The 143,507-nt window shown below is 43.2% G+C and overlaps 4 protein-coding genes and 3 pseudogenes across 10 annotated transcripts; 4 read left to right on the top strand and 3 right to left on the bottom strand.

Moving 5' to 3' along the window:
• The first annotated feature begins 5,958 nt into the window (after positions 1–5,958).
• ITLN2 (intelectin 2) lies at positions 5,959–13,100 on the top strand. Its single transcript, XM_045547121.1, is given in 8 exon segments — positions 5,959–6,075; positions 7,332–7,410; positions 8,657–8,904; positions 9,219–9,345; positions 9,348–9,376; positions 9,767–9,887; positions 10,728–10,831; positions 12,901–13,100. Coding segments are annotated over 8 exon segments (942 nt in total). The 5' UTR covers positions 5,959–5,997; the 3' UTR covers positions 13,057–13,100.
• A 2,781-nt stretch (positions 13,101–15,881) lies between these two features.
• LOC123634818 lies at positions 15,882–20,300 on the bottom strand (annotated as a pseudogene).
• Positions 20,301–41,436: 21,136 nt separating this feature from the next.
• On the top strand, positions 41,437–50,377 carry ITLN1 (intelectin 1). 2 transcript variants are annotated; one of them, XM_045547120.1, is made up of 8 exons: positions 41,437–41,497; positions 43,446–43,509; positions 45,091–45,192; positions 46,118–46,365; positions 46,680–46,838; positions 47,546–47,666; positions 48,504–48,607; positions 50,104–50,377. In XM_045547120.1, exons 2-8 carry the CDS (start codon positions 43,452–43,454, stop codon positions 50,254–50,256), a joined length of 945 nt encoding a protein of 314 aa, XP_045403076.1. In that variant the 5' UTR covers positions 41,437–41,497; positions 43,446–43,451; the 3' UTR covers positions 50,257–50,377. The 2 variants fall into 2 exon arrangements, with proteins under 2 accessions (XP_045403076.1, XP_045403075.1); XM_045547119.1 differs by lacking the exon at positions 41,437–41,497 and adding an exon at positions 43,178–43,269.
• A 2,487-nt stretch (positions 50,378–52,864) lies between these two features.
• Positions 52,865–53,114, bottom strand: LOC123634655 (annotated as a pseudogene).
• Positions 53,115–55,954: 2,840 nt separating this feature from the next.
• Positions 55,955–57,034, top strand: LOC123634817 (annotated as a pseudogene).
• An 11,350-nt stretch (positions 57,035–68,384) lies between these two features.
• Positions 68,385–101,826, top strand: CD244 (CD244 molecule). Of its 6 annotated transcripts, XR_006734075.1 has the most exons (10): positions 68,385–68,585; positions 90,193–90,528; positions 90,618–90,887; positions 92,709–92,813; positions 93,284–93,351; positions 95,503–95,568; positions 97,039–97,104; positions 98,500–98,556; positions 98,936–99,512; positions 99,678–99,768. XR_006734075.1 is itself a non-coding variant. In XM_045547113.1 (9 exons), exons 1-9 carry the CDS (start codon positions 68,525–68,527, stop codon positions 99,756–99,758), a joined length of 1,110 nt encoding a protein of 369 aa, XP_045403069.1. In that variant the 5' UTR covers positions 68,385–68,524; the 3' UTR covers positions 99,759–99,938. The 6 variants fall into 6 exon arrangements, 5 of the variants coding, with proteins under 5 accessions (XP_045403069.1, XP_045403072.1, XP_045403070.1 ...); XM_045547113.1 differs by lacking the exon at positions 98,936–99,512 and having other exon boundaries at positions 99,678–99,938; XM_045547116.1 differs by having other exon boundaries at positions 99,244–99,760.
• Positions 101,827–105,138: 3,312 nt separating this feature from the next.
• Positions 105,139–126,744, bottom strand: LY9 (lymphocyte antigen 9). The gene is given in 10 exon segments (XM_045547112.1): positions 105,139–106,022; positions 109,455–109,526; positions 109,917–110,251; positions 113,399–113,452; positions 114,462–114,563; positions 115,955–116,224; positions 117,384–117,725; positions 118,221–118,496; positions 122,869–123,195; positions 126,573–126,744. Coding segments are annotated over 10 exon segments (1,971 nt in total). The 5' UTR covers positions 126,697–126,744; the 3' UTR covers positions 105,139–105,953.
• Positions 126,745–143,507: the final 16,763 nt, after the last annotated feature.

Genomic DNA, 143,507 nt, shown 5'->3' with positions numbered 1-143,507 from the left:
TGCCCAGAAATTTCACTTCTATCAATTTATCCCTAGAAAAGAATTATAAGTGTAGGCTAGGCATGGTGGCCCACTCCTGTAATCCTAGCACTCTGGGAGGCCAAGGCGGGAGGATCGCTTGAGGTCAGCAGTTGGCAACCAGCATGAGCAAGAGCAAGACTCCATCTCTACTAAAAATAGAAAAATTAGCTGGGCATTGTGGCATGTGCCTAGAGTCCCAGCTACTTGGGAGGCTAAAGCAGGAGGATCGCTTGAGCCCAGGAGTTTGAGGTTGCTGTGAGCGAGGCTGATGGATGCCACGGCACTCTAGCCCGGGCAACAGAGTGAGACTCTGTCTCAAAAAGAAAAAATAAAGGAAGGAAGGAAGGAAGGAAGAAAGAAAGAAAACAAGAAGTTAAAAAGAAAAAAAAAATCACACATGAAAATAATTGTAGATGTAAATAAAAGCATATGTATAAGAATCTTTAGTGCAGTGTTTATTATAGTGAAAACTTGGAAATAGCTTAACTGTTCAACACTAAGAAATGGTTAAACAAATTATTAAAAATTTGTGTAAATGAATATTTCATTGTTAAAAATCTTGTTTTTGAAGAATATTTAATAATGCAGTAAAATGCTGAACAGTTTTGTGAAAGTAAATAAACAACCCAGGATATATGAGTTTTTCACTCTGTTTCTCCATTTATATGTAAAGATTGGAAGTTAATAGGAGCTATCTTTGAGTGATAGGCTAAAGAGGAATTTTTACATGATTTTTAGTTAGTATGAAATAAACATACAGGGAAGAATAGCAAATAAACATTTAATAAGAATTTACATTTAATAAACATTTTATGCATATGTGTAAATGTGGGCGTTAGCCTTTCTTAGTATCAAAATATATCATTAAACTATTATAATTTAAACATCATAGTACTATGCAAAAATAGATGACCCTAAATAAGAATGCATTTAGTGCCTAGTGAAGGCACTAACTGTGACTAAAAACAATTCATAAATAATGCTGGGAAGAGAAATTTGCAAGTTGAAAAAAGATCAATTTTTTTTAATTAAAAAAAGTATTTATTTATTTTTAACACAAGTTTTCGCTATGTTGTCTGAACTTGAGTGCAGTGGCTGGATCATAGCTCACTGCAACGTCAAACTCTTGAGCTCAAGTGATTCTCTCACCTCAACCTCCCAAAGTGCTAGGATTACAAATGTGCACTGTGCCTGGCCTACTTTTTTGTTTTTTTTGAGACAGAGTCTCACGCTGTTGCTCGGGTTAGAGTGCATTGGTGTCATTATAACTCACTGTAGCCTAGATTTCCTGGGCTAAAGGGATCCTCCTGGGTCAATCTTCCGTGTAGCTGGGACTACAGGCACATGCCACCACACCCAGCTAATTTTTCTATTTTTTGTAGAGACAGGGTCTTAATATGTTGCTCAGACTAGTCTTGAACTCCTGGCCTCAAGCCATCCCCCTGCCTTGGCCTCCCAAAGTGCTAGGATTACTGGTGTGAGCTACCATGCTTGGCCAAAAAGATCAATTTAGATCTTACATCGTAGATGAAAATTAAAACAAAAAAGTAGGCCAGGCACAATGCACATTTGTAATCCTAGCACTTTGGGAGGTTGAGGTGAGAGAATCACTTGAGCCCAGGAGTTCGATGTTGCAGTGAACTGTGATCCAGCCACTGCACTCAAGTTCAGACAAAATAGCGAAAACTTGTGTTAAAAATAAATAAATACTTTTTTTTAATTAAAAAAAATTGATCTTTTTTCAACTTGCAAATTTCTCTTCCCAGCATTATTTATGAATTTAAAAATTTATGATATTAAAAATGAGATTTAAAAATATCAGAATTTGCAAAGAAATGTCCTAAGTGGATAATAAACATTTATAAATATGTGATTCAAGCACAAGTTTTCCTTTCTTCCAGAGTCTTGGGCCACATTTTTCTTTAAATTCCAACGGAATGCCAGGAGTTCTGTGCAGTGGGAAACCTACCAGCATGGTCCCCAGTGGGACTGAAGAGTCCCAGGGAGATTTGTGTCCCTCCCCTGTGAATCTGCATTTCCACAGCTCCTTGGCTCTCATCTACTTATCATCTTCGATCTGACTGTGGCTGCCATCGATTTTCTCTGGCTTGCTCTGTCCCCAACAGGACACCACATCTCTTCCTTTGTACTCCCAAAGCACTGGTAAACACTAGGCCATTGTCTGGACGTTGTCTGTCAAATATTTATTGAATATTTGATGGTGGAAACATGGCATAGAGTAATTGCAACAAAGAGAAGAAAACTATTAAATTTTGTATTGGCCATTGTCATTCCTAGAAATTTTTTGGATTGGGGGTAGCATTTGAATACGATTTTAGTACTACCTGGAGTCAATTTCCTTTTTTTTAATTTAATTTTTAAATTTCATTTATTTTTCATTTTTAGAGACAGGATCTTGCTATTTCGCCCAGGCTTGTCTCGAACTCCTGGGCTCAAGTGATCCTCCTGCCTCAGCCTCCCAAGTAGCTGGAACTACAGGCATAAGCCATGGTGCCTGCCTCCTGGAGTCAATTTCTTTCATTCAACTAATGCATATTGAAGACCTACTATGTGCCAGGCATTTTGTGTAGCCCTGGAGATACGATGGACAACCACACACATGATCCCTGTTCTCATGAAAGAGGAGACAGGTATTAAGCAAATACCTATATAAACACTCAAATAAAAGGATCCAGAAGTTTCCTGAGAAGGAACTCACACAATCTTTCCAATAATAGATAGTACCTCAGGATTCTGTTAGGTTGGTGCAAAAGTAATTGTGGTTTTGGACCATGAATTTTAAATCATTAACTAGGCTCAAACACATCTTTATTAATCAAAATAGGAACCATTACAATAAACACATTTTTGTCAATGAGAAATAAGTTTGTTTATTGCTGTAGCATAAAAATCCATGCTTTGGGATTCTACGAACTCTTGGAAAGCATTTTCTACATCCTGTTGGCTGTGGAAATGTTTTCCCTGCAAAAAGCTGTTGAGATGCTTGGAGAAGTGGTAGTTGACTGGCGAGAGGTCAGGTGAATATGGCGGAGGAGGCAAAACTTCGTAGCCCAATTCGTTCAACTTTTGAAGTGTTGGGTGTGCAACGTGCGGTCAGGTGTTATCTTGAAGAATTGGTTGGGCCCTTTCTGTTGACCAATGCCGGCTGCAGGCGTTGCAGTTTTCGGTACATCTCATTGATTTGCTGAGCATAATTCTCAGATGTAATGGTTTTGCTGGGATTCAGAAAGCTGTAGTGGATCAGAATGGCAGCAGCCCACCAAACAGTGACCATGACCTTTTTTTGGTGCAAGTTTGGCTTTGGGAAGTGCTTTGGAGCTCCTTCTCGGTCCAACCACTGAGCTGGTCATCGGTGCTTGTTGTATAAAATCCACTTTTCATTGCACGTCACGATCTGATCAAGAAACATTTCCTTGTTGTTGTGTACAATAAGAGAACACGATGACACTTCAAAATGACGATTTTTTTGATTTTCAGTCAGCTCATGAGGCACCCACTTATTGAGCTTTTTCACCTTTCCAATTTGCCTCAAATGCTGAACGACTGTAGAATGGTCGACGTTGAGTTCTTTGGCAACTCTCATGTAGTTGTAAGAGTATCAGCTTCCATGCTTGGTCTCAATTGGTCGTTGTCACCTTTTGATGGCTGGCTACTGTGCTCCTCATCTTCAAGCCTTCTTCCCCTTTGCAGAACTTCTTGAACCACCACTGACTGCACTGTACCTTCATTAGCAGTTCCTGGGCCAAACACCTGTTGATGTTGTGAGTTGTCTCCATGCTTTACAACACATTTTGAACTAAATAAGAAAATTCCTCAAATTTGCTTTTTGTCTAACATCATTTTCATAGTCTAAAATACGTATAAAATAAACAACAAGTAATAAGTCATTAGCAAAAAACAAAGTGAGAAATGTGCATTAAAATGATGTATAACGTAACAACATTTAGTTAAGAATGTATTCCAATATCAAACGTGCTTCAGCTGTGGGCAGTGCTGGAAGGAGTCAGGGTGAGCACGGGGTGTGTGTGGAATGTAGAAAGCTTGTTTGTTAGCACACACGAGACATTCCCTGGGAATTATGGACTTCACAGTGGACCAGAAGTCTCCTTACCATGGAAGGCGATGAACGCCAGAGAAATTTCAGTGCCATTAATGCCAACTCAGCATGACCTCCCTAAGGAGGTACCAGTTACATTAAAAAGAGTTAATGATTGCCAGCGAGGGGCTCTGGCCTGTAATCCTAGCACTTTGGGAGGCTGAGGCAGGAGGATAACTTGAGGCCAGGAGTTTGAGGTTGCAGTGAGCTATGATGACACCTCTGTACTCTAGCCCAGTGACAAAGTGAGACCCTTTCTCAAAAAGAAAGAAAAAAGTTAATGATATGAACTTGATAATTATACTGTGGTTATATGTGAGAATATTCCTTTTATTAGAAACACAGGCTGGACGTGGTGACTCACGCCTGTAATCCTAGCACTCTGGGAGGCCAAGGCAAGCGGATTGTTTGAGCTCAGGAGTTCAAGACCAGCCTGAGCAAGAGTGAGACCCCATCTCTACTAAAAAAATAGAAAGAAATTAGCTGGACAACTAAAAATATACAGAAAAAATTGGCCAGGCATGGTGGTGCATGCCTGTAATCCCAGCTACTTGGGATGCTGATGCAGAAGGATTGCTTGAGCCCAGGAGTTTGAGGTTGCTGTGAGCTAGGCTGATGCCACAGCACTCTAGTCCGGGCAACAGAGTGAGACTCCGTCTCAAAACAAACAAACAAACAAACAAACAAACAAACAAAAAAACGAAAACACACACTTATTTAGAGGCAAAGGCCCATGATATTTGTAACTTGCCCTCATGGTTCAGAAACAAAATGTGTGTGGATGTGTGTGTGTATATAGAGAGAACATAAAAATGATAAAGCAAATAGGGTAAAATATTAAGAATAGTTGAATCTGGTGAACGGTATGTGTGTGTTTTTGTACTGCTATCTTTATTTTTACAACATTTTGTAAGTTTTAAATTATTTCTAAACAAAGTTAATATAACATTGAAATTGCAGTGTGATACATGCAATAAGTAGTGTTAGGACAACGTTCAGGAGTGGGACAAAGGAGGAAGCCATGAGCTTTGTCTGGGGTGGATGTCGGGGAAGGCTTCAGAGAGAAATTTAAGGAGGGACTTGAAGGATGTCGTCTTGACACAGCTGTCCTAGGGTACTGGAGCTTCTGGTTGAGGAGGGAGGAGGAGGACGCAGGGAAAGACTGTGAGGTCTGACTGACCCTGCCACTCTGGTATCACACCGTTACACTGTGTAGCCTGCCCTGACAAAGCAGGAATCCCCTCCTCGAATGGTGAGGGTCACCTGTGTGATCAAGAACGCAGCCCCCTGCCCCTCCAGCCAGTCTCACATCCCTTCTCACGCCCAGAGGCCCAGGATCAGGTACCCTTGAAGGGAAGCTGTCAGAGGGAGGGCCCCGCAGCCTGGGCTGGGCAGGGTTGAGCTCGGCAGAGCTTGCGTGGTTTGGGTGTCCACATAAAGGGCTCAGCACTGTGTCCCGTTTAAGGATCCTCTGCAGAGGGAGCTCTGAGTTCTACCTGGCAGGGACCTTTCAGCCCCTGGCACCTGCGAGGAAGGAAGGAGGGAGCTGTCCGTGCTGGCGAGGAAGGTGTTTCTGAGACTGAGACAAGATCCGTGTGTAGGGGCGCAATGATGCCAGCTCATGTCTGGTCTCAGGCTCAGGAATGGAGAGTTTCAGGGAAAGGACCCCTTGGCTGCTTAGGTATCTGTAGCGTTGGATAGGAGTAGGGGGATATTCTAGGAGGTTCTAGAATGCTCAGAAGCCCATCACTTTGCATTTGAGGTTTCCTGACTCAGAGAAGTCAGGGAGTAAGTATGGGAGGAAGACCAAGGATGGGCCAGTCAGTGACCTTGTGCATCTTGCTTCCCCTTAGAGGACAATGACCAGACTCTGGTTCCTGCTGTTTCTCTCTGTGGCCACCAGAGGGTGCAGTGCAGGCAAATCTCTCATGGCAGCAGCAGTTCCTTCTGCTCCTCTCTGGCCGACAGTGCCTGGGAGGGAGTAGAGCTGGGCTGGGTTCTAAGCCCTGGGCCGAGCGGGGAGTCTTGGAGATGCACAGAACCCACGCTGGGCAGCCAACTTGAGATGTTGACTGGGTGCCAATTTGTGGCCTTTCTTGGGTTCTGGTCTGACACAGTCAGAGGGTGAGTTGGGGCGTGTTCTGGGGCTCCATGTTGTGCCTCTGTGTCTGAGAAGGGTTCAGGGCTGAGAGAGTAAGGACTGTGTCCCCTCCCAGCCACTCCTGCTCCTGAGGCCTTGGCCTTGGGGTCTCCAGAGGGAGCTGGGTGGTCAGTGCTGTGTCCAGGGTACATCCTCCTCCCATCACCATCGTCACAAGTCCATTCCCTCAGTGGGCACACTAGTGATATTTTTCTTTGTTATTGGTTCTACTAGTTATTTCAATTTGTCAATTAAAAAGCACATTTGCATATATCATCTTATTTGATCTCCGTGAGTAAAAAGAGTTTATTAACGACGCCTTAAAGATGAAGAGAGACAGGATCCGAGCTGTATAGTGTCTGTTCAAGGAAGCTCTGCCATCAGGGCTTGTCTGGGATTTTAACTTGAGTCAAAGCACACTTTTCCTCATTCTGCCAGGCTTTCAGAATAATTTCGGGACTTTTATACTAGTCTACATGACCCTTCATCTACTGGCCTCTGTTAATTTCTTGGCTTTCGTTTTCACCCCTCCCTGGATCACAGTGTGGTTCCAGCCACAGGAAGAGACTGACCTGTAGTTTTTGGCAGGCTGAACCAGGCTCTTCCATCCTTTCAGGCCATCTTCTGTGCTCTCTTCCCTTCCTGTAGTGTCGTCTCTCCTCTCCTTCCTGTTATATCCCATTTCTTTTTGTCCTATCAGAATTAGCCTGCTCCGAGTTATGTCTGAGAGTCCTTGCCCCCACAGGTGGGCTTTCCCCCACCCAATGTCAGCTGGGTCCCTTTCTATGTGCTCCTCCCTCTGGAATGTAATCTCTGGAAGGAACATGTGAAATCATCTTTGAATGCCCAGTGTCTATATAGTCCAAGTGTTCAGCCTGGGCTAGCTGCTGGGTCAGATAGTCTTAGCACAGAGAATCCCTGACCTCTTGGGACTTCAGAACATAGTGACACGCTGATGCAGTGGGCAGGAGTTGGAAACTGGTGCCGAACTAGTAACGAGAACTATTTTCGCATCCTCTATCAGTGGCCCATTCTTTTGAGATGCTCTGGGAGGACAAAACCTGTGCCTCTTCCTTTTCTTCCCTGCCCAGAAGCTGCAAGGAAATCAAAGAAAGGTGCTGTAGAACAGGTGGTGAGTAATGAAGCAACATGGCATTCTCTCCTTGAAGCCACTTTTTCGCTAAGCAGAGCCCAGTCATGGAAATCAGGAGGAATGTATCCACATGGAGTCTGTTCTGGCCCCAGATCCTACCCAGGGAGGTTTCCAGTGGGAATTTTGAGGATTTTGTGTCCCACCCCTGTCACATAATCTTCTGAACCCAGGGAGAATGCAGCGTCCCTGGGGACACAGGGTGGGGCAAGAACTGTGAGGGGTCTAAGATTTCTCCCCATTTGTAAGCTAATGAGTTAGCCTGCCGCAGGTTCATGGAGCTGGGAGAAAATGTGAGACTCCTGAGCCAGAGACAGAGAACTTTATTAATCATAGAAATAGTAGTCGCCAGAGTGTCAGCATTGTCTTGTGCTGGGTTAGGTGACATCTGCACACGTAGTGGGTTTATCAAGGAGGCTAACTAATTTGGTTGGCAAAGAAACAATAGGCTCTTTGTAGAGTCAGTTTATTACTCATGTAGGTAGCAAAATCTAGATCAGCTTCTCCCATTTCCCACAGGCCAGCATGGAAATAACAGAGGCCAGATGACAATGCAACATGGGTAGTGGGTGCCCTGTTGCTGGGAGCTGGTCCACGCTGCAGCTAAGCAGTTTTATAGCCCATAGACACCTCATCAGAACCTGGGAGGTGATGACAAATTGTCATCATAGCTGTCTCATGACAGCTTCCATGAAAGACAGGGATGTGGGTGAGAAATGACCTCATAGCAGCTCCTGACAAACCTCCCATGTTTCTGGAAGATCATAGTCTTTCTGCCAAAACTTACGTCAGCTGTGCCTATGTGGCCTATGCAGAAATGTGCAAGGCTGCCAGGGTGCCACAGTGGAGCCCGTCTCCTACAGGGTTGTGAATGGGAGAGAAGCTCGGAGCTTAGGGGACCAGAACCTTCTACAATGCCCCAAGAGGCAGAGAGGCCACATCCTGATGCAGAATCAGGTGTGTCCCTGTGCTGATTTGTGGTTTCTCCTGGCCAGAGGGAGGCACTGTCCAGGGGGAAACACCGTCTCTCCTTTAAGGCTATTTGCTCTGCAACACGGAGAAGATGGTATGGGAAAAAGCAGAGGCACAAGACAGGTGGAGAATCATTTTCCCACAAATGAGCGTGAGTGGAAGCCTCCAGAATATGCTTCTTAGGGCCTCTCTGGTTGTAGGGCTGAGATGGCCATGAGCTCTGAGACAGGGAGGCTCTGGCTGGTTCTCTGTGCAGATGGCCTGTATTTCCTCCACGCCAAGAATGGTGTCGTCTACCAGACCTTCTGTGACATGACCACTGGGGGTGGTGGCTGGACCCTGGTGGCCAGCGTGCATGAGAACAACATGTATGGGAAGTGCATGGTGGGCGATCGCTGGTCCAGTCAGCAGGGCAACAGAGCAGACTCCCCAGAGGGGGACAACAACTGGGCCAACTACAACACCTTTGGGTCTGCAGAGGCGGCCACAAGTGACGATTACAAGGTTGGTGCCACTTCCCACGCGCTGGGAAAGGGTGAGGAGTTGAGGGAGGGTGGGAAGGTGGGGACATGGAAACAGGGCTGGAGAAGAGGAAAGAAATACTTAGACATCTTGAATCACAACTTCTTCCCCACTAGTCAGTTAGGGACGTGGGTGGTAGGGAGTCCTCATCAGCTAGAAGTGGGGGTGTCTGAGCACAGGCGACCATCTGCCCCCCTGGAGCCCAGAGCTGTCAGCTCAGCTGAGGGCTGCGTGTGTGGGCCTTTGCCTGGTGGGACCCCCTGGCCCCGTCAGGCTCAGTGTGTGTTGCTGTGCAGAACCCTGGCTACTACGACATCCAGGCCCAGGACTTGAGCATCTGGCACGTGCCCAACAAGTCCCCCCTGCAACACTGGAGGAACAGCTCCCTGCTGAGTTACCACACCGAAACTGGCTTCTTCCAGCGACTGGACATAATCTGTTTGGCCTCTACCAGGTACACAGGGCGGCTGGCTCGTGGAGCACTTTCTTTGGTTAACAGAGAGCCACGTGTTTGGGGTGGGGAGCAAATGTGCTCTGTGGTCCCATGTCACTAGTGAGTACCTATGCTCAGCCTTTTCTCCCACCTTTGGTTGACTGTGAACTCATGTCCTGCGTCTCTCAGAAAGTCTGAGTCAGGCAAGGGAAGAGGCCTATGGGTGAGAAGAGAGGGAGGAGCAGGGGGAGGAATGTGGGGCTGTTGGGAGCACAGGGCTGAGGGGAACAAGGAGCCACCAGTATGAGTAGTTTCTGAATAATAATAGTTTAACTTGGAGGGTTTACCACCCTCCCCAGCATGGCAGTTTTTCCACTGTCCTCACATAACCTCTCTTATTGGTTCCTACAGAAATACCCAGTGAAATATGGATCAGGGAAATGTTGGAATGACAATGGCCCGGCCATACCTGTGGTCTATGACTTTGGTGACGCTCAGAAAACTGCAGCTTATTGCTCACCGTGTGGTCAGCGTGTGTTTGCTCCCTAAGTCCAGTCATAAATCCTTCCCTGCACTCTCGGGGGAAGGTGGCAAATAACAACAATTAGTAGTTTCTAGTATTTAGTTAGCATTTAGAATGTGCCAGACTTTTCTAGATACTTAACATGGTTTTGTCCCATTTAATTATCATGAGAAAGCCATGAAGTTATTAACAGAAATGCTATTGTCTGCATTTTTACAGGACATAAACCCAGGCTTCTTAACCACCACCAGGTACAGCCTCTTATCATAGTTAAGAAAAGGTGCAGGCTAAGGTTCCCAGTAGCAAACAACTAGCACAGTGGCAAGAAAAATTTAATTTTGTTATGAAGGATAGCTATTAATTGTCTTAAAAAAGATATTTTCAGTATAATGAAACCACAGACATTAAGTCTTGGATGGGAAAATCAAAGCCATTATTGTTTGCATTTGTTATTTTGATGAAAGCAAATGATGGTTGGAAAAACAAATCCATGGTAACTGGGTGAGAAGTGTGTAAACAACAACGGGTGGCCACATGTGATCATTGCTTGTCCCTGCTGGACCTTCTGAGGTCTCCTGTAAACCTTAGGCAGACAAGGGTCCTTTGGTGAGCCCCAGCCTTTGTCCTCCTGCCCTAGATGGAGAGAAGTTGTCTCGAGGCCAAGTTCAGGGCCAGGATGCAACAGCCACTTGCCACACAATGCTGGGCACCACCCCTTAAGCTTGAAGTGGTTGCCTGTAGCCTAAACTTTTGCTTAGGGAATCCCTGGGCAAGTCCAAGGGAAGCTGTTTCCAATACTTCCTTTGAATATATGGCTCTTTGTTTGCCTCTTTTTTTTTTTTTTTCCAGGAGAATTTGTTGCAGGATTCATCTAGTTCAGGGTGTTTAATGGACAGAAGGCAGCCAACGCCCTGTGTGCTGGGATGAGAGTTACTGGCTGTAACACTGAGCACGTGAGTTTTTGGGGAGATTGAGGGTCCCTGCAGGAATGTGTGTATGTGTGGCTCCTCTATCATTCTCTTTACTCTCATTACTCTTGATAGTGTCTTATGAATAGAATTTATTTTAATGGAGTTCAGTTTACCAAAATTTTCTTTTATGATTAATACTTTTTGTGTGTTCTTTAAGATATACTTCCCTGGCTGGAGACTATCTTTGAGGGACGTCCTCTGGCCAGGGGCTAGAGAACAAGAGAGTCAGAACCATCAAGAATATTCTCGGCCGGGCGCGGTGGCTCACGCCTGTAATCCTAGCACTCTGGGAGGCCGAGGCGGGAGGATCGCTCGAGGTCAGAAGTTCGAGACCAGCCTGAGCAAGAACAAGACCCCATCTCTACTAAAAAATAGAAAGAAATGATTTGGACAGCTAAAAATATATATAGAAAAAATTAGCTGGGCATGGTGGCACGTACCTGTAGTCCCAGCTACTCGGGAGGCTGAGGCAGAAGGATTGCTTGAGCCCAGGAGTTTGAGGTTGCTGTGAGCTGGGCTGATGCCACAGTACTCTAGCCTGGGCAACAGAGCAAGACTCTGTCTCAAAAAAAAAAAAAAAAAAAAAGAACAGTTTCTTAGGGCCCCCTTTCCTCCCCAAGTGGCAGTCTGAGGTCATAGCTTCATTTTCACTTCCCCACTCAGCCTTCAGTTTGTCCATTTTCCAGCCAAGATAAGGCAGCTGTGCTCTCATGGAAGGACCCCTAGATTATGATTCAGAGGATGACAGGGTGTGGGCACTAGGTGTGGGCTAAGGTATGTGCCTTTGTGCCTGTTTCCTTGGCAACCATTTCTGGCACTTGCTACCGTGGCTCCTTGGACTATACATTAGTGCATGTTTGCATATATACCTGCATCATTAATTCTTAAAAATACATGCATAGAGCACCAACTACATGCTAAGTGTTAGAGAAACACAGATGACATGGTCATCTTGAAGCACTCAGACTGGGACAGAGAAGTAAAGGCATAATTGCAATCTCCTGTGGTATAATAGAAACATAAACAAGGTGTTCTGTGAACACCATAGAGGAACTCCTAACTGTACTGATGCACACAGTTGATTTTCCAAGGAAGGTAACATTTATGCTGAATCTCAAAAGAAGACAGGAGCTGACGCTGGAAATATCTACCGGAAGCAGGGCAAGGAAGGACATTCACATTATGTCAAAGATTTGGAGTTTATGTTGTGGCTGATGGAAATCATTAGAGAGTGTTGAACAGAAGAGTAACCCATGAGCTTTGGTTTTGCTAAGATATGCCGCATAGCAGTGTGGAGGGCATGGATCCAAAGGCAGGGAAATTAGGGTCAAGGAGATGATGGAGCAGGTACAAAGGTCTAGATATGAAATGCAGAGGAGCTGAGCCAGAGGCTCTTGACAAGGCTGGATGAGCACAGGCAGATTCCAGAGATATACAGGTGATGGAGCCAACAGTTTGGTGACCAGATGGTTTGGGGAGTGGGAAGAGAAGAAGACTAAAAAGACTTTAGATTTTTGTTTTGGGTAACTGGGTGCTATCAGTTAATTAAGACAGGGTGACAGGGTGAGGACCAAATTCAGAGGAACAAGAGAGACATCCCCCCCCCCAACATGGAGTTTGAGAAACCTGTGGGATACCTAGGTGGAGTCATCCAGGTGGCAGTTGGATATGCAGGTCTCAAGCATGAGATATATCTGGGCTGGAGTCAGAGACTTGGGAGTCATCAGTATATGGATAATAGAGTCGTGGGAGCAGAAAAGCCATCACAGTGCAAATGAGGTGTGGCCTGAGCCTGGAGGAATAGCATTTAGGGAGGGGCAGAGGATGAAATGCCAGCCGAGGGGCCAGAGAATGAATGCTAGGAAGTGTAGGGAGGAAGTCAGAAGAGAGAGCATTTTTTGAAATCCACTGGAGGAGAGGGTTTTCTGTGAGGGCGTGGTCAAAGCCAGGTAGGATGAGGACCAAGAGTCCATGGACTTGGCTGTTAGGAGCTCCCTGGTGTCAGCAGCCAATCAAATCCCTCACTGGAGCCTTTTCTTCTTGTTTCCCAGCACTGCATCAGAGGAGGAGGGTTCTTCCCAGAGGGCAAGCCCCGCCAGTGTGAGGATTTCTCTGCCTTTGGCTGGAGTGGATATGGGACTCACATTCACTGCAGCTGTAGCCGGCTGATAACAGAGGCGACTGTGCTCTTCTTGTTCTACAGATGAGAGAGCTCTGTGGTGGTGTGGGACCCAGAACCTGCCTCCTAACTCCAGATATTTGGTGACAGAAAAACTGGGATACTAACGAGAAGAGAATAAATTACACCAATCGGTAGCTCTAAGTTTCTTTGAATTCTTTTCACAAACTGGCTGACACCTTGAGAGATATTTTAAAAGGATACCTGTTGTTCCGGTGAATATCACATTCTGGGCTTGGCATTTCACCTCTCAGCTATCCAAGAACACCAGTATGCCCCTCTGTGTAGACCCCTGAATTAGATTTAAGGGCAAGGGAAAGTATTTCATGTTCATTTTTCTTAATGCACTCTTATTGGGTAATTAAATAAAGCCTTCAGTATAAACATTTTTTTTTTTTTTTGAGACCAGACTCTTGCTCTGTCTCCCAGGCTGGAGTGCAATGGTGTCATCAGTTCACTGCAACCTCCAACTCCTGGACTCAAGCAATCCTCCTGCCTCAGCTCCTCAAATAGCTGGGAGTGCAGGCACACACACCATGCCTGGCTAATTTTTCTATTTTTTTGTAGAGACAAGGTCTCGCTCTTGTTCAGGCTGGTCTTCAACTCCTGGCCTCAATCGATCCTCCTGCGTTGGCCTCCCAAAGTGCCAAGATTACAGGTGTGAGCCACTTTCTTTAAATGTCTTAAAGAAGAGATGACTATTTAGATTCAGCAGAAAGGCAGGAGATAGAGGGCACAACTCCCATTTTCTTTCTTTCTTTTTTTTTTTTTTAATTTTTTTTCTTTTTTTGAGGCAGAGTCTCGCTCTGTTGCCCAGGCTATAGTGCCGTGGCATCAGCCTCGCTCACAGCAACCTCAAACTCCTGGGCTCAAGGAAGCCTTCTGCCTCAGCCTCCCGAGTAGCTGGGACTACCGGCATGAGCCACCATGCCTGGATAATTTTTTCTCTGTATATTTTTAGTTGTCCAGCTAATTTCTTTCTATTTTTTTAGTAGAGACAGGGTCTTGCTCTTGCTCAGGCTGGTCTCGAACTCCTGACCTTGAGTGATCCACCTACCTCGGCCTCCCAGAGTGCTAGGATTACAGGCATGAGCCACCATTTTCTTTATTCCTCCAATACTGCCAGTCAGAATTGCCTCCCCAGGGGTGGATGTACCTGGCCACATCTGGAATCCTATCTCCAGTGGGTTATTCAAAAAGGTACCCAAGGGTTCCAATCAGGTCTCGATGTAGCTGTGCAAACAGGATGCTGGCTAGGGCAGGGCTCAGACGTTTTATACTGTTTTGATTCAAGTGCAAACATATCTGATCATAACATTCCCCAAGCCTCATTACCACACTTTTTCTCCCTTGCTCCATGTGGACTAGAACATTGGTTCTCAAACAAGGTGGGAGATGGGAGAGGTAGGGGTGATTTTGCCTCTCAGGTAGGCTTGCCAGATTTAGCAAATAAATATATAGAAGGCAAACTTAAATTTGAATTTCAGATACACAATGAATAATGTTTTTAGTATAGGTATGTCCCATGCAATATTTTATCTGGCAACCCTACCCTCAGGGAACACGTGGCAATGTCTGGAGACACTGTCACCAATGGAGTTTGTTTTGGGTAACTGGGTGCTATCAGTTAATTAAGACAGGGTGACAGGCATGCTGCTGGCAACTACTCAATAGAGGCCAGGGATGCTGTGAAACACCTTACACTGCACAGGACATCCCTACCCCACAAGAAAGAATGATCTAATTTGAAATGTCAATAGTATTGTTTTGAGAGACCCTGGACTAGAGGATTTTGTTTAAATTCTGTAGAATGGAAACCATGAGGCCCTGGCCTTTGGCAACTGAAGGAAATGATGAAAAGTTTTAAAAAGATGTTTAAACAAATATGCTCAGTGGTTTTTTTTTTTTTGTATTTTGTTTTTACAGTTTTTATAAAGGTCTATTTCATTCTTGGTGGGTAGCATATTTAACAGTTAAATCCATTTAAATAATGTTGAGGCTGGGCATGGTGGCTTATGCCCGAAATCTCAGCCCTTTGGGAGGCCTAGGCAGGAGGATTGTTTGAGGCCAGGAGGTTGAGACCAGCCTGGGCAACACCGCGAGAACTCTCTCTACTAAAGACAAAAAAATTAGCCAGGTGGTGTGGTGTGGTGGTGTATGCCTTAGTTCTAGCTACTTAGGAGGCTGAGGCAGGAGGATCATTTGAGCCCAGGAATTTGAGGTTATAGTGAGCCAGGATGAGGTTACTGCACCCCAGCCTGGGTGACAAAGCAAGATCCTATCTCCAAAAAAAAAAAAAAAAAAAAAAATGTACAAGTGACTGCATGATTACAGCACTGGTAACCAGATAGAGAACCATTTCAACTGGAAACAAGCTAACAAGAAATTAATACTCAGAATACAGCTCTTGTTGAGATCATCCTCTGTTTTCATCACCCTTTTGGGAAGGGAGGAGCCTGCTAGTCATACTGTGTTTTAAGGGTATCAGGGATTTATTTTAGTCGGGTGTGGTAAGACCTATAGACACAAAAATGACTGTCATGAAGGAAGACATTTTTGCTCACCGTCCCCTGGGAGCAGGAGGTGTGACACACCACGCAGGGCCACACGGAAGTACCAGTGTCGGTCAGGAGGCAGAAGGTTAGAGGTGAGGGGAGGGTGATTTGTTTGCTATCTGGAAATTGGCTTTCCTTGGCACTGGTGGTCCCTCCAGGGTCAGTAAGGCCTGCGGATGCCAAAGCATCAGGAAATATATAAAATAAGAAAATGATTGATACATATTATAACTATATTCAGAACAAATCTTCTGACATTTGGTCTCCGAGGTTTCTTCAGCTGGATTAAGCCTTCAACTTAAGTTGAAGTGTGTGGCCCAAGTTTGTGGCCTCCAGCATTAATGCTCTTCCCATCTGCCACCAGGCTTCAGAGTCAGAGCATAGCCTGCTCCAACTAAACTAGAGTTGTTGACTTTTGCAGAAATAGAGGTAGTGGGACCCGACTTATGTTTAGCTGCAATGTCAAAACAAGTGCAATGGGTACCTAATGTCCAAGTAAGGCGTACTGGTGTGTCAAGATCTCCAGGCATCTTCTGATAAATCGATCTTCCAAATTCTGTCCCATCATTGACATTCGTGTGCAGCTGGAAGTCCCCAGTCCTGCAGTGCCCTGCAGAGTTATTTCTTTGTCACCTGTCAAAAGTCATCTGGTACCCAGGAAGTCAGCCCTCATGAAGCCAAACACAGCTGAAGCCTGGATGGCAGGTCCAACCAAATGAAAGTCAACGATCACAACCAACATTTATACATTCCCTCCTGTAAAAAGACTTGATTTTGTTACTTTTCTTTCCTGTGTTTGATGAGAAGAGAGTATCAAATATCAGTTTCAAACCTTGACAGATCTGGTCTTCAATTATGACTCAAGTCTGTTCCCAGAGTGTTTTCAGTTTTCCATTTTTCTACAAAAGTCAGACCATACTCACACTATTTGTGTTTGGTCTCAAGGTCCCAGTAACTTTACCAGTAACTGAACCAGAGGTTGAGAATTCCATGCCACTGTGTGAGTTTGTTTTCACATCCAGTTTCAACCCTACACCAGATCTTTTGGTGAAAGTACCTCTGGCAGCTTTGCCAAGGTCAGCATATGATGTAGGAATACACACTGGCCACACCCAGCTCTATCCATAGGTCACTATGGTGACGGTATGGGAAGAGTTGATTAGGGGTCTCCTGCTGCTGCCGCCTCTCTGTTTACAGCTAAGGGTGCTAGGCTCACATGGGGTTGGGCTGTAGCTGTTGGTTGCAGGGTGAACTGAAAGTCCAATGGTTGCTCTTGGTTAAGCCTGATTGATACAGCCACTGTGAGTATATTTGCTTTTTTTCCTTAAACACTCATTTCTGCTTTTTATTCCCACTCCTTTATTGCCTTTGCAATGGTCTGAATGTGTTCCCCAAAATTCTTGTGTTGAAGCTTAATCACCATTGTGATAGTATTAAGTGGTGGGGCCTTTAAGAGGTGATTCAGTCATGAGGGCTCCTCCCTTATGAACGGATTAGGCTTCACACAGCATTCATCCCTTCTCCCCTTTGTCTTTTCCACTGTGTGAGGACACAGTGGTCATCCCCTCCAGAGGATTCAGTGTTCAAGGTGCCATCTTGGAAGCAGATACTGGGCTTCACCAGACACTAACCTGCTAGTGCCTTAGTCCTGGACTGCCAAGCCACCAGAGCTGTGAGAAGATAAATTTCTGTTCTTTATAAATTACCCAATCTCAGGTATTTTGTTATACAGCAGCACAAATGGACCCAGATACCCTCTTTTTCTGTTCACTTTTGTTACCTCCTACCTTGTTTCTCTCTCTCTTCTAATGTCAGAGTTCTAGAAGAAATGCATAGTATACTCAAATAGGGTAACTGAGGAGAGTTTAAAAAGGAGACTCTTTACAAAGTTTGAGGTATGGTTATGGGAAACCAATGAGACCTGCACAGTATCCCAGAGTTGGCCACAGTAGGGAGTAGTTACTAGCCCTAGGACGGAAGGACAAGAGAACAGAGCAGCTTCTGGAACCCAGGAGAGAGTAGCTGTAGAAGAGGTCTGCCAGACAGGAGCTTAGTCTTTGAAAGAGGGATGTAGCCAACTCATGTCAATCTAGCAGGACAGGAGCTGGGGAATAATTACCTTCATTATCCTCCTGCCCTTACATCTATTGTCAGTGCCTCTCATTGCTTGCACCCAGTTGGAAGCCAGAGGATAAGGGAGCTCATGAATGCATTCCATAAAGGTCAGCCCCTCTGAGCAATATAGTAGGGTAGGGAATAGATCCGGCAGGGCAAATGAAAAATATCCAACATGGTCCACTCTTTTTGCCCATAAACATCCATTTTTCCCTTTGTCCTGGTGAAAAATTCATGATTCCAATGCAGAGGACGTACCATCATCCCATTAGCTTTCATATCATTGTGGGGTGATATCATTGCAGTCACATTCTTGTATGAAACCTAATACATCAGGCACTACCAAAGGTCTTCATATGAAGGTAGCAGGGCAAAAATAGGGAAGCAATAAATAAACATAAATCATAGTTGCTACAGTTGTTGCTTCTGTAGCTGGTCATGAGGTCTTAGTTTTTTTTTTTTTGAGACAGAATCTCACTCTCTTGCCTGGGCCAGAGTGCTGTGGTGTCAGCCTAGCTCACAGCAACCTCAAACTCCTGGGCTCAAGCGATCCTCCTGCCTCAGCCTCCAGAGTAGCTGTGACTACAGGCATGCGCCACCATGCCTGGCTAATTTTTTCTATATATTTTTAGTTGTCCGGCTAATTTCTTTCTATTTTTAGTAGAGATGGGGTCTTGCTCTTGCTCAAGCTGGTCTTGAACTCATGAGCTCAAAGGATCCACCTGCCTCAGCCTCCCAGAGTGCTAGGATTACAGGCGTGAGCCACCGCGCCTGGCCGAGGCCTTAGTTCTTAACTGTAGTTCATTCTTCCACTACTCATTCCTTGTTCCCATCACCCTCTACCAACATTTTGATTGGATAGGGTTCTTTAACCCAGTTCTTCATTCCTGCTGGATCTGTGTAGCTGTGGTTCTACATTTATTGGGTTGTTGCTCATTTTTTCATTGACCAGGAATGTTGGCAAAGGGTTCAAGACATTGCCTTCCTTATCTCCATTGTGTAGCAGCAATGCAGTTTTCCCTGGGAAACCAGATTTAATTTCCCCAGCAAGTACAGTGGCCCCTTCTTTGCCTGTTGGTTCATTAGTGTAAGGAATCCAGAATGGTCACAGTGTGGTCTCAGCTTCCAAATTGAAAGAACCATAACTGCATTCCATGGTGGAAACATTCTTCTAATCCCACCAGCCCACTAGAACCTCCAAGCCTATTGAACCTAAGGTTGTGGGAATGGGAAACAAAAATTCCTTCAGGATATTGTTTGGTGTAATTGTGATAGGAGCCATTTACTTCTACTCCCTTGATTCCCAGGCCTGTGCATTCTGGCCATTTGGGAGGGGGCAGGGAAGACAACAACTGTGTATATAACAACTGCCAGTGAGTTCTGTGAGCCCTTCTAGTGAATTATTAAACACAAGGGTGGTCTTGGGGACCCCCAAGCTGGCAATTAATGTCAGGAAATTGAGGGTGATCTTGGGAGACCCTGAACTTGCAACTGATGTCAGAAGTGAGCGTGGTCTTGTGGACTGCTCCTCTAACTGTGCGCCCAGCATACCCTTGATACAAAAATCTGACAGATATCACAAAACAGGATAACTACAAGCCAGTCACTCTCATGACCGTATATGCAACAATCCTAAATAAGATATTAACAATTCTAATCCATACATTAAAAATACATCATAATAAAGTTGAGTTTATTTCAGAAATGCAAGGAATCAATCAATGTAACTAACTTCATTGAGGGAATGAAAGAAAAAAAAATCTTGTAGATGTGTAAAAAGAACCCGACGAAATTCAAAACTCATATATGATGAAAGTTATTCCTGTGGTAAATTGTATCTTCCAGAAAACAACAGCAAAGATCATACTTTATAAAGAAATTGAGTTTTCCTTCAGAGATTGGGAACTAGGTAAAGATGGCTGATAATACTGCTTATAGACAACATTGTGCTAGAGATCTCAGCCAGTGAAGGAAGGGGAGAAAAAGAAAATACTTGATTACATATGTAGAAAATCCAAAAGGCTCTGTAAACTTTAGAATTAAGAAATGAATTTAGGAAGTTTACAAGATTAAACAAGAATATTAATACATCCCAGAAACAAACAACTAGAAAATAAAACAAAAGAAACTCCACCATTTACAATGTCAAAAATAAATAACAAGAAATAAATTTAATAAACAATGAGTAATACCTCTAAAAACATCTATAAAACATTACTAGGAGAAACTGAAGAAGACCTAAATAAATGGAAGGATATACCATGCTCATGGATTGGAAATCTCATTATTATAAGGATATTAATGCTGCCAAATTAGTTTTGGACTCAATGCCACCCTAATAAAAATCTGAGCAGATTTTTGAAATCTCAGCTAATTCTAAAATTTATATGGAAATGCAAAGAGCCAAGAATACTGATGACAATTCTCTTTTTTTCTAAATTAAATTAAAATTTTTTTATTTTTTATTTTTTTTGAAACAGAGTCTTACTTTGTTGCCTGGACTAGAGTGCCGTGGTGTCAGCCTAGCTCACAGCAACCTCAAACTCCTGGGCTCAAGCAATTCTACTGCCTCAACCTCCCGAGTAGCTGGGATTACAGTCATGCGCCACCATGTCAGGCCAATTTTTTCTATATATTTTTAGTTGTACAGCTAATTTCTTTCTATTTTTTTAGTAGAGACAGGGTATCACTCTTGCTAAGGCTAGTCTCGAACTCTTGAGCTCAAACGATCCACTTGCCTTGGCCTCCCAGAGTGCTAGGATTACAGGCGTGAGCCACTGCGCCCAGCCCTGATGACAATTCTGAAGAAGAAAAATTTAGAGAACTTATACTACCAAATATCAAGATTGTCTTAATTAGGGTTCCTCCAGAGGTGAATGCTCAGACAAGGCATTGGGTATAAATAATTTTTGGGGAGAGTTGGCCTGGGAAACTATGGTGAAGGAATGGAGAAGCAAAATAGCGTAGGAAAGAAAGCCAATAAAATACGTATTAATTTTAGGTGATGTTGGCAATGAAGGTGTTGCTGAATCTGCAGGTGTTGACAAACTCCCTTAATGATTTAGTCTATAGTATATAATGTGTGTTAGACTGTATGCATAGACAAATGTATCCCAATCTGTGAACAAAATCTCTCTAATGCTTTTTGCTAATAGTAATGTGTTAGTGTTTTGTTAGGTACATTTTTTTACCCATCCTAAATATGTATACATAACTACTCAAACATATTCATATGAACAATATTGTGTTATCTAAATACAATCAATCTGAATATTTATAATGGATTTCAACGGAGGCAATGAACTGCCTTTCATTTTTAGCAGGTTGTTCTAAGCTACCCTAGAACATTTTTGGACGAATCATATCTTATTATTTTTACTATCTCAACATCTCTTTCTCTTACTTTTGTGTTTTCACCACTCCTTATGTTACTGGAGCAATATGACAGGACAGATCTTTTGGCACCACCAAGTGGTAGTCTGGGACACACCATAGAATATGTGCAGCAGGTGTGGAATTAGTGAATAATAGACAACCTGTTAGTCACCAAGACTTCCTTCTTGAATATCTGGGGCTTGATCTAGGAGAAGGGCAACATCATGTTGCAAGGAGAGCTAGTTGGAAAAAATTAAACAGAGATGCAACCTGGGATCTGGAATTGCTTGTTCCCAGCCAGTCTGTTTTTGTTTTTTGGTAACATTATCAGCTGGTCTACTTGATTTTTTGAAACATATGGTTTGTTTAAAATTTTTTCATTCATTTTCATGAGCTTATACATGCATATGTTGCAATATTCCAAAGGTATAAAAAGATACACAATGAGAAGTATACCTCCTTTTCACCACTGAACACAGATCTCTAGATTTCTGCTCCAGAGGTTATCACTATTATTCCTTTTTGTTATTGAATTTATTTGTTTTTTTTTTAAGACAGGGTCTCACTCTATTGCCTGGGGTAGAGTGCAGTGGCATCATGATAGCTCACTGCAACCTCAAACTCCTGGGCTCAAGTGATCCTCCTGCCTCAACCTCCCACCATGCCCAGCTAATTTTTCTATTTTTTTGTAGAGATAGGGTCTCACTATTTTGCTCAGGCTAGTCTCAAACTCCTGGCCTCAAGAGATCCTCCTGCCTCAGTCTCCCAAAGTGCTAGGATTACAGGAGTGAGCCACCACGCCTGGCCTGTTATACTAAATTTCTGAACTACGACAGCTCTTCTTCACTTTAAGTGACATAGATTAAATGGCAAAGATCTGCTGAAAGAAAGTTCTGAGTGACTAGCTGGAACAAAATGTCATCTTCTTTAACCTGAATATCTATCCTCCTTCAACAAACTTTTACTTGTAATCAAGACAAATGTTTTTGTTTGTTTTATGAAATTAAATTCATATTCAGCAGTTTACATCTCCCTGAAACATCTTGGGAATCTATCATTGTTCAAAAAAATTACACTAAAATATGTTCAACTACTTTTTGATTTTGGAGAATATCCTTTGTGTTTCACTCAATTCTAGAATTTCTCAGTTTTTAATTTTTAAAAAAATTTGTTATTATTATTATTTTTGAGACAGAGTCTTGCTCTGTTGCCCGGGCTAGAGTGCCATGGCATCAGCTTAGCTCACAACAACCTCAAACTCCTGGGCTCAAGGGATCCTCCTGCTTCAGCCTCCCAAGTAGCTGGGACTACAGGCATGTGCCACTGTGCCCGGCTAATTTTGTTTTTTTAATTTTTAGTTGCCCAGCCAAATGTCTTTCTATTTTTTAGTAGAGACAGGGTCTCACTCTTGCTTAGGCTGGCCTCGAACCCCTGAGCTGAAGCAATCCTCCCACCTCGGCCTCCCAGAGTGCTAGGATTACAGGTGTGAGCCACCATGTCCGCCCTATTTCTCAGTTTTTGATCTTAGGTAAGGAAAGAGTCAGAGCTCTTTGAACTATCTGGCGACATTTAAAATCTTGAGGTCAAGGTATCCATTGTACAAGGCCAGGAAATCCTTCACCTTTCACTACCTAAGTCAAGGATTCTTAGTCAGGTGGAGGAAGGACAGCTAATGCTTCTTTTCCCATCATAATTTCATAATATGTTCTTTAAAGCAACATATTTTATAATGGCAACATCAGGAGGTAATTGCAATGCTTGTAAAGAGTTTATACATAACGACCACTGGAAATTTTAGCTCCTCTACAAGTGAAGAAACCATGATGTTCTCACAACTGCTATACTTATGAGCTACTTAGTGTAAATTTTGAGACTAAATTGTGAACAAATTTTAGCAGCTGTTTGGGAAACAAGGAAACCTGCTTTAATAAGGCAATATGCTCTGCCACTTGGGCAGAATATAGAGAAAGCTACTGAGAAAGCTCCAGTACCTCATGTTAAGAACAGATGATACACTCAAAGCCATTTTTCTTTGAGTATCTGATTGGTAGGACCCTTCTTCATAAATTTTGAAGCAGGCTGTCGTGAGTATCAGTTCTGGGTTTTGTCAGGTTTGTAGAAACTGAAGGATAATGGTGAAGGTCTCTATCTACTAATACTAGAAACAAAGAGGCAAAGATTAATATAAGACAGGATATGAGAGTATCATCTCATATTTGGTTAAATAGGCATTGGAATAGCTTTGAGGTTTGGGCTTTAGGAGGAGGAACATTTATAGCTAAAGAGAGCCTGTGATAAAGATATAGAGGTAAATTCTACCTGTTCCAAATTACATCTGTGGCTACAGAACACAGGCAGGGGGACCACTCAGCTGTCCTAAGGCCCAGAGAAGGCCTGTATTAAACCATAGTTCTTTGCTTGTGTCTATGACTTATCTCACCTAACTCAATTCTGTTCTTCTCATGACAAAAGAGGGAAAGCTCTTATCCTAATCAGGAAGACCTGACTAAGTTCCATTTGAGGAGGAAAAATTATTCTTCTATTTCCAGTAGCCAAGCACAAGTCAATTGTATTTTAGGTCAACAGTTGAAGAACATCTCAATGTTTATTGTTGACAATGGCTGGCCATGCCTCAGAAGGTACGTAATGGTGAAACTGCAGTTGTCCTTGGAAGTTTGAGAATTTTTTTATTCAGGAGTCGCTGAGGTGATGCATGTGAAGATATGTCACAGGTAATAGACTTATGTCAAACATAACTGTTATTTTCCTTAGATGCCTTACCACTCTTTTGAATAAGAGAAGAGTAAAATTATTGAGGCTTGCTTGTAGACATCTATTTAGGAAGGTGCTGGTAAGAGATCATCTACATACTGAACAAGCATGGAGTATCCAGGCAAAATAACACTATCCAAATCTTTTTTAAGGATTTGTAAACATAATTATGGGCTTTTAGTATCCAAGGATACAGAAGACTTTGACATTTAATGGCAAACAAAACAAGATTGGCAGGATAAAAAGGGGTAGAAAAAAGGCAGGAGGAACACCTACATACCACTGGGGTATAGCAGAAGATGGAATGGATGCTTGAGTATATAGCGGTCAGATGGAGAATAACCAGAAAGTCAACACCATTCCATTGAATGTTCGGAGGGCTTAAATATAGTGGTAAACATATTTGTTTTGATTTTTAACTAAAAGAATTAGAAAATCTCTAGGGCATTTAGGTAGTATTATAATTTCTCGCAGCAGTGGCATAATAGTGTGGATACCTACCTCTGATTCTGGATGCAAGGGATAATGGAACATTTTAGGAATAGGTTTAGTTGTATTTAATGATTCCAGCTGGTTGAGTAGAATGAAGGAGTCTGACATCATTTGCACATAGGGATCGAAGGGAAGGGGGGATGGAAGCAGGAATTTCTTGTGTGTCATAGTTATTGAAACAGCTGGCAATGAATTGGGAATTTCAGAGAGGATGATGTCATCTGTCTTCCGGAGAGGATTTATCTTTGCTCCTGGCAGGTCCTCAGAGGCACTAGTACTTAGCAACCACCCTAATCCAATGATTCAAAGTTAGGTGTTTGTTCCTGCAAGGGCTATTATGGTTTTTAGACAGTTTAACAGTCTCTAACTTTCCCTTAAATTGTATCAGTTCTGTTCAAACACAGGGCCTTTTTGCTCTAAAACCGCACATTCTAACATTACAATTTTAATAATAATTTTCAGTTCTTTGCTAAAATTTCTATCTTCTATTTTATTGCCTTGAACATATTAAACATAAAGCCTATGTCTGATAACTCTACTGTCTGAATGTCTTGTAGGTTTGTTACTATTGTCTGCTATTTCTCTGGGTTTTGGCACATTGCTTTTTCCTGCACATTTGCTAGATTATTTATAATTAGATGTTTATCCTACTCTGTTCAAGCTGCTAAAACAAAATACCATAGACTCAGAAGCTTATAAACCACAGAAGATTATCTCTCACAGTTCTGGAGTCTGGGAAGTCCAAGATCAAGGTGCAGACTTGGGGTCTGGTGAGGGCCCACTTCCTCATAGACAGCTGTCTTCTCACTGTAACCACACCTGATGGAAGGTGTCCAGGATCTCCCTGGGGCCTCTTTTACAAGGGCACTAATCCCATTCGTGAGGGTTCTGACCCCATGACCTAATCACCTCACAAAGGCTCTACTTCCTACTACTTTCACACTGGGGATTAGGTTTGGACATATGAATTTTTGAAGGACATAAAATTCAGACCATGGCAGTGTAGGACATTGTATATGGCAAATTATAGACATAATTCAAGACCAAGGGTGATGATGGCTTTTGAGGGTTGAATTGTGTTCCCCAAAAAGATATGTTGAAGTCCTAATCTCAGGTACCTGTGAATGTGAGCTTATTTGGAAATAGAGTTTTTGCAAATGTAATTAGTTAAGATGGGGTTATACTGGATTAGGGTGGGCCCCAAATCCAATATGATTGGTGTCCTTTTAAGAAGAAAAGAGACACAGAGACAGACACACAAGAGGGAAGATGGCCATGTGAAGATGGAGGCAGAGAATGGAGTTATGATTTCTTCAGAAGATACCAAGGATTGCTGACAACTACTGGAAACTAGGAAGAGACAAGAAAAAAATCCTCCCTTAGAATATATGGACAAATCACGGCCCTGTTGACACCTTGATTTTGGACTTCTAACCTCCAGAGTTGTGAGAGAATCAATTTCTGTTGTTTCAAGCCACCCAGTTTGTGGCAATTTGTTATGGCAGCCCTAGGAAACTAATACAATTGTGTTTTATTATTCAGTTTTTACTCTCTACTAGTTTTAAAGTTCTGCACTGTGTTTCTATTCTTCTAGTGGTTACCATAGAACTAACAGCAGGTTTCATAAATGTTTTCTAATCATTCCTTCATGTGTTCATTCTTTTTACAAGCATTAATTGAGAGCCTATTATATGCTGGAACATATTCTAGATGCTAGAGATATAGCAACAAAAAGGCAAGCCTTTCTGCCTTTCTGGAGATTGCATTCTAGTACCAGGAAACATATAATATACTATATACAAAAGTAAAGTAAATAGAATGTCACCTTTTGAAAAGTGCTCTGGAGAAAAAGAAAGTAGAGTAGGGACACAGCTATATTGGGGGTGCTGGTGGTTTGTAACCTTAATAGGTCTTTAGAGAAGGTTTCATTGAGAGAGTGACATCTGAGGACAGATCTGAAGACAGTGAGGGATTGAGCCATAAAATGCCCAGAGGTTGAATGTAACCACACAGAGAGAATAGTGTAACAGAGCAGTCACCCTTCCTTCCATAGATATGGAAGGGGAATATTGACAGTGGGGAAAGTGTAACAGAGGGAATGTCCATAAAAAATAGCAAAAATATTTTCTGTTTCTTTAAAACATCCTCTACTCCTTTTTGAGAACTAATCCCTGCATCCCTGTCTCAGGCCATTGGTTGGGAGAGGCGGGGTAAGCCCTTTGTTCTTTGTGCTACACAGGATGGCTCTGCTCTAACCTGGTGGAGAGAGGTTATGTGTGGAGGTCAAGGGATTGTCTTTAGCAGAGATGGGACAATCAGAATCATCAGCTATAGCTGAACACTCATTGCCTGAAGCTGAGAACCCACCCTTTAAAAGCTCTGTATTTCTGCTTATTATTAGGATGATGGCATTGCAGACAGGAGTCTCCATCCTCCTCCTTTGCCAGGAAAGTAATAAACTTCCTTTTCCTTCTTCTCAAACCATTTGTTCTTGTTCTTCTGATGTGATCTTGAGGATAAGTGCTGAGCTTTTGGTAACAGATTTTGGGTATCCCAGCATGGGCCATCAGCTTCCCAATAGAATGGCACCCTGTGATTGCTGGAAGGGGTAGGGAGCAGCTCTGGGTCAAACCATGGGCAGGAGCATCCTCTTTTTGGGCAAGAAAGGGATTCTGCCCGTTGGCTGCCGGGGCCAGTTTAGCTCTGGATAAGTCCCGTCTCTTTCTCCCCAAATGATTGCAGCTTCAACCAACCAGAACTGAGTTGAGAAGGAAACAGATTTGGGATGTGATGGGACAGTTATGGCCATTTGTAAGTAACATTCCCATGGACTCTGAGACCCTGTTTCCACCCATAAGGGGGGTGGGGTTCAGATCTCCCTGTTGGTGAGAGGTACTGTTTGTGGGTGGAAGTCTAGAGGTTTAGTGGAAGGAACGTGGAGACCTGGTTTGGATTTAGATCCTATTTGTGGTTCCCAGGGGACCAGGGGGGTTGGGAGATGTTGTTCTTCTTGTCTGAGAGAAACTGGTTCTTGGTTTCCTCGTTGGATTAGGAGATTCTGATTCCCAGTTGAGAATTCAGTTCCCATTTGTGGTTTCCATTTGGGTGGCTGTGGCATTTTGTGTTGGAGTTTCCCTGTATTGTCTGTGTTTGTTTGTAAAGTTTTGTTGCAACATAGGAAAATTCCATCTAGAAGCTCCTTGGGAAAAATTTTGGCTGAGTGGTAACATATGTGTAAAAAGAATGGTGTTATTGTAACCCAATATATGTGCTGGAGTGTGAGGAGAAGTGGCTGTTAAATGAAACCCTGATTATACTGTCTTATAGATGGAATTATTTTGTGAAATGTCAGGTAAACGGGATAAGATCCTATATGTGTTTGGTTATTGGGTAGGAAATGTCTGATTTATTTGAGGTCAGACATTTCATATTTAATGATCTAATACAATGTTAAAGGTCTGGGATAAAGTTAATGGTATGAGAGAGACCTCTACTGGTGGGATATTAACAAGATGTTAAACAGCTGGACCATCCCAGTTCTGGGTCTGCTGCTGTGCTCCCGGCTGGGGCAAAGCTGCCGCGTGGGACTGCAGCCCTGGAGGTGGACCTGGTGGGGGAGGGGACAGACTATTGTAGCCTGCTGAGTGATGGGGAAGGTGAGGAAGGAACCCTGTTGCCCAACTGCCCCCACCGCCAAGTGTGCATGACATGGTGGGGAGCGTCTGCAGTCCCTGTCACAGTTGGGGCAATCTGGAAGAAGGCACTACAGGCTTGACTGCACTCGAGCTTGCATTGATTGGTCCCCTGCCAGAGGCTAGAAGTGGTCTGGGAAACAGCCCAGCGAAACAGCCCCACATGGAATCCGGCCCAGGACAACTAACACCCGCCACAGCCATCTTGACACTGAGGGAGGGGAAACAGAGGCGGGCAGAGGGAGAAACGCTTGCTACCTGACCGCTTGAGAGGGCATGTGTGCTCAACATGTTGGGCAGGGAGGTTTCAGGGCCAGAGGTCAGCAGCAACCAGGAAGCAGTGCCATCCACCATCTGAGCGGATCCCGCCCGAGGTAGCTGCGTACTGTGCTCAGCAGAATTCCCATCTGCCTTTGGTGTTTGCCTAGAACAGGAGCAGGGTCCTTAAGAAAATTTCTTATGTGAACGCCACCCGGGGCGTGAGAGGGGTCAGGGAGGGTGCAACTTGAACTTTCCAGGCCTACACCCTCTAGGGTATGACTCAGGGGAGGGAATGGCCTCTCCAGCAGAAAGCTCAATTTGGCCAGGTGTCACTCTCTAGCCAGAGGAAGACAATTTATGTACAGTTAATGTGCTTTTTATAAAAAGAAAGGACACTAGACAGAACACTGCCAGGACTCCAGGTAGCAAGAAGCCCCCAGGAGAGTAAAGATTTTTTTTCAAGTCCAGGACTCAGATGGCAAAGGAGGGGGCCTGGAGTCCCATGCTTCCAAACATCCCCATGGGAGACAGGCAGCTGTGGAGACAGCTCAGCAGTTCCTCCTCCTATAGCAAGGGTGTCAGTAGACACCACAGAAGCATAGCCGAGCTGCAGAAATCTTAGGCCAAGAAGTGGAAACCGATGGAGACAGATGAGGCTCAGACAGGGAAGGTCAAGCTGTCCGTGTCCTGGGAGTCACCTTCTTGTTGCTGCCCTGGCTTCTAACTATTGGCTCAGTTTCTGGACTGACAGTCCCACTGTCGACAGGACTCAGGAGCCCAGGGAGTCCTGAGCATTTCACAGGTGACTACTCCATGGTGGTGCTGCTTCCTGTGGTCTGCACCTGAATTTACTGCACAATGTCCTGTGGTCGCCCATGAACTTCTTCGAGTGGAGCCTCAGTGGGAACCTGGTGAGCCTTTTCTACATGGTGGACTCAATGATCCCACAGGTCGTCAAGATGTTCATAGGCTCCCCTCCTCCATACAAAGTGATAATGGACACTCTTTTGAATCGGAGGTAACCCAACAAATAGGTAGAGTCCTCTATCTAGAATGACAATTGCATGCATCCAGATAGGGTATTATCTCTTGTCCTCCCCTGGATGAGGATAGCCCTCAGAAGCAGGCTTATGTTATGCCCTTAAGAAATAGCTTATAAGAGACCCTTCCTAACACCCCAAGGTAAGTATGGTAATATAACCATGAGTAAGGAAAACAGAGTAAAGCAATAGGTCCAATGAACGGGGCAGGTGCTAACCACTATGCATGAGTTTGCCTCTTTCAGGTCTCCACCACAGTTGGAAACAAAGAAGCGAAAGAGACCCTATGAAGTGCCTCTAATGACTCACACCTCGTTGAAATTGTCAGAAATGAAAACCTCAGGTCCATCATACCAAAGAGATGTCCCATGTCAGAAAAGGACTCAAGCCCCCAGCGGAAGGGCAAGCCTTTAGGTGATCTCAAGTATCTGTTACAGGAAAAGAGGAAAATGAAAATGTTGATATTGTTGCTAATGTTTCTTTGAGTATTGGTTCTGTCTATAAGATGGAGAGACAACTCCTTTGTGAGGATTTCCCTGGGCTATTGCCTCTTCTGTTGATCTGCCTTTGTCATCCTAAACCTTGTTCGGTGCTGTGTATGATTTCTGAATTTACAGAAGCCGGTATCTCAGATCACCTACAGAGTGCAAGTAATAACTCTGTACTCAGAGGTCCCGTGTTTCTTTCTAGCCCAGCCCTGTATTAGACATTGTGTGCAAGATGATAGTCCATTTTGCCTTGTCAATCCTCACTATTGTAATTGTTGCTTATGATTTTTTTCACAATCAGTTGTTGTAAATATACTGCCAAAGTTTTGCAATGCATATGTAAGCATAAACCTTCCATCTGAAACATTGCCCCAAATCAGCAGGAAGTAGCTTGATTACTATGTTGTCCCTCCTCCCATAGATACGGAAGGGTAAAATTGACAGGGGGAGAATAGGTAACAGAGAGAATGGCATGAAAAAAAAATGGCAAAAATATTTTCTGTCTCTTTAAAACATCCTCCACTCATTTTTGAAAACTAAAACCTGCATCCCTACCTCAGGCCTGTGGTTGGGGGGAGCAGGGTAAGTCTTTTGTTCTTTGTGCCAAAGGAGATGGCTTAGCCCAGACCTGGTGGAGGGAGGTCCTGGGTGGAGGTCACAGGGTTTGTCTTCAGTGGAGATAGGATGATTAGAATCATCAGCTATAGTTGAACAGCAATTGCCTGAAGCTGAGAACCCACCCTTTAAAAGCTCTGTATTTCTGCTTATTGTTAGGATGATGGCATTGCAGACAGGAGTCTCCATCCTCCTCCTTTGCTGACAGAGTAATAAATTTCTGTTTGCTTCTTCTCAAACCACTTGTTCTCGTTCTTCTGATGTGATCCTGAGGACAAGTGCCAAGCTTTTGGTAACAACAGCAACAGCAAAGTCCTCCAGGTGGGAGTGTCTTCCATCATGTTAGCTCTGGTAGCAGAAACTAAATGAGCATGGAGGAGAGTAGCAGGTGATGAGTAATGTGAGGGTAGATTGTGGAAGGACTTATGGGCCTTCTGGGCAAGCCAGGAACCCCTACCCAGAGGGGTTTGGGTAGGAGAATAACCTGATGTAACAGGATTGCTTTGGCTATTGTGTTGAGGATATATTGGAGATTGTCAAGGGCAGAAACAGAGAGAGCAGTGAGGAAGCAGTCCTGCAGCTCGGCAGGGGACACTAGTGGCTTGGATAAGGCTGACAAAAGTGCAGTTGTGAGCAGTGGTCAGGTTAGGATTATTCTGAAGGTAGGGCTGACTAATCAGATGTAGGGTATGAGAGAGAGGCATCAAGGTGCTTTTACTCACTCTCATTCCTATTTTTATTATCATTTTTATTTTATTTTATTTTTTGAGACAGAGTCTCACTCTATTTCCCCAGCTAGAGTGCTGTGGCGTCAGCCTAGCTCACAGCAACCTCAAACTCCTGGGTGCAAGTGATCCTCCTGCCTCAGCCTCCCAAGTAGCTGGGACTACAGGTGTGCACCACCATGCCTGGCTAATTTTTTCTATTTTTAGTAGAGACAGGGACTTGCTTTTGCTCAGGCTGGTCTCGAAATCCTGACCTCAAGCGATCATCCTGCCTTGGCCTCCCAGAGTGCTATGATTAAAGGCATGAGCCACCTTGCCTGGCCTATTCCTATTTTTAAAGCGATATCTGATCAAATACACCCCCCCCTTTTTTTTTTGAGACAGAGGTCTCACTCTGTTGCCTGGGCTAGAGTGTGGTGGTGTCAGCCCAGCTCACAGCAACCTCAAACTCCTAGGCTTAAGCAATCCTTCTGCCTCAGCCTCCTGAGTAGCTGGGACTACAGGCATGCACCACCATGCCCGGCTAATTTTTTTATATGTTTTTAGTTGTCCAGCTAATTTCTTTTTTAGTAGAGACAGGGTCTCGCTCTTGCTCAGGCTGGTCTCGAACTCCTGAGCTCAAAGGATCCACCAGCCTCGGCTTCCCAGAGTGCTAGGATTACAGACATGACCAACCTCGCCCAGCCCAAATACACCCTTTTTACTATTTATGTGACATAATCTTAAATTTTCTCCCTTCTGCTCATATATCTTGATTTTTAAAAAAGCAGTTTACTCGCCAAAGTGGAGTGCATATGTTTATTTCAATCTATGATACAATACATTTGCAGTAGTGATAAGGGCCTGTATTTATGCTGCAGTGGTTATTTTCTGAGGATGATTATCACTGACCATTTTGAGATGTTACGATTGCCCTTAGCAATGCTGGCTTGAGCCTAAGCTGCAGCTTTTTGTGCACCCACAGGTTTATACAAATAGTCTCCTCTTATCCATGGTTTCATTTCTTGAAGTTTCAGTTTCAGTCAACCATCGTCTTAAAATAGGTGAGCACAATACAATATTATATTGTGTGTGTTTGTGTGTGTGTGTGTGGTGTGTACAAGAGAGAGAGATATCACACTCACATTACTTACACTATATTGTTATAATTGTTCTATTTTATTATTAGTTGGTTCGGTATGATCTGTGGTTTTAGGCATCCACTGGGGGTCTTGGAATGTATCCGCTGTGGAAAAGAGGGGACTACTCTACTCTTTCTTTTTCTAAAATAAGAATGAAATTATAATGTTCTCTTAAGGCAGAAGATTAAGATATATAATAGAGTACAATTGCTTCACATTTTTGTCCAGTTTTCCATAAAATTTTGACTGGAAATATTGTCTAATGGGGTTACTTTTGAGGTTTTTATTCTCACAGTAAGGGATTTTTAGGTCTCTCTCTTTCTCCTCACGCGCACGCGAGCACACACACACTCACACCCATAATTAACTGAGGCAGAAAGGAATTTATTTAAAAATCTCAGAGCTATTCTAGAATCAATGGGAGGTGGGAAGGCTAGTGTCCTAGGCTTGGACAATGGGCTGGAATTCAGAGGTGGATGAACTTCAGGGAACACAGCCATGGCTGGTCACAGAGCAAATCTTGTCAGGATGCTGCTGCTGGCACCATGACTATCAGACTCTCTGAGGTTGTGGTTGGGCTACTGATGCTACCACCACTGTTGTGATTATTGAATGACTCTGACTCTGCTTCTCTATCTCAAGGTTTAACATTTTAGGCTGCATCACCTGATTGCAGCAAGCCAAGGTCATCTGCCTGCATCATGGACTGTCAGAGGGGTACAAGGGAGAATCAGGCACCTTCAGCTTCCTTAGTCAGAGGTGGAGCTCTGTCTCTCTCCCATCTTACATGGTGTAGGGTGAGGGAGAGAGTCCTCCAAAGGAGGCAAGGTGTCCTGGTGTGGGGTAGCCAGAAAAGGGGCAAAGGTCCACTATACTCAGTCCCCCCAAAAGAAGGGTGCAGGCTTTCCATGAAGGAAATAATTTTTCAAATTAATAGTGTCTCCAAAACAAGATATCTCTGGAAGTAGATTTGAGTCTAGACTGACTTTGGGAGATGCAAATTAGTAGTGAACATAAAAGATGCTCTAACTCAGCCAGTTGCAGTGGCTCATGCCTGTAATCCCAGCACTTTAGGAGGCCAAGGCAGGAAGACAGCTTGAGACTTGGAACCTGAGAACAGCCTGGACAACATAGTGAGACCTCATCTCTATAAAAAATTAAAAAATTAGCCAGGCATGGTGGTACATTCCTGCAGTTCCAGCTACTCAGGAGGCTGAGGCAGGAGGATGGCTTGAGCCCAGGAGTCTGAGGCTGCGGGGAGCTATGATTGCCCACTGTATAGTCCAGGCAACAGAGTGAGACCCTGTCTCAAAAAAACAAACACAAAAACAACACCCTGAAAAACAGATGCTCTATCTTACTATTCTACCAGTAAGTGGGAATTTAAACAAGAAGATACCCTGAGAGGATTTTGAATAGCCGAAGGATGTAGCCAGAATGCCTACTTTACAAAGGAGTGCTCCTTTACTCAAAGTGAAACTTTATTGTAGCCCAAACTCACTTGAAATGTCTCAACTTGTGAGTGATGAGGATTTCAAAATTAGAAGAAACCCGAACCAATGGAATTTTGATTTTGAAATTTGGTTCTAGCAGAGTCTGCTAGAATACCAAACGCTGAAGACTTCTATTTCAATCACCACATCCCTAGCAGACCCTGGTTTTAGATCTGGTTGAGGTCTATTCTTGCCGTTGTAGACACTTAAGTGTCTTCTGAATCCTCTCCTAAGCATACAATGTGCTAGTATGCCTTGTATGTAGCAGAGAGCCTTTTATAAAATACGGGCACTATGCACAGTTATTGATTGAGTCTCCCAGCTGAGGTGAACTGCTGGTGACAATGGTGGAAAAGAGAATTTAAGTTTTTTTTTTTTTTTTTTTTGAGACAGAGTCTCACTCTGTTGCCCATACTTGAGTGCCATGGTGTCAGCCTAGCTCACAGCAACCTCAAACTCCTGAGCTCAAGCAATCCTCCTGCCTCAGCCTCCCAAGTAGCTGGTACTGCAGGCATGTGCCACCATGCCTGGCTAATTTTTTCTATATACATCTTTAGTTGTCTGGCTAATTTCTTTCTATTTTTAGTAGAGACAGGGTGTCGCTCTTGCTCAGGCTTGTCTCAAACTCCTGACCTCAAGCGATCCTCCCACCTCGGTCTCCCGGAGTGCTACTATTACAGGCATGAGCCACCGCGCCCAGCCAAATACAAGGTTTTTGAAATCATCTTTCTTACTGGTAATCATGCTTTCTATATATTTGGACACATTCTCATGTTGCTCCTGACATTTCACTCCTTACAACAATCCTGTGAGGTAAAGCTTGTTATCCACATTTTACTTACATGGAAATTGAAGTGCAGAAGAATGGAGTGGTTTGCTTAATGTCACAGATCTAACTAGGACCAGATCCTGGACTGGAGCTTAAGTCTCTGGGTTCGTAGGAAGTTCTCATTCCAGTGTACCAACTATCTGCTCATGTCAGAGCTAGATTTTTCATCGAATCTAAGATGCCATTGATAAAATGCACCATTATTTTATGTGCCACTCAAGATGAAACACAAACTGTGACATGCCATTGAATGAAGGTGCAGTCAATATCAGAGATATTACTGTGTTAAATATAGTGTTATAGGAGGTATACATTTTATTTGAATATTTGTCTTATACTTGGACACAGTTTTATTTCCTTTTGTTAATGTATCTGGAAATATGTATCAATAATTCAACACTTTTTATTTACAAATATAAAAAGTATTAGCTTAACAGATATAGTGCCTCATAAACCTTTTCCTAAGAACTGCTGTGAAAGACATGTAAACAGTGAAAAGTTTACACTATTATGTTAAGATAACACACTACAGGGTTGATGCAACACCTAGGAGGAAGTGATCCATTCCACTGGTGAGGGAGGAGAGGAGTGAGTAACATGTATGCTCAGGGGACTGAGGAATGACACTGGGACTGGAATGATGGAGAGGTATTGAAGTATCAGAAGGAGTTTGTTCTGGATCAGTGATTCAAAATGCAGTCTGAGGACCAGTGCTACTGTAGAATGAGCCTCCTCCTGACCCCAAATGAGTTTGCATTGGTTTATAGCAAAATGAGAAAAAATATTTTTCATAAAACTAAATTTATTTAAGCTAACAATTTATATTTAGTTTGAGACTATGGGTTTCCTCTGCTGTCATTAACATATATTTTCTTTTGTAAAATCATTGTTATAGTTGATTTAAAATATGTTTTCACTTGGCAAAACAAAAAAATATTGGACCCATTCTCATTTTAAAAAAAACTTGGTAGGGCTAGAACTCCCAGTGTGCTCTCAGTGTTGTAGACTTCTGAGAATAATGGTGATGATGGTGACTTAACGATGCCCCTGAGCTACTTCCCGAGAATTGCCCATTCTTGTGCTGCAGAAAGCAGAGGTCATGGGCTCCTTTGCTGTGTCTGTGCTTTAAGATTTCTTAAAAGCAGCCTTCTGTATGTTGCCCTTCCAGCATTTCCAATGGTTGGAAGTTTTCATTGAACTACTTATAACCTAGTTATAAAGAGAGTTATTTTATATAATGAAAAATTAAATCCTCAGGAATATGGCAATTCTAAATTTCTATGTACCAAAAATATAGTCTCAAAGTAATAAAAGCAAAAATAATCAGAACTACAAAGAGAAATATACAAATCCAAAACCAAAGTGGGAGATTTTAACATACTTCTCTCAGTAATTATTATAGCAAGTGGACAAAAAACCTGTATAGATGCAGTAGATTCAAATATTAATAGCATTATGGACAAACTTGACCTAGTGGACATACATAGAGCACTACCAAATATCCATCCTTTTTGGACACTGGTCGGACACTTACAAAATATTTACTCAACACTGGGTCATAACGAGGCTTAACAGATATCAAATGATTGAAATCATTCAAAGTGTGTTCTGTGATCACAATGTAATCATGCTAGAAATCAATGAAGAAAAGTAACTGCTTTTCTTCATTGTGAGGAAAATCCTCACATGCTTGAAAGCTAAGAAATGCAGATGCTCCTTGACTTAAGATGGAATTATGTCCTAATAAACCCATTATAAGTTGTGAAGGGCAGAAGGGGGAGCAGGAGTGACTCCATGACAGGCTGAATCTCCTGACACAGGCCTAAGTTTCAGTTTCCCCAAGACAGGTGGGCCTAAGTCATGAGTTCCCGGGACGGGTCCTCCTCTTCCTGCCCAATGACTCTGCAAAACAGCTGGAAAAGTATTGGGACATGGAGCACCTTGGAGCCAACCAATCAGGAGACAACTCGATCAAGCCACCTTTGAAGGAGCAAATGAACTATGGGGGGAGGAGGAATGGTGTGCACAGCGTATGTAACCTACTGAAAAGCATAAAAGCTTAGTTTTTACCCCAGGGCGGGGTCCTAGTTCGTAAAGAGACCACTGCGTTGGTGCTCTGGGACTTGGACCCTGGCTTGAGCCAGCCAATAAACTCCTTTGCCTTTTGCAGCCTTGGACTCTGCCACTCTGTTCCTGGGGCCGAACGGGGAACCGGTTCTAACAGTTGAAAATAGTGTAAGTTGAAAATGCATTTAATATACCTAACCTGCTGAACATCGTAGCTTAGCCTGGCCTTAAATGTGCTCAGAATACTTACGTTAGCCCACAATTGGGCAAATCATGTAACATAAAGCCTATTTTATAATAAAGTGTTGAATATCTCATGTAATTTATTACATACTGTATTGAAAATTAAAAATAGAATGGTTGTATGGGTAATCCAAGTATGGTTTCTACTGAATGCCATCATAAAATTGAAAAACAGTAAGCTGGCTGGGCGCGGTGGCTCGCGCCTGTATCCTAGCACTCTGGGAGGCCGAGGCGGATGGATCACTAGAAGTAAGGACTCCGAGACCAGCCTGAGCACGAGCAAGACCCTGTCTCTACTGAAAATAGAAAGAAATATTCTAGACAACTAAACATATATAGAAAAATTAGTCGGGCATGGTGGCACATGCCTGTAGTCCCAGCTACTCGGGAGGCTGAGGCAGTAGGGTTGCTTAAGCCCAGGAGTTTGAGGTTGTTGTGAGCTAGGCTGATGCCATGGCACTCTAGCCAGGGCAAAAGAGTGAGACTGTGTCTCAAACAAAACAAAACAAAGTGAAACAAAACAAAACAAAACAAAACAAAACAGTAAGCTGAACCATTGTAAGTTGGGGGTCATCTGCACTTTGTTACAGGGAATTCTCAGAAACATTTTAAAAAGACATAACTCCAAATTCATTCAAATAAAGCCTATTATATATTCACTTTATAAAGCTAGCATAATGTTCATAGCAAAACCTGACAAAAGAAGGCCGGATGCAGTGGCTCACGCCTGTAATCCTAGCACTCTGGGAGGCCGAGGCAGGAGGATCCTTTGAGCTCAAGAGTTCGAGACCAGCTTGAGCAAGAGCAAGACCTTGTCTCTACTAAAAATAGAAAGAAATTAGCTGGACAACTAAAAATATATAGAAAAAATTAGCGGGGCATGGTGGTGCATGCCTGTAGTCCCAGTTACTTGGGAGGCTGAGGCAGAAGGATTGCTTGAGCCCAGGAGTTTGAGGTTGCTGTAAGCGAGGCTGACGCCACCACACTCTAGTCCGGGCAACAAGAGTGAGACTCGGTCTGAAAAAAAAAAAAACCTGACAAAAGAATATAAGAAAAGAAAATAAAAGACCAATCTCATGCATAAATGTAGATGCACAGATTCTAAATAAATATTGTCAAACTGCATTCATATATATATATATATACATGAATCTGTGATTGCCAAGTTGAGTTTATCCGAAGAATGCAAGGTTGCTTTAACATTAGAAAATGAGGCTGAGCATGTTGCATCTCGCCTGTAATCCTAGCACTTTGGGAGGCTGAGACGGGAGGATTGCTTGAGTCCAGGAGCTCTAGATCAGCCTGAGCAACATAATGAGAGACCACATTTCTCCAAAAAATAGAATATTAGCCAGGTATAGTGGCATGCACCTGTAGTCCCAGCTACTCTTGAGGCTGAGTGGCAGGAGGATCCCTTGAGCCCAGGTGTGGGGACCGTCCCTGGGCAAGAATTGGCTTGAGCCCAGAGTCAGCGAAGCTGGAAGTGCTTCTTGGGTCCAAAGGTGAATAGGACCAGAACACTCTTTGATGCCAGAAGTCAATAGGTCCGGACTCGGCCTATTGACTGCTGAATGCTCCCTGGAGCTAAAGGTGAATGGCCTATTGAACAGACAAATTGTTCCCTATGGAAAATAGCCAAGGGCCTTAGGTCCTGCACACAAGCCAAGGCATGTCTCATTGTCCTGCATGAGGTAATGAGGTCCAAAGGTTAACATGCAAATGTCTACCTTCTTTGAGCAATTTCCATAAGAAATGGAACATATCACCTCAGGGCTCTAAAGATAGTCATGTACCGGAAAGTAGCTGCTGGACAAAAGGAGTATAAAAATAAAGCGACTGGTGCTTTTCGGCTGCAGTCTTGTACCATCTTTGTGTGTCTGTGTGTTTCTTTCTGTGTTCATCCCCCGTTCTGTAATCGGGCTGCTACACCAGGAGTTTGAGGTTGCAATGAGCTATGGTCATGCCACTGCACTACAACCTAGGCAACAGAGTGCGACTCTGTCTCAACAAGCAAACAAACAAACAAACAAACAACCCCCCTAAAAACTCCACAAAGAACAAAAGAACAAAACATTAGAAAATCAATTAATAATTAATGTAACTTTCTTTAATAACAAGTAATCAGATAAAAAGAGTACATTGAATCTTGATACATGTAAAAAAGATGATAGATGAAATTTGACATACATCCATGATAAAACATCCATTTATGAATATTTTGAGCATTTGCTCATGCTAAAAACTAGTATAAGAAGGGAATTTCTTAATCTGATAAAGGTTATTCATAAAAAAAGTACAGCAACATCATATTTAATTGTAATTGTATTTAATTATAACATTGAAATCTTTCCCTTTGTGAAGGGAAGGAGAGATACTATCTTTCTTCTCTGATATTCCACATTACACTAAAGGTAGCAGGAGTGTGGTAGGGAAAGAAACAAACCAAAAGGCATAGAAATTGGTAAGGAAGAAATAATAGTTATGATTTTTCAGATGACATAGTTGCTATGTAGAAAATACAAAATAATCTACAGATCAACATTAGAATGAGTAAAAAAGAGAATGTTTGCTGGTTGCAAAGTCAACATGAAAATAAGTTGTATTTCTTTTTCTTTCTCTCTCTCTCTCTTTTTTTGGTTTTCAGAGATAGGATCTTGCTTTGTTGCCTGGGCTCTGGAGTGCAATGGAGCAATGATAGCTCAAATGATCCTTCTGCCTCAGCCTCCCAAGTAGGCAGGACTACAGGTGTGCATCATCACACCTGGAGAATTTAATTTTTTTGTAGAGATGGGATCTCATTGTGTTGCTCAGGCTAGTCTTGAACTTCTAGCTTCAAGTGATCCTCCCGCCTTGGCCTCCTGAAGTGCTGGGATTACAGGCAAAAATCAGTTGTATTTCTGTATAGAAACATCAAACAATTAGAAAATGAAATTTAAAAAGATAGCATTTACAGTTGCATCAAAAATGTCAAATACTTAGAAATAAATAGAACAAAAGATGCACAAAATCCCTGTGGAAGCTATAAGATATAATTATGAGAAAACAATGAAAATCCAAATAAATGGGGAAACATGCCACATACAGTATTTTAAAGGCATGAGTTCTTTCCAAAATGATTTATGTATTCAATGTAATTCCAATAAAATCCCGAGTGTGTGTGTGTGTGTGTGTGTGTGTGTGTGTACGTATGTGTATAAGTAGAGTTACAAATTTTATATAAAGGCAAAAGACCAAGAATAACTGAGATACTTTTGAAGAAGAATAAAGTAGGAGGCCTTGCTCTACTGGACTTCAAAATGTTTTATAAATCCATAAGACTTAAAACAATGCGGCATGGGCACAAGGAAGTGATGATTACCATAAGGGTAGTGATTACTTTAGGGGAAAGGGAGAGGTTTGTAATGTGGACAGAACATACGGGAAGCTTCTGGTGTGCTGGCAAAGTTTTATTTCTTGACCAGGATGATAATGACACAGGTATTTGCCTTTTGTAATTTATTAAACTGTATATTTAAGTCTTTAATCCTTTTCAGTATGTGTGTTGATTTCTACAATAAGGCTTTCTTTGTTTTAAAGAACAAAACAAAACCAAGTGACTTAGAGGTGCAGGTGCTGGGCTGGAGCGAGGTGGTGGGGGAGGGGTTTCTTCCATACTGTTGTCTCTCAGGCTGCACATATTCCGTCAAGTTTTTTTAGTTTTTGTTTTAGTTTTTTTTGCCTCAGGTACAATTTGAATTACTCAGACATGGACTGACCATTGATGATGAATCTAAATCCACAAAATGCAATACTCCATTAAAAGCAATTGTCTATCCCCCTTTTTTAATGTTCTTATCAACCCTCCCCCACCTCCCAACAATTTGCAGCTTGTCACTACACAGAACCTAACCTCAAACTCTGGTGCACTCCTCAATTCCAATTTAGGCTGCAATATAGTGGAAATATCAGTTGGCTGCAATTGCTAATTCCTAACATTTCTCTCACTTTCCTCCAGATCTCTTCACTGCCAATGCTGTAACATTCCTTGCTGGTTCTACAGTTATCCTCTTAATTCCTCTACCTCATTCCTATTATTAGGAAAGTTGATCTAAAATGCACATGAGGCCCAAAGAAGGGAAGAGAAAGGTGGAGAGGGCAAGTGCCAGGCATCCATACTATTGCACTGACCATTGGCAATGGGCTCATTATTGCTTTCAGACGCGTGAACAATCCAAATCTAAAATGCACACAGCAAAGACCATGTGAGGACACAGAAAGGAAGTGGCCACCCGTAAGCCAAGGAGGCAGACCTGCCAATATGTTGATCTTGGACTTCTAGCTTCCAGAATTGTGAGAAAATAAATTTCTGTTGTTTAAGCCAACCTGTGTGTGGTATTTTGTTATGGCAGCCCTAGAAAACTAGCACAGCACGTGACCATCTCTGGCCAATGAGACATGAGGAAAAGTGTGCCAGAGGTCTGTGAGCAAAGCTTGCTTTCTCTGAAAAAGGAGCCACGGGAAGAGATGATCCCTCTTCTCCCTTGTCTTGTAGGTGGTGCCAGGAACACCAATAACCATCTCATCCTCGGACACAAGATGAAGCCAAGGTAGAGAGGCTGAAAGAGTCTAGGTCCTTGAGACATTGAGAAGCTGCTGAGTCAACCAAGCCTGGAGCCTGCTCTCTCTCTAGATTTCTGATTTCATGAAGTGATATGTTTGCTCTTTGGTTAAGCTACTTTGAGATGGGTTTTCTATCAGTCACAGCTGAAAGCATGCAAACTGACCTAGACCTGAACTAAACAAATATCAAGGGCAGTGGGATTTGGAGGAGGTGGTGTGAGAACAGATTCAAGAGGAAGTGGGAGGTGGAATCAACAGGACACAGTCACTGATTTGGGATGACGGTGTTAAAAGGGGCAATGTCCCTAAAATAGATCTACCTTTTTGTCTATTAGATACTGCCAATGGTAGGTTGTTCCGTGATTTATGTATTAATAACACTAAGGATGAGATGCATAGTGATATTAAAGATATCAAAATATGAAAAAAATGTGTCTTAGAATCAGTAAAAGAAAGTACTAAAAGAAGTATAAATTTGGAGCTTTTGTTCTTGGGGTGCTATTTTATTTTCTTCTGTCAATATATTTGAGTATTCTGTGCAAATCAGTACCTTGAAGCTACAAAGATAGACAATATTAGCTTCACAAGAAAGAGATTCACAATCTTTTCCTAAGAATTGCATTATTATTAGTGCTATATGACATCACTGAGGAGGACCTGATCAATTCTATTACAGCTGAAGGGAGGATTTAAGAAGTGAAGGATGACATCAGGACAGGAATGATACAGGAAGTTTGAAGCATCATTTGACTAAATCATTTTACTTAGTCTCTAATGCACTCTGTAGTAAATTTTCACTAATTTGTGGCAAAATGAGAAAATTAAGGACAATGTAGTGAGTCTTTCTGAGAAACTGGATTTATTCAGTCTAAAGTTTTATATTTATTTTGAAATAATCCCTTTCCTATTTTGTGGTTGAAAATTTCCTTTTTCTGTGAAATGATTATAGTAGATGTTTAGTTCTTTTTTTTTTTTAACGTTTTGATTTTGCAAGAGAGGAAGACACAAACAAAAACTCCAAACCAACTCTAGTAGTCTCTTCATCTATTTTCTTGTTGGAAAATGCACAGGTGCATGATATTCCGAATCTGGGATAGTGCTACTAGGCTAGCAGGTGACCTTTAAGATTTGTCCTTTGGAGTTGGAACCCATTCTCCTAAGTGAAGTATCCCAAGAATAGAGGGATGAGCACCACCTGTACTCACCATCAAATTGGTTTCACTGATCATCACCTAAGAGCACGTTTGGGAATAGCATTGATCGGGTGTCGGGCAGATGTGGGTGGGGGAGGGGATGGGTGTATACATACATAATGAGGGTGATGCACACTGTCTGGGGAATGGACACATTTGAAGCTCTGATTCGGGGGGTGGGGGGGCAAGGGCAATATACGGAACCTAAACTTTTGTACCCCCACAATATGCTGAAATAAGAATAAGATATATATATATATATATATATATATATATATATGTATAAAGCTTTGTCCTTTAGAGTCTGCTAATTCCATGAATTATCACTCTATAAAATACCTGCCCTGAGTCTTCACCTGCACTGGGCATCGTGCCAGGGCAGGGTGGGGCTGGAAGCCTGGGCCAGGCCCCACTGGGCTTTCTCCATAAAGGGCCCAGCGCATCACCCAGCATCAGGAGCCTCTGCAGAGAAAGCTCCACTCAGCGGACAGCTAACTCTGAGCTCCTGGCTGCTGTGAGGGAGGAGGCAGCTCTCTGTGCTGGAGGGAACTCAGCTGAGACACATGGTCTGTTTGTGGGGGGAATCCTGGTTTCAGCTCAGGGCTGCTTTTGGTCCCAGAGATGTGTGAAATTTAAACAAAATGCAAGGGGCTTTGGAGTCTTTGTAGGATTGGACAGGGGTGGGAGCAGGGATGTAGAGGAAAAAGATGGTCAAGACAGTGACCTTCTTGCTTTTCTTTAGATTACAATGAACCAACTTGGCTTCCTGCTGTTCCTCATTGTGGCCACCAGAGGGTGGAGTGAAGGTGAGTCACCTGTCTGGGGGCAGCGGTTTCTCCACTCAGCTCTAGTGTTCAAGAGGAACACAACGGGCTGGGTGGTTCAGGATGCTGGTCTCTCCTGGGCCACAGGGGATGTGTCTGAGATGCAGGGAGGTTGACTTGGATGTAGGCGAAGTGCTGATTTCTGGCCTCTTGTGGGAGGAATCTGGCCTGTAGCAGTGAGGGTGTTGCCCGAGGCATGTCCTGGGTCCAGCTCTGTGCCTCTGTGGGCCTGAAGGGGCTCTGGTAAGAACTGTGTTCCCTCCCAGCCACTCCCTATATCTGTGGCCTTGGCCATGGGATTTCCATGGGAATTGCGTGGTCTGCTTGGTGCCCAGAGAATATTCTTTCCACAGTCTTCCTCTCTACAGCAGAAATAACAATGGCATTTTAAAATTTGCATTTGTCTTCATATTTATTTATTGATTTTTTAAAAAGTAAAGGCTGTTTCTAAATATCTTCTCACTTAATCTTCACAAAAACACTTTATTAGCTTTGTTTTTGGGATGAGGAAACTGAGGCTCAGGTATGTTAAGTATCACTCCAAGGACATTCAACTAGTAGGCACTGAGTTACTTACAGGTGAATACCTGTGACCTCAAAGCTTGTGATTACTGTCATTCCTCTAGACTTTTAGAGTAGTTTGCAGGCTCTTTAGCCTTCACATTAGCATATAAGTTTCTTCATTCTGTGCCTCTGCTAAACTCTTGGCCATAGTCTCACTGCCACTCCCTACTTCACACCCTATGTTTCAGCCACATTAAGCTACTTATATTTCTTCAACAGGCCGGATTATGCTGTACTTTTTCTTCCAGGCTTTCGGACACGCTATTGTCCCTGGCTTGAATTCTCTTCTCTTTCTTCCTACTGATGAGTCATGTTTGTTCTCTCAGAATAAATGGTGGTGTCACCTGGACTAGCAGGCCTTCTGTGACTAAGACATGAGACAATCTCTGCCCCCAACCTCCACCTCCGACTCCCAAACAACCACCCTGCCTCCAGTCTGGCCTCTCCATTCTGCACTCTCGCCTCAGAGTCTTTGTTTTGTTCTCCTGAGCTTGTCTATCTTTTTTTTTTTTTTGAGACAGGATCTTACTCTGTCACCTGGGATAGAGTGCATAGAGTGCAGTGGCATCATCAAACTCCTGGCCTCAAGTGATCCTCCAGCCTTGGCCTCCCAAAGTGCTAGAACTATAGATGTGAGCCCATGTGCTGGGCCTTGCTTATCTTTTATTGTTTTTTATTTTTAATATAATTTTCTGTGGACTGATCAACAACTCCCTCTAGGGGCAAGCTCTTGGGGGAATGTTTAATTTCTTTGACTGCCCAGTGCTTAGGGCAGGGCCGGGCACAGGGTGAGGTCATGTGGAGGGAGGCGTGCATCAAGCCTGTGCTGGGTGTTGGGTCAAATGGGTGAATGAATATGACACTGTATACCTCTGGGCCTTACCACCCCAGCAACGAAGCTCTGCTACCGTGGGGTGGAATCGTTTGGGACTAGTGACGAGGAGAGGCTGGGTTTTGTAACAAATCAGCAGTGAGAATAAAACTGTGCATATTCTCTAGAGGTGGACAATACTTCCTCCCAGAAGGGGACCTGCTCTTCTTTGTCTCCATCTCTGCCCAGAAGCTGCAAGGAAATCAAAGCGAAGTGCCCCAGCGCAGGGGGTGAGTGATGAGACATTTAAACAGAGCCCTCTCAGGGTAATCAGGATTTTGTCCTCTGGGAGGTTCTTTTTAAAGTTAAGAAGAAATTGTAAAATGTATATATATATTACATATTGGATAGAATTTGCCACTTTCATTTTAAATGTAAAATTGATCAGCAGTACTTACCTTCACAATGTTGTGCAGCCATTGCCACTATCCATCTGTGGACTTTTTCATTACTTCTGTACCCACTCAGCAATAGCTCCACATTGCCCTTTCCCCCAGTCCCTGGGAACTGCCATTCTGCTTTCTGTCTCTGTGGATTTGCTATTCCAGTTACCTCATATAAGTAGAGTCATGTGATATTTTTCTCGTTGTGTCTGGCTGATTTCACTCAGCAAAATGTTTTCCAGGTTGATCCGTGTTGTAGCATGGATATGTCATTCCTTTTTATCCACTGTGTGTATACATATGTAAACACAGACACAGACACAGACACAGACACACACACACACACCCTGCATTTTGTTTGTTCATCTATTGACGAATATTTGGGTTGTTTCTCAACTCAAATATTGTTGTGACTCTTGTTACTCATGCTGCAATGAACACTGGTGCACTAGTATCTGTTTGAGTCCCTTTTCCCAATTTTTTTGAGTATAAACCTAGCAATGGAGTTGCTGGGTCATATGAAAATCCCATGTTTAAGCTGGTAGAAACGTCACTGGCCACTTCGAGTGCTGGTAACTCTATGTTTTGCTTCAGTCTCAGGAGTGTGGTCTTCTGAACTCAGGGAGATTCCAGGGCCCCCGGGAACACTTAGTGACAGGACTCAGGGAGGAAACTTTAGGCTATGTTTCTGGTTCCTAGGGCCTCTCTGCTCATGGGGCTGAGATGGCCATGAGCTCTGAGACAGGGAGGCTCTGGCTGGTTCTCTGTGCAGATGGCCTGTATTTCCTCCACACCAAGAATGGTGTCGTCTACCAGACCTTCTGTGACATGACCACTGGGGGTGGTGGCTGGACCCTGGTGGCCAGCGTGCATGAGAACAACATGTATGGGAAGTGCACGGTGGGCGATCGCTGGTCCAGTCAGCAGGGCAACAGAGCAGACTCCCCAGAGGGGGACAACAACTGGGCCAACTACAACACCTTTGGGTCTGCAGAGGCGGCCACAAGTGACGATTACAAGGTTGGTGCCACTTCCCACGCGCTGGGAAAGGGTGAGGAGTTGAGGGAGGGTGGGAAGGTGGGGACATGGAAACAGGGCTGGAGAAGAGGAAAGAAATACTTAGACATCTTGAATCACAACTTCTTCCCCACTAGTCAGTTAGGGACGTGGGTGGTAGGGAGTCCTCATCAGCTAGAAGTGGGGGTGTCTGAGCACAGGCGACCATCTGCCCCCCTGGAGCCCAGAGCTGTCAGCTCAGCTGAGGGCTGCGTGTGTGGGCCTTTGCCTGGTGGGACCCCCTGGCCCCATCAGGCTCAGTGTGTGTTGCTGTGCAGAACCCTGGCTACTACGACATCCAGGCCCAGGACTTGAGCATCTGGCATGTGCCCAACAAGTCCCCCCTGCAACACTGGAGGAACAGCTCCCTGCTGAGGTACCACACCGAAACTGGCTTCTTCCAGAGACTGGGACATAATCTGTTTGGCCTCTACCAGGTACACAGGGCAGCTGGCTGGGGCTGGTTTTAATGGGTTTATGGAGAAGCAAGTGTTTGAGGTTGGGCAGGCCCATCTTTCAGTGCGCCTGTCTCCCATGTTCTCCTAACCTTGATTTGCTGGTGGCTTCTGTCCTGCTTCTCTCAGGAATTCTGAGCCAGGCAAGAGAAAAGACCTACGGGAGAGGAGAATTGGGGCAGGAGAGGAAAGAGAGAGAGAGAAAATGAGAATGAAGTGGTCTGGGCTGTTGGAGAAGCACAGCTCCTGAGTGACTAGCAGCAGCAAAAGGGAAAGATTTTTTTTTTTTAGTAAGAAGTTTCTCATAAACAAATTGTGCTTAATAATGAAATGATTATTTCATATTTTTCTAGTAAATTTGCTATATCTATTGTCCCAGAATATCAAGAAAAATGTTATATAAACTGAAAGATGATAATCGCATGTTTTATTTAGGCTTATCATTCATTTACATATGTTCAAGAATAACCTGTTTTTACTTATTTTATTTATTTATTTATTTATTTATTTATTTTTTATGTCAGAATATTATGGGGGGGGGAAGAGTCTTATTTTGACTCGTTTTGAGATAATCTCAGTTACTGATAAGGTATTGTTTTCCCTCAGTGAACACCAGCATCCCTGGGAAGGAATGGCTGGTGAGTACAAAGCTATTGTCCTTGCTGAATGACTTTCTTTGTTCCCCATAGAAATTCCCTGTGAAATATGGAGAAGGAAGGTGTTGGACTAACAACGGCCCGGCGATCCCCGTGGTCTATGATTTTGGCGATGCCCAGAAAACGGCGTCTTATTACTCACCTCTTGGCCAGAGTGAGTCTTTAATGCTCTTCTGACCTCTTGGTAGGAAGAGTTTCAGTTTTGATTGAGTTCATTCAATTAGAACAGGTAGCAGTTATTGATCACTAAGCACAGCCCGGTTCTCTTCTGTGATTGTTACCCGTGTTGTTCCACTTAGTCTTCTTGACGGCCTTAAGGTCTGAGCTGTCATTAACCTCATTTTAGGAAACATGCACTGAGAGGTTCGGGAACTTGCTGAGATCACAGGGCACATACACAGGGGAGCTCGCATTTGCACTGCGGAAATTTGGCTCCAGACTCTTTAGTCCTAACAACCCCACTGTCAGCCCTTCAGTAACTTGTTAGGACCAGGCCAGGTTCATGTACACAGGGCAGGAGAACCAACAAAATGGGGAGGCCTTTTTATTTTTTATTGTGAGGAGTAATCATTAGTTTATTTTGTGTGAATCTAAATTTGGCAGCATAAAGCCATTCATTGAGATTTGGGATTTTAAAATAAAGGAGAGTAAGAAAAATGTAACAAGGAATAGAGTGAATCTGCCTCCCTATTGCTGCAACTCCACCCTTGGAGGTGTTCAGTGTGATCTTCCTGCATAGCTGAATTTCTCTTCACAAGCCTCTGGCAGACGTGAGGACAAGCTCTTGCTCTCTGGACTGGGAACAGGTCCCTGATGGGAAGTTTGGGGCCAGGATGCACCATCCATTGGCCCCAGAGGAGTTGAGTTCCACCAGTGTGGCTGGAGTATTGGGCTGTAGCCTGAGCTTCAGCATAGAGAATCTCTGGGCTGGCGTAAAGGAGGCTATTTCTAGCATCTCCCTTGAATGCTGTTTTCTGTCTCTCGTTTTCAGAGGAATTCACTGCAGGATTTGTCCAGTTCAGGGTATTTAATAACGAGAGAGCAGCCAACGCCTTGTGTGCTGGAGTGAGGGTCACCGGATGTAACACTGAGCTCGTGAGTCTTTGTGGGAACCAAAGGGGCTTTAAGGTTGAGTTTGTCCTTGTGTGTTGGTATGTGTGTTGAGTGTGGTACGAGTGTGCTGTGAGTGTGTGTATGTGTGTGGGAGTGTGACTTTCTCTTGCTCATTGTTGGGTTTCAGGGGCCAGAGCTGTGGGACCCATTGTCCAGGTATAGACGTCCTGTACCTTTGAGGACTAAAATCGAGGGCTGAGGCTTCACAAGAGCCACTGCTGGATGCTCAGCCTTTGGGATAAAGCACTCAGTTTCCTGGAGTTGGGGTGAGGCTTCCATGCAGGAACATTCTGTGGAAGCCTTTTGGAGCTGAGATTCATTGAGAAACACAAAATGTTGTCTTTCTTCACCTGAGATATAGCTTTCAGAGACAAACTGGGCTTCCCTAACCCTGGCCAGGGCTTGCATAGCTACAGGCTGTATTGGGGGTTACTGGGAGGGTCCTGGACATCACCTTCTAGAACCTCATTCAGGCCATCCCCCCATGTGCCTGTGGGGATAAATGATGGGCATCGATGAATTTTCAAGATTTTATTTTATTTTATTTTATTTTTGAGACAGAGTCTCACTTTGTTGCCCAGGCTAGAGTGAGTGCCATGGCATCAGCCTAGCTCACAGCAACCTCAAACTCCTGGGCTTAAGCAATCCTACTGCCTCAGCCTCCCGAGTAGCTGGGACTACAGGCATGCGCCATCATGCCCGGCTAATTTTTTCTATATATATATTTTAGTTGGCCAGATAATTTCTTTCTATTTTTAGTAGAGACGGGGTCTCGCTCTTGATCAGGCTGGTCTCGAACTCCTGACCTTGAGCGATCCACCTGCCTCGGCTTCCCAGAGTGCTAGGATTATAGGCGTGAGCCACCGCGCCCGGACAAATTTTCAAGATTTTAAATGGAATACCAGTTGAATATAGAGGATGGGAAGGGAATAAGTCTAGAATAGCATGGTTTTCATTTGAGTGAATGAGTGTCATTTATTAAGTCAGGGTGTCTGGATGATGAGCAGTTTGGAGTCCATGAGGGATATTTAACTCTGTTTTGATCATATGGAGCTTGAGATTCACTTGTGGAGATACAGGTTGGGTTTCGAGGTCTTCAGTACAAGGAACATCTGGACTGAAGATAGAGATTTGAGGGCCATAGTGAAGTGTTAGTAACTGAAGCCAAAGTGGTCATGCAGTCTATAAGGGACAGGGAGATGTGTCCCGTACTGAGGAGCAGCACTTAAAGAATTCAAGATGGAAGAGTCCCGCCAAGGAATCTGAGAATGAGTGTTCAGAAAAGTTGGAGGACAGTGAGGAGCAGACAATGAGGTCACTAAAGCTAAAGGTATAGAGTTTTTATGGGAGGATCAGAACAACACTGCCAATGGAGAGTCTGCTGAGGACCAAAGACTGCACTGGATTTGACCATTAGGCTGTCATAGGCCTCACCAGCAGATCTGTCATCTAAGTCTCTTCCTCTCCCTGTTTCCCAGCACTGCATCGGCGGAGGAGGGTTCTTCCCCGAGGGCAATCCCCGCCAGTGTGGGGATTTCTCTTCCTTTGATTGGAATGGATATGGAACTCACACTGGTTACAGCAGCAGCCGGGAGATAACTGAGGCAGCTGTGTTTCTATTCTACCATTGAGAGGGTTGTGGTATGGGACCCAGACCTCCTCTCGCAACCATGGAATCCCAAGGATGGAGAGCAACTTACCAATTCAGTTGTTCATGGCAGAGGAGAAGAGAATAAATTACAGTGAATCAAAGCTTGGTGTGTCTGAATTATTTTCTTGCGGGTGGTGAAACACTGTAGCAGATTTCAAAGAATGTCTATTGCTCTGGTTGGTTCTACTTCAACCACTTTTGTGCTTGGAATGTCAGGGCTTAGGAATCCAGGCCGGGTGCGATGGCTCACGCCTGTAATCCTAGCCCTCTGGGGGGCTGAGGCAGGTGGATCGCTCGAGGTCAGGAGTTCGAGACCAGCCTGAGCAAGAGCGAGACCTTGTCTCTACTAAAAATAGAAATAAATTATCTGGACAACTAAAAATATATATAGAAAAAATTAGCCGGGCATGGTGGCGCATGCCTGTAGTCCCAGCTACTCAGGAGGCTGAGGCAGTAGGATTGCTTAAGCCCAGGAGTTTGAGGTTGCTGTGAGCTAGGCTGACGCCATGGCACTCACTCTAGCCTGGGCAACAAAGTGAGACTCTGTCTCAAAAAAAAAAAAAAGGGCTTAGGAATCCTGATAGAGGAACATGCCCTCCCCACCCCCTTCTAGGTAGCCCTTCAAATAGCCAGAGGAATAAAGGGCAGGGGGAAGCATTTTATCCTAACCCTTCCTAACTCACGTGGACTGATCAATTAAATCCTTCACTTCAGGATCCTAAGGAAGAAAAGAGTTCATCTGTGGGGGTGCACCAAAGAGGAACGAGATACACCCAATATCCCCATCTGGTATATTGTAGCCTTAGTGGTTGGGGCATTGTCTGTAGGGAAGCACAGGGCTGGCAGCCTGTAATGAATGATAGTGACTCTCCTTGCATGGTGCCTTCACTGTTCCAGGGTTCTCATGTTTAGGTGCTTATTGAAAAGGAGCCAAGTGGCCAAATCATCCCCAATGTGTTATTGGTGCAGATTGGATGGGGATGACATCAGTTTTGATCAATGAGTAAATATTAGACATTTTATTGTTTCCTGTAGAATGCAAATATAACAAGCCCTTCCAATTCTCCCATGTTGAGTGTCAATTACTTCTCATTGGCTAGAAGGTGAGGCTCAAACTTCTTAGGCCTTAGGGAAATTACAAGAAGGGGAAGCAGAGGAGGGGAAGAAGGGAAACAGGAAGCTGAAGAAGTTTGCCTTAAAAATGTTTGAGAGGGTTCTCTTTGTTTCAACCATATTTATTTGGGCCTGGGTTAGAAATTGTCACTATTTTCCCTACAGTATTTTACTTGCTTTCTGCTGCCTGTTCTTTCCTGCCTTCTCTCTTACCCTTTGTTCCCATTCTCTATCCTAAAACACAGACGTCTCTGCCTCTCATCACTCTCAGCTGCCCTTCCTCCAACTAGAGCAGACAATAAGAAACCTGAGTAAGTTTTCACCTCTCACTCGTGTTCCCCTGTGTGTGACTCGCCTGCTGTGTGCCAGACAGTGTTGGCTGGGAGTGCACAGAACACTGGTGGGACAGGCGAGTGAACATTTTTTTCTCTTTCACATACTCTTTTTTTCAGTCATTTCGAGAAAAATTACTGGATGTGTGCTATCTTCTGGGCAAGGTGCTGGGAATACAGTGATAGAGAAGATGGATGAACCCAATTCTAAAGCTGCAGGTTGGGCCAGGAGCAGTGGCTCACGCCTGTAATCCTAGCACTCTGGGAGGCCGAGGCGGGCAGATCGTTTAAGCTCAGGAGTTCGAGACCAGCCTGAGCAAGAGCGAAACTCCGTCTCTACTAAAAATAGAAAGAAATTATATGGACAGCTAAAAATATATATAGAAAAATTAGCCGGGCATGGTGGTGTATGCCTGTAGTCCCGGCTACTTGGGAGGCTAAGGCAGGAGGACTGCTTGAGCCCAGGAGTTTGAGGTTGCTGTGAGCTAGGCTAAAGCTGCAGGTGGCAGAACCCATGGGCCCCTTTGGTGCACGGTGGGAAGATTTCACAGGAGAGCTGCCTAGGGATTCGTGGAAGCACAGAGGAGCAGCCCCGAATCCAGAAACGAATGTTAGGGAGGACTTCTCTGAGAAGGGGACTTTACCTTTGTTCTCCCTTCCACCCTGGAGTGACCACAGAGATCTCTGAGCTGGGAAAGTTTTCACCTGTCATTATTTTCATCGTGCCCCACATCTGTAGAGTGAAGTTGTTCAAGGTCCAAGCTCTGGCATTCGGTGGAATTAACATAAATCCTGGCTCCTTAAATTCACCTGCCTGTTGGAAGAATTTTTATATATCAGAGTCTCAGTTTCCTTATCTGTGAAATAGAGATAATAGCAGTATAGTAGTAACGTTCTCACCTGTGGTTTTTATTTCACATGTGGTTTTCATAAAAATTAAGTGAAATAACTTGTATATCTTTTATTTTTTTAATCCTTCAGAATTAAATCCACAATTTTATACATTTATCTTGTTTATAAGTCAATGAAAATTGCCAATTATTATAAAAACAGGACAAATTATATCAGGAAAGAACCAAAAAAATAGCAAAAATTTCATAAAAAATATTTCCAACTGTGAAAAGTATTGCTGTCTTGGTGTCTTCACATCCTTCTCTTCTGTGTACTTATGCAGAACACATTGTTTCCTCGGATAAGTGCATCCCCGTACTTATTCTTCAGTTGTTCATTTACATATTCTTCTGTCTGCTGTCTGCTCCAGGACTATATTGATGCAGCCATCCAGGCAAGCCAGGTCCCCTGTATAATACACTCCAGAATTCAATTTTACCATGACTGACCATCCAATGATTTGCTTTAGGAAATCACTGGGGATTTGCCTCCGATGACTCATTTTAATAATCTTGGGAGGCAGGAAACCTGAGTTCTAATGCCACCTCTGCTACTTAATTAGCTGTGTGACTTGGATAACTTATCATTTCACATCTCATGGCCCCAGGTTCCTCATCCTGTGGCCGGGACCCAGAACCCTCACTCCAGGCTCCCCACTAGCCCAGTCTCCGTGGACAATCACCACAATAACTTGTATAGCTTTTAAAAGAGTGCCAGACTTGTAGTATCTGCTTGATATATGTTAGTTATTATTATACTGTTTCTTGAGGGTTTTCAAAAGTCTATTTCAACTCAATTTCACTCACTCATGAAAAACAAATTTAGGGCACTGTTGTTGAAGAACCATTGTGCCATGCATTCTTGTAAACTCTGAGATTTAAAGAAAGTTAGTATGTGTTTCTTGACTCAGAGTGCTGTGGGAGGAAGTGCAAAGTCAGAGAGATGGCAAGGAGAGATGTACATGTAAGCAAATTATTAAAACACTGTGAATTCATTTTTTTCCTATAGAAAAAGCAAACTCTTTTTTCCTCTATATTCACACTACTCTCAGTGCTTGTGTGACCAGCTATGTCGATTTTTCCCCACATTAACCAATTCTCTGACACCAACTGAGGGTCCTACAATTCAATTCAGTTCTGACACCAACTAGATTGAGTGCAGACCCTACAGGTCAAGGGCTCAGCCCCACAAGCTTATCCCCTACTTAGGATGTCAATTGCAAGTAGTATGTCTCCAGGTTACCAACAACTTCTGTTTAACTTGGCTCCAAATCGGAGGTTCTCATAACTCTCTTTGTGGGTTTGGTCATTTGCTACAGTGGCTCAGGGAACCCAGAAAATCAGTTTACAGAATATTGCTGATTTACTACAAAGCATATTTTAAAGGATGTGAATGAACTGCTAGATGAATAGGTACTGGGCATGGTTTGGAAGGGTACCAAGCACAGGAGCTTCTGTCTCCATGGAGGTGGGGTGCTCTGTCCTCCTGGCACGTGGATGTATTCACCAACCCAGAAGCTTTCTGAATCCCTTACTTTTGGCATTTTTATGAAGGTTTTATCAGGTAGGCAGGATTGATTATTAACTCCATTTCCAGTCCTTCTTCCCTCCCTGGAGGATGGGGAGTAGGGCTTAAGGTTCCAAGCTTCTTAGCATGGCTTTGTCTTTCTTGGGTCCACCCCCATCCAGGAGCCCATCAGGAGTCACCTCATTAGAATATAGGACACTCCTATCACCCAGGAAATTCCAAGGGGGTTAGAAGCTCTGTGTCAGGGACCAGGGTCAAATAGCAAATACTGGAACAAAAGATTCTCCAAGTACTCTTATTTACAAGAGTTTCGGGAGCTCTCTGTCAGAAATTGGGGACAGAGACCAGTATACATATATATTTCTTATTATTCATATTTTATAGTTTTCTTTTCTCTTTCTTTCTTTCTTTCTTTCTTTCTTTCTTTCTTTCTTTCTTTCTTTCTTTCTTTCTTTCTTTCTTTTTCTTTCTTTCCTTCTTTCTTTCTTTCTTTCTTTCTTTCTTTCTTTCTTTCTTTCTTTCTTTCTTTCTTTCTTTCTTTCTTTTTTTTGGAGACAGAGTATTGGTATGTTGTCTAGGTTGGAGTGCAGTGGCTATTCACAGATGGGATCATAGCTCACTGCAGTGCTGCAGCCTGGAATTCCTGGCTTCAAATGATCCTCTCACCCCAGTTTCCTGAGTAGCTGGGACTAGAAACATGAACCACTGTACCCAGTTAGCTTACACTTTTCTATATAATTTAAAGGGCTAATGCATTACAAACGTCATTAGTTTCTGTTTTAGACACACAGTGCATAAAGATGTAATTCTGTGACATGAACACCTGAAAGGGGTGGGGACAGAGGTATAAAGGATCAGAGCCTTTGTATCTTATTGAAGTTCAACTGGTATAAATTTAACTTGGAATGTTATAACTTTGGGATGTAAAATGTAATCCTCCTGGGAACCATAAAGAAAATAGCTTCTACCAAATATTTAAGGAAGAACTAAGACCGATCACTCTCAAACTTTTTCAAAAAATGGGAGAGGAGGAAAAACTCTCTAACTCATTCTATGAGGCCAGCTTTGCCCTGATACTGAAGCTAGACAAAGACACTACAAGAAAAGAAAGCTACAGACCAATATCCCTTACGAACATTGATGCAAAAATCCTAAACAAAATACCAGCAAACCAGAAGCATATTAAAAAGAATTTACACCATGACCAAGTAGGATTTATTTCTGGAATGCCAGAATGGTTCAACATCCTTGCACTGGATCAATGTAACACATCATATTAACAGAATGAGGGAAAAATCATCCTGATCACCTCAATTGATGTAGAAAAAGCATTTGACACAACTCAACACCTTTTCATGATACAGTCAACAAAGTGGGAATAGAAGTAAAAACTTTACACAATAAAATAAAAGCCATATATGAAAAACACACAGTGAACATTATACTTAATATATGCAAGAGTGAAGACAAGAATGCCCAGTTTTGCTATTTCTATTCAATGTAGTACTGGAAGTTCTAGCCAGAGCAATTAGGTGGGAGAAAGAAATAAAAGGCATCTGAGACCAGCAGAAGCAGCAGCTGGAGCAGCAGCAGCCTGCACCATCTCCTGCCTGCCCTCTGTAGCCCTCCACTCATCCTGGGGTCTCTTTACGCCTTCCTCCTGCTCCTCCTCCACCTGTCCCCCCTTCTGCTCTGCTGCTGTGGTTGCCCTGCCCCTTGCCTTCCTGCCTGCCCCTATTATTCCGTCCCAGGCCTCCTGCCCTTCCCATTCCCGCTAGCTCCCCTTTTTCCCTCAAGCTGCCTCATGCATGCTGTTTTTGGCTTTCACCCCCACCAGTGACCAAAGACTTGACCACTCAAAGTCCAGCTTCCCAGAACAGTGCTCGACATGGACACCGGTGTGATTGAAGATGGATTAAATGTCACTCTCACCATCTGGCTACTTATGTATGGAAAGGAAGTTGACAGTATAATTGGAAAGAAAGAAGAATCAGTTAAGATGTGTGAGGTGAGTGGTACACATATCAACATCTCAGAAGGGAATTGTTCTGAGAGAATTATCACTTTGGCTGGACCCAGTAATGCCATCTTCAAAGCCTTTGCTATGATCATTGACAAATTGGAAGAGGACATCAGCAGCTCTATGACCAATCACACAGCTGTCAGTAGACCCCCAGTCACCCTGAGGCTGGTGGTCCCTGCTGGTCAGTGTGGTTCTCTCATTGGAAAAGGTGGTTGCAAGATCAAGGAAATATGAGAGAATACAGGGGCTCTTGTCCAGGTGACAGGGGATATGCTCCCCAACTCAACTGAGTGGGCCATCACCTTTGCTGGAATTCTGCAATCCATCACTGAGTGTGTCAAACAGATCTTCGTGGTCAGGTTGGAGACTCTCTCCTAGGCCCCCCGGAAGGGCATGACCATCCTCTATCAGCCCAAGCCATCCAGTTCTCTAGTCATCTTTTCAGATGGTCAGGCCTATACCATTCAAGGATTGTATGCCATTCCACAGCCAGATTTGACCAAGCTGCACCACTTGGCAATGCAACAGCCTCATTTTCCCATGACACATGGCAACACTGGATTCAGTGGCATTAAATCCAGCTCTCCAGAGGTGAAAGGCTATTGGGCAGGTTTGGATGCATCTACTCAGACTACTTCTCGTGAATTCAAATCATTCCAAATGATTTGATTGGCTGCATAATCAGGCATCAAGGCACCAAAATCAATGAGATCCATCAGATGTCTGGGGAGTAGATCAAAATTGTGAACCCAGTGGAGGGATCTACTTATAGGCAGGTTACCATCACTGGATCTGCTGCCAGCATTAGCCTGGCTCAATATCTAGTCATTGTCAGGCTATCCTTGGAGATGGGTGGCATGGGGAGCGGCTAGAACAATGCAGAGTCATCCATTATCCCTTTCTGCTGTTCACCAGAACACTCATGATCCATCACCCATGATCCATCTGTGTAGTTTCTGAACAGTCAGCTATTCCAGGTTTTAAATAGTTTGTAAATTTTCAGTTTTATCATCCACTTGCGATTTTTTAATCAAAGTATTTTAATTCCTTTCTCTGTTCAGCTATTAAATGCTGAGATCCATATTTAGTTTTTATAAGCTTCTCCCTGTTTTGTTGTTTTCTTTTTTGGCTTATGAATTTTTCTTTTTGTCATGGAAATATAACAGTGGACTATTAATATATTTCAGTTTAGTTCTGTAATGTCAGGAATTTTTCAAAAAAAATTAAAAGATGGCCTGGAGCTTTTTCTTTGTGAATAGAAAAACAAAAAAGGCATCTAAACTGGAAAAGAAGAAGTAAAATTATCTGTGGTCACAGATGATATGATCTTATATGTAGAAAACCCTTAAGATTCCACAAAAATATTATTAGAACTAATAAACAAATTCAGCAAAGTAGCAAGATAAAAAGTCAACACACAAAATGAGTTGTATTTGTATTCACTAGCAATGTACAACATAAAAAGTAAAATTTTAAAAATTCCATTTACAATTGCATCAAATAGAATAAAATACTTAGGATTTAACTTAGCCAAGGAGGTTAAAGACTTGTACAGTAAAAACTACGAAACATTTCTGAAAGAGATTAACAAAGACATAAATAAATGAAAAGACATGTCATATTCATGGATTGGAAAACTTAATGTTGTTAAGATGTCAGCACTACCCAAAGTGATTTGTAGGTTCAATGCAATCCTTATAAAAATCCCAATAGTATATTTTCCATAAGTAGAAAAACTCCTCCTAAAATTCATATGAAACCTCAAGAGATCCCAAATGGCCAAAACCATCCTTAAAAAGAACAATAAGCTTGAGCACTTACATATTCTTATTTCAAAACTTACTACAAAGTTACAGTAATCAAAACAGTATAGTACTGGCATAAACACGACATATAGACTAATGGAATAGAATGGAGAGCCCAGAAATAAACCCACATATATATGGTCCATTGATTTTTAACAAGGTTGCCAACACCATTCAATAGGGGAAAGAATAATCTTTTAAACAAATGGTGCTGGAAAACTGAATATTCACATGCAAAAGAATAAATTTGGACCCTTACCTAATACTATATATAAAAATTAACTCATTGGTATCAAAGTCATTGAAAGAAAAAAAATTAACTCAAAGTGAATCTGACCTAAATGTAAGACCTAGAACTATGAGATTCTTAGAACCAAATGGGACAAACTCTTCGCAGTATTGGATTTGGCAATGATTTTGTGGATATGGCATCAAAGCACAGGCAACAAAAGAAAAAATGCACAAATTGGCCTTTATGAAAATTTAAAAAATTTGTACACCGAAAGACACTATCAACAAAGTAAAAAACCCACAGAATGGGAGAAATTACTTGCAAATCATTTATCTGATAAACACTAATATCCAGATTATGTAGAGAACTCCCAAAATACAATAACAAAAAACCCAATTCAAAAATGGGCAAAGGACTTGAAAGGAATTTTATTCAAATGAGACATACAAATGCCCAATAAGCACATGAAAAGATTCTGAACATCACTACTCATTAAGGAAATGCAAACCAAAACCACAGTGAGATACCACCTCACACCCATTAACATTCCTACTATCAAAACAAAACAAAACAGAAAATAAAAAGCGGTGGCAAGGATGTGGAGAAATTGGAACTCTTGTGCACTGTTGGTGGGAATGTAGAATGGTAAAGCCACTGTGGAAAATGGTATGGAGATTCCTCACAAAATTGAACATAGAATGACCATATATGATCCAGCAATTCTACTTCTGTGTGTATATGGAAAAGAGTTGAAAGCAGGGTCTTGAGGAGATATTTGTTCACCTATGTTTATAGCAGCATTATTCACAATAGCTAAAATGTGGAAGCAACCTAAGTGTCCATTGACAGAAGAATGGATAAGCAAAGTGTGATCTATACGTCCAGTGGAACATTAGTCAACCTGAAAAAGGAATAAAATTCTGACAGAGGCTACAACATGGGTGAATCTTTAGAACATTCTGCTAAGTAAAATAAGTCAGTCAGAAAAAGACAAATGCTGTATGAGTCCACTTTATGAGTTCCTATAGGGAAATTTATAAGACAGGAGAATAGAACGTGTTTGCCTGGGGCTGGAGGGAGAGGGGAATGGGAACTTATTGTTTAATGACTACAGAGTTTCAGTTTTGCAAGATGAAACAAGTTCTGTAGTTGGAGAATGGTGATGGTTACGATATGAATGCAATTAATAGTTGCTCTTGACTGAGTTGAATGGACAGAAAGATTTTTATAGTGTGTGTGTGCGGGGAGTTAGCTATGCTCCCTGCAAAGAGGTTTTTCTGGTCGGGTCTCTCAGGCAGGGGTCGTTGCAAAGGATGAAAATATAGTAGGAAACAGAAATAAAAAAATAATACGCAGAGCCAAAGATATAGTTTATAAAGTAAAGGTTTATGAAGACAGACAAGGGGAGGGTGTCCGGAAGGTATATATCTCTCCCGCAGAAATATAACAAAGACTGAACTTTTTACATGGGTACTTATAGGGCAGATACATGCTCCCATTGCCAAGGGCAATGGGATTTACATAATAACAGGCACTTTGGTTTAGGGTCAAAGTCTTCTAAAAGGCTACTACAGATCCTTTAACTAACTCTATCTAGACGAACAATGAGTTACAAAATCTTCTTAGGGCAAACTTCTAAGTTTTATGATAAGCTATTACTTTAGCAAAATACAGAGACACCTTGGTTCCAGTAATTGTGTTTTTGGAGACAGAGATGATCTCAGAAGTCAGCATGAGCTGTGCCTTGTGCTAATTACTTTAACCCCATGGTTCCATCTGGGCCCGGCTTGGGCATTAGCATATCTGTTTGATCAGCTCTTAGCATATCTATTTGATCAGCTCTCATTTCTGGGTGGCCTGTCTTTGTTGATCAGCTCTGGCAACCTATGGCTCTAGGTGAGACCTGCCTTGTCTTTCAAAACAGGTGAGAACCATAGGCCCAGCTTACAACTGTCACTTTGAAATGCAGTTGTTACTGACCAATGAGACGCCCTCCTGAGGCGAGGCAGCTTTTTGATATGCGAACTAACATGCTTATTTTTTTTCTTTAAGGCAAAGCCTCATTTGACTTCTGAAATCAAATCTTGTCTCCAAAAATACAGGGGGCATTTCTATAACTCAGTATTCTTAGGTTCAACATGTGTGTATTTGTATGTGTCCAGTTGAAGATCATTTGTCAATGAAATTTTTCCATGCCGTTTACCTGTTGAAGACATTTAGTCAGTTATTCCTTTCATTTCAGTTTGCAAAACAGACCATGTGGTTTTTCTTTGGTCATCTCTTTTATAATATATTACTATTACCAAAGGCAGCCAAAAGCAGCTGACACAGGGTGTTGACATTCTGTTTCTCTGGTGTCTTCCCTTAGAGATCAAGTGCACTAGGTACAGAACATACTTCTAGAGTTACCACAAGCAATGCTTTTTAACATTTTCACTACTATATAACATGGAGTGCCATCTTTCCAATCTCCAATAAATACTAGTTTCTTCTTCACCTATAAACCTACCACCAAGCCAATGCTATATATTTTAGGTATTTATTGAAGGTGGAAAAGGAAGATGTTGACAGGTGCCTTGCTTCTCTTAAAGGCTTCAGTCTGAAAGTGACACTTTCTGCTTATATTTCTTGGCTATAACAAGTCACATGGTGCTGTTTAACAAGGGAAGAAGTGCAGCCTTCCAAATCATTGTGAGCAACACTAATGATTACCTGAAAGGTTTCATTATGAAGTGATATTAGTGGTCATTTCTTTATGCTAGTAACAAACAGCAGAAATGCATGGAAGCTAGGTCAGTTCTCTCACTCCCTCTCCCCCCATCTCCCTGCCCACCTGTCTGCTACCTTCATTTCTTCCTTTCTTCCTTTCTTCTACCATGCCATAGATGCTTATAACCCATGACAAAATCCAAGAACTAAAATGTTATTAATAATCTACACCTACCTCTGTGCTTCTCTATATCACTCCACCCCTTGCTTCCCACTCAGTTGTTGCCATTACCTCAATTTGTGATTAATGTTGTATCACTTAATTTACTTTTAAGCAATCATACACACACGCACACACATTACACATATGCCTAAATGGCAGATGGTTTAGTTTCTTTGTTTTCAACCTATGTAAAAATAGTATCATATTATATTAATATATTGTTTTCTGAGGCATGCTTTTTCCCCATGACCGTATGAAACTACTATACATCTATGCTGTTCCACATTCATTTTTCTGCTATTGATGTTTCATTATATGAATATAACACAGCTTGTTTTCCTTCCAGTTTTTTTCTAAGAACAATACTGTTATGAACATTGTTGTATGTGTCTCCAGGTACACATGTGCTAAAATTTCTCTTATATATGGATGTATAACTAGACATCAAATTGCAGAATCATTAGAGTTTATGAATATTTGACTTATAACACCAATTTATTTCCAGAAATTGTACTGATTTATATGCCCATTAGCTATATGTAACTAATCCAATTGACTTATATCCTCTCATATACTTGGTATTACTGGACTTCTTTATTTTTGGTAATTAAAATTCTCTTGATTTGCATTTCCTCATTCCTATTGAGGTGAATATCTATTCATGTGTTTATTGTCTGTTTTCTTTTTCTGTGAAATACTTGATCATATCTTTTGAAATTTTTATTAGATCATTTACCTTTTTAAAATTTTCTTATTGACTAGATAGTCTTTATATATTAGTATTAGTTTTTATTAATCCTTTATTGGATACATGCATTGAAAATATGTTTTCTTTTTTTTTGTTTTTTTTGAGACAGAGTCTTACTCTGTTGCCCGGGCTAGAGTGCCATGGCATCAGCCTTGCTCACAGCAACCTCAGACTCCTGGGCTCAGGCAATCCTCCTGCCTCAGCCTCCTGAGTAGCTGGGACTACAGGAATGCACCACCATGCCTGGGTAATTTTTCTCTCTCTATATTTTTTTAGCTGTCCATATAATTTCTTTCTATGTTTAGTAGAGACGGGGTCTCGCTCTTGGTCAGGCTGGTCTCGACCTCCTGAGCTCAAACGATCTGCCTGCCTTGGCCTCCCAGAGTGCTAGGATTATAGGCATGAGCCACCGTGCCTGGCCAAAAATATGTTTTCTAACCATGTATCTTTTATTTTTTACTTTATTGATGGTATCCTTTGAGGAACAGAAGCTCCCAATGTTAAAGATTTTCAATCTTTCTTTTTATGATTAGCATAGGATTTGGAAAAAGAAAGATGTGGCCAGGCACACTGGCTCACACCTGTAATCCTAGCACTCTGGGAGGCCAAGGCAAGAGGATTGTTTGAGCCCAGGAGTTGGAGGTTGCAGTGAGATATTATGATGCCACTGCACTCTAGCCTAGGTGACAGAGTGAGACTCAAAAAAAAAAATGCTATACTCTATAGTTGTTATTTGCTGTACTCATGACCTTTTGCTAAAAATAACTGAGCTTTACTGCAAAAATTTTGGTTGTCAGAGAGGTTCACTCAATACACCTCTGGATTTTGATAACCTGTAGAAGTAAGGTTAGGTGAGACTGTTGGTAATGGATATGCCAACTACATTTAAAGACAGTTTGAAATTCTCCTGGGAACATAGGGATGTTGAAAATAGGACAAAATGATGACATTCTGTCCCAGTGTATCTTGAAATTTCCAGGAAGTGAGTAACTGTAGGATCCCACTGCAAATTCCCTAAGGAATGGTAAAACCACTCAACTACAAAGACCGTGCTTCCATGAATCTCTTGCACAGTGTCTCCATACAACTTGCTCTGGACAGATTTCTACAGCTTTCACTCTTGGTGAGGCAAATATACAACCAAGTCTTGGAAATTCACTAATGGTTGAAATTATAGAAAAACAGCAAATTTCATTATCTTTCACTAAGCACTACATATTGATCATGCTATTTCATTCACAGTATCTAAAAATTCAGGCTGGTGGAATTCCACCTTGTTCTTTCCTCAAGTAGGGCAAAAGGTTTTAACCAATTAAAGGAAGTGCTCACAGGCTGCTTTTGAGTGATAAATGGATGTTGTGTCAGTATATATACCCACACACAAATGATGCAATAAATACGACAAGTGCTACTGTGCTAAAAGTAGTAATGTGCATGCAGAGTTGGCAAGTGGACTGTAGCCAGGAAAAACAGCAGATTTTAAAAGATCTAAGAAATGAAGAGCAAAAAAGGAGAGCAGAGCAGGAACCAATGCATTTAGAACAGAAAAAAGGGCTAGATGTGAAAGAGATGATATTTTTTAGACTTGAGGAAGTGAATGGGAGTAAGATTTCTAGGGCCCAAGATGTAGAAGTTGGTCTTTGATATAGGCTGGGAAGAAATCCCAGAATTAAAACACAAGGTAACAGAAGTCTTTGTTAAAGATTTATAAATATGAAATGATACTTTAGGAGCATCAGTTGGAATGAGGCTGATGCTGCTTTAGACATTCTGCCTAAAGTGTAATATATCTAACTCTCTGTCATAATACCTCCAGCTACCTGTGCATGTGCTGTATTGCTGTGGCTAGAATGAATGAAGACAGGAATAAATTATCAGTGAAGAGAGTGGAACAGGGGGAGGTCAGAGCATATGGTCCCCATGGACCAGGTCCTCATAAGAAGAAAGTACAGAGATGTGTTTAGGGACACTATCAGAGGCAACTAGATGGAGAGGGAATGCCAGAAAAACTCAGAGAACTTCACATGAAAGTCATGTAGGGAGGTGGGAGAGGAGCAGGGATGGGGAAAGGAGAAGGGAAACTCTTAGAGGAACAGGCAGTCAGATCTAGGCTCTTCGTCTTTTATGGTCTCATGTGTGGGTGTGTGGGCACGTAAATCTTTGCAGTGGATTCAGCAGCACATAGAGCCAGGGAAACTGTCAGCAAAGATAAGAATTCTGCATGACAGATAAACAGAAACCTGAAATAGAATAGTATCCTCCAGAATGAAGTTTTGTCATGTCAAAACAATTTCATTTATAGTCAATTGTGAATGCATGTCATCATTAAAATGACAACTTAATGTGGATGCAAGTTTATCTGATTACACTACTAAACTTTGGTCACATGCACTTGTTTTTAGAGGTACCCATGTAGCCCAACTTAAAATATTATAGGGAACATTGGCTTGTGAAAATTACCATATCATTAGAACATCAATTTTGATCTTCTATATTTATAATTCACAAACTAGGTAAAATTCACAAACTAGGTGGCAGGGCAGTTAGAGGGCATTATGTTTTCCTTCTTTGGTTTTATTTTTGCAAAACAATCTGATACTCTAAAATGTCAAACACAAAAATCTGATACTAAAATAAAATAGAAAAATTTGATACTAGATCAGATTCTGATTTACAGAATATAATAAAAGATACAACTACACAAAACAAAAATTTATATTTAATTATCTTTAAATTGCATAAGGCAATTCATTTGTGAATTTCCCTTGCAGTTGGGAAAACTTTTTCATTCATTTTTTGTGTAGAAACATCTTTTTTTTTCTTTTAGTTTGCACAATTCTTTTTTTTTAATGTCAACATACTATGTGGGTACAAATGTTTTTGGTTATGTGTGTCGATTTTCATTTGCTTGAGGCAGGGTTATAAGTGTGTCCATCACCCAGCTAGTGTTCCTTGTACCCGTTAGGTAAGTTTTCGCCCATCCCCTATAGAAACATCTTGTTCCAACATAAAAAAGCATAGATTGGTCCCATTTCCTGCATCATATTGCTAGTGTCAGGGAGATAGCCTCCAATTCTCTGCATCGTCCGTGTTGTTTCTTCACCTTGAAGCTGGGAAAGACAAGTTTCTTCTCACGGTGAAATTCTGAGATGAGTTATGATGTGGATTACACTCTTTGGCTGCTGCTCCTGGGTCCTTGACTTAGATGCAGGTCTACCAGGTTATTTGATATCCCAAGTATTGTTTAAGAGGCTCCATCTTCCATCTTCTTCATGGGAATTTTGTATCCCTCAACTTTAACCTGAACCTGTAAGTTATCACAGCCAATATGTAAAAAATAACTGGCTAATTCTGTTCCCACAAGCCAAAGCCCAAGAAGATAAATATGTATAGAAGGGGAAGCAATTTTCCAGTCCTTCTGAGAAATAGAGATAGAAAAAGAATGGTTGTGCTTGTGAAGAGTTTAGTTGTGGTTTCATTGAAACAGGAACACAGACAATATTCACATGGTTAGAAATAAAGGCAATGAGTTCTCATTTAGTGTCTAGTATCACAGAAATTATTTGTTGAGTTCTTGAAATATTGGTCAGCCATATCTGTAGGATTGGTTGGTCATATCTGTTGGGCCCCATTTGAAGGGTTTATCTTTGACTACTTTTACATCTTCTTCTTTGCGGGTATGCAGTAAAGGATTAACCTTACCCAAAGAGAAGCCTAGCCTTTGCCCTTGGCTCTTGGGAAGTAATCTCTAAGGCTTGAGATGACCTGCATGAGATGTCCCCAGTGTCTTCATTTACAGGGGACCTTGGGCCATGCCAGATAGTCTGTGCCAACAATGTAATTTATGGTGGGGGTTTTTGGCCACAAAGCCCTAGCTCAACTTCTGGAAGGACCAGAGACTGAGGTCAGCCATGTGGGTGGTCAGCCATGCCTATGTGACCAAGCCCTGGTAAGAACAATGGATGCCAAAGCTTGGAAGGGCTTTCCTGGTTGGCAGTGCTCTGTCTGTATTGTCACACACAATTCCTGGGAGAAGCAAGCACTACCTGCACAACTCCACTGGGAAAGGAGAACTGGAAGCTCTGTGCCTGCCCTGTGTTTGGGATGTTCCTGGACCCTGACTTAGGTACCTCTTCCCTTGGTTGGTATTCTTCTATATTGTTTTGCTGTAATAAAGTCTCACCATGTGTAAAACAGGTTTCAGTGAGTTCTGTGAGTCTTTCTAGTGAATTATCAAATTTGAAGGGGGTCTTGGAGACTTACGAACTTTGCAGTTGGCATCAGAAGTGGGATTTACTAGGATGAACTTGACTCACTGAAGCATGGTGAAAGTGTGGTTTGGGAAAAGGAAGGACGAGAGGGCATGAATTGATGCACCTTGGATTCCTATATGGCTGCTGACATTTAAATGCCCCATCTGAGTCTCCTGTCCCAGACTTTTAGAAACTTGGGCAATATGTATGGGAAATGGGACTACAAGTGTCTCTGAGTTTATGTGGACTTTGTAGGGTCTCAGGTCTTCATGTTAAAGTAATTGAATTGCACAGGAGGGCTTTCTGCACAAAGACTCGGCAAGGCAAGGTATAAACTCTATGAGGGTGGGGACCATGGTGGCTTAGCTTACCACTGCATCTCAAGGGGAATAGAAATATCTTCTCTGGGGAATTCATTCATTCCTTCAGCACTTGACAATCTATTAATCATGTATGAAAAACCAGGCACTGGGCCAGGCTCTGGAAACACAAAGCTCAGGAGAACACAGGCTTTATGTTGAAGAGCTCAAGGTGGGGGGAGGGCTGTGTGTAGAGCAAATAGCAGTTATTATGTGGTAGAGTTTGTTAAGGATCACAAAACAGACACATGCAAAGTAGTTTGGCTACTCCCAGCTCAGTTTCTAGGGGCTGGTGGGCCACCCACATGCCTGGTGGAGAGGATGGAGCTGGTTTTGGACTCAGGATTGATGGAGCTGACTCCTAATTCATGTGGTTCATTATTGCTTCCAACAGTGGGAGCTTGTGCTCCATCTATTATGTGAGGAAAGTTTACACTTCCCTGTTTTACCACATCTTGAACACTACTTCTCAAGGTCAAGGGCATGGCCAGATGAACTCCAAGGAAACTCCCAGGGGTTGAAGGCTACACCTTTGGAAAAGACAATGCAGAGAAGAGATGATACCATTAGACCAGCTGGGAAAAGCTATGCAGGGCTTAAGAAACAAAAACACAAAAGCCTCACCTATGTCTAGTGTTTTTACATGCATACTCTCAGGTATGTTTTTTTAATTTGATCTCAAAAACTACCTTGTGAGGAAGAGGAGCAAATATTGTTGACTCTGCAGGCTCAGTAAGTAACTAGGCCAGGATCACACAGATCACCAGGTACTGAATGGGAACTCAAGTTCAAGTCTTTGACTCCAAATCCAGTGCTCTGCCCAGAACCCCACTGCTGCCTCTATTGGCAGCTGACCCTCTCAGTCTACCTCCTGCTGCCCAGTTCAGACAGAGTGACTGGAAATATATGAAATGATGGGAAAGGGAAGAAGGGCGGACCTGAAGGGAATCAAAAGTATTTGCTGCTAAGGCAAAAGCGGAAGAAAGGGGCACGGACTCTGGGGAATAGCCATCTAAGCTTACTCGGGGAGATCCCAGCTGAAAGCTGCTCCCTTCTTCCTCCAACCCTGGAGTCTAGGATGCTGTGAGACCTAGATCTTGCATTTTACATCCCCATCTTCCAGTGTTCCAGGGGAAGTTGGATGTGGCTGTCCCCACCCTTCCACAGAGGCCTGAGGCCATCCAAAGCTGCCTGGCCTTTCTGGATGGTGGAATCCAAGTGTGGTTGGGAAGGGCAGCAAAAATGGGCCCATGCCCTTTCTGGGAGAAGACAAGAGAGGGCAGAGAGAACTATTATGGGAAAGTAGAAAAAGATGTAGGACAGGAATATAGAAGTACAGACAAGACACTTGGAGTAAAACCAAATTCTAATGAAAAAATTTGATTGGCTTATGTTTAAATTTTGGTATCCACTTGCATAGAATCCCCAAGGTCTGTTAGGTTTTCCTAGTGTTCCCAACCTCTTGGGTCTCTTCCTGTGTCGCCCCAGCTACTCATCCTGTCCTTCAACATTATCACCCTCTTATCTGGGGTTCTGTGTCTCAGCCCCCCATCCCAGGCCCTCCATACCTCACCTTTCCCTTCAACAATTCTGTGTGAAGGGATGGTCTGGGATAATGGCTGTTTCGTCCTCATGTAGGGCTCTGTGTATTGCCAGTAGGATGAAGAGAGTTGGAAAATTTCCGGGGCATCTGCCCTTTGAATGAAGCAGCCAGGCTGGGGCAGAGACAGGGATACAATTTTGAAGCTGGTTTTGTGAGTCCCTGAGAACACTGAGCACCCACCCACTTGCCAACTTCACAAGTTTGTCTTGTGGCAACTGTCAGACCGGGTCCAGGGGCTGGGGCTTCCTCAGCAGTCTTGTCAGCTCGCAGCAGACATTAACAGCCTTGAACTGAGGAAGCTGCGGCCAGATAGGCGGTGAGGCCACTCTGCTCCCCACCGTCCTCCTGCTGCCTAACGGCTGCTGAGCCTGTGCTCGGCAGAGCGTCTGGTGGGGCAGAGGGGCTGGCCTGAGCTTTCTGTCCTCTGGGGATGTTGGGGCAAGCTGTCACCCTCGCACTCCTCCTGCTCCTCAAGGTGTCTCAGGCCCAAGGTAAGGAGGCCCAGCGGGGGCTGATGTGGACTAAGGGCTGTGCCCCTCAGGAAGATCAGAGCCTGGAGCCTCCAGCAGTGCCACTTACATGGTCACCTGGGCCTGGGACTCCAAGGGGCTCCTGAGAGCTCTGACACTCTAAGTCAGATAGGACAGGCTGGCAGGGGGTTGGCAGGTCCTTAAGAGGAGCATCCGGCCCTGCCAGCAGCAATCCAGGCAGGCTTGGGCGAGGAGATTCTTTCCCACTGGCTTCAATTTACCTTTCTGTGTAGTGGGGAGAAAAGCCTCCTTCCAGCTGCCTTTAAGGGCAAAGGAAACCTCATCCTCTAATTGGGGAGTGAGAGGAGAAACAGCCCCAAGGCAGCTGGGTGGTTCTGGAGCTCAGAGACGGGCAGATGGATCCCTGAGGCAGGAAAGCTGGGAGGTGGGGTGAGTCCAGCGGCCAGACAGAGCCCGGTCCTCCATCTCCTCAGCTCCTCTAGCCACCTAGAAGCCACAGGGCCTGGGACCCATTAGGGAAATGTTGGCTTCCAGCAGGAGAAGGAGACAATAAGAGGAGGCTCCACAGCAAACCTAAAGCTGTCAGCTGGGCACCGAGCCATCTAAGGCTTACTTTGGGAGACCTCAGCTGAAGGCTGCCCCCCTCTTCCTCCAACCCTGGGGTCCAGGATGCTCTGAGACATGGATCTTGTATTTAGATCAGCAACTTTGCGAGAGGCTTTGTGGATGGGGGTGGAGTGAGAGGAGGGCACACTCTGGGCACCAAGGGAGACAAAACTGAGGCACAGGGTACAGCTGGTGCAAGGCTGAGCAGAAGTCCAATATGGAATAAAGTCCCATGCCCGGGTTAAACATTCTTGTGTCTTCCAGGAAGACCCAGTCAAGGCTCTCCAACCTTGGCAAGGAGACAGGCAGCCTAGGGCAGAGTATGAAGAGAAGGGAGCGGCAAGGGCGCTCTGGAGCTTGGGGCTCATAAGGGTGGCCTGGTGGGACCCTGTGGCACAGGATTCTAGGCTAGAGACCTAGGGTGGAACCTGGTCCAATTAGCCTGGAAAGCGGCTCAGAAACCTGAAGGAGGACTGATGGGATTTGGTGCCTGTCTTTGGGGATGAGAGTGACAGAGGCAGAAGCTGACCCTGAGGTTGTGAGCCTGTGTGACAGAGGACACTGCCCCCTCTAGCCCCAAGTCCAGGGCTTCAGCTCCGTGTCTGGCTGGCCCTGCAGCCCATTGCAGGGAGAAGCTGGTGAGTGACTCCTTGGGCACAAGGAGAGGGCACTTTGGTCTTCCTGAGCTTCTCCCTCCTCTTGCTATGTATGTCCTGTGTCTTGAGGGCTGGATTGGTGCAGGCTGAGTGAAGCTTCTTTGTTTCTTCCTTTCAATTTTTGAACTTCTTAGTTTGAAATCATTGCAGAGTTCCAGAGAAGTTGCAAGAATAGTCTGGGGAATGGACACGCTTGAAGCTCTGACTCGGGGTGGGGTGGCGGGTATGGGCAATAAACATAAGCTAAACTTTTGTACCCCCATAATAAGCTGAAATGAAAAAAAAAGAATAGTACAAAGAATTCTTGTATTTCCCTCACCTAGATTTACCAGTTAACATTTTATCACATTTGCTTTATTTTTTTCTTTCCATATATATGTGTATATATCTAAATTTATAATAATAATTATTTTCGCTGGACCATTTAAGAACAAGTTGCAGACATCATGTCCCTTTACTGCTAAATATTTTAGCACTTATCTCCTATAAGCAAGGACATTCTCATATCTGTAAGGTTTTAAGACCGGAGTCCATGGGAGAGATGGCACGGCTGAAAGTTAAAGTACTCTCCCGGGTCTCGGCACCAAATGTAAGGATTTTTGGATTTGGCCGGCATGCAGAGAAAGAAAGATGAGCAGAGTTGAAAGGGATAAGTAAAGAGGCTTTATTGGAGCGCTCCCGGGTGGGGGTAATGAGTCCCAAGAGAGGGACCCGGGCAAGCTTCACAGGCCCCACGAGTGAACCAGAGAAGTCACCCCGCCCAGAAGTCTGAGCGGGCTTATCTATGTTTTTAGCGCTGGGGGATGGGAGTTTCTCTGGAGGGAAGGTTTTGGCACGAAGAGTGAGGAATTTCTTTGTTGCAGTTTTAGGGCAGGTATTGAGGAATAGGAAGGGCTTCTTCTTTTTTCATTAGGGAAGGGAGGGATGCCTGCCACCAGCCTTACAATATCGTTATATAAGCACAATCATGAAATTTAGTACATTTAACACTAATACCATCAAATATGCAGTACATATTCAAATATTACCAATTGTCCCAATAATGTGCTTTATGGCATTTTTTTCATGATCCAGGATCCAATCAGGATCATGTATGACATTCAGTTATGTTTCTCCAATCATCTTCAATCTGCAACTATACTTTTTAACCTTTCTCCATCTTTCATGACATTGCATTTTTGAAGAGTATAAGCCAGTGGCTTTGTGCAGAGTTCCTTGATCTGGGATTGTCTGTTGTTTCCTTATATGAGTCAGATGATCACATGCATTTGGGGCAGGAATACCACAGAAGTGATTCTCTGCCTTTCTTACTGCATCCCATTGGGACACATATAATGAAAGGGAATTTGTTTTAAAAAACTTTGTTTACTGAAAAGTTTAATATGCATACTACTTTTTTGTTTTGTTTTGTTTGTTTTGAGACAAGGTCTTGTTCCGTCATCCGATATAGAGTGCAGTCGCATGATCGCAGCTTACTGCAACCTTGAACTCCTGGGCTCAAATGATCCTCCTGTGTCAGCCTTCTGAATAGCTGGGACTACAGGCAGGCGCCACCATGCCATTATAATTTTTAAATTATAGAGATGGGGTACTGCTATGTTGCCCAGGCTGGTTTCAAACACTAGGCCTGAAGTGATCCTTCTGCTTTGGCCTCTCAAAGTGTTGTGATTACAGACATGAGCCACCTTGCCCAGCTGTGCATACTATTAATATTTATGTAAGATGCACATATCACTCTTGAGTTTTGCAAAAATCTTCCAAAGCCTTCTCTTTTTAGGCAAAGTAAAAGTCATGCATTTTATGATGGCCTAAGTGACCTGGTCTCTGGGACTCCCTCCCCTTCATCTCTCCTCTTGCTCACCGCACTTCAGCCATGCTGGTGCTGGTCCTCGAGCATGCTTCCTGTTAAGGGTTTGCACCCCAGTGTTCTCTTCCCGGAATGCTCTCCCTCATTGGCCACGTGGCTCGCTCTCTCACCCACTCAGGGTTTTGCTCAAATACCACCTTCCTAGTGATGCCTTCCCCCCTGAAAATGTCCCACCATCCTGCAACCCCTTATCTCTCTCTCCACTTAATTTTTCTTCGTTGTCCTTATCTCCATTTTATGTTCTATCCTGTTTACTTATTTGTTTTATTTTCTGTCTCCTGGTCTCCTCTTCAGCCTATGAGAGTGTAAGTTCCTTGAGGCTTTCGTCTGTTTTGTCATCATTGTATCCTCAGCATCTAGAGCAGTACCTGGCACCAGAAGGCCCTCAGGTAATATTTATTTTCACACCAACATCTCTCCCTTTATTCTCATTCCTTCCCTGGCTATGATTTGAACAGCTCTGTACCAGGCACTGGGCCAGCTATTAAGGATTCAGTGGTGCATAAGTCCAGGGCCCCTTTGTTCACAGAGCCTACGGTCTTCTGAATCAGTATATATTTATAGCTGTGATGAGTGCACAGCACAGTGCCTAATACAGTAGATGTTCAAACATGTTTGTTGAGTGAATAAGTGAATTTTATTCAGGCATCATAGGGGCAGACTGGGACGATTTGGGGTCAGATATATTGGGGAGTGGGGACCTTCAAATCACTGTCCACATGGGCCAGGTGTGGTGGCTCACACCTGTAATTCCAGCCCTTTGGAAGGTCAAGGCAGGAGGATTCCTTGAACCCAAGAGGTTGAGACCAGCCTGGGCAACATAGCCCAGGCTACATCTCTACAAAGAATAAGAAAAATAAGCCAGGTGTGGTGGCACACACCTGTAGTTCCAGCTACTCAGGAGGCTGAGGTGGAGGATTGCTTGAGCCTGGGACTTCAAGATTACAGTGAGGTATGATTGTACCACTGCACTTAAGCCTGGGTGATAGAGTGAGACCCTGTTTTACAAAAACCAAAAAACAAAAATGAAAGAAGCCCAGCTCACAGGAATAGTCCTGGGCCCTAAAATTCATTTTCGACCCTAAATTCAAGTTTTGGTTGTCCATTCCGAGGAATCACAAAGGCCATGCTAGAGTCTGTGAATCCCCAGAGGACTTGGAGCCTGGGGTGAGACATGTCGGACAAGAAAAGGGCAGGAACATCTTACAGATTAGCTCTCAGGGTTGCGACAATTTGCATAGATGTGTAGAAACTTTCACTTCTCAGGGAGGGGTCTCTAATTGCAGCTGCTTTGGCTGGGATCCAGGCAAGCTCTAGGAAGGCTGGAGTTGTTTTTACTCATCTCTTCTTCATTGCACTTCCCCTCAAACAAAGGGTGAATGGCAAAATAGCTGGGAGTAGGGGAGAGATCCAACTCAGAGAAGCTCAGGCTGCAGCACCATTTTGAAGGGAATCCATTTCTCTAAAAATCAGTCTAGGGATAGCCAGACCATTGTCTTTATAAACTAATCTTTTTTTATTGAAGTGCAACATGTATACAGAAAAGTGCACAAAATTATAAATGTACCTCTCAATGACTTATTGTTAAATGAACACACTCTTATATCTACCACTTGTTCTGTCCCATTCATTGTCTCCTCCCTCTACCACAAATCTAACCACTTCTCTGACTTCTAACATTTACCTGTATATAAATGGAATCCTATGGTTTGTACTCCTGTGTCTGGCTTGTTTTGCTCAACATTCTATGAGATTTATCTCTGTTACTACTTATAGCTGATCATTTTCATGGCTGTATAATATTTCATTGTATGACTATACCATGGTTTTCTCACTCATCCTATTACTGATGAACCTTTGGCTTGTTTCCAGTTTTTTTTTTTTTGCTATTATAATAATGCTGCTATGAGCCTTTTGTACATGCATGTCTGTTGAGTATGTCTCTGTCAGATGAATTATAGGCAAATATTTTCTGTAGTGTCCTTTTTTTTTCATTTCAGAGTATTACAGGGGTACAAACACTTTGGTTACATACATTGCCTTTGTACCACCTGAGTCAGAGCTACAAGCATGCCCATTCCCCAGATAGCTACCTCCCCATTAGGTGTGAATTTATATACATCCCCTCCTTCCCTCCTACCTGCCTGACACCTTACGAGTGTTATTTCCATATTTGCATATAAGTGCTGATCAATTAGTACCAATTTAATGGTGAGTACATGTGGTGCTGGTTTTTCCATTCTTGTGATACTTCACTTAGAAGAATGGGCTCCAGCTCCATCCAGGATAATACAGGAGGTAGTTCACCAATTTTTTATGGCTGAGCAGTACTCCATGGTATACATATACCACATTTTATTAATCCACTAATGTGTTGATGGGCACTTGAGTTGATTTCCACATCTTTGCAATTGTGAATTGTGCTGCCATAAACATTTGAGTGCTGATTTTTTTTTTTAAAGCATGTCTTTTTTCCCTCTGGGTAGATACCAAGTACTGACGTTGCTGGATCAAATAGTAGGTCTACTTTTAGTTCTTTGAGGTATTTCCATACTACTTTCCATAGAGGTTGTACTACTTTACATTCCTACCAGCACTGTATGAGTGTTTCTATCTCTCTACATTCATGGAAATGTTTGTTGTTTTGAGATTTTTTGATAAAAGCCATTCTCATTGGAGTTCAGTGATATCTCATTGTGGTTTTGATTTGCATTTCCCTGATGATTAGACATGCTGAACATTTTTTCAAATGTTTGTTGGCCATTGATCTCTCTTCTTTTGAAAAGTTTCTGTTCACATACTTTGCACACTTTTTAATAGGGTTGTTTGATTTTTTTCTTGCTGATTTTCCTGAGTTCTATATAAATTCTAGTTATCAGCTCATTACCAGATGTATAGCATGCAAATATTTTCTCCCATTCTGCAGATTGTCTATTCATTCTAGTGATAGTTTCTTTGGCTGTGCAGAAGCTTTTTAATTTGATCAGGTCTTATTTATTTATTTTTGTTGTTGCTGTGATTGCTTTTGGGGCCTTCCTCATAAATCCTTTGCCTAGGCTGATATTTACCATATAAGAGTTTTTCCAACATTTTCTTCCAGAATTTTTATGGTTTCAGTGCCTTAAGTCTGTTATCCATTGTGAGTTGATTTTTGAGAGAGATGAGAGGTGAGAGGTGCGGATCCTGCTTCAGGCTTCTACATGTGGCTATCCAATTTTCCCAGCACTACTTATTGAATAGGGATTCTTTTCCCCAGTGTATGCTTTTGTCTGCTTTGTGAAAGATCAGATGGCTATATGAGGATGGTTTTATATCTGGGTTCTCAGTCCTGTTCCATTGATCTATGTCTCTGTTCTTGTGCCAATTCCATGCTGTTTTGGTCACTATAGTCTTGATGAGTCCTTTTTCTGGCTTTTTTTTTTTTTTTATCATGATGACATTGGCTTTGTAAAACTTGTTGCTTGAAGTCTGGTAAACGGATGCCTCCTCATTTGTTCTTCTGGCTTAAGGTTGCTTTTGCTATATGGGGTCTTTTCTGGTTCCATACAAAGCATAGAATGATTTTTTCTAGATCTGTGAAAAATTATGGTGTTTTAGTAGGTATTGCATTGTACCTGTAGATCACTTTTGGTAGTAAAGACATTTTAACAATGTTGATTCTGCTGATTGATGAGCATGGTATGGTTTTCCATCTGTTTATGTCCTCTGCTATTTCTCTCCTCAGTGTTTCATAGTTCTCCTTGTAGAGGTCATTCACCTCCTTAGTTAAATATATTCCTAGGTATTTTGTTTTCTTTGCTATTATTGTGAAAGGTACTGAGTCCTTGATTTGGTTCTCAGTTTGACTGTTGTTGGTGTATATGAATGCTACTGATTTGTGTACATTGATTTTATAACCTGAGACTTTGCTGAGTTTATTTATCATATCCAGTATTCTCTTGGGAGAATCTTTCGGGTTTTTGTGATATAAGATCATATGGTCAACAAAGAGTGATAGCTTGACCTCTTCTGCCCCCATTTTCATGCCCTTGATTTCCTTCTCTTGTCTGATTGCTCTGGCTAGGACTTGTAGCACCATGTTGAGTAGAAGTGGTGATAGAGGGCAACTTTGTCTGGTTCCAGTACTAAGCAGGAATGCTTTCAATTTTTCCCAATTCAGTATGATGTTGGCTGTGGGTTTGTCATATATGTCTTTTATCATTTTGAGGCAAGTCCCGTATATGTCTATTTTGTTAAGCATTCTTATCATAAAAGGGTGCTGAATTTTGTTGAATGATTTTTCTGCATATATTGAGAGGATCACATGGTCTTTGATTTTACTTCTATTTATGTGGTGAATTACATTTATAGATCTGAATATGTTGAATGATCCCTGCATCTCTGGGATGAAGCCCACTTGGTCATGATGGATTATTTTTTTGATGAGCAGTTTTATTCAGTTTGCTAGGATTTTATAGAGAATTTTTGCATCTACATTCATAAGGAATATTGGTGTGTAGTTTTCTTTTTTTTTATGAGTCCTTTTTCTGGCTTTTTTTTTTTTTTATCCTGGTGACATTGGATTTGTAAAACTTGTTGGGGAGAATTACTTCCTTTTTGATATTATGGAATGTCTTCTGCAGGATAGGCACCAGTTCTTTGTAGGTTTGGTAAAATTTGGGTGTGAAACTAAACTATCTGGTCTAGGACTTTTTTTTTTTTGAAAGGCTTTTTATTACTGTTTCAATTTCAGTACTTGATATTGGCCTGTTCAGGAATTCTATTATTCTAATATTTCTTCCTGATTGAGCCTAGGGAGGCTATGTGTTTCTAAGAGTTTGTCCATTTCCTCCACTTTTAAAGTTTCTGCATAGAGATTTTTATAATATTCAGAGATGATATTTTGTATTTCTGTGGTATCAGTTGGAATTTCTCCTTTTTCATTCCTTATTGAGCTTATTAGAGTCCTTTCTTTTCTGCTTCTGGTTAATCTAGCAAGAGGCATGCAAATTTTGTTTATCCTTTCAAAGAACCAACTTTTTGTTTCATTAATCTTCCATAGAGTTCCTTTGTGATTGATTTCATTGAGTTCTGCTCTGATCTTGGTTAGTTCTTTTCTTCTGCTGGGTTTAGGATTGGTTTGCTCATCCTCTTCCACTTCTTTGAGATGATTCATTAGATTGTTGGTTTCTGTTCTTTCTGTCTTTCGATCATAGGCATTTAAGTTACGAATTTTCCTCTCAGGACTGCTTTAGCTGTGTCCCATGGATTTTGATAGCGTGTGTCCCCTTTATCATTTCCTTCAAAGAATCTTTTGATTTCCTTCTTAATTTACTCCTTGACCTGACTATCATTCAGCAGTACGTTGTTTAGTTTCCATGACTTTTGGTAGAGATGAGTGTTTTTGTTGGAGTTTATTTCTAATTTTATTCCACTGTGGTCTGAGAAGATGCATGGTATAATTGGTATTTTTTTAAATGTGTTCAGACACATTTGTGACCTAGGATGTGGTCAATCTTAAAGAATGTCCCATGAACTGATGAGAAGAAGGTATATTCAGTGGTTTCAGGGTAGAATGTTATATAAATACCTGTTAGCCTCATTTGTTCTGGAGGTCTTTTTAAGTCCATTGTTTCTTTGTTGATTTTCTGTTTGGAGGATATGCCCTGTTTCCATAGGTGTTCTTTTCACTCTGTTGATTGTTTTCTTTGCTGTGCACAAAACTTTTCATTTGATATAATCCCAGTTGTTTATTTTTGCTTTTGTTGCTGTGCTTTTGAAGTCTTATTCATAAAATCTTTTACCAGCTCTTACTATATTCTAAGAACTATGCAAGGTTTTGTGAGGGAAACAAGGATGAAACAGATGTTGATTTTATCCTTAAGAATCTTTCAGGCAGACGAAAGTAGGTGTGTATAATAACAACTACAAGGGAAGATAGAAAATGCAAAGTGTCATTAACAGGCAAGATATATTTAGAGAAAAAAGGGAACTAAGAAAATGGAGATTCCTTCTAGGTAAGGAAACAGGAGAACTGGACTTGCATAATAAATAAGAGTTTAGGAGGTAGGGATAAAGTATAAGGACAGTCTGAGCAGAGAAAATGGACCAGAAAAGCAGGGGAAACATGATATTTGAATGGGAAAATGAAAGGCAGATGCACTTGTTATTTTGGAGAAAGATAGTATTATAAATGAGATGATTTGGTTAACTACTACTAGGAGTAGGACATGAGATAGTAAATTTTGGTAGAGGTAAGGAGGTTGCTTTGCCTGAGGAGAAGAGTTAATATGGTCAGTATGAAGCTAAATTGAGAGGAAAGGAGGAGAAGTGGGGCGTGGGCCCTGCAGGATACTTTATTTGTTCTCCAATTTTTCCTTGATTAGGGCTAGCTCTGCCCCAGCATTTTTGGGCTCTCACTGGGCTGTATTCACTCACTCCCCAGCAGATACCCCTTTTTTCCCTCTACCCTAAGCCTGGTAGCACAATCCCAAGCTGAGAAAACCTCAATATGCTTTAGCTGGCTGGTGGAAGTTCTGCTTTCTCTGAGACCTTTCCCTGCCCCCTCTCCTGGTTGCTCAAGCCTCACACTTTCCTCTGACCAGCAGGTGCAGGCTGGAGGAAGCTGAGCAACTCTGGGCCCTTCAGGACTTTGGAGCTTGCAGCTCTTGCCTGTGGGCTCAGGGCTGAGTGGGGCTCAGGGCTGAGTGGGACTCAGGGCTGGTTCTGATCATCCCATTGAGTGCCCTCCATATTTGTTGTCCACTTTTTCCTGAGGCTGCAGTGGAGTTCATCACCTGTCCTCTACCCTCCCTCTGCAGAGTTACTGTTTCAACTCACCCATTCTTAACCACCGGAAAAGGGCCCCCAAAGCTGTAGCAATAGCAACAGCAGTGGCAGAGGCCCTGGGGCCTTCCCTGACTACCGGCATCTGCTGTGGCCTGTTGCCTCTGAACAATGGGCACTTATTGCCCGCCCCCCTTTCATCTCTCACTAAGCACGTGAGAACTTGTTATCTTCTCATACTGGCCTTTCTTCTCTCCCCATCTGGTGTGTATACCCACCTGGGACAGGGACCAAAGTCTTCTTGTATCAGCCACAATGCTTAGTACGTGTATCAGTACCACAACCCCACCCCTGCTCCTGTCCCCTTCTAGCCCATCCGTGGACACTCTCTCCAACCATCTTCCCACATCTGACTGTTGAGAGCTGCAGGAGAAAATTTAACAAAAAAGGGAAGCTATAAGTTTACAGCTTCCAACCTCAGCTGGGCCCCCAGTGTCCTGGGAATCCTTGTTTCTGGTCCATGGCTTTTCCCATCCCCCAAAAGTGATTCTACACCTTCGCCGTCTCTTCAAGGCCCTGTGAACCATCACAGCCTCTACAAGCCAGCAACCTCCTTCTCTAAGAAAACAGGCACCTGTTAGGGCTTTTGCCAACCTCGCCAACAACTCCCCAAGGTTAATGGGCCTTATCTACTCCTTTAAATGACCACATTTGCCTCTGTTCAGAGCAAGGGTGCTCTTGTCATGTTCTTGACTAACATGTCCTTCCTTGTGTGCTCTGGGCACTACAGCTTTGTCCAGGAGGTCGTCTGGGACATGCCTGGTCTTTCTTCAGCTGCTCCTATTCTGCTGGCTTTTCCCCCTTAGTTCATTTTCTTCCCTTTGGAAGAACCAAACCAATCACCCAAACAACATTTAATGTTCATCTTAGCTCCTCTTTAATTGCAGACAAACCCATCTTGAGTATAAACTTATATAATATTACATAAAAATAAAATAAAATATAATTATATAATTTAAAAAGTGATCCCAAAGGCAGTATAGCATCAACACTGCAGATCCCACTTTTGATTCTTTTGATTGATTGATTTATTTTTTGAGACAGGTCTCATTCTGTCACCCAGGCTAGAGTGCAGTGGAGCAATCATAGCTCACTGAAGCCTCCATATCCTGGGCTCAAGTGGTCCTCCCACCTCACTCTCCCTAGTAGCAAGGACTACGGGCATGTGCCAATGCACCTGGATAATTATTTTTATTTTTGTTTTTTTAGAGACAGGGTCTTGTTATGTTGCCCAGGCTGGTCTCAAACTCGGGGCCTCAAGTGATCTTCCTGCCTCAGCCTTCTGAGTCACTGAGATTATAGGCATGAGCCACAGTTGATTCTTTAAGTATTTAATAGTCTAGTCAATAACTTCACCATTTTCCTGTATAACCCATATTCAATTTTGTGATAGCAGAGAACTACATTCTTCTACATAGGGCTCTACATTCTGATTGACTAGTGGTTATATAGGAGTTTGCTTATATTTTAGGTACCTTTTCATATTTCTGCTAGCTCTCACAATTTTATAAAAGGTAAAAATAAAATAAAACCACCACCAAACCCTTAAAAATTAAGGTCATGTTCTGTCACCCCAAGCTCCAAAGTGCTGGACAGGGTGGGTTTGCTCCATTCTTACCAGACCCACAAGCTAGAAGTGTGGGCGCCCTTTCCCTGTGACTGCTCTGCCTGCAATACCCCCTTCCCTAGTCTTTTCTCCATCCACCAGGCAGGCCCTGACTTGTTCTTCCAATGGCAGCTCCTAGCCCCTCCTCTAGGCAGCCACTAACACCCGGGGCAGAGGAAGGCATGCTTTCCTTATGCCTGCATCACACCTGGGCATACCTCCATAACACATTGCAAATCGTATCTTAGTTGGCTGTTTTAGGTTTAGCATCCTCTAGACTGTAAGCTCTTCAAGACGGATCAAAACTTTTCTGTTATATCTTGAGCCAGTGCCCTTAATAACCCCATTCTTAAATAGGAGTGATAGTAAAAATCTACCCACAGATATGGCAAGAGCAACATGCAATTACCACAGATGCCGGCTCAAGGGTTGACAGCTTATTGGTGTGTACTGCCTGCGTGCACCCTCAATGCTGGCTGTGCACAGCTTTCAGCTATTGTCCTTACCTGCTTCTGTTTTGTTTCTGCTCTTCTCTTGTTATGATTTGGCTTCTATTTCTTATTTACAATCCTGCTCTACCCTATGGACTTTGGTTTTGTGGCAAGTACTTCTGGCTCCCATGCTGGAGCCCTTAGACTTGGCTTGTCTTGTGGCTCTTGGCATTTCCTCCTGTGAAATACTCTGGATCCACCTGTAGTCTCAGCCCATTAATGCTTTAGGTGGGGTGGAGCTCTGGATACCTGTCACTTAGCCCAGTGCCTGGTTAATGGACTGTATCCTTTGATGTGGCTCCCTCTCTATGGGGCCTTACCCTTGACCCTGCACATGAGTAAAACTGCCATTGCTAGTTAACCGTGTTCGGTGTTTCATTTTTTTCCACCCTTTTCCACTTGCTTGTTATATGTGAGTGGCACGTCCATCTTTCTGTGTAACAAACGTTCTATTCAAAACTCTCTTCTCCACCCCACTTGCCTGGGCTAGTTTCTTGAAAGTAATTTGGTTGGCTTATCTTCTTCCTTTTCCATAGGCCAAGAAGGTGATTTCCCATTTGTAGGAGATGAAGTCTTGCCACACATACCTATTTCTTTGCAAATCACTAAGACCATCTCTCTTAGTTCTTCTATCCCTAATATTTTGCATAAAGTTTTTATCTTCTTCTTAGTCCTTTGTCCCCAGAACTTGCTATTGCACCTACCTGGAATGTTTTTCCTCTAGCTCTTCCCATGGCTAGATCTTTCATATATTTCATTTCTCAGCTGAGATGTCACCTCCTCAAGGAGTTCTTCCCTGGCTGTGAATCTAAAGAAAGCCCCACACTCCACCAGCCACTCTGTCGTATCACCTTTTAAAACTCCCTTCCTAGCACTTATGCCTCTCTGAAAGAGCCTAAGTTTAATTTTTTGCTTACTGAGAGTGGAAATCTTATCTCTCTTGCCTATCCCTAGATGCTAACCCCAATGCTTAGAGCAGTGGTTCTCACTGGGGACACTTTTGCACCCCCAGGGGACATTTGACACTGTCTGAAGACACTGGGAGCAGGGGTGCTACTGGTATCTAGTGGATAGAGGCCAGGAATACTGCTAAACATCCGTGCAATGCACAGCACAACCCCCACCCCCAACACACATAACAAGGAATTACCAGGCTTCAAATGTCAAGTGCTGAGGTTAAGAAATCCTGCCTTAGAGCAGCATCCGACACACAGAGAATGTCCAATAAATATCTGTTGAATATAGGGGTGAGTAATCATCTCATCCGCTCAGAGGGTCTCAGTTACTCTTATAGATGCACCTATAACCTAGGTTTAGGGCATTTTCTTTACCAATCTGTAAATTTGTCTTATCCTATTTCTTCTTTGTTTTACTTATGTAAGTTTTATGATCCACCGATTTTTGTTTTATGTTATTTGAAACTTAGAATCAGGAAGAATTTTCTGATATTTAGCAAAGAGTTGGGTTTAGCTAAGAGGTGAGTGATTTCACTCTTGCTGTGGTCGTGTTTCCACAGTGGCAACATTATACTTTGCTCTTATTGAAGTACAACTTTCCTCATTTAATAGTCAGAAGAATTCTATGAGAGGTAGTCATTACCCCTTTTTTATTTTTTATACTTTTTAGTATAGATAGAACTTGTACTAATATGCACAAAATTTAAGTGAACAGCTTGATGAACTCTTATATATGTAGGTACATATTACCACTATCCACATAAAGAGGTGAAAGATTTCTAGCTCCCCAACAGGTCTTTGTGCCATCTCCAAGTTGATATCCCCTCTAAAGATAACCAGCATTCTAACCTCTTTCACCCTAGATTAGTTTTTCCTGATTTCATATTCCCTTTATATGAAATTTCATATAAATGGAATAATTCACTGTGTACTCTTTTGTGAATGGCTTCTTTACTAATCATCACGCTGGTGAGATTCATCCATATTATTGCCAAAAAGGTAGTTTATTCTTTTTCATTACTTTGTAGTATTCCCTGTAAGAATATAACATGATCTACTTACTCATCTAATGATATTTGGGTTGTTTCTATTTTGAATTAGCTTGACTAAAGCCATTACTAACACTCTTGTACATATTTTTAGTGGGCATAAACACAAGATTTTCTTGAGTATGTACTCATTCTCCTAGATCATAGGGTATATGTAGGTTTAGTTTTAGGAGATATTGTAAAACAATTTTCCAAAGTGCTTGTACCAATTTACACTCCCACTGGCAATAAATGAGTCTCACTTGCTCCTCATCTCTGCCAACACTTGAAACTTTCAGTCCTTTAAATATTAACCATTTTGGGGAATCTCACTGTTCTCTGATAACTAATGATGTTGGGTATCTTTTTGCATGCTTATTGGACATTTGGATATTCTCTTTTGTAAAGTGCCTGCTTAAGTCTTTTGCCTTTTTTATTTTTTGGTTGAATTGTCAGTTTATTGCTTATTGATTTGGAGGAATTATATATATATAATCTGGATATGAGTCCTTCATCAAATACATGTATTGCAAACATTTTCTCCCAGACTGTGGCTTGTCTTTACACTCTCCAAATGTTGTCTTTCACCAAACAAAAGGTCTAAGTTTTAACAGAGCCCCGTTTATCAATCTTCTGTCATGGTTGGTGGTTAGTAATGTTTTTCTGTTATGTTAAAAATGTCTTGTCTCCCTCAAGACATAGAAGATATTCTTCTGTGCTTTTTTCTAGAAGCTTGATAGGTTAGCATTCACATTTAAATTTGTGATCTATTTTGAATTAATTTTTGTATATGGTGTCAGGGAGATGTCAAGGCTTATTTTTTTTTTTTTTCTAACAGATATTCAACTAACCCAACACCATTTGTTGAAAAGATCAGGTATTTTTGCATCTGTGATCCTGGCATGCAGCTCCTAAAATCCTTAGAAACTCCAAAGTGATGTCTTTTTGTATACTAATGAGTTGACTGATGGCTGGTAGCCCCTGGGTTGGGGCTGGTAACTGGAAAGCCCAAGGGAGGGTTAGAAGGTTGGTACTTTGAGCCCAACCTTAACTTTGAAAGAGGGGAGAAAGACTGAAGGTTAAGTTGGTCACCATTGGCCAATGGTGTAATCATTCATGCTTGTACAATGAAGCCTCCATAAAGACCCAAAAGGTCTAGAGAGCTAAACATGTGGAGGTTTCTGAAGGGTGGTGGCCTTGGGAGGGCACAGAAGTTCTATACCTCTTCCCCTATATGTTGCTCTATGCATCTATTCATCGGTATCTTTTGTGATATCCTTTATAATAAACAAGTAAACATAAGTGTTTCCCTGAGTTCTGTGAGCTGCTCTAGCAAATTAATCAAACCTACGAAGGAGGTCATGGAAACCCCAATATATAGGCAGTTGGTCAGAAGCACAGGTAAAACAACCTGGCGTTTGCAACTGGCATCTGAAGTGGGGGCAGTCTTGGTAACTGAGCCCTCAACCTGTGGGCTCTGATGCTATTTCCAGGTAGATAGCATCAGAATTGAACTGAATTAGAGGACACCCAGCTGGTGAATTGATCGCTTGCTTGATATGTGGGGAAAACCTCCCACACCTTGGCCACAGAAGTTTTCTTCTGTGTGTATTCTTGCAGTGTGAGAGCAGAGGAAAACCAGTCAGTATTTTTCTCATACACAAGGTCTATTTCTAGATTGTCATATTCCACTATTTTTCTACCCTTTTAACATTGGATGCTATTTTAATTTCTTTTTTTATTTTAATTTTTTTTTTGAGACAGAGTCTCACTCTGTTGCCCGGGCTAGAGTGCTGTGGCGTCCGCCTAGCTCACAGCAACCTCAAACTCCTGGGCTCAAGCAATCCTACTGCCTCAGCCTCCCAAGTAGCTGGGACTACAGGCATGCACCACCATGCCCAGCTAATTTTTTCTATATATATTTTTAGTTGTCCAGATAATCTCTTTTTATTTTTAGTAGAGATGGGGTCTGGCTCTTGCTCAGGCTGGTCTCGAACTCCTGAGCTTAAACGATCTGCCCGCCTCGGCCTCCCAGAGTGCTAGGATTACAGGTGTGAGCCACCACGCCCGGCTGCTATTTTAATTTCTAATGTTTTATAAGCCTTGATATTGGATAGTGAAAGTGTTCTTCAAGATTGCCTTGGCTATTTTAGGTACTACATTTCCAGATAAATTTTAGAATAAATTTGTCATTTGCTGTAAAAAGAACTTGTTAGAATTTTTATTGGAATTCTGTTGAATCTATAATTTAGGAAGAATTGACATCTTAGCAATATTAAGTCTTCCAGTAAAAAGCATGATCTTAGACAAGGTAGCATGAGAAAAAAAGAAAAGAAAAAATTCAAAGCAATTGTATACCCCTGCATTTTTTAGCTCTTTAAATTTTTCTTAGAAATCTCTTGCTGTACTATATGTGTAGATCTTAAATATTTCTTGTTGAATTCATTTCTAGGTATTTTAATTTTTTGTGGTATTGCAAATAGTATTGTTTTCAAAGTTGCATTTTCTATGTTTGTACTAATATGTAGAAATACAAATGATTTTTGTATATTGACCTGATATCCAGCAATCCTGCCAAACTGACATATACATTCAAATAGTTTCTCATATATTTCTCTGGATTTTCTATATACACAGTTGTATCATCTGTGAATAATAACAGTTTTATGTATTCATTTTTATTCCTTTTATTTTCCTTGCTTTGTTGAATTAGCCATGACTTCTGGTACAATGCTGATTAAAAGAGGTAATCATGGAATCCTTTTCTTGTTCCTGAACTCAGGAGGAAAGCATTCTATATTTTATCACTAAATATGATGTTAGCTGTATGTTTTTGGTAGATATTATTTATCGGATTAAGAAAGTTCCTTTCTATTCCTAGTTGGCTGAAAGTTTTTTAAAAATCATGAATGTGTATTGAATATTAACAAATGTCTCTTCTGCACATATTGAGACAATCATTTTATTTTTTTGTTTTATTGTGTTACTATGGTGAATTACATTCATGGATTTTAAAAATGCTAATAAACCTTGGCAGGAGGCAGTGACCCATGCCTATAATTCTAGCACTCTGGGAGGCCTGTTGGGAGGATTGCTTGAAGCCAGGAGTTCAAGACCAGCCTCAACAAGAGCAAGACCCCATGTCTACAAAAAAATAGAAAAATTAGCCAGACGTAGTGGCGCGCACCTGTAGTCCCAGTCACTCAGGAGGCTGAGATAGCAGGATCACTTGAGCCCAGGAGTTTGAGGTTGCACTGAGCTATGATGACACCACTGCACTCTACCCCATGTGACAGAGTGAGACCCTGTCTCAAAAAAGAAAAAAAAATGCTAATAAACCTTGAATACTTGGGACAAATCTCAATTGTTCAGGTTGTATTATTTTATTTATGTACTATTATATTCAGTTTGCTAACATTCAGTTTTCATTGATGTTCATGAGACATATTGGCCTGTGACTTTTCTTTCTCATTATATTTTGTCAGATTTTGTTATCAGAGTTTTACTGGCCTCAAAAAATGAGTTTCCGTTCTGTGGAATAGATTGGTACTAATTTGTAAATGTTTGGAAAAATCACTAATGAAGTTGTCTGAGCCTAGAGTTTTGTAGAAAGATTTTAACGTATGAATTCAATTTCTTTAATAGATATAAAACTCTTCAGAATTTCTGTATCTTCTTATGTCAGTGTTGGTATGTTGTATTTTCTAAGAAATTTTATCCATTTAATCTGAATTTTCTAATTTATTGACATAAAGGTATTCATAATACTTTCTTATTGTCTCTTAAAATATCTGTAGGTCCTTAGTCATATCCTTTTTATTTTTTCTTTCTTTCTTTCTTTTTTTTTTTTTGCAACAGAATCTTGCTCTGTGGCCTGGGCTAGAGTGCCGTGGTGTCACCCTAGCTCACAGCAACCTCAGACTCCTGGGCTCAAGTGATCCTCCTGCCTCACCTTCCTGGGTAGCTGGCACTAAAGTAGCGTGCCATCACGTTCGGCTAATTTTTTCTATTTTTAGTAGAGACCGGGTCTCACTCTTGCTCAGGGCTCAGGCGGGTCTCAAACGCCTGAGCTCAAGTGATCCAAAACAAAACAAAACAAAACAAAAAACTGAAATTCAGTAGTTTAAAATAACCATCACCTACTCAGTCAATGATTCTGCTAGTTGGTCATTTGGGTTGGGCTCAGCTAGTCTGTTCTTTTGGTTTTAGCTTGCATCGCTCATGCATGTATGGTCACCTGCCCAATTGGCTAGGGTGACTCGTCTAGGAGGGCCTCAGCTGTGTTGGTTTATCTTTGCACTGTGTGATCTCTCATTTTCCAGCAGGCTATCCTAGGCTTGTTCACATGTTGGCTAGACAAGTTTCCAAGAGAACAAGTAGAAATGTGCAAGTACTCTTCAGTCTTAGGCTTAGACCTGTCACAACATCATTTTTGCTGCATTCTATTCAGAAGGCCAGCTCAGTTACAAAAGACAGGGAAGTGGATGGACCCCTCTCTTGATGATGGGAGGAGCTGCAAAGCTACATTGCAAAGACCTGGCTATTTTTCTGTTCTATCATACTAGCTCTCTGATGAAATTCTCAAACTTGTATTTTATTTTCTTGAACATACTAAACATAATTATTTTAAAGTTTATGACCCATGACTCTCTTACCTAGATACTCCCTGGGGTCTGTTTCTATTGTCTATTTTTTCTTTTGGTTTTTGGACATATTTTCTCTCCTTATGCTTATTTTAAATTTCATCTTGGATATTACATATGAAAATTTATAGAAATAATTTAATGTTATCGTTAATGTTCTTTTCCTCTAGGAATAATTTATATTTGCCTCTAGTAAACAGGCAGATTAGAGTTACTAGAGATTCTAGTCTAATACAGGGTTGTAATGATTCAAGATTGAGCTTCAGTTCCTATGCAGGCTGGTCATCTCTTGTTCACTCTTACCCTTAGTGTACAACCCTTTGTGGTACCAACACCAACTGTGATGGGCTTCAGGTATACCCACTTTCTAACAGGAGGGCCCTGAACTCCATGTTCTCTTCGTTCCTTCAATTTATTGTAAACTCTGCTCCGTTCCTCAGCCTTTCAGCTGCCATTTATGGAATAAGAAGATGCCTCCAGGGAACAGAAGTAAAAAATGTTGGTCTTCCCTCTTTAAATTTCCTTCTTATAGATCTTGGCCCCCTACTATTTTTGCACTTTATTAGCTCTCTGATGCCTTTAACAACATGCTTTCATATTATGTTCATTTTTCTTCTAGTTATTATCAGTAGGAAGGTTGGTTAGCATGTCTTAACCTGTTTTTTTCTTCTTTTTTTGAGACAAGAGTCTCACTCTGTTGCCCGGTCTAGAGTGAGTGCCGTGGCATCTGCCTAGCTCACAGCAACCTCAAACTCCTGGGCTTAAGCGATCCTACTGCCTCAGCCTCCCGAGTAGCTGGGACTACAGGCATGTGCCACCATGCCCGGCTAATTTTTTCTGTTTATATTTTAGTTGGCCAGATAATTTCTTTCTATTTTTAGTAGAGACGGGGTCTCGCTCTTGCTCAGGCTGGTCTCGAACTCCTGATCTTGAGCGATCCACTCGCCTTGGCCTCCCAGAGTGCTAGGATTACAGGCGTGAGCCACCGCGCCCAGCCTTAACCTGGTTTTTTATTATCAGAATTAGAATTCCTTAAATGATTATTTATCTCAACCATTAAGTGCATGCTGTAGAGTGATAGTATATTCTGTTTCCAGATCATGAACTCTCTGGAGTCAGGAGCCATGTCTTATACATGAAGAGGTCCTACTGCTTCAGGGTATAGGTACAGTGAGACTCAATGAAGACTAAATAATTGATGGTGACAGTGTATGTCCTTTTTGTAGGTTTAGTGATTACTTTTTTCTTTCACTTTTTTTTCTCAGGGTCTTTGTGCTATGCTTGGTAGGTTGACCTGTTCTCATAAATATTGCTAAGACTCTTGGAGACAGAGACACAGATTCAGGGCACAGCCTCTGCTTTTGAGAAGGTCTTGGTTTGGTAATTGGATACAGCCAGTACAAGTCACATAAATATAAGTCAAGTACAAAATGGGAGCCCTATGTGTTTTACTTAGGCACATCTATATCAAAGAAACATACATATGTGTGTATATGTTTAACAGATCTCTGGGGTACCTGTGTAGAGTCGTTACATGGATATATTGAGTAGTGGCAAAGTCTGGGCTTTTTGTGTAGCCCTCACCCAATTAGTATACATAATACCCATTAGGTAATCAGAAATCAGGGGTGGGATGAGAAATCATTTCTCCTCCCACACCCCACTCCTGCCCTTCTCCAATGTCTATTGCTCCACTCTCTGTGTCCAGGTGTACTCATTATTTAGATCCCACTTATAAGTGAGAACATGTGGTACTTGATTTTCTGAAAGAAACATATTTCTTCAGCCCAATAGTATTACAAGTCCTTTAATTACGTACTCAGTCCCTTGGCGAAGTGCCAGGATAAAGGTGTAGCTGGGAGAAAGTGCATTTATAATGCACTGGATGTCTAGACATCCCTCTCTCTCCACTTCCCTCTTCTTAATGACCTCCATTTTAACAGAGCCATCTGTATAACTATCCTCATCTCCTATTCTCTCATCTAGACTCTCCTGACCCTCCTCAACGCACCCAGACAGACTTTTTTATTTCCTACCCCTGCTGGGCCATGCCACATAGAGTCCCTGCCACAAACAGCTGCAGGAACGTCTACTCTTCTCCACTGACTGCACTGGGCTGCTCTAGGGTATCACACCCCATATTCATTAGCTTTCATCTTGATCCCTTGAGAGAGAAGTGCTAGGATATGCCTGGGAAGTGTATTTTTATTTTTCTCATTCTAATTGTTTTTAGGGAGCAATTTTTGTGGAGACTTTTTGGTCACTAAAAAATTTGGAAACATTAATGAATAATGACTACAATCCAGTGTGCCAAGTGCTACAAGAGAGGACCATGAATTGAGCTCTTTGGGCAGACAGTAGAGGGGCCATGAGTTTAGCATGAAGACTTAGTTTTGCTGGGGTCCAGCCATCCAGAATTTCTGGCCATCACCACTGGCCATTATTAGTTGCCTCAGTGCTGCTTGGAGGGAGTCACACTAGATATGGTGTTTATAATATTGTGGTTAAGAATTCACCCTCTAAAGACAATCAGACTGGGTTTCAACCTCATCACTCTCATTGTGTAACTTGAGCCAGTTACTTAAGTTCTTTCTTCCTTACCTATAAAATGGGAATAAGACCCTCATATATGGTCATTGTGAAATTAAATAGTTAAAACATGCAAAGTGTTTGAAATCTGACCATCACATAGTAAATACTCAAGGGATTTAAGCTATTATTAATTGGTCTGTGGACTCCTTCAGACAAGGGCCACAGAGCTTGGGGAGAGAGGGCACAGATAAGTGAAGTACCCTCGAAGGTTCTCTTAGGCTCTGGCATCCTCCTACTCCCCCCATCCTATTGGCTTAAGGGAAGTCACATCCAACTGCCCACATTGCTCAGGACTGACATTCTTCTTGCCACTTTCAGCTTGGGTTCTCTTTCTTAGAATGCCCAGGTTCAACCAACCATGCATTTGGCCTCTCAGGAGTGTCTCTCCAGTTATGGCCCAACACCCCACAGACAAAGATGGACTCTGTTGAATGGAAGGTGAAGCTGACCTCACATTCAGCATATCAGAATATACTGAAGTGGGAGAATGGGTCCAATTTGAAATATGAATCTTGGACTTTGAATAATATCAGCAATAAATACAGCTTTATAATTGAGACCTTGACTCTTCTAATCAACGCAGCTGAGCAGAAGGATAGTGGCCTCTACTGCCTGGAGGTCACCAATAAGTCTGGAAAAGTTTGGAGAGCCAAGTTCAAGGTTCATGTATTTGGTGAGTCTATAGGACCATTTACCCTGTCCCTCTGATTCCTGTAGGACTTGTATTTCCAGTGCTTTTCTGATCAGAATCTCTGTTTCCAGATGAAGTTGAGAAACCCCTCCTGTGGGGGCAGGGGAAGGTCCTGGACAGAGGGAAGTGCCAAGTGTCTCTGTCCTGCTTGGTCTCCAGGGATAGCAATGTGAGCTATGCTTGGTACAGAGGGAGTGAGCTGATCAATATGACAAGGAACCTCACCATCCTGGAGAAGACTGGTGCTGATGGCACGTACATATACACCTGCAATGTCAGCAACCCTGTCAGTTGGAAAATCCAAACCCTTAACCTCACTCAGGGCTGTCAGAATGCCCCGGGTAAGTGGCACACTTTGGGCTATAAGAGGGGCTGAAAGTGTTGGGCTCCACGAGCATGCTTATGTACAAGAGAGACCTGGGTATGAGAAGAGATCCCGTGGCTTCCTCCGCCAGGGCCTTGTAGCTCCTCCTCAGGGGGATCCTAACCTCTAGGCATATAGTTCCTATAAAGTCAGGCCTGTCCCAGCCTGGGAAAAATTTTATTCCCATCTTCTTCTGGGAGCTGCAACCTTTTCCTTCACATGGGGAATGCATAGTTGGTTGGTGAATTACAGTCCTGCAATGGCTCCCGGCCATTATTTCCTTCCTCTGAGAGGCTGATGGAGACCTGCTTTCTCCTCGTGAGTGATAACTTTCCCAAAGACATAGTCCCTCATGAGGTAACTACACTGTACAGCAGTAGCCTGGATGGGAGCATCAGGAGGATCACAGGGATGCTCCGAGAGTTCTCAGGCCATTGCTTATGCTCATCCTGAGAGTTACATGAGTTAAATGAGCACTCCTTCTTATTGGGTAGACAAAGACTTAATGTGCCATCAGTGTGGACATTACAGGAAAGAAAACCACATGCAGTCCCTATCTTTAAGAAACGTGCAGCCAAATTGGGGCAATAAAATTAAGTACTTGTGGGCAAAAAAGGAAACAAGACTGAGACAACGTGTAGTGACAAGGATGGGCTTCTGGGTCATATCAACAATGGCTTCATCATTCACAAGCTCTGTGATCTCAGGCAGATTCATTAACTTTTCTGAGCCTCAATTTTTCTCTTGAGTGAAATGGGGATGATAATAAATACATCAGGGTATTGCTGTTAAGAGTAAAAGAGATAATGTTTGTAAAGAGCCTAGTCAGGCAGTGCTTGGGACACTTAATTCCTTTCCCTTCCTTTTTTTTTTTTTTTTTTGGTGAAGTAAGAGCTATTACATCCCTTCCTCTTCTTGGTTGAATTATACATCAGGCTACATGTGTGACACAAATGTTAAATGCAGAAGTTCAAATGAGGAAGAGCCACGAAGGCAGGAATAGTAGGAAGGTGAAATAGAAGACTTGCCTGGCACATCATAGCTAAGCAATGAATATTTGTCAAGTTAAAAACAAATGAATGAATAGATGTAACATGTGCTGTGCCAGATGCTTCACATATGTAATCATCCCTTGATATCCATGGGGGACTAGTTCCAGGACCCCTCACAGATTCCAAAATCCCTTATATAAAATGGCACAGTATTTGCATATTATCTACACACATTCTCCCGTACAGTTTAATCATTCTAGGTTACTTATAACATCTATTACAATGTAAATGCTATGTAAATAGTTGTTATACCATATTATTTATGGAATAATGAAGAAAAAATCAGTACATATTCAGTACAGATGCAATTTTTTCCCCAAATAATTTGGATCTGCAGTTGGTTGGATCCACAGACACAGAAGCCACAGATATGGTGGGCCGCTTGTATTAGATCATGTAACTAACCCCTATAAGTAGATAGCATTATCTCCTTCTTACAGGTGAGAAAACCCGAGAGGCTCTCTAAGAGGCTCAGAGAGGTTAAATAAGTAGCACAGAGTTCATAGAGTTAGTAGTTGAGCCAGGTCTGTCAGATATTATTAATAATATCCATTCTCTTGGTATCACTCAGGGGAGGGCACCCAATTGAGCAAAGAGAAAACCTTGAGGGTGACTTCACAGGACACGAGGAGACCAGCCACACTAGAGAGGAGAGTGGGTTTTGAGGCAGCCCCTGCGGCAGACAGGTGGGAAGAAAGAAGAGGGAGAGCTGACAGTTCACTCTTTGTGCCTTCTGTATCCTGCAGAATTCAGATTTTGGACCTTTTTGGTGACCATTGTGATTCTAATCACACTGCTCCTTGGCACCCTCGCCAGCTTCTGTGTGTGGAAGAGGAAGAGGAAGCAGCCAGGTAAGTGAAAGGTCCTTGAGGAGGTGCTGTTGCCTGAGGCATCAGATCCAGTGACTTGGCCCCGTGTCCGGTGGGGGTGGGCGGGGGATGTGTGGGAGCAGGGAGTGTTGGGGTAGGCGTGTGCATGCTTGGGGGTGAGCAAGCAGCGGCTGCTCGGCCCTCTTTCCCAGTTCACAACTTCTGTGCTGCCTGCCAGATGTTCACAATCAGATCCCAATGTGCAGATTTCTCTGCAGGTGGCTGGTTGGGTGGGGGACTGCCCAGCCTGCTGGAGGAGGTGTGTTGGTACAGTTGCTGCCTCTGTGCTCTTTGGGCATCCTGGGAAGAGCACTCACCTGCCTCCTTTCTAGGACTTTTCTTCAGGTCTTGGCCATCTGGCATGGAGGTGGGACCTGTTAGAAACTGAAGCCTGAGCTAGAGGCCCTCTGGAGGTTTCTTCAGCTCTATTCTTTGCTTCCTTCTTCCTGCAGAGACCAGCCCTGAGGAATTTCTGACAATTTATGAAGATGTCAAGGACCTGCAGACTAGGAGAAATCAAGTATGGCATACTGGGGGCTAGGATCTCTCTCAACTAGCCTGGGAGATGCCTTTATGATGATGGCCATTTGGAGCAGGAGGACAAAAAAGACTTGACAATTGTCCTCTTGATGTGATCCTCAGCCCTTCCCATCTACCTTTCCTCTGTTTCCTAGCTCTGGCCATGGGGGGCGGGGGAAGGAAAACAAAGGGAGCAGAGAAGATGAAGGGGGGCAGGAGGGGCAATCTGGTGCAAAATCGCACCTGCCGAGCAGGAGGGAGCACAGCAGGAATCAATAGCAGGGTTGGGATGCTGCTGCCTCTGCCTCCTGCGCACACCACCCCTCACGTCCTCACCTCTGCCTCCCAGCAGCTGGGCTGAGCACCAGGAGGAGTGTAGCCTTCTTGTATTCATTGTGTCTGACCACAAATTCTCTTTTCCTAGCAAGTTGGAGCTTACTTTCTTGAGTCCCTTAATCGTGACCCAGGCTGGAGAGTGTGGCCAGCCAAAGCACAGCAGACCTGTAGCTGGCTCAGTAGGCTAAGTTCACAGCCTCTTAGGAAGAAGAGGCCTGAGTCTGGCTGGGGCACAGAGAGTAACCAGCTCAGCACAAAGCCTATGGATATCAGAGCAGGCTCCTCCAGGACCCTCTCTCACTGGCTCTCTGTGGCAAACAAGTCTGCCTGTCATCCTGGGATGTAGAAGGGGAGGAAGCTGTAGAGGGTCTGCAGACACCCCTGCTGCTGGGCCTCTGAGCAGGGCAGGATGTGGTGGCAGGCCCCAGGGAAAGGCCCCAGTGGGTCAGGCAGTGGCTACCGCACTGCTGGTGAGAAGGGGTGGTGGCAGGTGGGGAGGAAATGCCTTTTTCCTGCTGCCATTCCTGGTGCTTGGTGGTGGAGGCCCAGCAGCATGCAGGAAGCACACATGGCGGAGCTCTTATGCCCAGATGTGCCACTCTGGGAGGCCTCAGAACAGGCAAGCGACCGCTCTCAGGTCTGGGCTCGGTTGGCATTAGGGCGGCTCCCCTTGCCGGTGTTCTTGCCCCCGCAGTGGAATACTGGGGTGTGAAAAATAAAAGACTTTGTTTCTCTTGCTGCTACCAGACTCTGGTACAAATTTCATGCACATCTACCCACAGTCACTGATGCCCATGTACTCCCTAAAAACAGCCTTTTTTTCCCCCCAAATGAAGATGACTTTAGATTAGGAGACCAGAGGGGAAAAATAACAACTTAGAGCAGCAGGGATCAGCCCTCCCTGGCCTCTCCCTGCTGTCTCTGGGTTTGAGTTTGAAGGCCTAAATCCCGAGTTTCATAGGGTCTCACTTTGGGACCCACCTCCAATCTTTCTGGAGACACTTCACATGAGTGTAGACAGGAGAGAAAAGCAGCAAACTCCTGCTTCTTGACAGGTGCCCATGGCTCTCCAGCCTCCAGGGACAGCTGACATTTCTCTGCTCCTTTTAGCTTCTTCTTGCTTCTGGAAGTTGAGCTTCCACCTAGTCCAGTGGGTCCTGCTGGCCTTCACTAGCTCCCCACCAGAGCCCAAACTGGCAATATGTGCTCAGGGTCAGCAGCATGAAACACCTCCACCCCTAACCCCTGATCTCCTGAGGGGCAGGAACAGAGGAGGGAAGCAGGAAGGGCCATGTGTTCCCTTTTGACCTTGGGCCCAGGGGTCCGCCCAACACCCAGCTGCCCAGGGCAAGCTGGCCTGGTAGGCTGCATCTAGAGAGGGGGCTTCAGTGTACTCAGTCTTTGAAATGTTTAAACCCTCTGAATTGCAGTGCCCTGAGGTAAGGCTCAGATCACAGTGCTACTCAGAACTCTGACCACTATCAGGGATTACCTGGCAAATTTAGTAGAGAAGTCAGCAAAGGCAAGAAGGGTTTCTAAGTTACTGAAGTGAAGAAAGTGACAGGGTTGCTCGAATTCCTTCACACCTGGTGGTCCCTTGATCTTGACACTAACTGCTCCACAGCCAATGGCTCTTCTTCCTGTCTCTCCCCATCCTGGGGTGACCAGTAATGAGGCTCTCTGCAGTCCTGCCCCTCCTTCCCAGGCTCCTAGGAGCCCCCCTTCTTTTTGCTGTCTTTCCTTATTCAACCCCAATCTGAACCGACCCAGCTGTCTGCTCATGTTACCCTATGTCTCTTTCCTACCTCTTATGCAGGAGCAGAAGCCAAAGCAGAATTTTCCTGGAGAAGAGACTACCATCTACTCTACGGTCCAGTCCCAGGTATCCATCTGGTTTCTCCAAATCCACTCCATGCCTGTCTGTGGGGCTTCCTGATGCACTATGTCCCTCTCCCCTGAAACTCACACCCTTGGCAGAGTAAAATCTTGGTGCTCCTAGGGTCCAGAAGACAGCTTAGCCTTAGTTGCATTAACAACTTATTTGAAATGATCAGTGTGGTTTTGGAGTGTCTTAGCACAGCTGGATAGCCCAATGCAGGCATTCTTTCTTTCCCATGCCTGGCAGAAAGTCTGACCCAGATAAAGTCTGCAGGGGAGGAAATTTATTGGGGGACTTAACTTCTGTTTTTCATTCTTGCTGCTTCCAGTACTTGAGGCCCTTGTACTTCTTAATCTCTATTCCTTATTATACCTGTTTTCAGGAAAGAATAGATTTGTAGTGGTGCCTTTTATCTTATTATGACTTAGCAATAATGTCCATTTTCTTAAGCCTCACATAACAGCCTCATGAGGCTGTTCTAAGTACTTTAGATGTGGTCTAAATTCCTTATCACAGATGAGGAAGCATTAGTCAAGTTAACTAATGTGCTCAAGACCACTTAGCTAGGTCATGGCAAAGCTGAGTCCAATGGCTCTGAGTCCCCATTCCATGCCCCCCCACCTCTAGCATTCTGGGATTACATAGATGCACCCAGAAACTGGAGACACATCCTCTAATATTGACAGCTAAGGTGACATCGATAACTCAGGATAGGCATCTCTCCCAAGGAAAACACTGCCTCCTGGTTGCCAGTGATCAAAAATTTCTGACAAAAATGGCTTAAAAAAAAAAAAAAAAAAGAATTGAGACCTGAAACAGCAACATCCCCAGCATGGGGGCTAAGCTGTGGGACAAAGAAAATCTGATCATAAGGGTGATTGATATCTGTCAGTTCCCTGGTTTTAGCCACGTTGAATTCCAATGAGAGGTGTTTGAATAAATGCAAAGAAGGGCTCCTCTCAGACTAGCTGTTGAATGAGAATGAGATTCCTCCTCTGGAGCATCTTAAAAGGAGGATCGTTTACCTGCCTTAGAGAACACCTGGTTCAGGTCCAGAGAAGAAAGGCATGTTGCCAAAGGGAGGCATGGAGGTGTTGAGGAAAGAGCCCTGGAGAACCTTGGGTTTGAATCCTGCCTCTGCTCTGTACACACTGTCTGGCTTGAGCTATTTATCCTTTTGGAGCCTTATCTGTGGTGTGCAGCAAGTTATAATCATTTCTACCTATAGGAGTGTTATGAGAACTAGGGGAGAATACATGTATAAAGTAAGCACTCAACAAATAGTAGCTATCATCAATGACAGACTGGGACTAGCACTTAGGTTGTCTGACCTCCTGGCTAATCCAGGGTTCTTTCCACTAACACTTAGAGTTTCTGTCTGGGCAGGGCTGAGGCAGAGGGGTGGAAGAGATGACTTCCTAGGGTTGTCTTGGATCTAGACTTCTGAAATGGTTTTATTTCTCTTCTTATTAGTCTTCTGCTTCCACATCACAAGAAACTGCAAATACGTTATATTCATTAATACAGCCTTCCAGGAAGGTGAGTCTCTTCCTGGGGGCAGGGGTGCTGTGGATGCAGATGTGCGTTTGTATGTGCGTGTGCAGACACATGTTTGCAGTGTGTTTGCACATCCCAGTGAAGCGCCCTCCACTGTTGTATCTGAGTAGCTTCTGTTAAGTGACTGTATGTATATGTTAAGGAGCCAACAAGAAATGCCTTTCTGGTTCTGTCTGGAGAAAACTAACAGCTTCTAGACAAAGAGAACAGTGGATTAGAGGATTTTCTAGGAGTTTATGTGAGAGGTAATGGATAATCAGAACAGAAAGGAGATGGTTTGTGCAGAGCACCACAGGTCCTTAACAGGCTAGCTGAGGTTATGGCGAGAGATACTGGTGGTTTTGCAAGGCAGCGACATAATGCCTGTAGCTGCAGAAGTAGAATGGACCTACAGAGATGCAACTTTCAGGTTCCGACAAGGTCCTGGCCAGTCACTTGCTGGTCGAGGCCTCTGGACTGAGGCAACCCATCCTGGTGTACTCAAATCCTGCTCTAAGCTGAGCCCAGAGCTCTCATGTGTACCTGGAGCCAGAGTTCATTATCCTGGTACCCATGGTCACTGTTTTTTACTTTGTGTGGGAGGGGATGGGAACAGGGGTGTTCCCAAGGCTGCAGCCCCAGTATGAAACCACAAGCCTTAACATTGTAGTAGGGGAAGCTGGGAATCCACAAAACTGTGGAGGTCCATGCAGGTGAGGGACCATGTATTTGAAGGGGGTTAGGACAGATTTTCAGGCTTTTCATTTAATGTCCTCCCAATAAGTCATTCAACCAACTTGGATTCCGCCATGAGAGAGATTTATTTTTAATTATAAGGATATATAGATGGACATATAGATGTTCACAGGCACTGTGTTCACATGCTTTGGTATTATGTTATGAAAACTCCATATACTGAATGTTTCTTACTTTCAGTGATTCATAAAACCACTGTGTTCAGGGTATGTGCTAGGGTTGGCAATTATTTATGTGCCAGAATTGTTTACATTAGGGTATGTGTATGCTCAATGTTGAAGAGATACATGGTTTGGGGCAGTATTTGTGTTAGGATTGCCTGAGGGATGTGTGTGTGTGTGTGTGTCTGTGTGCACTAGGAATGTATGTATGTGTGGGTTTTAGTGGTGTGTGGGTGTGGAATGCTAAATTCTGACTTTGCGTCAGGAATGTCATATCATAGGTAAGTACCGTATGTATTGTGCCTTCCCTGGAGACCATAAACACCACTGTCTACTCCTGGGGTAGGAGATTCTATTCACTTTCTGGTTGAGGAAACCTCAGTGGTTTCCTGGGCCCTGAGTCTCTTTTGGGACCTCTCACATCAGGAGAGGAACAACTCTTGTCTTGAAGTTAAGCATTCTTTACTCTCTGAATTTCTAGTCTGGATCCAAGAAGAGAAATCACAGCCCATTCTTCAGTAGCACTGTCTATGAAGAGGTAAGATTCTGGAACTCCTTCTGAATGGGCCTAGTGTCTGGGGCATAGCCCTGAAGTCTGGCTATGAAAGGGTGTACCCATAAGAAGGTCATCCATCCAGTTTCAGAGTTGCCAGGATTTTAGGGATCCTATAATACTAATCTTAATTTTAGAGGTGAAGACATTGAGGCCTAGGGAGAGTGAGGGTCTAACTCACACGATATAACCAAGATCATAGCACGTATTCAGGTTTGACTCTTATTGGGCAGTTTGGGTCCTAAATCAGAACTATTCCCAAGCTAGTTCCCAGGCCACAAACTGGACCTCTCTCTTTTCCAAGGCTGGGGGGTAGGGGTAAGAGAGCGGATAATAAGTGACTTTCTGTTTTTTTCCCCCTCAGCCCTCAAGTGGAGCCAGAATAAGTGACTTTATATGATTTTCTAAAGTTAGCAAGTCATTGGAAGCCATTCCAGGACATGGGTGGCCTTAAGCTCTGCTAGGATCACACTGTTCCTAGGTGACCACTGAGCCTGGTGGCTGAGTTGATTCCCATCAGGGCATTTAGGAGTGGAAAGGAGAGACTCAACATTGATTGGGGATTTTTTATGTATGAAGCAGCCTGCCAGTATCATCACATGAATTATCTCATTTAATCTTCACAGAATGGTATAAGGTGTGTGTATAATTATATTCTCCATTTACACCTAGAGAAATTAAGGCACGGAGAGCACCCCCGTCCCCACCCATTAGCCTCATGCTACACCCGAGCCTCTACCTGTGGTCCAAGAAAGATGTTGCCATTGGTCACAAGGGTGGGTCCAGCTGGGATTCCTGCCACCTCAGCTACAATCCAACATTAAAGCCAGCTGGACAGTCTGGAATTGTAGAGGACACTGTTTGGGCCAAGGTGGTCTGGAGGTCTGCCTTGTGTATGGTTAAATGAGCACGGGAATTGGAGCCAGAAGAACTGGATTCAGGTCCCTCCTTTACTTCACATTGGTTGTTGACCCTGAGTAATTCGTTTTACCACTTCAAGCTTCATTTTCTTATTCTGTAAAATGGGGACAATAATTCATACCCCACAGGATTGCTATAAGGATCTCCTAGTGAGAGAGTCTGAAGTTTCTCCTTTTCTTCTGCAGGTTGGAAAGAGACGACCCAAAGCCCAGGACCCTGCTCAATTGAGCCGCAAAGAACTAGAGAGCTTTAGTGTCTATTCCTAGTTGCTATGGCTGTTCTCATCTCTCATAGCAGCGTCTGCTTTGGGAATCAGCACAATGGATGATGCCACATGAGTCTCTGTAGGACACATCCTAGTCTAGAGAGGATATGAAAGTTTGTTCGTTTTTTCTTTTTCTTTTTTTTTTTTTTGAGACAGAGTCTCACTCTGTTGCCCGGGCTAGAGTGCCATGGCGTCAGCCTAGCTCACAGCAACCTCAAACTGCTGGGCTCAAGCAATCCTTCTGCCTTAGCCTCCCGAGTAGCTGGGACTACAGGCATGCGCCACCATGCCCAGCTAATTTTTCTATATATTTTTAGTTGTCCCACTAATTTCTTTTCCATTTTTAGTAGAGATGGGGTCTCACTCTTGCTCAGGCTGGTCTCAAACTTCTGACCTCAAGCTATCCTCCTGCCTTGGCCTTCCGGAGTGCTAGGATTACAGGCGTGAGCCACCACGCCCGGCCTGTTCATTTTGTTTTGAAAATGATTTCTAACAGCCATCATAAGAGCCAGGCTGTTAAATAATATCTTCCAATTTACAGATCAGACAAAAACAGGTGGAAAGGTTGAGTGGTTCACAAAAGACCATATTCCAACTACATGTAATCTATAAAGTGCTATGTAAATGTTGGGTGGCATTGTTATTAGATTCCTTCCTCCTTGTTTTCTAATCTGTTATTTGTCTTTCCCACACCCTGATCTGGGATGACTGTACCTCTAGACCCTCCCCTGGCCTAGGCCCATCTTCCAACGCAAGAGGAAGGACAGAGGATGGTGACGCAGGGGAAAAGGAAAGGCTCTCCTCCATGGGGCCAGACTGTGTGGCTGTGAGTGGGCTGGCAGTTTCTCCAGGGGGCCAGGGCTTGGGCTGTACTGAAATGCAGAGAAAAAACTTTCCCCCCACCCTCACACCTTTACTTTTGGCTAGTTGGTCACCAAGGAGAGTGTGTGGAAGCAAGAGTAGATGGTACAGAGCAAACCCACCTCTGAGCTGAAAAAGCACCCAAGCACATGCCGTCCTGATGATCTGGTGGCAAGACCAGCTTTGTTCACAGTGTGATGTTTGATTTACAAAGGCACGTTATTAAAAATCTATTTTGGCTTCTTCACAGAAGTAGCTTCACAGCAGAAGAGGCCTCTTGGCAACCATATTCTATTTAAGTCCCGAATCCTGAGAGCGCTCCCACAGTGCACACTAGAGGGGGCCCAGGCAGCTGGGGGCTGAAGATGAAGCCGCTGGGTATTAGACACTGTGTCGGGTTCCCTGGGTCTTCAGGCCAGACCCTTCAACAAGGCTGTGGGGAGCAGGGCTGAGACTGGCTGAGCCCAGGAAAGGACAAAGGTGAACTGGGAGAGGGGCTTACTCAGAGACCCCAGTAGGTGACAGCGCACTGAGCCTGGATCTTCAAGTGCCCCACCCTGTATTTTACATATGAGTTTAATATAAATTCTGCAGTGTTATGCAGAGGTAGTCTAAATCCCTTGCCTGAACTAAATTTATGTATCTTCTCCATATTCTAACAGCCATGATCAGAGCCAGGCTGTTAAATAATCCCATCCAATCTACAGATCGGACAAGAACAGGTGGAAAGCTTGGGTCATTCACAAAAGACCAAAGGGCCCTTGTGGGCCAACATAAACACGTGTCTGTTTCAATTCTGCTTCATAGGGGTCTGGTTTCCTGGTGAGCTATCAGTGTCCCCCAGCTTTGTTCACAATGTGACATCAGAGAGCTGAGGGGTAGCCGAGGGGTGCACTTGCCCGTACCCTGCTTGATATCTCCACCTTGGAGACTGTGCAGCTGGCCAGGCTGGCTTCTTCCTGGAAAGAGTGTGAACAGACCGCATCTTAAAGCAAGTGCCAAGCTTTAAAACCAGGGAAATGTATTCCAAAGGAGTCTGGAGGCCTGAGGCAGGTATTGGGAGCTGAGTGGCAGAGTCAAGAAGTTTGGTGAGCAGAGGCAATAGGAAATGACTGGGGTCAGAAACAGTCCAGATGGACCAGATGGGTTCACACCTGAATTTTACCATACCTACAAAGAAGAACTGGTGCCCATCCTACATAAACTATTCTCCAATATTGAGAAAGATGGAGTTCTCCCCAACACATTTTACCAAGCCAACATAATTTTAATACCAAAACCAGGAAAGGATGCAACAAAAAAGAAAACTACAGACCAATATCTCTTATGAATATAGATGCAAAAATTCTCAATAAAATCCTAGCAAATTGAATCCAAGTGCTTATCAAAAAAATAATCCATCACAACCAAGTGGGCTTCATCCCAGAGATGCAGGGATGGTTTAACATATGCAAATCTATAAATGTAATTCACCACATAAATAAAAGCAAAAATAAAGATCATATGATTCTCTCAATAGATGCAGAAAAAGCATTTGACAAAATTCAACACCCTTTTATGATAAGACCACTTAACAAAATAGGCATAGATGGGGCCTATCTAAAAATGATACAAGCCATATATGACAAACCCACAGCCAACATCATACTGAATGGGGAAAAATTGAAAGCATTCCCACTTCGAACTGGAACCAGACAAGGCTGCCCACTGTCCCCCTTACTTTTCAACATAGTATTGGAAGTCCTTGTGAGAGCTATCAGGCAAGAGAGCAGAATCAAGGGAGTGCAAATAGGGAAAGAAGAGATCAAACTGTCACTCTTTGCTGATGATATGATGTTATATCTAGAAAACCCCAAGGATTTAACCAAGAGACTCCTGGAATTGATCAATGAATTCAGTAAAGTCTCAGGATACAAAATCAATACACACAAATCAGAGCCATTCATATATGCCAATAACAGTCAAACGGAGAACCAAATTAAGGACTCAATACCCTTCAAAATAGCAACAAAGAAAATAAAATGTCTAGGAATATATTTAACTAAGGAGGTAAAGGACCTCTATAGGGAGAACTACGAAACACTGAGGAAGGAAATCGCAGAACATGTAAATAGGTGGAAAACCATACCATGCTCATGGATCGGAAGAATCAACATTGTTAAAATGACTATACTGCCCAAAGTTACCTACAGACTCAATGCAATCCCTGTTAAATTACCAACATCATTTTTCACAGATATAGAAAGAATAATTCTATGCTTTGTGTGGAACCAGAGAAGACCCCATTTAGCAAAAGCAATTTTAAGCAATAAAAACAAAATGGGAGGTATTAATTTGTCAGACTTCAAACTATACTACAAAGCTGTGATTATTAAAACTGCTTGGTATTGGCACAAGTGCAGGGACACAGACCAATGGAACAGAACAGAAAATCCAAATACAAAACCATCCTCATATAGCCATCTAATCTTTGACAAAGCAGACAAAAACATACTCTGGGGAAAAGATTCCTTATTTAATAAATGGTGCTGGGAAAACTGGATAGCCACATGTAGAAGACTGAAACAGGACCCACAGCTTTCACCTCTCACAAAAATCAAATCACACTGGCTAGCAGACTTAAATCTTAGGTGGGAAACTATTAGAATTCTAGAAGAAAATGTAGGAAAGACTCTTACAGACATTAGTCTAGGCAAAGAATTTATGAAGAAAACCCCTAAGGCAATCACAGCAACAACAAAAATAAATGAATGGGACCTGATTAAATTAAAAAGCTTCTGCATAGCCAAAGAAACAGTCACGAAAATAAACAGACAGCCTACAGAATGGGAAAAGATTTTCACATACTACACATCAGATAAAGGACTGATAACAAGAATCTATTTAGAACTCAGGAAAATCAGCAAGAAAAAATCAAACAACCCTATCAAAAAGTGGGCAAATGACATGAATAGAAATTTTTCAAAAGAAGATATAAGAATGGCTAACAAACATATGAAAAAATGCTCAACATCCCTAATCATCAGGGAAATGCAAATCAAAACCACCATGAGATATCACTTAACTCCAGTGAGAATGGCCTTTATCAAAAAGTCCCAAAACAACACATGTTGGCGTGGATGTGGAGAGACAGGAACACTCATACACTGCTGGTGGGACTGCAAACTAGTGTAACCCCTGTGGAAAGCATTATGGAGATACCTTAAACAGATTCAGGTAGACCTACCATTAGATCCAGCAATCCCATTATTGGGCATCTACCCAGAAGAACAAAAGTCATTCTATAACAAAGACACCTGTACCAGAATGTTTATAGCAGCACAATTCACAATTGCAAAGATGTGGAAACAACCCATATGCCCATCAATCCACGAATGGATTAGTAAACTGTGGTATATGTATACCATGGAGTATTACTCAGCTATAAGAAATAACGGTGATACGACATCTCTTTGGTTCTCCTGGAGAGAATTGGAACCCATTATATTAAGTGATGTATCCAAAGAATGGAAAAACAAGCATCACATGTACTTGCCAGAAAATTGGTTTCCCTGATCATCACCTAAATGCACATCGGGGAAGGATACCAACTGGATATCAGACTGAGGCAGGGGGTGGGGGGAGGGGATGGGTGTATGCCTACATGATGAGTGCATTGCGCACAGTCTGGGGAATGGTCATGCTTGAAGGTGCTGGCTCGGGGAGGTGGGGGGTGGGGGGAGGGGATGGAGGTATGACTACATGGTGAGTGCCAGGTGCACTGTCTGGAGAATGGACATGCTTGAGGCTCTGACTCAGGGGGATGGGCGGGACATGGACATTGTATATAACCTGAACTTATGTACCCCCATGATGAGCTGAAATAAAAAAAAAGAAAAAAAAAACCCATATTATATGAAAAACTAAAAAAAAAAAAAAAAAAAAAGAAACAGTCCAGATGAACACCAGAGTCACTGACTATTGACTGCTACTGGCCTTTCACTTGTCTTAGGTCATGTAGATCTCGAACTGGTTATATTTGTTTAAGGAGCAGGAGAGACCCTATGGGCCCAGAACTTTTTTTGGATGTTCTATTTTGGAATGTAAGACGTACAGCATTATCATATTGCATGTCTGATTGTTGAGCTTCTGTGATAACACCTCACAAAGGTAATTATCCATGCAACAAGCCAGTCAGTGCGCAAGCAGTAATTCAGCTCCTGCTGTGTGGAGCATGGAGCACTGCCTGAACTCCCAGGAGTACCCACTGGAGGCCCCGGAAGCCATACTGGCTCCAGGGCCAGGTGCAGGAGAGCCTGACAGCAGAAGCACAACATTAAGGGAGAGCGATGGGCTGCAAGGTGCTTGCAACACAAATGTACACTAGAGTATCCTGAATATAAGCCAAGTATAGTGCATCTTACAGGCAGGGGTCAGGGCTGTGGCCACATTTTAAGGAGAGTTACTGTGGCTGTTCTGTATCCAGAATGGACAATAAGGAGGGAAGTTCTTTTGGGTAAATATGAAACAGGCATTTTAAGTACTTTTAAGAAATATCAAAAGAGTAATACATACATATAGTTTCAAAAAGTTCAGCAGTACAAAAAATTATGCAGTAAAAAATGTCTACTTCGCAACTTGAGTTTCCCAGTTCCTTCCCAGAGGCAGCAACTAATGTTTTTTATGTTTCCCTCCAGAACTTTTCTATGCCTATATAAGCATATAGATACACATTTTTTTCTAATCCAGCTGGTAGCATATAATACTCACTGTCTTGGACTTTGTTCTTCCCACTCCACAGTGTATCTTAGAGCTTGTTTCATATTAGCACATATTAGTCCTTGCTATCTTTACAAGTGGCAGGGTTTGCCACTGCCTGGGTATGTATCATGTATTTAACTGGACTCTCACTAAATGGGCATTTAGGTATTTCCTAACTTTTATTTTAAATAATACTGCAGTGAACCTCATTTTATGTAGATCTTTGTGCCCATGTGTGAGAATGTCTGATTCATTTTAGCAGCTGCTTAGAAGAAGGTGTAAAGGATGATCAGTACAGGTCCTCCCCAACATCTGACCAGCATTGGCAGAAGTTTGAGAAGGAAAAGCTATGACTGTACAAGGAGATAAATAGAGCAAAGGCTTCTAAGCCCGTAAGCTCCAGAGCCTGTGTCTGAACTAGTAATGGACTTGGGAGGCCACGAGTGTGAGAAGAAAGAGGAAGGGTCCAATCCAGACATCTTTGAAGTACTGAAGGAAATTCTCAAGTGCTTCTGTCTGCAGAGCCCCAGGCCCTACATGGTCCAGCTGCCTCTTCAACTCTTAACCAGGAGAGAGGCAGCAACTGCTTTTCCTTTTAGGTTAAATTTTCATAGGAAGGGATTTCAGGAGACTCGGGATTATTCTGTTGTGGTGGCGGCACTACCTGTGAGCCAAAAGAACACACAAGAATATGGTTAATGAAGCCTTGGAAGACTCTGGTTTCCTCAGCCTTGTGCTGGCAGGAGAAAGGCAGGCAAGGCCAGGCCATGACTGGTCCACCCTACAGAAGGAGGGTCATGTGGACTGGCCTAGGGATTGAGCAATCAATCAAGCTGATAACAAGCATTTATGGTGAATCTCCTAATAGAGATTCTCTGTAAGGATAAGACAAGACAGTTTTAGTGCAGCAAATCCAAGGGTACCAACATGACAGCAAAAGGCCTTGCCCCCAAGAAGCTAGTGTTGAATGATCCCAACCTCTGCTCTAGTTGGAGAAACAAAACAGACATTTTTATGAAGATAATTTAGACGGTGGGGGTTAAGTTCCAAAGTCATGGTCTAGACCATTAGACCTTCATGTTTCAAGGGTTCTTAGTATGCCCTGTCTGAGAGGGTTCAGGGAGGGCTCTAAACAACAGATGAGATTTGAGCTGATACAGAGGGGCGGGGAGTGAGGTACCAGCAACAGCCTGGGGATAGCATGAACGTTCTTTGTACAGAGATGTGTGTCAGAAAATAATAACTAAAGCAGATTTGAGAATTTCCAGGTCAACTGGGTGATAATGGCCTTCAGAGATCCAGAACCAGAATTCCTGATCCCAAAAATTCTGAAGACAAGGGATAAATTCCATCAAGAGCTTGGCTGAGGAAATGCATTGATTTCCACTTATACCGCGGGTGTGGGTGGCTTTAGGGATCTTAAGTCCCCAGGGTAGTGTGGCCACCTTGCAGGACTAACTAGGCATGTGGCGATTCATGGTCATTCTGAAACTCAGAGCAGGGATTGATGTCTATGGCTTTAAGTCTGGCCAGCATTGACCCACACACAAAGGGCCAGGCCAGAAAGAGCTCTGGGAATGTAGTGAACAGCACAGTTTCAGCCACAAGTCCAAAGGCGAAGTCCCTAGCTGGCTAAACATTAGACTACAATCTAGAAGTCAGGACGAGGCAGGTGATGGTTGAACTGAACAGCACATCTGAACACGTGTTTACCAAGCAAATTCTATCCATCTTTTAAGATCCAACCCAAATTCCTTTTTCATAAAGTCTTTCCTGTCTACCTCACTGTAGTGATATCTCCCACTTCCAATGTCTGAAAAACCGTTGGGAACTGTGCACGTATTTTATTTTATTTTTTATTTTTATTTTTTTTGAGACAGAGTCTCACTCTGTTGCCCAGGCTAGAGTGCCGTGGTGTCAGCCTCACTCACAGCAACCTCCTGCCTCAGCCTCCCGAGTAGCTGGGACTACAGGCATGCACCACCATGCCTGGCTAACTTTTTCTATATATATTTTTCTTTGTCCATATAATTTCTTTCTATTTTTAGTAGAGACGGGGTCTTACTCTTGCTCAGGCTGGTCTTGAACTCCTGAGGTCAAACAATCCACCCACCTTGGCCTCCCAGAGTGCTAGGATTAGAGGCGTGAGCCACCGCACCCTGCCTGTGCACATAGTTTATTAAGTAGTCAAGTACAGTTGACCCTTGAACAACATGGGTCCACTTATAAGTGGATTTCTTTCAATAAAAGTTATACCAAGTGAGCCTTCCTCTCCTGCATCCCCCTCTACCTCTTTTGCCTCTGCCACCCCTGAGACAGCGAGACCAACCCTTCCTCTTCCTTCTCCTCCTCCTCCTCAGCCTACTCAATGTGAAAACGAGGATGAGGACCTTTAGGATGATCAACTTTCCCTTAATGAATAGTAACTATATTTTCTCTTCCTTGTAATTTTTTAAATTAATTTTCTTTTTTTAAGCTTACTTTGTTATAAAAATATAGTGTATAATATGTATAACATACAAAATATGTGTTACTTGGCTTCTGTCAATAGTAGGCTATTATAGTAAAATTTGGGGGGAGTTAAAGTTGAACCCAAATTTTGACTGCATGGAGGGTCAGTGCCCCACCCCTCTGCATTATTCAAAGGTCAACTGTAGTGTTTTCTCTCCCCTTCCAGGTGACTAAATCAGTTCCACCTTTCCTCCACCAAAACATAGATAAGTCCTCAAGGTAAGGATTTGTGCCTAAACATATCTGAATCCCCACAGCACTCAACCTAGCTCTGGGCAAAAAAAGGTACTCGATAAACATCTACTGATGGATTCATAAATCACAGAGAAGTAGCACAATTGAAAAACCTTTATAGTTTTTTTTAAAAGAGTCTTTTTTAAATGTGTTCAGAAAAGGGAGGGAATTTAGAGTGGAGATTTGAATGCAAGAGTGTGAATGAACCCAGTGTTTTCAGGATAGAGAAAATGGAGTGCACAGCCAGATTCTGATCAAGGTTAATTGTTTAGGATTATTTGGGATTATTTCAAAACTATTTGTGGTTCTTTTTTTTTGTTGTTTGTTTGTTTTTTTTTTTTTTTGAGACCAAGCCTCGCTGTGTTGCCCGGGCTAGAGCGAGTGTCGTGGCGTCAGCCTAGCTCACAGCAACCTCAAACTCCTGGGCTTAAGCAATCCTCCTGCCTCAGCCTCCCGAGCAGCTGGGACTACAAGCATGCGCCACCATGCCTGGCTAATTTTTTCTATATATATTTTTAGTTGGCCAGATAATTTCTTTCTATTTCTAGTAGAGACGGGGTCTCACTCTTGCTCAGGCTGGTCTCGAACTCCTGAACTCCAGCGATCCACCTGTCTCGGCCTCCCAGAGTGCTAGGATTACAGGCGTGAGCCACTGCACCCGGCCTGTGGTTCTTAATACTGAAGCTTCCAACCACTATCTGTGTGAACTTAGGCAAAATTAACTTCTCTGAATTTCAGCTTCCTCAGCTTAAAATGTGGATGACAACACATTTCTAGAGATGTCACAAGGATCAGAGGAGAATATGTTTGTCAATGTTTGTAAACTGTAAAACTTTACATAACAGTTGTCATTATTACTATTATTATTATTTAATGATAAATGATACGCTGAGGGCTTCTTTTAATACTATAAGACCAATATATTATAGTTAACAGAATATTTTTCAAAGATTCTTGACATTAAATTTTTGGCTAATTTTGAATTGTTTTGGGAAATTGCTATTTTGGTAGATTAGAATTAGGATTAGGGAAAGATTTAGAAACATAGATAGATCATACATTGTTTGAGTTTATAGGATCTCATTCTGGTCAATGTTAAGAATAGTCAACATAAGATATTATTAAATCAGTCAGAAATATTCAGATATCATTAAATCAATTAGAAATGTTCACACAGATGTAAATCAGGAATATTTGTTTAAGCATCTGTTGACCATGAAGAGTGTCTGGGGGATATATAGTGGGTACAATTTAAGTTCCTCAGCCTTGGGAATCTAGGATTTTAGTTAAAATGGTCTGGGGAATAGTTCCTAATTTTATGGGCTTGGGATACAGTGAAAATTGTCCTCACCGTCTGAGATTTCTGCACAGAGCCGTAGATTGTGACTGAGCTGTCTTTCTTCTGAGGAACCGGGGTCTGTCCCTGTAACAGACCAATATCAGACTACCCTTAATCACCAGATGAGAGCTTTCCAGCATTTCCCCTCATTCCTGGAGAAGAGTGGGCACCACCACCCCAGGGTCCAGTCTCACATAGAAGGTGGGAGCTGCCTTAGTGTAGTGGGGACAGTGGCTCTGGTTCCCCAACACCTCCCTTATTCATGGCCCAAGAACAGGAGCTAAGGGACAAGTTTCTCCATTCCATAGGACCCCAAGGGTTGGTAAACATGAATAGAGCCATGAGTCCCTGCCCATATGCCCTTGGTCCTGTCCCCAGCCTCTGCTCTCCTGTTTGGAGAAACCCATCAACCAGGATATTGGATGGTCTTAAAAGTGGGAGGCATAGGAAGGTGGATTGATCAGATGGGCTCACCTGTGAATTGAAGAACACTTGCATATACACTGTGCTCCCTTTGACCACAGGCTCAGCTACTGTGTCATCTGGAGCAATGAGGTCATACTCTGCTTGGCCCTCGGAGACTGAGTCATGTCCAGACCCCTCCTGAGTGACCAGGTCACTTGGCTTGTCTCTTCCATTGACAGGCTTGTGCCTCTCGGGACTCTCCTCATCCTCCTCAGTTGTGATGCTGCTGTCAGAGCTGCTGTCTGAGGTGGGCCTAGGCTGTTGCCTGGCAGGCGTATGGGGAGAGTCCAGCTTCTCATACCCATGGGAGAGCATGGAGTATACCGTGTGGCCAGCCGTGGGTTCTGGAACACATGTGCAGGGCTGGTAAAAAGTGCCAACCCCACCTCTCTCTTGTTTTGCTGCAAGGACCCCACCTGCTCTGACTCCTACCTCAGGCGAGGCCTCGAGAACTGAAGGAGATATATTTTTCTTATGTCTTCCCTCAGGGGCTTCCATTTCACTCTCCCTTCTTCCTTCTTTTTGAGCACTCATTTGTTCATTTATTTGATACACATTCATCAAGTATGACACGTGATAGACTCAGCAATGCTCAGTGAGCAGCACTGGCCCCAGAACATAGCCCACGCCAAGCACATAACAGGTACTCTGGGGAGACACCAAGGAAAACTAGACCTGGTCACGGAGGAGGGTACTGTCTAGCGGGGGGTGTCGGATCCGTATATAAATCGGTTAATGTAAGGCCACTTTGACAAGTGGCGTAGGGAAAGTATGAGGAAAGTACAGGGCTGAGAGGAGATGGCCTCTGGGTAGGAAAGCAGGGAAGAAGTGAAGGTGGCAGAATTGAAGTGGGCCTTGAAAAGGGGCAGGATTTTGATAAGTGAAAGGGCATTTTTGGTGGAGGAAGCAGCATGATTAAAGGCAAGTGTGGAACTTGGAGTGTCCTCCCTTTTAGGAAAGGATGATATTGAAAACATCTAACAACTGCAATGGCTGGGGCATCCTAATGGGCACCTGCTGTGAGCACTGGTGTGTCACACTGGGTGGCTGTCAACCCTGCCTTTGGGAGTATATCAATTAGCCTATTTGACCTGACTGTAGAATAAAAACGGCTCACATCTGCTAATTGCCTATTATGTATCAGGCACTGTTCTAATTGCTTTTCATGAATACACTTACTTAATATGCATAAAATTCTGTAATCCTAGCAGTTTGGGAGGCCAAGGTGGAAGTATAGCTTGAGGCTGGGAGTTTGAGACCAGCCTGGGCAATATAGCAAGACCTTGTCTCTACAAAAAGCAAAAAAATTAGCTGAGAGTGGTGATGTGTGCTGGTAGTTCTAGCTACTTGAGAGGCTGAAGTGGGAGGATCACTTGAGCCCAGGAATTCAAGCGTACAGTGAGCTGTTATCACACCACTGCACTCTGTGCGACAGAGCAAGACCTTGTCTCTAAAAAAAAAAAATCTGCATAAAACCCCGTGAAGCATAGATAGTAACTATCCTTATTCATTTTTTGCAGATGAAACTGGAGCACATAAAGGTTAAGTGTTTGCCCAAGTAAGTGGTAGGGCCAGGGGCCAGGATTTGCAGGTAGCCTGGTCCCTGATGTTCTTAACCACTACTCAATACTGCCCCGCCCAGGTTTGTGTAGGAAAAAAGTAGATAAAGAGAGTCTGGCGCAATACTAAGCAGAAATAGTAATCACCACCTACTGAGTGAGCACTGTGGGCATTACTCCACTTGGTCCTCAGAGCAACTCTGAGAGGTAGGTACCCTCATTTTGCAAGGTAAGGAAACTAAGGCTTAGAGACTGAACTGCCCAAGATCGTACCACTAACAAGGAGAGGAGCTGGGGTTTGAACACAGGATTATCCTACCTGAGAACCCACACAACTGACTACGAGGTTATATTGGCTTTTGAACAACAGAAAAAGGCCATGGGGTACCACTGAGGGTTTTTAGAGAATTCAGAGTTGAGCTTTGCAGATTGGTGAGCAGAAAGGATAGAAAGGAGAAACTTGAGAGGGAATGGCCAGTTAGGAAACTATTTTAATATTTTAGGGAAGAAGTGACAAGGAGTGAGAAGGACTGGTCAAATAAATAAATTAAATAAATCTGAGGAATGGAATAAATGGAAGTCAGTTTTAACCCACATATACTAATATTGCTGGGTTATACTGTTAAGCTAAAAAAGCAAGGTTCAGAAAAATGATATAGATTGCTCTCAGACGTGAAATTAAAGGAACATCCTTCCACATATACAAATATATATGAGGCCTGTAATGCATTAAAAGTCTCTGAAAGGATTTAGATGTATATAAATCTTAGCAATGGTTGTCTCTGGGAGTAGGGGAGAACTTGGAACCTAGAGATTGGAATTTGGAAGGAGAGTTACTTTTAACTGGATACCATGTGAATATATGACTTTTCAATAAAAAAAGATTCAATTAAACAACAGATTGGTGACAGCATGAACTAAGGCAGTGGCAGTGGGTCTGGAGATTAAAGAATCAGGGTTGGGGCTGGAGAAGAGGTGCTGGGGAGGTAGGAGGGACAGGGAAGATGACAGTGTCCCCAACACCTCTTTACTCCTCCTCCTCTGCCCAGGTCCCAGGGAAGGAGGGCTCAGGATGGGGGAGACAGGGGTTCTGTTCTGCCAGTGGTGAGGAGGGAGCCCAGGAGAAGGCCCATAATCCAGCCTCATTCTCTTCCTTGCCCTTTTTCTCTTGGTTATACTTTCCCACCAGAAAAACCTGTATTGTCAGGTGACTTGGGCCCCTGGCCCTAACTCTGATTCCATCTCCATAGAGGGTCACCTCCATGAGAGGTGACATAAAGTTGATTTTTAAACGAGAGTTTGGTTCCTACAGGCAGAATCTGGGGATTTCTTAGCATTCTAGACCTCCAGAGTTCCAGGTGGTCCACTGGGATGGGGCCGGGGGAATAAGAGCAGGCATCTCAGCTCTCCACTCCAACAGCCGTCAGAACAGTGCCACTTTTATTTTTACACAGTCTCATGGGGTTTAATTTTCATTAGTATTCACTTTTGCTTTTGCTATAGATTTGCTATTCCAACTGCCTTTGTTTTTCTATTCTCAGAATGGAAAATATACCTCCATCCTCATTGCAGGACACATCCACATGGTGACAGTCAATGCCCAAGGAACCCTAGAGACCCTGGAGGACAGATGGTCTCTCCTAGGTCTGGTGACCATCTCTAAGGGGTCCATCTTGGTTGTGGCTTTTGTTCCCTAACCACCTTCATGTAGCACATTGCTTCTCAAACTTTAACGGGCATATGAATCACCTATGGATCTTGTTAAAATGCAGACTTGGATTCAGTATTCTGGGGGTGTGCCCAAGATTCTGCATTTCTGACCAGCTTCTGGGTGTGATCATGCTGTTGGTTGGTAGGCCACACTTTGAGTAGCTGGGCTTTGGAGCTTCCACATGGACCAGGGACCTCATAGCCTGTCACTGGTGATATTACCTGGTGTGACAGCTGGGGCCTCAACTGGGCTGGAACCGGAGGCTGGGACCGAACCTGAGGAGCCAAGTTGGAGAAGGATCATGAAAAGGGCTACGCGGGGGAGGTGTCATTGATTCTATGAGAGTGAAAGGAGAAGGGGAGAGACTTCCAGAGACACAGGCAGGGAAAAGCCTTCTGGGAGGAGGGTGAACCCTGATGTGCGTACAGGCCCTTAGGAAGGGGGACCCAGAGTCTAGGGTTACCCTCAGCTGTGGTAAAGGCTCTGGAGCTTCCTGCCACCCCTCTGGAAGGGAGAGCACTAACTCTTCTGTCGTAGCTACTAATCAGAATAGTTTGCCTGCTCACAGTAATTCTTCCAGGGGTCCTAGGTGTTCTAGCCATTATGCTCTTTTTGGGAACTACTCCATTTCCACTCCCATACTGAGATTCTAGAGGGAGCCTCCAATGATAATAGCTCTTCCCTTTGGTTATAGTGATTGGTCCAAGTAGTGGACACAGGACCTCAACCTGGGCCAATCAGAGATATTTCTTACATTCCTCAAATAGAAGTTGGAGGAAAACATATTTTTTTCCTTTCTGGTGTCAGAACTATTAGTATGTGTGAGTCTGGAGCTACCAGTTAGTTGCTGTGCTGTGGTACACCTCTCTCTGCTACCTCCACCCCTCCACCCCTGCAGTAAGAGAGTTAAGCTGGCTCAAAGAAAAAAGTAGAGATGAGAGATGGAGAGCTCTGCTGATTTTTGAGTCTCTGGTGATGTTTGTCTATTAGACCAGCTCTATCTGTGCCTTCCCCACGGATTGATTATACATGTCACAAAATAATAAATCACTCTTCCTGCCCCCTTCCCAGATCCCCCCCTTTTTTGGTTCTAGGCTAGTTTGAGTTGGGTTTCAATTATTTGTAACTACAGAGTCCCAACTAACACCCCTCCCCATCACCCTGAGAAAAAATGAGGTTTTGAGAGAGAAGGGTAGCAAGGGATTACGTGAGGACAGAGAAGCTTCCAGAGGTCCCAGGGGAATGGCCTAGAGCTGGTAGATGTCATCGATCTCAGAAACCCACATTGTCTTTTGTGCCTCCAAATGCTCCAGCAGAAGATCACAGAGCACAGAAGGAAAACCATCGGGATAAGCATGATCCACGACTTCAGATGAATCTTGGGCCCTTTGAGGAGGAAATAAGCGATATTAATACAAATAATGACAAGAGGAATTGGAGCAAAAGCTGGACAGAACATGTCGGCCATCCTACCTGCCCCTTAAAATCCTGTGATATTGCAAAATATATTTCTTTTCATTCATTGATTCTACAACCATTTTTTAAGCAAGTGTTGTTTTGGGTAAGAGGTTATAGCGGCACATAAGGCAGACACAGTCCCTGGCTGGAAAGGTTCATGGCTTGCCCAGTGTCACAGAGTTTTAAGTATATGACCTTAGATTTGAATGCTAACTGTCTGACCCTAAAGCACACTTAACCACCACACTACACTGTCCCTTTCTGTAAATGATATGAGGTGAGTTCTGGCTCAGACAGAGAGAGTCCAGACTGCAACTGAGCTGGGCTCTAGATCTGTCTGCCAAAACCAACATGTTCCAGCATGGTGAGATCCTGGGCAGACCTTACCTTTTCTGCTTCCCTCTAGGGAAGAAAAGAGGATAGAGCTCAGGGTTCTAATCCCGCTTTTACTGTGTGGCCTTGGACAAGTTCCTCATCCTTTCTGAGTCTCAGATTCTTTATCTATACAATGGGGAATAATAAGAATATCTGCTTTGTAGGATTGCTGTGATAACCAATTGTGCAAAAATGCACAAAGGCCTAGAATAGTGCCTGGCATTTATTAAATATTTAGTAAGAGCCACTAGGGCTTCCTATCCAGTTCCCACTCACACAGCCCTGGTTCCATATCCCTTCCCATATCAACTTCCCATCACCTTTTCTCCACAAGCCTCTAACTCTGTGCTGTCCAGTGTGGCAGCCACAAGCTGTGCATGAGCCTTGAAATGTGGCTAGTGTGACCAAGAAACTTAATTGCTTATTTTATTTAATTTTAAATAGTTTAAAGTTAAATTTTAAAATGGCTACTCAAGTCCTTCTTGAAAAACTATGCCAGGAACAACTTGAGTATGCAAATCTCTTTTTTCAACTGTAAATTTTATAAAATCTAACTACAGATCAAGTACTTCCAGTGAAATTTTAGCATCTGACTCGAGATGTGCTATACGTACAAAATACATACTGGCTCTCAAAGACTTAATACAAAATAAAATGTAAACTGCCTCATGAATAATTTTTTGTACTTGAATGCACATCGAAATGATGATATTTTGGATATATTGTGTTAAATAAAATATACTATTTAAAATAATTTTGCTTTTTTTTTGCATTTTCTAATGTGGCTATTACAACATTAAAATTATTTATGTGGCTTCTATGACATTTCTGTTGAAATGTGCCACTCTGAAAGGACTCTCACCCACACCCCTTTGCTGTACTTCATAAAGGACCCCTCAGAATGCGAGGCCCTGCAGCCTGCGCCCACAGAAATGGAGAGCAACCTGGACAGAGGTTCTCAGAAAGAAACTGGATGGAGCTGCTGCTGACAGGGTTGCTGGCTGTGCACGTGAAGTTGGGGTGATTTTCACCACTTCTCCAGGAGATGTTGAGTTGTGATCCCCCTTGGGACACAAGAGCTCCCTTTGGCAGGGGGGCCCACGTGTACGTCATGTTGTTTCCACCATCCTCCACTGAGCAGGTCAGACTGATCCTGCAGGTGCCATCCTTGGTGTGCCCAAGGCTCCAGGTGACTTTCGGCTTGGCCAGCCTCCCTGTGTGAGGATAAGGGCAGAAACAATGCACAATCAGGCCTGTTGGGGGGACGGTCACCTTGTCTCCACTCACTGAAAACGTATTCATGAAAGTGTGTGTTGACACTGCCGGAAAAGTGCCTTCAGGAGTCACAGGCCTTTTGGAGCGCACCTGGCCTCTTCCTCACGGCCTGTGAAGTCTCTGTGGGCCGTGATACTCAGGTGCGACAAAACCATCTCATTCTACATGTGTACTTAAAGCTGCGAAAAGCAAGAAAACCAGTCAACACAAATGAGCACAAAGCTTCTGTGTTCTGAAGACCCTTCAAGGCTTACATCTGAGGCTCCGTCATCTGATTTGTTTACTTACACGGGATAGGGATGTAGAGAGGTGAGCGCAGCACTTGACACAGAGTAGCTGCTCAATAAATGTTGGCAATTTTAAAAGAAACAATAAGACTGGCTCTATTTGTTCCTAGTTTATTATTACTTTTACTTAACCTTCTTGTGGGTTCTTTTATATTTGAGTCACTGTATCACTTGGCTGACTTGCTACATATTTTAACAGGACCATGGATGATGATTCTTTTCGCAGGTACCTAGACACCAACAAACTCAGGCAGCAGGTATGCGACAATGTCTGAATGGTACCGGTGGAAGAGCTGGCAAACTTAAACCATGCAAATTGTCAAGCCAAGCTCCCGTAGGCCCAGGGCTGAGGAGGTGAGTGTGAGTTCTGTCTCTCACACACAGGGGAGCTGGGTGGCCCACCCTCTCAGAGGCCACCGTGTCTTTGGACACCAAGGGCTTCTCCTCAGTCTTCTCTGATTCCACCCCAGCCAGATCTGCCCTTATTTAAAATGATAATGGTCTATAAAAATGCAGGTTGTAGAGTTCCTGCTCCTTCTGAGAATCAGTGCGGGAGGACAGGGGTAAGTACCAAAAGTTGGCTGGTTGAGGCCTAACTGGAAGCCTAGAGCAAGGGGAACTTTGGCAGATAGATTTTGTCCAGGTGCTGATTGTAATTTTTCCTCCTGGTGAGACTGGTGTGAACTGAATAGCTGTCCTAGAGGCATATCGGCAGGAAGCAGGCCTGAGAGAAGAAGGAGGTGGGAAGGCAGCAGAGGAGAAACCTTTCAGATAAGGACTCTAATGACGGGCACTCTGCTCAGAGACTCACGGTAGATGAGCAGGGTGACATGTGTCATGCTGGTGCCTCTGGAGGCCTTTGAGCACACGAAGGCATGGTAGGGGCCAGCATCCTCCATCTTCAGTGGGTCTATCTTCAGGGAGTGGTCCCGGCCAGAGACCCACACCCTGCTCTTGAAAGGATCCCTGGATTTAATGAGCAGATCTGCTGTTGCTGCTTCTTCCTGCCCTTTGCTGATAGTAGATGTGTTGAACATCCAGACAACATTGTCTACGTCCTGACGGGCCGGGAGTGCCAGTGGCAAGGTGACGGGTTCTCCCAGGATCCCCAGCACTGTCTCCCCAATTGCTCCTCTTCTGGAGGCTCCTGGACCTGCAATCAGAGATGAGACATTGCAGCTTCAGCCACTGTCCCTTGCTCCCTTGGCCCTCAGCCAGCCTGAAGGGGACTGGAGCCCCTCCTCCCCTTCCCCTTCCTCCAGCCTCTTCCCCTGAGGAGGGGTCCCTACTGCTTCCCCAGGACCACCTATTCCACCTGGCTCTGCCCACTGCATATCTGGACTGTCCTGCCTTTTCTGCCCTCCTGAAGGGACCGCAGGGGATACCTCCAGGCAAGCTAAGATCAATCTGGACTGCTTCATGAATACTTTCTTCTCCTCCTTTGCTCCACCCTTAGAGTTTCACAGCACTCTGGGCATTCCTAAGTCCTGCCAGCCTCTCTCAGGCCCCAGCGGGTAGAGAACAAGTGGTCTTCGGGCTTGTCCTCTTGCTTCCCCACCTACTCTTTGTCCTACCAGAACCCTGGGGTTTGGACCCCACAGCTGCCAGTTTCTGTAATCCCCTAGAGGGCCTAACCGGAGCCAGTTACCTGTGCAGAACTGCTGGGCACGGACAGGGCGGGACCTGCTCTTGCTGACCGGGTTTTGCACTGTGCAGGTATATGGCGGGTTTCGGTGACAGGGCATTCAGAAGATGGTGAGAATGGAGCTGTCATTGGACTCAGAAGCATGGGGGTCCCTTGAGGTCCAGCTGTACAAAACACCTGTCCCTGCACCCTTCACGGAGCACCTCAGGGTAATGTTACAAGAGGAGTTCTCAGACACCCTTGCAGACTTCACGGTGACTTGGGGCTCCTGCAGCTGCTCTGCAGGGACAATAACATTGGGAAGACACTCAGATCCCTTTGCCAGGAGGAAGAGGCTGAGAGAAGAAGGTAATGATGACAGAGGAGCTGGGAGCAGGAGGAGAGGCCAGCATTCCCTGTCTCAGGGAAGTTTTTTTCTGCAGGCCAGCTTGACTGTCTCTCTGTGCTTCCATACTTCCTCTACAGGAGTTATCACCATGTCTCAACATGACAATAGTCTGATGACTTCTCTCTCCCCTACCAATATGTGAACTCCTCAAGGGCAAGGCTGATGCCTGTATCTGGACATCTAACACCCAGCTTGGCCCATGAAAAACACTCATGAATGTTCAATGAATAAATGGATGAACATAAGCCCAGCCCCAAACACTAGAGAGCGGGGAGCTCTGCCTCTAGAATTTGAGTTGCCCTTGCCTTGCATGAATTTAGCATGCATTGTGTTTCCACATCTTATTCCTGGTCTTCTTCTTTCCTTTGGCTCCATCTCCTCTGTTCTTTCTGTGTGTGTGTGTGAGTATGTGTTCAATTAAGTTCTATTTCTTTTTTTTTTAATGGGTAATACATGCACAAAATTGAAAAGATACAAAAGGGTACATAATGAAAAAAGGAAATTTTCTTGGCCTATTTTCTTTCCCCAACAATTACAGTTCCTGGAGGCAATTACTGTAATGAATTTCTTGATCTTTCCAGAGATATTCTAGGTATATCCAGATATATAATAGCATACTGTCTTTAATCTTTTAAAAAATTTAACAATATATCTTGAAAATCATTTTAAATCAGTACATATTGAGTTGATTCATTCTAATTCTATTAGCCATATAGAATTCCGTTTCCTTAATATATACAGAGTACCCTACAAATCAATGAAAAAGGGTCAAACTACCTGATAGAAAAATGGTGTTAGGGGCTGAACTGTATCTCTGTGAAATCCTAACCTCTAGTACTTCACAATGTGACTGTATTTGGAGATAGGACTATATTTGGAGACAGATAATTAAGCTAGAACAAGGTCATTAGGATGGGTCTGAATCCAATATGACTTGTATCCTCATAAGAAGGGCAGATTAGAGTACAGACAACATGGACAGAGGAACAATCACATTAGGATAAAGAGAGAAGGTGGCCATCTGCAAGCCAAGGAGAGAGACATCGGAAGTAAGTAACTAACTCTTTTTACAGCCAAAGAAATCATACAGAGACTACACTATTGCATGTGCCCAGAGTCAAAGCCAAAGTGCCCTACTCAGCTAAGACCATGGATCCATCTTCAGAAAAAATTCCTCCTTTATAAAAGTAGATTCAAAAATAGGAAGAAGTGACTGTTACACTAGATATCAACGTAAGGACACTGGAAACATGAAAAAGCAAGGAAATAAAATACCTGCAAAGGAACACAATAATTCTCCAGCAGTAGATCTTAATCAGAAAGAAAATTTCAAAATCCCAGATAAATAATTCAAAATATTGATTTTAAAGAAGCTCAGTGATATACAACAGAATTCTGAAAAGCAATACAAAGAAATCAGAAAAACAATTCAGGGCATGACTGGGAAATTTACCAAAGAGATAGATATTTTTAAAAAGAAGCAATAGAAATTCTGGAACTGAAGAATTCATTCTAGGAAATACAAAATACATTTCATGACATTTGGGACAACATAAAGTGACTGAATATTTGAATTATCAATATCCTTGAAGGTGAAGAGACAAAGAAAGGGTTAAAAAACATATTTAACAAAATAATAGATGAAAACCTCCTAGGTCTAGAAAGAGATTTAGACATCCAGATAGAGGAGGTTCAATGTAATGTAAAAGGATCTTCTCCACAGCACATTAAAGTCAGACTATCCAAAGTCAAAGATAAAGATTGAATCCTAACAAAAGAAGAGAAAATATGGCAAGAGAAAGAAATCAAAGGCATCCAAATTAGGAAAGAGGAAAATCAAATTGTCCCACTTTGTTGACGATGTGCTCTTATATCTAGAAAAACCTAAAAACTCCACTGAAAAACTCTTACATTTGATAAATGAATTCAGTAAAGTTGCAGAATACAAAATCAATGTACAAAAATTAGTAGCGTTTCTATACACCAGAATGATATAGCTGAGAAAGAAATCAAGAAGGCAATCTTATTTACAATGTCTACAAAAAATTAAAATACCTAGGAATAAATTTAACCAATGGGGCAAAAGATCTCTACAAGAAAAACTATAAAACACTGATGATAGAAATTGAAGATGACACAAACGAATGGGAAACCATCCCATGCTCATTGATTGGAAGAATCAATATCATTAAAATAACCCTCTTGCCCAAAGCAACCTACAGATTCAATGCAATCCCTATCAAAATACCAACGTCATTACTTATAGAATTAGAAAAAAACAATCCTAAAATTCTTATGGAACCAGAACAGAGCCTGAATAGCCAAGGCCAATCCTGAGCAAAAAGAAGAAAGCTTGAATCATAACGTTACCTGACTTCAAAATATATTACAAGGCTATAGTAACCAAAACAGCATTGTATTGGTATAAAAATAGACACATAGACCAATGGAACAGAATAGAGAACCCAGAAATAAAGCCCCCTATTTACAGCCAACTGTACTTCAACCATATTGACAAGAACTTACATTGGGGAAAGGATACCCTCTTCATTAAATGGTGCTGGGAAAATTGGATAGACACAAGCAGAAGAATGAAACAACCTCTATCTCTCATCATATACAAAAGTCAACTCAAAATGAATCAAATGTGAAATCCAAAACTATAAAAATGTTAGAAGAGAACCTAGGGCAAACTATCCTGGATATTAATATAGGCAAAGAATTTATATTTATAACTAAGGTTTCAAAGGCACAGGCAACAACAACAAAAAATAGACAAATGGGACTTAATTAAATTAAAAGTTTCTGTATAGCAAAAGAAATAATCAACCAAGTGAAGGGATAACCTATTGAATGGGAAAAAATATTTGCAAACTACTTATCTTACAGAGGACTAATATTCAGAGTATACAAGGACCTCAGATAATTCAACAGGAAAAAACCCAAATTGTTCCATTACAAAGTGGGCAAAGGACATTAGTAAACATTTGACAAAACAGGACATACAAAATGGCCAAGAGATATATGAAAAAGTGCTCAACATCACTAATCATTAGAGAAATGCAAATCAAAACCACAATGAGATATTATCTTACCTCAGTTAGGATGGCTATTATTAATATTATTATGATTATTATTATTTTGAGACAGAGTCTCACTCTGTTGCCTGGTCTAGAGTGCCGTGGTGTCAGCCTAGCTCACAGCAACCTCAAACTCCTGGACTCAAGCGATCTTACTGCCTCAGCCTCCCAAGTAGCTGGGACTACAGGTATGCACCACCATGGCCGGCTAATTTTTTCTATATATTTTTAGTTGTCCAGCTAATTTCTTTCTATTTTTAGTAGAGACGGGGTCTCGCTCTTGCTCAAGCTGGTCTCGAACTCCTGAGCTCAAACGATCCGCCTGCCTCAGCCTCCCAGAGTGCTAGGATTATAGGCATGAGCCACTGTGCCTGGCCAAGGATGGCTATTATTAATATTAAAAAGACAAAAACCAACAGATGTTGGTGAGGATGCAGAGAAAAGAAAACTCTTACACACTGTTGGTGAGAATGTAAACTAGTACAACCATTATGGAAAAAAGTGTGGAGATTTCCCAAAAAACTAAAAATAGAATTACCATTCAATCCAGCAATCCCACTACTGGGGATCTACCCAAAGGAAAAGAAAGCAATACATCAAAGGAATGCCTACACTCATCTGTTCATTGCGGCACTATTCACAATAGCAAAGATGTGGAATCAACCTAAGTGTTCATTAACAGATGAATGGAGAAAGAAAATGTAGCATGTATACACAATGAAATACTATTCAACCATAAAAAGAATGAAATCATGTCCTTTGCAGCAACATAGATGGAATTGGAGGCCATTATCTTAAGTGCAATAAGCCAGGCAAAAAAAGATATATATTGTGTGTTCTCACTCATGTGTGGATGCTAAAAAGTTTGATCACATGGAGGTAGAGAGTGGACAGATAGATAACAGACACTGGGAAGGGTGAGTCATGGTGGGGAGGATGGAGAACGAAGAGAAGTGGGTTAAAGGATACAAACATATAGTAAGATAGGAGGAATAAATCCAATGTTTGATATCAGAGTAGGGTGACTACACTTAATGAAAATGTATTATACTTGGGTGATGGATATTCTAAATACCCTGCCTTGATCACCATGCATTATATACATGTAACAAAATTTCACATGTACCTCATTTTGTACAAAAAAAAAAAAGATCAAAACTCACACAAGCTCTCTGGAACTCACCATAGATGTGCAGGATGAATTCCTCCTTAGTGGTGACTTCAGAATTCTTTTGGTTTATCTGGGCTTTGTAAGTTCCTGCATCTTTCAGAGTCAAGTTGCTGATGTACAGGGAGTAACTCCAGCTGGTGTTTAGTCGACCCTGGTAGCTTTTGTCCACTAAGATTATGTTTCCTTTGGGATATGCTATAATAAGAGTGTCTTTAGGACCATTCCAGGTGACGTGCTCAATCTCTGTGTCTCCTGAGATGTTTAGGGAGAGAGTCATGGAACCCCCTAGGATTCCCGATACCACTGTTGGGACTGAGTCCTTTTCAGAGGCTCTTAGTCCTGCAGAAAGAGAAGAGGGACTTGGAAGAGGAGGTAAACTCCTCAGGCTAGCCTTCACTCATTCATTCACTCAGTAAACATGCATTGGGCAGAAATGCCAGATGCTGAGCAAGGAAAGGAAGTTCCTTCCCTCCTTCTTCTTGACCCATTGCCTAGTAAAGTAATTCATTCATTCATTCATTCATTCATTCACCAGACACTCTCCTCCATAAAAGTAGCTATAATAATCAGTAAAACAGACCTTCTAGGTTTCTGTTTGAACAGGGGATTTAGCCTTGTGACTTGGGGTAAATTTCTGAATTTTTCTGAGAATCAGTATACTTATCTAGAAGATTGGAATGCTCTCACCTGCACCATCCATCTTCAAGGGATATAGTAAAAATTAAATGAAAGCAGATTCCTACAGATTTTAAAGAGCCAGTGAAGTAAAAAGGAGCATGTTTTAAAAAATAAGATGAATAGATGGTTGACTAGAGGAATGGATAGATGGATAGGTGAGTGATAAAGCAAGTAAGTAAAACATGAATGGTAGAAACTAGATGGTAGGCATATGAGTGTTCGCTGTAAAATGCTCCAATTCCTTTATGAATGTTTGAGAATTTTCATAACAGTATTGGGAACAAAAGGAGCCTCTCCTAATTCTATCTGACCCTACCTTCCCACTCATTGTCCAGGGCCTCTCAGGCTGACTTTGGCTTGGCCCGGTTTGGATTTGGGAATAATTTGAAACATTGATTCAGCTCCTGATTTCCACATCTTACACAAAACTTATATTCCTGATAAACATTGTTACCAAGGCTTCCAGGAGGCTGTCATTTGGCCAAGGCAGCTAATTATTTCCCTGGGACCCTGTGGGTGTCTGCTGGGTGACCCCAGCTTGGGTCCCCAGATTTTAGGGCTTTGGAGGCTTTGGAGAGTAGTCTGGAAGTTCTAGAACAAATCATATGGTTTCAGGACCCAGACTACTCCAGGAATTCTGGATGGGAAAATGAGTAGAAAATGTTAGAGAGAGAGAGAAAGAGAGAGAGGAGAGGCATAAGTATAGCCTGGAGAGGGAGAAGAAGGCTGAGATGAGCTCAGAAAACCCAGAGGTTACATAATGTATGGACACAGAGAGGAGAGACCCTGATTCGTTCAGGTCATGGGTGTTCTCTGCCCAGACCCATGTCGGCTGAGCATTTGGACCTTGTGGAAAGGCAGCTAGGGAGGACACAGAGATAGGGACCCTGGAAGGTTGATTCAGGAGGATTCTGTGGGCAGATTGAGAAAGTGGAAGCTGAGTTGATGTGAGGCTGGTTTGAGGTTGCCTAAAAGAGAACTCTTCCCATCTGGAAGACTGTTTATGATTGCTATGTGCATATTCAGCATTTTATGTAAATCACTTAATTCCCAAAATTAGCCTATAATGATCACCTTTTTACAGATGATGAGCTGAAATTTAGAGAGCTTAAGTCACTTGCCTGAGATTACAGGGTTAATCAGTGGCAGATTCTATGTACATGTTGCCCCTGGAGTACAGAGTCCAGGAGTACTGACCACCCTATCCTGGAAGCCCAGAAGATGCTGGGTCTTGGCTGGGTGCATATGACCTGTTTTGACTTCATATTTCCTCACATCAGAGAAAAACAAAGCCTTACAGACTGTCAGGGGAAGGAGCAGGATGTGGGCCCCATGGGTCTAATCCTGTTGCTGAAAACAGTGCTATGTAGCTTCTAGTATAGCGACAGGTTCCTCAGGACCAGCCATCTTATTTCAAACTGCGCCATTTGACAAAAAATAAAAAAGGTTCAAAGATTATAATTGAATTTGACTCACCCATCTCTGAATAGTTTCCAAAGAATGCACGTAACAGTAATTATTATGACAATCATAGCTCTACCAACTATGTGCCAAGCATTTTACACATATCATCTCTAATCTATAGAAGAGTCTTGCATGATACATCTTACTAATTGCATTCCACACCTGAGAAATAGAGGCTCAGAGCTGACACAGTGCATGGTGGTGTGCTCCTGTAGCCACAGCTACTCAGGAGGCTGTGAAGCAAGATGATCCCTTGAACCTAGGAGTTCAAGTCCAGCCTGGACAGCATAGTGAGACCTTGTCTCAAAAACATAAAAAAAATTTAAAAAGGGTTAAAAAAATAAATAGAGGCTCACACAGCTAATAAATGATGGAGCAAGGATTTAATTTCAAATGTTCCTGATACTAAAGTGTGAGGGGGTCTTTTTGCCCCACTGCCTTCTATTAATATATTCCTATAACAACTCTGTGGGGACACAAAGGCATCATCCTTTTAGGCCAAAAGAGTGAGGTTTGAGGTCATCCCAATCAGTGAAGTGGGAGATGCCTCTTTGTCCTGAACTGTTTGAAATTCATTGCATTGATCATTTGAAACTTGGATGATCGTGGATGCCACTGATTTCAGGTTTATACAACACAACCAAGTAACATCACAAAGGTTGGGTGTAAATGTAAACAGCCCTGCTGCTTTCCGTGTTTTTGTGGTGAGCAAGGATGAAACTGAAAGTGAAGAGAGGTCAGACTGGACCTCAGCCCTGAGGTCTAGGCTCCCTGTCCACCCATACCTACATCTTGCGGTTTTTCTAGAACTCCTCTCACATACCACCTCCAACCCTCACTGCTCTCAGGTCCCTAGAGCTACCTGCTCCATCCTCCGTGAGGCCTTGGGGAAAGTGGGATCACAGAGGAACTGTCCTAGGAGGCTGAGATCCCCCTGGGGGACTGGGTCAGCTCTGCCTGCTGCACAGTGAGAGTCTGGGCCATGCAGTTGAGAGATGTTCCCAGAAACTAGCAGGAGTTGGGCCTGCTGGGAAGAATGCTGGGGAGAAAAGGACATTCAGATAGAGGCCACCTTGTGCAGGGCCACCTGACCACCTTGAGGTGCCCAGTGAAGCCTCAGCAGTGAAGCCACGACATGTGACCACTAGGGCAGGGTATGGAAAGAAGCTCCAACACTTCTCTTCCTTCCTAGGAAATTGCTAGGTGGCTTGTCATCAGGGGAATTTTCCTGGGTCCGTCTGTGGGTTTTGTTCACACTACACAGGGAACAAACACTTTACATATTTACTATTTCTTAGCAGGAAAATGCGAGGATGAGAGGAATGTAGTTTGAGCCCGGAGTTATTTGAAACTGGCTAGGATGTCACCTGTTCATGGTGCATGAATATGCACACACACACACACACACACACACAAACACACACACATGGAGCTCAGAATAAAGTGGAACCTGCACAGTAATTACCGCAAGAGAGGAGTTTCCTAATTTTACCAACAGGAATCTCCCTGGCAGGCAATCCGACTAGCCTCAGAGGAACACCAGTAAGTGAGCAGTGGCCATAATGTGGACTTACCCATGAGCAGAAAGAGGAGAGAGGTCCAGAGAGCGGAAGAGAAAAATTGAGGCTGACTCTTCTGTGGCTTATTGGAGAAAGGCCCTAGAGCCCAGTCATCTGTGTGACTCTTTGGGCCCGCCATGATGGTCTATTTTTAAATCTCACGCCGAAGGAGGATGCATTTACCACAGCTTCTGTGTCTGTGTGTGTATGTGTTCCAGGGAGGCTTGTATCTACCCAGCACCACAGACTCCTCCCACCTGCTCAGGATGCAGGAGAGGTTCTAAGTCTATCTAGGGCCTTCATTTGCAAGCTATGTTGAGCAACACTTGCTTTAGCATCAAGGGACTTGGGCTCTAAACTTGGCCCCTAAAGACGACTGCTAAAGACCTCTACCCCCTGGCGTTCATGCCCTTGTGTAATCACCTCTTCTTGAGTGTGGGCTGGATTTAGCGACTTGCTTCTAGTGAACAGCATGTGGCAGAGGTGATGAGATGTCACTCCTGAGAATAGGTAACAAAAGGGCTGTGACTTGCATCTTGGTCTCTCTTTCTCTCTCTTTCTCTCCTAGCTCACTCTGAGGGCAACCAGGCATTATGTTGTGATATACCTTATGGAGAGGGTCCCAAGGTAAAGAACTGAGGGAGGCCCCCAGCTGACACCCAGCGAAGAACTGATTCCTTTGGCCAACAGTCGATGAGGAGTTGAGGCCTGCCCAGAGCCACATGAGAGAAATCAGAAGTGGATCCATTCAGCAGAGCCTTGAGATGACTGCAGCCCTGGCTGACACCTGGACTGTAGCTTTGTGAGTGCCCTAAGCCAGAGCCACCCAGCCAAGCTGTGCCTAGGTTCCTAATCCATAGAAACTGTGAGATAATAAATGCTTATTGTTTTAAGCTGCTAAATTTTGGAGCAAATTGTTACACAGCAACAGATAACTAACACAATGGCTTGATAAATTCCCTATTTTGCTTAAGCCAGTTTGTGTTGGTTTCCTGTCACATGCAACTGAAAGACTTTTTTTCCAATTTATTTATTTATTTTCTTTTTTTAAATTTCAGAATATTATGGGGGTACAAACATTTTGGTTACATAGAATGCCTTTGCATTGCCCAAGCCAGAGCGACAAGCATGCCCTTCCCCCATGCAGTGCACTGCACACCCATTAGTTATGAGTTTACCCATCCCACTGCCCCCACCTGTCCAGCACCTGATGAATATTACTTCCATGTGAGCACCTAAGTGTGGATCAGTTAGTACCAATTTGAAGACTTTTAACTGATACGGAAAAATGCTCCAGGGAAACTGCGTTGGAGGGGGATGTTCCACGTGACAGTGTGGAATCAACTGAGCTGGGAAGGTAGATTGGGAGACGGCAATCCCTTCATCCTGCCTTGGGAAACTGTCTTCTTCTTCTCTCACTCCTCCTCTTCTTCCTCCTCTTCTCTGCCTGTTCCTCCCCTTCCTCCTCCTCCTTCTCCTCCTCCTCCTTAATTTAGTGTGGTAGCTAGTTAAGCTGTAGTTTGTGTCTTGAGCTTCAGATCATAGGTTTACTTAGGCTATAACATTAAGGGAGCGTGGTAAGAAAACTTGAGCTGGGGGAGTGTGTGGTCTTAGCTAACATTCAGTGAGAACTTACAGGGTGCTAGGCCCCCTTCGGACACCTTAGCTTATTCACTCAGTCATCACTGTGACTCTGAGCCTGCCATGGCGATCCATTTTTGGATCTCACGCTGAAGAAGGATGCACTTACACTGAAGGAGGATGCTTCCATGTGTGTGTGTGTGTGTGTGTGTGTGTGTGTGTGTGTGTGTGTGTGTGTGGTATGTGTCACGGCAGCACAGCAGATTTATGAGATATTTTTAATCATCTCCATTTTACAAATGAAAAACTGAGGCACAGAGGGGTCAAAAGCTTACTATGAGTTTTATAGTTCATAAGGATTTGAACCCAGGAAGTCTGGGAGGAAGGAGGGAGAGAGAGGGACAATTAAGATAGTAGGCTTCTGCCCAAGGAGAGCATCTGATATTGCACAATCCTGAGAGCAAGGGCCTGCTTAAATGTCATATGCTATGGGCCCCTCTTGCCTCACTCTAGTCCTGGCCTTGCCACTAGAACATGGGCGGTGTAGAGGGAATTGCAGGACATATGGCCAGGAGAGGTTGCCAGAGTCCAGATAAAGGGTCGTATAGCCCAAGCTAAAGGCAGTGAGGGTCTAGCAGGTGTAGAAAGCTTACTCCAGTAGCAGAGTTGAAGGAGGCTGGATGGAAGGAATGAGTCTGGGGATGAGACTTGAGAAGAGAAGACAGGTAAGGAAGCTATTGAAGGAGTCTGCATAAGAGCATGAAAGCAGGGACAGTCTGGATGGGAGGTGAGGACAAAGACAAGAGAGGGTTCAAAAATATTGGTAGTAATAAAAATCACTGCTAACATTTACTGAGTAATTACTATGAGTGAGGCTTTCTCTCATTCCTATATTTTCTCTTTTAATCCTTAAATCAACTCTATTTGGTTGACAGTTCTGTTATTCCCATTTTAGAGATGAGGAAACCGAGGCTTAGTGAAGTAAATGTCACCGGAATGACCACCTTTGACGTTGTGACCGTAGGTGGACACAGCCTGTGGTACACAGAATCCAATTTAAGTATTATCACTTAGGCATAGTACATGAAGGATAGTAAAAACCTAAAGTAATGTGAATTTTGATAAAATGCAGTTGGTAAGTGGGGTTCTGTCTTTGCCCAGCCCTTGGTCTCATACAGAAAGGGCTAATATTCTCATTAGGACATGGATGCAAAGGCACTAGTGTTGGAGTGAGGGAGCCACATGCAGTGGTGTTTGTCCCAGCATCTCCAGCGTTCTCCCTTCTCAGTGTCCCTGGACCAGGCCAGCAAATGGATGCAACTGACTGGAAAATTTCTGTAATCCCTGCTACTGTCCTGGGAGTCCAGCCAGACACAGGTCCCAGAATAACCCCATCAGCCGGGCATTGACCCCAGGTAGCATCAAACTGCAACCTGGGCTGAGAATTGGGTCCAGCAGACACAGCCCTAAACTCAGCTGCTTAAATTCACCACCAGCCCCCACTGGCCTGTCATCAACCTTGCAATTAAGATGACCCTGCATTTTATACAACTGCATTTTTTTGGACTTTATTTTTTAAGATTGTGTGGAGTTTTAATATGTATATTCATTTTCCTCCAGACTGGAAGAATATGAAAAGAATATACAATTTTGACAAGCTTGAAGCTCTTTATACCTAGATGGAAAGAAAATTAAATATCTTAAGAGCTAAAGAAATGCAACACCAAATCAAGTGCTATAGCTATAGACGAGGGAAGAAGTAGGTAATGTCACAGTGTGCAAGTCCATTCTAGGGATCTAGGCTATGAAACCAGCCTTTTAGAGGGCATCAACAAGGCAAGCAAAAGGGGGCATTGGAAGGTACCAACAGTTAATGTTTCAGTGAAATTTCTGGCCATTAAGGAAGCTTAGCTAGTTGAGAAGGTGTCTCAGGAAATAGCTGCAGTTGGGATGACGCGACTGTTTCTTTGGTGGTTATGAATCTTTCAATCCTGGAAAAATAAAGAATACTGAATAGACATGTTTAAGATAATCAATTAATATTTTTGGTATATGTATTGTTTGAAAAAATTTAGCTTATTAAAGTTATAGTAAATTTTGTTGCTATGGTTTGAATGTATGTGTTCCTATAAAATTCATATACTGAAACTTCAAACTCAAGGTAATAGTATTATGAGGTGGGGCCTTTTGGGAAATGATGAAATCATGAATCCTCATGAATGGGATTAATGCCCTTGTAAAAGAAGCTTCAGAGAGCTGCCTGGCCCTTTCTTGCACTTCCACCCTTCTGCCATGTGAAGACACAGTGTTCATCCCTCCAGCTCACAGCAACAAGGCCCCATCTTGGAAGCAGAGAGTGAGTCCTTAAAAGACACTGAATCTGCCAGTGCCTTAATCTTGGACTTCTCAGCCTCCAGAACTGTGAGAAATAAATTTCTACTATTTATAAATTACCCAGTCTAAGGTATTTTCATTATAGCAGCCTGAACAGACTGAGACATTTGTAGTTCTGATTTGAACTGTGTAATTGAGTAATTGATTACATTTGTGATTTCAGTTGGAAATCTCACTAAATTGACATGAAGCATTGAATATTTTAGGCCAACTTAAGAATTACCATACTAATAAGGTTAATGTATTACATTTATTAAACTTTCTTAAAATATTTGTTGATTAAAATACTGTAAAATGAAATTAAATATATTACATTTGTTGGTGAGGATAAAAAGGGAATCAACTTGTCAATTTGTAAAAAGAGTCAAATATTATCAGTAGTTTCTAAAAAGGGTAGTTAAACTTGCCCAATTTGTAAACAGATTACTATGACACGTAAGCTGAACTAAAGACCTAAGTTTTTAATTCATTCCTTTAATAAATTGAATATGAATTCTTAAAAGCAATATAGTCCATGAATAACTTTTTTAATGGAAACCATCTTCAAGGAAATAAATTATAATGGACTCTTGCCAACTGGTAGATAGTTTGCTAAGGTCCCATGGCTAGCAAGCAGCAGAGGTAGGATTTAAACTAGAAAACTTCATGCCCACCCCTATTGCACTCAAGCAGGAAGTGAAACCACCCACATTACTTTATTTTCTACTGACATAATTTTCTTTCCCACTAATCTGTGAGCAACATGACTGCAGATACTTCCTTTCGTCTTTATATCCCCAGACCTTAGCACAGTGCCTCTGTGGCACCTAGCAGGAGCTCGATATGTGTGTGTCGAGTAAAGGAGTAAGGAGAACCCAGTGAGAGTACTATAGTATCCTGGAGTCCAAGAGAAGAGAGTATTTCAAGCAGGGAGGGTCCCAGTGTCAAATGTCACAAGGTGGTTGTGTTAGTCAGGGGTCTTCTTAGAAAAAGTACCCTGAATATACATTTATTTCCTTTTTTTCCTTTTAATAAGATTGGCTCATGTAATTATGGAAGCTGAGAGGTCCTGCAATCTGATGTCTGCAAGCTGGAGAACCAGCAAAGCCTTTGTCTGAAGACCTGAGAACCAGAGGAGCTGATAGTGTAAGTCCCAGTCTGAGTCTGAAGGCCCCAGAATCGGAAGGCTGCTGATGAAAGTGTCCCAGTCCACAGCTGAAGGCCAGAGAACCAGCAGCAAGAGGAGACAGATGTCCTAGCACCATCCTAGCCTGCAGCTTCAAGGCAGTGAGGACTGGAGATGAGCAATGGGAAGATGTTAGGGTGAGGTAGGTGAGGCAGGTGGCAGGGACCAGGGCAATCCAGGAAGTAAAACTGCATGAGTACACAAACAGGGTTGAATTTACAGATGTGAGAAGTCCTAAGGGGACTGTGTGAGAAGCAGTTCTACGGTGACTGGAGCCCAAGGTGGGAGACTCGGTGACAGAATGTGAGTCAGGGAGGTTGGCAATACTCAGGCTGATCATGAAGGGCCTTGTCCACCAGGACTCTGACCTTGCACTTTAGGCCTGTGGGGGCTGCAGGCCTCTGAAGGGTTTAAAGCAGGGCTGTGACATCGCTAGCTTTGGCTTTTAAATATTAATAGCTCACTCCCGTGCCTCTAGGCCTTCTTCTTTTTAGGTCCCCTCATCTTCAGACCTTGTGACTCAAAAACTACATGTGATTAAAGTGTGACGCTAAAAATGGGAAATGTTTGCGGGCTGAAGTTTATACACACATAGTCCATCAGGCGCTGTGAGGTAGTCAGTCTGCAGGTGAATATCATGGGCCGTCCTCCACCATGGTCCTGGCTCTTCCTCGTCTTTTCACGGATAAGTCCACCCCTCCCACTACCTCCTAGGCTCTTCTGCCTGCCCTGCACACTGGTTTCCTCTAGGAATGGGCAATTTTCATGGAAGGTGCTGCCTCTGTGGGAGCCAGGCTCTGTGTGTGTATGCGTGTGTTATAATCTCAGGCCATGCAGGCCTCGACCGTGTCCTTGTCACACTCACGTTTCTTCTACTCACCAATCACAAGGAGGCTGGCCATTCCAAAGAGGCTGAATTGGGGGCCCTGAGAGAGAGGATCAGCCACAGCCAGTTTCAGGACCCACTAATTTGCATCTCACCATTCTGAGCATGTTTCTGGAGACATTCAGGTTTTAAAGGACCCATAGGGATGTGGTACCTTGGGATTTGTGTTCTGTGTCTGGTCCTCTTGTGTCACTTTTCCCTTCCTCTTCTCCTGCCAGCCTCAGGGGTCACCCTTCATCATGAATTGAGTCTTCCATGTCCCATAAATGACTTCAGGGGGGATCTCAAGCCTGGCACATGATGGCAGTTCTTGTCCTTGTGTATTCTTGCTGCTCAACCCTGAGGATCCAAGATAAGGCAGGGAATGATGTGCTTGGGAATGGGATTAGGGAGACAGAGCTCTTGAGGAATTCATGGGAAGGGGCCATCTTCTGTCCTTAGTTTCCAGGATTTTAAGCTTTCACTTTCATTCTCCTTCAGAGGAAAAACCAGCTTGTTTTGATTATCGGAGAGTCACCTACCTTGAGAGTGGAGCCCACCCCAGCCTTTAGGCTGTCCCCTTAACACATGGATGAATCCCCTAGATGTGTTTAAAACTTGGCAGTTTATAAAGAACTTTAACTTAAATTTCAAAAAATGTGATCTCTACAACAATCTTGTGATAGGGATAAGGCAGATAGCATTACACTCATTTTATGGGTGATAAACTGAGGCTCAGAGAGGTTAGGTGACATCTTCTGGCACGTGGCTGGTGATCTGCAAAACTGAAAGTCAGCACAGCTTGTCTGTGAGAATGTAGCAGCCTCAAAGTCCCAGAGAACCACAGTGTCCCCGACTAAAGACACAGAACTGAAACCAAGAAGCTGGCTTACTGTAATGTTTCTCTCGCCCCATTTTCCTCTTGTCCGTGGAGCACACATGCCTGTGCGTTTTCCTCCCCCCAAGGCATCTGGGCCAGGCCCTCAGTGGTCGCGGTCCACAGGGGCATCTCTTGGGCCTATGACAAAAGAGCAGGTAAGACGGATCTTGCCTTAAAAAATGTTCACAGCCCTGTGAAATGGAGGCCCAGAGCAGTTTTCCGGTCCTCAGTTTCCCTTTTTGCGCACACAGAGCAGCCGACCCAGCCATGTGTCACACTGAGCTGCAGGATCACTGAGAATGGACACTGCATCGTCACTCTGACATGTGTGGCAGACAGCAGAGGAAGCATTGTGACCTGCAGCTGGACACTGCTGGGACCTCAGACTGTTGTATCTCATGGAGGGTCTGTCTTCAGGGTCTCCTTGTGGCCTGAGGACAGTGCTCTGACCTTTACCTGCATGGTCAAGAATGCACTTGGTAAGGGCAGCTCCCACCCAGTGTCAGAGCCGCACTGCTGCGGGTATCCAGCGCACACCCTGCTCAGCAGCTCTGGAGTGGATGGGGAAGGTGAGGAAGGAGCACTGGGTCCCTTCAGGTCCTGGGGAGAGGGGACTAACCCCCTTGAGAGGGTGAGGGGATGGGGTGAGGGATGTTGGTCTGTGTGGACATGGGTGTGGGAAGAGAAGACCCACTGGGACTGGTGGTGAGGCTGGGGGAGTTTGGGCAGGAGGAGCTTGATGGGGCCTCTGGCTGTCCTGAGTGGGTGGGCAGACACTGACACTGGGGCTGTGGGTTGCCTTCTCTGTCTGCAGGGTCAGGAACCCTGGGGGAGGACACAGTGGGCAGATAGTGATCAGTGTCCTTGGGGAGTCAGTTACTGTGCCCCTGGAGGTCCTGGCAGAGCAGGAGGTAGAAAATATTACATGGAGCTCTGGAGGTTTTGTTGCTGCTCTGCAACAAGGACCAGCAGGCAAACCAGTCCTGGTTGCTGAAACTTAGGGACCCTGCAGCAGATGACAGAGCATCCCCCGCCATGGCTACTTTCTTCAGGTCAGCTCCCTGAGGCTGCAGGACCCTGGCCCCCATAGAGCCTGGATAACTCTGCGTACGCCCCCGGTCAACATCCTCCAGGATTTCACCCTGTGCATATATGGTGAGGAGGGGTGCAGGGTCCCACATTTGAACTTTGACTCTTCCTCTCCCCTGCTTCTCCCCAGAGTGTTCTCATAGCTTGAGCCTTCCCTTCTTGGCACAGCGAGATTGCGGGAGCTCAATGTCACTGCCAGCTCCCGGATCATGGGGGATGGGACCTGCTTCATCACCCTGGCCTGCTCCCTGGAACAGGCTGGAGAGAATGTCCAATACAGCTGGGACCCTCCTGGTCAGGGGGCAGTTATGTCCCATGGGGGGACCACTCTCAGAGTCTCCTGCTCCATCCCCACCAGACCCCTGTACTCAGGTAATGGCTGTCTTCTCTGAACCTCTCCTTCCTGGCCAGCCTGGTCCTGGGTCCTCAGCACCCCTGCCTGCCTTCCTCTTGGAGAAGAAAAGGAGGAGCGGGATTAGTTTGCAGCAGGGAGTGTTTTCGAGGTGACAGAAGACAAGGGCTCTGTAGCCACCTTCTCTCTGTTGGCTCTGGATCCTCTGTGCCTCCTCTTGCTGCAGACTCAGCTGAGCATCTGGCTCATTCTTGGGACCCCGAGGAAAGGTGCTTCCCCCAACCACACTCAGTCCTGTGCAGACCGCAGACTGCTGAGGAGAGATCCCAGACCTCCTCAGCTGTGGCTGCAGGGGAGCCTCAGCCCCTCGCGCCTGAGCTGCCCGGAGCCGCACCTGAGGCTGTGTTCCTCTGGCGGGCAAGGGGGGCCTCTCCTGGCATCCCTGGCCCCTTTCAACTCAGTCCTAGGCCATGGCAGGGAACTCTTTTTTTTTTTTTTTTTTTTTTTTTTTGAGACAGAGTCTCACTTTGTTGCCCGGGCTAGAGTGAGTGCCGTGGCGTCAGCCTAGCTCACAGCAACCTCAAACTCCTGGGCTTAAGCGATCCTACTGCCTCAGCCTCCTGAGTAGCTGGGACTACAGGCATGCGCCACCATGCCCAGCTAATTTTTTCTATATATATTTTTAGTTGGCCAGATAATTTATTTCTATTTTTAGTAGAGACGGGGTCTTGCTCAGGCTGGTCTCGAACTCCTGACCTGGAGCGATCCACCCGCCTCGGCCTCCCAGAGGGCTAGGATTACAGGCGTGAGCCACCACGCCCGGCTAGCAGGGAACTCTTAGTCCAAATGTACCCTGTCTCTCTCCTCTTCTCAGTTGTCTTCTGAAACAGTTGTCTTTGCTGTCTCCGGATTGTCAACCTTTCATTCTCCAACTTGCTGCTGGTTTGCCCCCTCCAGCAACCACCAGCCATCCTAATGGCTAAATTCAGTGGCTGCTCCTCAGTTCTGTTTTCCTTGGTTTCTTCCAGCACTTGACACGTGGACCTGCTCTCTCAGTTATCTGGGTGGCTCTCTCCTGGGACCTCTTCTCCCAGATCACGATGTTCTCAGGACTGGTGCTGCTCCACGCCCAGGCCTTTCCCATTCTCCTTGTTTTCCTTCTGTTGCCCAAGACAGAAATGCAGGCATCATTTCAGGGGCCCTCCTTCTCCCCACCACACACTGTCCTTGCTGACACTTTCCCTTTATTCCTTGCCTGGTCCACTGCCATAGCCCCTGCCATACCCACTCTCTTCTTCTGCAGTCCTTTCATTCCCAGTCATCTTCCTGACTGGGCTGCCAGAGGTTAATTCTAAATTAAGAAACGCTTTGTTACTTTTCAATTTAAAACTCTATGACTTCAGAGGGAGTGGGGAGATGTCGATCAAAGGGTACAAAGATTCAGACAGACAGGAGGAATAGGTTTTGAGACCTATCTCACAGCAGGGTGCCTGTAGTCAATAATATTGCATATTTCAGAATAACTAAGAGAGTAAATCTCAAATGTGTCACCATAAAAAATGAGAAGTAAGCAAGGACATGTTAATTAGCTCCATTTAATCATACTACATTGTATACATATATCAAAACATCACATTATACCCCATAAATGTACATAATTATGATTTGTCAGTCAAAATAACATTAATAATACATTTTGAAAAATGAAAAAAAATCCCTATGATGTCTGTCCACTATCTAAGGTGTAAGTATCTCAGTACCTATTCATTCTTGTAAGCACCAGGTATTTACTGAGCATGAGCATCTTTGATGCACCCTGTGCTGTTCTAGACATTGAAGATACAGTGAGGAAGAGATGTGGATAAATTCCTACCCCTCAGGGAACTCACAGTCACGATCATCACAAGCTGCATCTGACTAGCTTTTTGACCATTTTGTCTTCCAGTTAGCCCTAGTAAAAGACTTCAGAAGAGTATTGTATTGTGTTGTACAAACACAACATTGAGTGTGGTGCATTGTGGGCTTTAAGTGTCTGTCTTCTTCCCTGAACTGTGAGCAAAGCCCATTCTTACCTTTCTTTGCATTTCCAATATACAACATGTAAGAAGCATAAAATGTGTGGGTCTGATGTGTATTTAAGGAGCATCTATGCTGAGTGTAATGGGACGCAAGGTTTGAAGACCATTGGGAGGTTTCACAAAGATCTGTGATCTATTCCATTGTGTGTTTTCTCTTCCTGCTTTTGATAGAAGGAAGAAGAAAATGGAATCTTTATCCTAAAAATCTCCTCAAATTCTCAACAGTTAGCAAAAGACAAAGATTAAAATAAGAAGAAAGTGTGACAGCAAGCTGCTCTGGAGTGCTAGATAGGTTGATCTAGAGTTTGAACCACGTACAAACAACTGAACCAAAAGCAAAATCTAGGTGAGAGAGAAACCTTGAACTTCTCCTCCCCCTTTTTGACTCTCAGTGGATTAGCTTGTTTCCTATTTCACCCACAGTGAGGATCGACAAACTCCATCCTTTCCACACAAAACTTCCACTCAAATAGTGAGTGATTTATTCTGGAATATAAATGGTCATCTAGGATCATAAGATATTTGGGTAAGGCTTCTAACATAAAGACAGTTTCCAAACCTATTGAATTTGGAGGTGAGGGGAAGAAATTTGGAAGAAAAGAGATAAGGCAGGAAGCAAAAGAAAATCAAATAAGACCCCCCAAATTTATGCTTGATATTCTTAGAGACATATGAGAAGATATTTTATTTAAAAATAGGAACAGAATACCAGAATATGAAAAAATGAAAAAAATCAGAGAATAAGGAAGAGCTCTAGAAAAATTTTTTAAAAGGCAGAAATTTTTAGAAAATCAATGGAAGTTTTGGAAAATTAAATTGAGAAACTCTCTTAGAAAGTAGAACATGTCTATAATCCCAGCACTTTAGGAGGCTGAGACAGTAGGATCACTTGAGACCAGGAGTTTGAGACCAGCCTGGACAATGTAGTGACACCCCTTCTGTACGAAAAAAACATTTTTTAAATTAGCTGGGCATGGCAGTGCACACCTGTAGTCCTAGCTACTCAGGAGGCAGATGCAAGAGGATCGCTTAAGCCCAGGAATTCAAGGTCACGGTGAGCTATGATGGCCACCGTACTCCAGCCTGGGTGACAGAGCAAGATCTTGTCTCTAAATAAAACAAAAACAAAAACAAAAAACCGAGAAATAAAATGTAGAACAAAAGGCAAAAAGATAAAAATAAAAGAGAAAAGGTAAGACAGTTAAAGAATCAGCCCAGGAATCCCAAGACCTGAATAACACAAGTTCCAGAAAGGGAGATGTTTTAGTCTATTCTGTGCTGCTATAAACAGAATCTTACTGGTTGGATAATTTATAATCAATAGAAATTTATTTGGCTGATTACTCTGGACGCTGGGAAGTCCAAGATCAAGGGGCCGCATCTGATGAGGGCCTTCTTGCTGTGTCGTAACATCGCAGAAGTCATCACACATGGTGAGGAACAAGTGAGAGAGGAAGGGAGCAGAAGTCATCTTTATCAGGAATCCATTCCCCTGATAACTAGCCCACTCCTGAGATAACAGCATTAATCCATTCACAAGGGCAGAGCCTTCAAGATCTAATCATGTCTTAGAGCTCCCACCTCTCAACACTGTTGTATTGGAGATTAACTTTTAACACAGGAACTTTGGGGAACACATTCAAACCATAGCAGGAGAATAAAGAAAACAGAGGTGAGAAATTTAAGAAAGATATAATATAAAACTTTTTCTTGGAAATAAACATGTTTCTAAAGTGAAAGGGTCCACTTGATTCTCAGAATAATGACTGAACAAAAGACTCGGACCCAGTTCTTAAAATTTTAAGAGAGGAAAAAAGTGGGTCATAAACAGGAAACTGAGTTATCAGAGTGGCATGAGACTTCAGAAGTCCTGTAAGCCAGAATACCCTATGCTTTCAAAATTCTGAAGAATGATTTTCAGTCCAAAATTCTATACCAGGAAAAACCAGTTAGCATTCAGGCTAATAATCAAGGTTTAGATGAAAATATAGGCACCATCAGGTATTCAGAAATCAGAAATTTCCCTCCTATGCATTCTTTCTCAGCAAGCTACTGAAGGATGTTCTCTACCATAGTAAGGGAGGAAACTAGGAGAGAGGAAGACAAGGGATCCAGGAAACAGGAGAGAGGGGAAAGGACTTCTCAGGGTGGCGAACTGGAGAAGTCTCAGAGTGAGAGCCGTGCAGCAGGATCAGAGCATCCAGTAAAAGAAATTATCAACTACAGGAAAAGCAGAGCTGTTAGAAAGGAAATGGAATCATAGTACTCTACATGGCTCAAATGTGAATGCATATTGGCATGAACATTAATTATAACTTAACAAAAAGCCATGTTATAGCGTACCCTGGCAGGGTAGGCAGAAAGGCCTGTGTGTTGTTGGGGGGTTATAGAGGGAATGTGGGGGAACAGGGTGGGGGACAAGGGATAAGAGAGTCAAATATTCATCCCCATAGCAGGAAGTCAACAAATAATGTCTAAAATCAAGAAAGGGCAGAACTATTATTTCTAAATACTGAGGATATAGCATAAGAAATAGACCAAATAATTGATAATAGTTGCCTGTGTGAAACAGTAGTTCTGGGTGTGGTGTGGCAGAGGTTTGCTATTTTTTATTATAAGTCTTATGATCCTAGTTAGGTTTTATAACTATATATATGTGTAGTGTTTGAAAAAAGTAAAATATTAAAAAGCAAGCACCAAGAGATAAGGAACAAAAAAAATTTAAAAAAAGAAGCAAACTCTAAGGTCTAGGAAATTGACTAGATGGAAATGGGAGGCTTTAGACTGAAGATGAGGTTCTGCAGGAAGACTGAACAGTTTAAACAAAGATTCAGAGATTAACCAGTAAAATTTTTATTTAAAACAAATAAACTTAGAGTTGGGGATATCTTTTCTCCAAATCTAGCTTCAATTATGCATTCAGCAAAATTCAGCATTACTAACTGGTTAATATTTATGCTTATTTAAAAGGTAATAAAATGTCATAGCTGGGGAAGCAATTCTGGGGCTGTCAGTGATCTTGCCTAGTGTTCCACATGACTGTCATTCAGGAACCCCAGGTAGCATGATCCCTGAAAACAAATACACAGTTGTTGAAGGGACTGACTGACAAATGCAAATTTATGTCAGAGAGCATTGTTCACCCTTTGCATCTGAAGAGAACCAGAAGCCTTTAACTCAAGCGCAGTAGCCTGGCATCTGAGTGTAAAGAGGGAGGAAGTATTAGCTCAGTGTTTTCGAGATCTTGGAGAAGTCACCAGTGTTTTGTGGGAATGGAATGCTTCATTGCCCAGCCCCTAACCTCTGCTGGGTAGTGAAATGGGAGGCTAATTCCTGATGGAAAATGTCCTGAGATACTGAAAGCCCTGAGACTACCAGACAAGAGAAAAGCACAAATCCTGATACCCACAAAAAGCCAGAGAAGTGTGTATCTACTGGACATTATTTTAGATGTGAGGTCTGAACTATATGTATCTGAGGGCCTTCTGCCTGCCTGCCTAGGTGGTGCCAGACACACTTGCTGTGTGGCAGGAAGAAGTAAGAATAGGGAGAAAGAGGAGGGAATGACTCACTGAACTTCAGCAGTAAATCAATTATCGTCCTATGAAAGAGTAAGTTGATAGTTCAGACTATGCAGAAGCAAATTCTTGGAAAAGCCTCTTTAGTTTTTCTTAGCTGAAAAGCAAACAAATTTCCACAATCTGGTTTCTGTATATCTTTATCCACCCTCTCCACACCTTGAAGTGCCACCATTAAAGCCCCATGGTCACTACACATGCCTCTGAGCTGTCATGTCGCTACTCCTTCTCCCTGGAGTGCTCCTTGCTCTTTCTCCACCTGCCTCAAACTGTGTCTAGCTGCTTCTGGACCTGTTTGTTTTTCTATCAGATGTGAATTCTTTGAAGTTAGGTGTCATGCTTTATTCATTTCTGCTTCTTGGCCATTGCACATAGTAGGTGCTCACTAAATGTTTGTTGAGTGAGTAAATGAATGAAAAAAAGAAAAAATAAATGAATTAAAGTCTCTGTGGGAGATGCTACCCATCCATTTCTGTTTGCCTATCCACAGTTCTGGGTTTGCTTAGGGAATGTTCGTACCTCTGCTGATGTTTATTTTAAATTTTGAAGCAATAAAGAAGTTCAGAAATGGACAAAAATTTCAAGGCATCTGTTTCCTTTCTCCTCTTATTTATAGGTTTTATGTGTCTCCTATGACAATTATATTTTGCCTTCTAAACTATTCTTTTCCTTGTATTCTTTCTAGACTCTCATCCAGATTACAGTATCTCAATACTCTTCCCTCAGAAGACTTTAAGAAACAGACGCCATTTGGCAGTTTAACTCCTTAGAAATACTGTAAGTTTTTTCCAGTGCTCAAGAAGTTTAAGGTGCAGGTATTTTTATATATTTATTATATATTTTTATATTTTATCAAAAAACAAACCAAAAAACTGGTTTGCCAGCTGGGGCCAAGAGAGGGCAACAGTGAACTAACTCAGGGCTTGTTGTGTGACTTGCAAAATCCTGTTACCACCAGGAGGCATTTGTGACCTTGCTTTCATTTTCCATTTTTTTTCTCTCTTTTTTTTGAGACGGAGTCTTGCTCTGTCGTGTTATCAGAGCTCATTGCAACTTCTCAACTTCTACCTCCTGGGCTCAAGCAATCCTCCTGCCTTGGTCTCCCAAGTAGCTGGGATTATAGGCACGCACCATCATGCCTGGCTAATTTTTCTATTTATTATAGAGATAGGGTCTTGCTATGCTAATTTTCCTATTTATTATAGTGATAGGGTCTCCCTATCAGTTGCTCAGGCTGGTCTTGAAATCCTGGACTCGCGTGGTCTTCCCATTTTGGCCTCCCAAAGTGCTGGGATTACGAGCGTGAGCCACCATGCCTGGCCTTCATTTTCTGTCTCTCAGATGAGGGAGTTGGACAAAGTATCCTTAAAGTCTCTTCCAGCTCTAAATTCTGTGTGTAAATTTTAAATAGAAGTTTGGCACTGATTTAGGTTCTGGGGACAGAACAGCTAATGAAACAGACCCAAATTCCCTACCCTTATGAAGCTTACATTCCTGAGCAGCCTTCCAAAGCACTATCTATGGCTGCCATAGTGGTGAGGTGGGTTGGGGAATGGAGGGTGTGAGGCTGGGTAGGAAGTCAGGCCAAGGCTCAAGCAGTAGACATTAGACAGGTCCAGGGACCAGGCGAAGCAGGAAACTGGATGGGATCCACTGGGGCCAAGTGAGTGGGAGCAGGGATCCGGCTCTCCGCAGGGCCAGGCAATCAGAGGAGTTGGTGGTGGGTACCTGACTGACTGGGAGGAGACACTGCAGAGTTGTACCCACAGGACAGTTGTGCCTGCAACACCTCCAGAACAGAAAGCCTGCTTAACAATCCTCAGCAGAGCCTGCTTCTGCTCCTGGCGAGGTGCACAGGCCCTAACATGCACAGACGCTGGGAGGAAAAGTGGAGGACATGTGCACAGAGAGGAGGAGGGAGAGACAAAAAGAGCGCCAGAGGAGTGAGGGCTGGGAGGAATGGCTGGGAGCCTTGTAGTTGATAAGCCTTCTGTAAGGGTTGCTTAATGAGTGGGTAAAACAGAGCGAAGTATTGGCTACTTCACTTGATCTGTGAGCACTGGTCAGCCACCTCTTATCAGATGTCTCAACATTTCAATTGTCTGATTAACAGCTATTCTCAGGTCTTCAATTGCTCTTTATACTTAAAAGTCTAGGGCTCCGTTCTGAAGGGAATCTATATATTAATAATTAGGCAGTAGGCTCCTTAATATGAGGCAACTTTTGCTGAATGATTATGATGTTATAAACATCCTGCTAAACCTTTTCTGTGTATAATTACCTTTACCTTTAATCTCACCATAACTTCATGAGGTAGAAACTATTTTCCACATCTTATAGAAAAGAAACAGGTTCAGAGAAGCTAAGCACCTTGCTCATGGTTGTAGGCTCAGGAGTAGATATGTGATGTACAGAGTTGCTTTTCCCTCCCTTCCTTCACTTCCTTCTTTCTCTCTCTCTCTGTCTCATCCCAGTTTACAGGGTGAGAAATTAATGCAGATTAATGATTAACCACAACTGGGAGCATGAGCTTTTTATTTTTCTCTTTTTTTTTTTTTTTGAGACAGGGTCTTGCTTTGTCACCTGGGGCTGCAGTGCAGTGGTGTGATCATACCTCACCGTAACCTCAAACTCCTGGGCTCCTCCTGCCTCAGCCTCCCTAGTAGCTAGGACTACAGGCGCATGCCATGATGCCTGGCTAATTTTTCTATTTTTTGTAGGGATAGGGTCTCACTCTTGCTCAGGCTGGTCTCAAATTCCTGGCCTCAAACAATCCTCCCACTTCAGTCTCCCAAAGTGCAATGACTACAGGCATGGGTCACTGTGCCCGGCCCTTTTTCTCATTTTTAATTAAAAATCCTTTTATTTTGTTTCCTTGGAGCTCTAAGCCAGCTCACCCCTTGTTTTTTATTCTGCCTAGTTTGGGATGGAGGCGGTGTTGAAGAGGAAGAGCAACAACTTTGCTTGG

This window comes from Lemur catta, chromosome 3, assembly GCF_020740605.2.
Source record: "Lemur catta isolate mLemCat1 chromosome 3, mLemCat1.pri, whole genome shotgun sequence".
Lineage (NCBI taxonomy): Eukaryota > Metazoa > Chordata > Mammalia > Primates > Lemuridae > Lemur > Lemur catta.
The sequence above is the reverse complement of the archived record's forward strand: the minus strand, read 5'-3'. Positions and strand labels throughout refer to the sequence as shown.

Coding starts and splice junctions, on each gene's coding strand:
- ITLN1 (XM_045547119.1), top strand. Junction 47,667..48,503: donor TTACTCACCTCTTGGCCAGA/GTGAGTCTTTAA, acceptor TCTCGTTTTCAG/AGGAATTCACTGCAGGATTT. Junction 48,608..50,103: donor CCGGATGTAACACTGAGCTC/GTGAGTCTTTGT, acceptor CCTGTTTCCCAG/CACTGCATCGGCGGAGGAGG.
- CD244 (XM_045547113.1), top strand. CDS start 68,525: ATGTTGGGGCAAGCTGTCACCCTCGCACTCCTCCTGCTCCTCAAGGTG. Junction 90,529..90,617: donor GTTCAAGGTTCATGTATTTG/GTGAGTCTATAG, acceptor CTCTGTTTCCAG/ATGAAGTTGAGAAACCCCTC. Junction 97,105..98,499: donor TAATACAGCCTTCCAGGAAG/GTGAGTCTCTTC, acceptor CTGAATTTCTAG/TCTGGATCCAAGAAGAGAAA.